This window comes from Oxyura jamaicensis, chromosome 1 (genome assembly GCF_011077185.1).
Source record: "Oxyura jamaicensis isolate SHBP4307 breed ruddy duck chromosome 1, BPBGC_Ojam_1.0, whole genome shotgun sequence".
Taxonomy (NCBI): domain Eukaryota; kingdom Metazoa; phylum Chordata; class Aves; order Anseriformes; family Anatidae; genus Oxyura; species Oxyura jamaicensis.
This window is the reverse complement of record NC_048893.1, coordinates 115,601,042-115,730,247: the sequence shown is the minus strand read 5'-3', so window position 1 is coordinate 115,730,247 and position 129,206 is coordinate 115,601,042. Positions and strand designations below refer to the sequence as shown.

Sequence of the window (129,206 nt, the reverse complement as noted above, 5' to 3'; positions counted from 1 at the left end):
TAAACCTTCCTTCCTTCCTTCCTTCCTTCCTTCCTTCCTTCCTTCCTTCCTTCCTTCCTTCCTTCCTTCCTTCCTTCCTTCCTTCCTTCCTTCCTTCCTTCCTTTCATTAAGGCTGAGAAACGGCATCATCATACACACAGTAGCCATTCTGGAGGCAATTAACAAATACAGGGTGTGATTTTCCTTATTTTAACTATTGCTTGATTTTGTTTTTCACAATCTGATCATCGTACATTCATTCTTTGAGGACCATTTAAATACTGTTTAAGCTGGAAGAAATTCCTGACGTGGCATAAAACATTAAACATGCTTGTATCTTCATTAGTACTATGAATCTCCTTTCTGAACCAGGCCCCATCTGGTAAGACAGCTCCTTAGATCTTTCTAACGCACATCCATTTCCCAGTCACGATCATGAGAGATTGCTCGTCCTACCCCAACACAGACAGGCAGTGAGCATTTGTCTCCGTGGTTTAGTGTGCAACTTCTACCACAGGCAGGGGAACTAATGCAGTTTGATTTCCTGTGGGTTTGCCCCCTTCGTCTTGAGCTCCTCACTCACTGAGATAACCTCAGCACGCGGCCCTCCAGGCTATATGCCCCGTCCTGCAGGCACCCCCCAGGGAGCGCCTGCTGGGCAGCAGGCCTGGTGCGGCCCTGTGCCCCCTGCCTGCCCTGAGGGAAGGCCTTCTCCAGCATGGCCACCTCCCTACCACATGGACATCAGCCCTTGTCTCCTCTCGGTTCCCCCTCCTGTGTGCCTGTGTGTTCGGTTCAAAATGCACAAAATCATAAGAGAGTTGTCTTGAAAGCCCATAGCAATGCTTTTGTAAAGCTACACCACCAGCACATGCTGGGTGAGGCCAGCTTGGATGGAGCTGGAGGGCTACGTAGGGCTCTGGAGACACAGGTGTAATGACCTGCTCCTGTAATGACCTGCTCCTGAAACAAGCTACCCCTGAGCCCCTGACACAGTTTGACTTGGAGGGAGCTCGTTGGTTCACTCCCAAAAAAGAGCTTCAGGGAGAAGTAATGTACTGACCCAACCACCAGCCATCACCCATGCCGAGTGTGACAACCTGATCCCCTCTCCCAGCCGGACCTTGAGCAGTGTCCCTCTCTTCTACCCAGCCACCAATCATTCCGGGTACCTGCAGGAACAAGAGATCTTCGTTACCTCTTTGGTCAAGAGTTTTTGGTGGGTTTCAAATATATCTTAGGGAGGCAGAGAACAGAGCAATTGCATATATCTAATGTCCTACACAAAACAAAACAAACAAACAAAAACAGAAGACCCTAACTATCTGGAAGTGTCCCATCTCACAAAATAAAACGATTATAATAACTCAGGATTTTCTTTCTTTTAGCTTTTCCTGTGTTAGTGAGAGTTGAGGAGATTTTAGAACAAATTACTCCTTTTTTGTGTGTGTTTGTTGTGTTTGTTGTTCAGTTCCTTCCTATTGCCCTACATTTTGAGCTTTTACTTTCTAAAACCTCAGGATGTAGTTTTGCCATCTGTAAGTTCATCACATTAGTGCTTCCATTAATAAAAAGGCAAAACCTGATGCATTTCCTTTTCTGGTTTTGGAGTGAATCCCCCAGGACAGAACACCCTCTTGCTGGTTGCATTAGCAATATCTACCCTTTGCATTTGTCATTTGTTGTAGCCTTTTCTCTTTCATTATCTCATTTCTTATTAGAAATGCATAATTTTTAAATGTTAGATACTGCTTCTATCATTGTGTGTTACCACTGGCAAAAAATACAGCAGAAGTGCAGCTGGTGGAATTCTGTTATCTTGGAGACACATTTAGAGTTTTTAAATCAAACCCTTTGTTTGTCTTTCATCCTTATGCAGAAATAGCTCCTTAATATAATAGCCATTATTTTGAAGAGACACTCAAGCACTATGTGAGGATTTCCCTTTTGTTACACTCCTGACTGTCACATACCATTTTGCCTTGGAATGTAGGGGAAAAAATAATAATTAAAAAAATTAATTAAGAACTTGTGAACTGTACAGGAGAAGATTTTACTCAGAAGGAAGTCTCCTCAGAGACGTCCATCGCAGTCTTCAAACCATTCTCCAGTCCCACCAAGCATGGAATCACAGTCCAGGACCTACCAATTAGATCTAGACTGCATCTAATCAGATAACATAAAACTCAGCAACTCTTGTCCATCACAACTGTAGAGGAAATACCATCTTCAGCAAAACCACTGGTGTCCCTGGATCCTGTCCCTGCATGTCCAGGAATGTAATATACTTCATCCAGTGCATGATAGCAAGCGAAGAAAATAAAACAACCCTTGGGTCTCAGAAAGAATTCATACAAAATACCTGCAGAGGGAGAAACACCTACATGCTGGTTGGTGAACATTTCTCACAAAATAGTCATTCCATCCTAATTCTTCCATCCTGATATTTGGGAGGAACCTCCTAAAGATGAGCCTGGGAACTATGGACTAACTTATAACTCTGCCCAATCCCAGAAATCAGAGACCTAACAGGAAGATATTTCTGACATTTTATAACCTCTCTTCCCCACAGTTAACCTCTCCATTTCCTACAGGGAGTAAAATATAAGTCTTTCTTCTTCCCCCAGGAGGTAGCAAACCTGAAATTTCTCTGTCTCATGTGTTTTCCTCTCTCCAGCAGTATGCCCCATACTTCCCAGGTACCGGTCACCTTTATTTTTAAGCAATGATGTAATTGGTACATAATCAGCTAAACTCTGAGCAATCATTCCCAGTTCATATTTATCTTTGACATTATTTGCTTTTATTTCAGGCCTGAAGAATGGCTTTGTATATCAAAGTTTGTCTAAATTTCTTAGCTATGACAGTTGGCATTAAAAAAAAAAAATCCTCTTCCTACAAGCCTCATAGCTGCAGCAAAATAGTCTATCATTTTTTTCTGATCTTTCTTAATTGATACATCAATGTGTTGTTAAGGTGCTAGAAAAGACACACTACACTTTATAATTATTTTTATTTTATAATTAAGCACGCACAGTATGTAATCACTTACCAATACACTACATACACATGTATGACAGGGAAGGACTTAGCCTGTGTCCTTTCACATTTTCTCATGTGTGAGCAGCTCTGTAGTTGTAACCCCACATAATGCAATTGAAAACATTTATCTTTAATACTCCTACTAAAATTGACACAACCCATATCTTGATTATGATAGAATAGATTTTTTAACTAAAATTTGCCTGTGTTAAACACATCGTCCATTTTTACTGTACAAAATAACAGAATTAACAGATTAGATAGTCATCTTACAGTGCTGGTGGTAGCTTTGAAGTCAAAGTTTTCTGTGTACACAGAAGAAATAGCAAGTCAAAGCTAATTTGTATGGTGAGAATACAGGAGAGAATTTTCTGATGGCAATAATTTTTTTCTGACAATCTGCAAGGGTGATTATACACTTTCATTTTGTATTTGTTTTAAATAATATTTCCATGTTTATATGCAGGAATTTCTTAAGTGAATGCTTACTTATATAAAAATTAATTTATTTTTTCCCCTGGCTTAAAAAACAGTTAGTTTATAAATTTTGTGTTCACAGAAGCCGAGTAACACACTGAATGATTCCTAATTTTTTGCCCCTTAACCCAACAGCAGATTTCAGTCGGAGAAACTTCCTTATGTGATATACACCTAAAGAGACAAAAATGTGCTGCTGCACTTCAGCTATGTGGGAAACAGTTAAATAGGTAATTGTAATGCTAAGATTAAGCTTTTATAACAGCTAAAACTTTTACTTTGTATTTTTCTTCAATAAGATAAAGAAATATGGGATTTAGAAAAAATAACAGGGTTTTCTAGCGTGTTCAAAATATAGCATGCTGTGCTCTACTGCATGAAATTGGAATGTAAGATGAGAGAATCCAAACAATATTCATTGAAAGTAGGCAACTTACACTTCCTTTATACTTTTTATCCAGTCAAAGTGAGAGTGAATATTGCCAATCAGAAATTTAGATGGTCTTTCATGAACTCTCAGAGAAAGACGAGAAAGGCAACAACACATTTTCTGTTTTCTGCTGCTGCTGTTTTCTCTGTATAATATGAAGACAATATGCAGTCTCTACAGGTGTTCCAAGATAATTTAAAGTGTAACAACAGTAATCCTCAATTTCTGAGGTACCAGTTTTTGTCATTAACTGGGAGATTATAGGGTTAGAAAACAATATTCTTTACAGAAAATTAAGAAATAAAGTTTAATATAACTTTTTATTTATTTATTTTCATTTTGCAATGATTTTGAATGAATTAGGTATTTCTCCCAGATAATAAGATGTGCTAATGTGACCTAAAATACTTGATACTGAATTTTGCCATTGAGGAAATGGCTTTCATAGATGACCTTTGACAACTATTAAAAGTAAGTGAACAAAAAAGCACCAGTCACACACAGGAAAAAAAAAAAAAAAAAAAAAAAAAAGTAAAATCTTGGTGATTTCTTCACATGTGTGAGACTGAGCTAGCGTGTTACATAGTAATTCATGTAAGCACTGTTGACATCTAAATTTAGCACCCTTAAGACAACTACAAGACGCTACATCTGAAAAATGTTTGCAATATGATGAGCCCCACATTCCCTAAGTCCAGTTTACATTTTTTTAAATTAATTTTAAAACAACTATTTAAAATATAGATACGTATATATGCAGTTTCCAAGAACAACTTGGACCCCAAACGTTCAAACTGCACATAAACAATGGTCATCTTGTAATTTCTACTGTCTGATACAATGAATTAAGCCTTTGAAGCAGTAAAACGAGGAATAATGCTTGACTGAAGTCAAACAGTGAGTATCTTCATGTGCAGGACAGATACTCACTGAGAAGATCAGCCATTTCCTGAACAGCTGACCAAGATTCGAGTCATATAAATGTCCATGAACGCTAAGTGAAGGGCATGTATCAAACAGCTGTTTGCTATTAGGATGAGTGTTCTCAAGTACTGTGTAGGTAATATTTGGACAGTGTGTCCCATTGTGTAGGATAAGCTAGAGAAACTGTTCTCTGGAAATAATTCTTTCTGCTCAGACTCCCAGTATCACTTCTATTTTCTCACCATATCTTTCTCCCCCATTAGCTGCGGTGGCACCTCGTCGGTGTCTGGTAGAACAGATAAGTGGTTGTCATCAACCCCACTACATGAATTACTCATTATATCTGCTCTCTGAATACTTCAGAAGCCCTGGACAGTACATTTCTCTTCCTCTGGACTGAGCTGCTTGTAATACACTTGCTGTCCAATTGCTGACTAAGGGAAAAGTGAATGCCAGGCTTCCTCCGGGCCCAACCACAGGCACTTGCTTGCTGGCGCGCTCCTTGGTGAGCCTGCTTACAGCTGCAAAACTCAGATCTGTCCGGCATCCGACTTTCTGAGAGCCCCAATTTCATAGCACCAAATGCTCGCAGACTGAAAGCTGTGGTTATGCTCTCCCTGCAGTCAGTGCAGGGCAACGGTGGAGTGGGGTGGCTGGTGCTGGGGGGATGTCCACCTTCCCCCATGGACTGCTGCGGGATGCCGGGCGGCACCAGGGGATGGGGCACCGGATTTGTATGTGGTTACAACTCGGTGAGATGTACTCGGCTGAAACGACTATTGTTCAACATGTTACGAGCCTAATTCTCCTTTGAAACATAGAGAGACTTACGATGGGTTTAGCCCACTATGTAGGGGTTAGATCTGTGCTAAACTGCAATCAGCTGCAGTCTTTCAGCCATATGTTTTTGATACTTCTAACATTCCTTGAAATAAGGTTCAAGGAAAACTTTGAAGTCTACTATTCCTCAGTGAAATAAATACTGCTAATGGCATTAACCCATGCACGTCAGTCAGACTCTCCACCTGAGAATGATAAGGAATTAGTCTGTCATAGTGATGTGTAGTCACAAATTAAAATCCCTAAGAACTGCTGGTACTTTATCATTCACCTACTGCAAATCATATTTAGAAGGAAGGAAAAAAAAAAAAAAAGAGCAACAACAACACAAAACATCGGTGATTTAAGACTTTTCTGTTATTTCAGAAAATAAAGAAGTAACTACTTTGTCTCCAGGAAGTTAAAAATACAGTTCTGGGGCTTGTTTTATTTTTATTTTTTTTTCTGTTAAGGATTTTTATGAAAACAAAATAGAACAACCAAACAACCAAACAAACAAAAACAGAAGTACAGAAGTACCCCTAAAGGTGTAATACTGCATGTGCATGTAAAAGTACAAACACACAAAAAGACAAACAAATAAAGATTATGATCTGAAATTTGACTCTCATTTTAACTTAGGAAAGAACCAGCAGTGAGTTTATAAGCAGAAGAAATGCAGAATTCCAGCAGTTAAGATTTCCAAAAGAAAATTAACTTGTTGGTATCAGATTTGTCCACTTGGTCTCAATTTGTAATTGCGAGCAGGGCAAAAGAGAGACGTAGTGACAAATCAGTTGGAATTTTAAAGTGTGTTAAACTTAATATTCAAAAAAGCAATCTGCAGAAATAAACTGTGCGTTACAACATAAACTTTGGCTTTTCACTTGAGGTCATTTCCATATATATAGATCCTGAATTATACATACCTTCCCAAAAGAGAATGTTAAAAAAAAAAAATAATGGAAAAGAATTAGTGCTCTGAGAAAAAACAGATTGCCCGTGGATGATAAAGGATCTACTTATGTTTTGTTTCAATAGGCCAACTGATACGTCTAGTAAAAACAGACAAGCTTTGATGCATACAAGGCTGTTTTCAGATCTAATAAAAGATACTACCTCTCCTCACAAGTTTTGGCTTGCTTATAGCCTTATACCATTTTGGCTAGAAGGACAGTGTTACTGCTCAAACACTATTGCTGCCACTAACCTCCCAGGTAAAACAACGCTACAGAAGTCTTAGTCAGAGCCTCTTCATATTTATCACACATTTTAAACGTATGTAATCTCTCTGAAATGCTATAGGGCTACGTGAAATACAATATGGCACAAAGTTAATCTGCATTGTGTTCTGAAACGACCTGTCACAGCGAGGTAACGGAATAGCACTACCGTTGCAGTCACCAAAACTCAGTCTTCACAAATCAGCAATGTAAATTGAAATTTCCTTACTATTATCGTTTCACGGAAAGACAAATAACGTTGTTTTAGAGAAGTTTTTGACAATGGGAATTATTTTTGTGGCTAACTGACAAAAAGATACGGATAGCTGAGAAAAAAACTCTGACAAAGAGAAGAGCGGAGGGACAAACACATTACTGAAGGTTCTAAAATCCTATCACTCTGCACGCTGAACTGTTAAATTCCTCTTTAGACCGAAATAACAACAACAACAACAACAAAACTTTAATTCCAGGAAAGGAAAAGAAAACGGATTTTACAAAATTACTAACTTCCTTAGCGTACATATTTTGGGGTTTAAACTTTTCTGACAAACTATTTCATAAAGCTTGGATAAAACTGTTGATAGAAGATGTGAGACAATGGGGCCGTGCTTTGATTTGAATAATGTTAGTGTGTTTGTTTCAAATTTTGTGGTTTACTCTTGAATAAGCTTTTTCTATTGTTTCTTTCTCGCTGATAAAGGTCACACCTCTGCCTTGTTTTTCCCTTCCAAAACTGCAGTAGCAAGCTTTGTCCTATCAGACTGGCCTGTTTTGAAACTTTCAATGGTTTCTTAATGACACTGGTTTCACATGATGCGGTTGTTTCTCTGTACCCCTGCCTATCAGTTCCCCTTGAACCTTTTGGCCAGTCCCAATAAACTCTGAACGAGGGACAAAGGCTTTCAAAGAGAAGTTAATTCCTACAGATTTTAGGAAGACGGTTAGCAGGGGGAGGGAGAAACACAAAAGAAGCCTGCACTGGTGGAAAGGCAAGTAGGATTTAGCTATTATACACCCTGCTTGCTATGATCCAATTAAGCTACCAACTAGTCCAGCATATTTAACATGAAGAAGACACTTTAGCATGGTAGGGATGTAATTCAAGGCTGGAAAGAGCTCAGGGCTGGAAGGGTGTAGGACGCTCTTTGCAGGAAAGCAAGCTTCCTTAGTTCTGCTGCTCACATGGCAACCCTTGTGTTTAGAAACCCTGTGTAAGAGAAAATGAGCGTGATGTGCAAGGGACGTCATTTTGTGGACAGCAGTCCCCCTCGAGTTCATGCTGGTGCAATGACAAACAGTGTGCAGAGACGCATTCCGAAAAAGTGAGGAAATTGCAGTAGTTCAGGAATCTCCGAAATTCCTAGTGGTTTGTTGACAGTGTTCTCATCTAGCAAACTTAGGAATAACATTGACAAGCTTTAAGAACGGTTCCCGTCTTCCCTCACTCTACTCATCAGGCTGGAAGGAAGTCAGACTTTGTTCAAGGTTCATGTGGATGAAGAGGACCATATGGCTGTCAAATCAATTTGCTGAACTCTGTCCAAATCCTATGAGACTGATACTTTTCACATGGACACCACATGGTTTATCCGAGGACAGTTCGGCTAGGAACTAGCTAGGCAGGAACTATCGAGTACACTGAATTGCTTCCTCTCCAAAAGACGGACAAGATGCAGTTTGGGGTCTGCAAATCAAAGTTTTCACAGCCAGCCTCTGTGATATCTTCTCAGAGTCTCTGTTTATGCCATTCATTTAACCCTTATTTGAACTACTAAACAATTAACAGAGAAATATCATGACATTTTTCTTATCATAAGAACGATTCATAATCAGGGACCATTCTTCCTTCAACTGAAGGGACCAAGGCTCCCTACGGAATCTTTTTCTTATCAAATTTCTATGATTTTTACCTAAGTGTGCAATCTTTTCTAACCACAAGTATGGAGCAGAAGCTGTATTTAACTGCTCCAGCAGTGACATTATGGGCTCCTGGCAACATGACTGTTAACAACTCGTGCAACCAGAGATCAAAAGCAGAAAGATGGAAAGTTACGAGTATGAAGAGAAGTCGTATATTGATGTGAGGAACAGCAGTTACAGCAGCCATCTCAGTAGAAACTGAAAGGAAATGACCATACTTGACCTTTATTTATAAAAGAGATAGAGCCTCACTTCAGAACAGCTTTACAACTTCTTGATATATCACTCCTATAGGATTTTTTTATATATATATAATTTTGAGTGTTAATTTGTATGTGCACCAAGTACTGTCTGATATGCCAGGGTGACTCCCAGACCCTGAGTTTATTAAACACAGGGCAGTATGGAGGGCACAAATTCCAGAGGAGGCCTGGAATATATAAACAATAGAGAAATTTCTAAATTTACTGCTTTTCGAGTCCAGCTTTGTTCCATACTGAAAAGCCTAAATATACAATGTCTAGATATGTTAATTATATGTTAAACACTTTAAACCATCTTAAATTTTATTATTAGGATAACTTGATTAGTTTTCGCTTGTCAACATGTTGGCTACAGAAGGCAAAGCTCTCGCTGAGCTGCATGGCATTTTCCTGTCCGATACACCGATCACCTCCTCCTGTTGGCTGGGAAATGCAAACGTGCCCAGCCCTGAGGGCATCACGGCCCCCTTGGCAGCCCCAGGGCCCTGCTTGCGACCCCATTTCATCCCAGCCTGGCCAAGCAGGCAGACACCTAGCACCTGGAGCCGCCCCCCGGTGCCCTGTCAGTGGTGCACAACACCGAGCACCTAGAGGGTGGGTGTGAAAACATCAAACACCGCCTGCCCTTACTGTGCTGCACGCGGGCTTCGCTGTTTTACCCAAGCTGAAAATATCCCTTCATCGTCTACGCAGTGTTCTCTTCCCTCTGTGATATGATAATGGTTTTACGTTGGAAATGGCACTTGTGAAAAATAGTGGTTCTTTTCTGAAAGGGGAGATATCCTACAATTCCCTGTCGTACCAAATGACAGACATCCACGCGTCATTAGTGCCAAAATACCATACAAAATATATGCTGCATAAACCAAAGACTTGGGCAAGCGCGAGCTATTATTTTCCTAACTGGCACTTCCATGCAGGCTTAAGTAAGTCAATGAAAAATTATGTAAACCAACAGCACTACTCATGTGCTTAAGTGATTTGTTGGATTGGGCCCAAAAATACCGAAAATGTTGCGAAGATTGATCCTTGATGCGATCCCTTAAAACAGATCTTAATGTCCAGGCAGTGACTGGTTTTCAAGCAGCATTTTATTTCCTTGCCTGCTGCACTGCCTATTTTGTTTTCTGAATGTCCGTAGATAACACATAGCGCAGTGCCTAGGGGGCTGAACCGGAAGAAAAAAAATGATCTTTTATTGGTCTGTGGTAAAAATCTGCTTTCTCTTGTAGGTTTTTATTATCTTATGCTCCTGGGTTGCAAAGCTCCGTAGCATTTCTCTGGGTGAGCAACTTTTTTTTTCCATATATTTAGATACTGATTTAGATACTGATTTTTTTTTTGGCGCAGTATTATCCAGAGTTTAAGAAATGGGGATAAATGCACCTATTAACAGAGACATTTTCTAAATTCGGACTCATTCCTTCTGTTTCCTTTTACATTTATTTTGGTTTAGTCAATGATGAAGACAATCAGCTTGCCTGCGACGAGTTTCACTTTTTATTTGATAAGGCTGACTGCAACGCCTGAGCTGGAAAGCCTGCAGGGAAATGCTTCAATTCCCCACGTTCACCCACTGAACTAAAAATGTTGCAAAAGCATTTCTAACCATACCAAAGGTTGTGTACACAGGGAAAGTAACCAGAGCGACCACTGAGGGATGCATTTTTCCGTCATAGTTCTCTGCGTGGACACCTCTTTGAGAACAATCAGTGAGTTTTGCACGTGCCTACTGACTTCTGCCTTCATACCATGGATTCTCTAATCAGCAATTTCCTCTAACGCGTATCTTTTTGTTTCCATAGCTGCTGCCGAGATAAAATTGTAATATGGATTTGCAGTTCCAGGAGGAAAAAAAAAAAAAGAGAGAGAGAGAGAGAGAGAGAGAGAAAGTGAGAATTTTTTCCAGAGGCCAAACAGTGTCATAAAAGCTGAGCCAAGACGATCCCCTGGGAGAGCCCCGGGAGCCAGCATGAGGAGGGACAGGCACAAATTTTGGTTCAGGAGAACGGAGAGGATTCCCCAGCCAGAGGTCTGGTGCACGCTTTGCTTGTTTAGCAACCACAAAGTGCCATCGCTGTCCCAATATCTTCTTTTATTTGGTGCCATAAATAGCTTCAGCCTATCGTGACCTTTGATTAGCACGGCTACAAGCAACTGCTGCTCTGTCAAAGCACTTTAGAATGAAAACAGGAAGGAGGACAAATATAAAAGTTAAGGGAATAAACATGGCATAATGCGTGTTTTATTTTTTCCCTGCACACAAATGCAACATTTCTCTTGTATCTCATTACAGGAGAGTAATGCTGTTCTGTAAACTGTACATTAAGTAGAATCTAAAATAAGAAAAATACCACCAAAGGTCCCAGAAAGCTGCAGAGGAATCAATTCTTAAGTTTGTTCCAGACCTAAGGTTTCAATTAAATTAAACAAAGCTTTACTCTTTCTCTTGGCTGAAAAAAAAAGACTTTCTTTACAAGAGGGAATACTTGCTACAAGTTGTACCAGTATTGTTTCTAGAAGCGTTGTTCATCTCCCTCTCCCTTTCTGTTGACTTTTATGTGAACCGACAGTCAATTTCTTGGTGGACAATTGCCCGCATTATAAAACTCCACTGATGTGTCACTGTTTGGCTCTGCCAAAAAAGCCATAATAGTGAGAAGGCACATAATATTTGGCATGCCGTTAAAAAATGGGGTCTAACTAACAATAAAAAGAAAGGAACATCAATAAACACAGCGGATTATTTTTTAAGGATTAAGAACCGTCAAACAATGTACAACTAAAGTTGTCTGAGGTGCACTCATGCCCCTGTAAGTCATCAGAGTCGAGAGCTCCAGGGAGAAAGTACTGAGACAGGCGAGAAAGTTATATGCGTTATGGCCGCAGTAACTTCAAACATTTCCCAGGAGGATAAACTGCATAAATTGGAAATAGGAGGGAAAGCCCAAAGTAACTGGAAAGGCACAAAAAAGGAGTGAGGAGGCCAGACTAATACGCTCATAGGCACGAAAATCAGTGAGATAAAAGGGCTGCTATTTCCCTGATTAAACGTATTTCTAAAATGAAGAGGCTTACACCGATTTTCACCGTGGTTATGGCTTGTTTTATTGTTGGTGAGGAAAACGCACAAAAAATATGTTCTTTCCGTCAGCAAACTGTTGCATTGGTACAGTGGCGAAGCAGCTGCACCCTTTGTTTTGTTTACTGAGCGGCTAATGCAAAGACCCACGTCAGGTTTCCTTCCCGAATAATCCCAGAGACCAGCAAAAAGCCTGCTAACTCTAACTTTGTTAGAAAAGGGAATAACAGGAGGCATCACCGCCTGGTTTTGAGTTATAATTTAAAAAAAAAAAAAAAAAAAAATGAAAATAGAGAAGGGCCACTTGCAGCTCCCGCCAGGAGCCACTGGCGTTTCAGCCTTTGTCACGGCGAGGTGCAGCAGATAAAAACACCTCGCGCAAGAGCTCGGGCAGCTCGCCCCGTGCCTCTCGAGCAGCTTCCAACCCGGGCGACCTAAATTCCTCCTGCGTGCTCAGCGTTCGTCCTTCGCTTCCTGCTCTGAAACGCCTGGGCGACGTCGTTAGGGCCAGACTTGGACCTGGGAACCGAGAAGAAATAAACACGTAAGACGTTAAGCGCCGTTCCGGGCGGCCTGACACCGACCGTCCCGCGCCTGCCCGGCGGCCATTTCCTCCCGCCCGTCAGCCCCCGGTGCCGGGGGGCGGGGCCCCGCCTCCCGCCCGCCTCCCCCGGGGCTCGGCGGAGCCCTGAGGAGAGGGAGGCGGAGGCCCGGCCGCGTGACGTCACTCCCCGGGCCCCGCGCGCGGCCCGCCCGGCGGGCCACAATGGAACCCGCCCGAGCCCAACCGGCGTGAAACGGCCGCGCGCGCGACACGCCCCACCCCACCCCCACTCCCGTTACACGCGTGTCTCTCCCGCGCGCGTGCGTGTGAGCGCGCGAGGGCCGCGAGCGGGCCGCGCCGCCGCCGCCGCCACCGAGGCCTCTCAGCGCGGCGGGGTTGGCGCCGGCGCCGCCATCTTGTCCAGGGCCCCGCGAGACTGAGGAGCCGCCGCCGCGTCTCGCCTCCTCCCTCCCTTCCCCCTCCGTCCCTCCCCATCTCCCTCCTCGCCGCCGCCGCCTTCCCCCACGCACGGAGCCGTCAGCGCCCAGCGCTCCCCGCCGCCCGGGCCGGCCCCTCCGCCGCCGCCGCCTTCCTTCCTGCCCGCCCCCGCCCAGCCGAGCCCCGGGCCCCCGAGGCGAGCGGCGCAGGGGTGCCGTGTGTGTGCGCCCCCCCCCCTCCTCCTCCTTCTCCTCCTCCGCCTTCCCCTCCGTCCCCCCCCACCCGCGGTGCCCGGACGGGGCGGAGCGGAGCGCGCAGGCCCCGGCCGAGCCCCGTCGGCAGCCGGAGCCCAGGGCCGCCGGGCAGGAGCTGGTGACGCAGGAAAAACGCCCCGGCCGAGCCGCCGGCGACGGGGACGGAGCGGAGCGGGGCAGCGCCGGGATCCCCAGCGAGAGCGGCGGCGGCGGCTTCGCCCTCCTTCCTCGCCCCCCTTCGTCGCCTTCCTTCCTCTCCTTCCCTCCCGTCGGCCGCCCGGCGAAGCGGAGCCGCCCCCCTCGTCGCCCAAGCCGGGAGCGCGGGGCCTGCCATGAGCCCCTGCCCCGCCGGCCGCCGGGGATGAGGCAGCCCCCGGCCGCGCTCCTCGGGCAGCACCCGGCAGGGCTCCGGGCCGTCGCAGCGGCAGCCGCGGGACAAGGGGACGCCGTGCGGGGGTGAGTGGCGGGGAGCCGGGGCCGGGCGGGGCCGGGAGACGAAGCGAAGGAGCCGAGAGGCTGCGTGGAGGCGGCCGGCGGTGCCGCAAGCCGGGGCCGAGGCTCTCCCCGGGGACGGGGTGCAGCGGGGAGGAAGAGGAGGAGGAGGAGGACGGGGGCAGCGGGCCGGGCGTTTGGGGTGGGGGGGCGATAACGGGCGGCAGCCCCCGGCGTGCGGCCCCGCACCGGCGGTGTTTTGGAGGGCAAGGGAAAATGGCTGACGGCTCCTCAGCCTCGGCCCGGCTGCCGGCGGGCGGCGGCGGCGCCCCCCGCTCCGCTCCCCCGCCCCGGGGGGCTCGGCCGGCCGGGCCGACACAGCCCCACCGCCGCCCCCTCGGCCGCTGGAGGGCCAGGGGCTGCCCGCAGCGCTGCGCCCCGCTTGGCAGCCCCCGGTTCTCGCTTCCCTCCGCACCGAACGCCATTACTGAGGTGGAGTGATTGGAGCCGCCTAGGCCCGGGCGACGCCTGGAAATCAGGCCCTGCCGAGGCGCTTTTGCTCCGGTCTCAATGAAAAGCACCACCACCAGCAGCAGCTCATTCACGCCCGCTGTAAACATTATTAACACGTAGGCCACTCCTCTAGCCTCGGCTTCCAGCTAGCCTATTTTGATGCACGAAGAAACCTTCGTGGCTTTCTTGCGTCGCCTCCCTCCAGTTCGCTCCGCTGCTTCTCCTCCGAGTTAGGGCTCGGCTGTCGCGATTTATTTTGGGGGACGCCATCCTCTCCCCCTGTCCGAGGTGTGAGGCAGGGGTGGCAGCGTGCAGGTTGGCCACGGCCGGTCGCTGTTATTGTCCTCGAGAAAAACGAGGATTTCGCCGGTAGGCTGGGTTGCCGGTTTTTGCGTGTGTCGGTAATCACCCCGTTAACGTGTGCCGACCCACTTCATGCACCATTGTTTGGATACCGAGAGAATAGTCTCGCAAAATTATTTGTTTCGATCTTAAGTGATTTTGTTTGTAGAAGAGTTGAGGTGGACTTTAAGATGCCATGTTTGATTTTCAGCTCACTCCTTTCAGAAGTTCAGTAGAGTGTTTTGAAGACGTACACCGATAGGCGACGTGCACAACTGTGCAGGGAAAATAAAATCTTTCAAAAAAGCTTTCAAAAAAGAATTCTTCTAATTAAATATGCAAGGGACTCCCAGGCTCAGCTGTCCTAATGTTGTCTGTACAACCTGATTTACATTCGCAGTTCTGCAGTTGTATTCGTATCGGACATTTGTATTGGCCCGAAGACCTCTCTGAAGTCACAGGATCAAAGCTAGCACAAGGCCCACTTTTGCTGACCTAGTTACAGAACTGGGGCCTGTTTTTTTTGAAAAGCTTTTGAATTTAGTTAAGATGGTTTCTTAAGTATACAAGTGGCAATACTTGTTATGACGGCTGGACCAGGTAATCTGCATTTTCCAGCAGGCTTTTCAAATGCCCAACAAATGGATGTTGAAGTTGTTATGTTTAGGAAGGGCCTAGTGATGGGTTTTTGGAGGCTTGACCTGTATCAGTTATGGAATTCAAGTGACAGTAAGGAATATTAGGGGTGACTGTAGGCAGCTAACACACTTATTTCAGCAAAATCTAAGTCATGTATGAGTGGGGTTTTGTTTGTTTGTTTTGTTGTTATGTTTTGAAAGTAACACTTTTGATTCTGAGTCAAAGTAACATTTTTTTTTCTGGAACCAACAGAGTACAATAGCTAATATCAAGAATTTTGGAGAAGCACGTCGAGTACATGCATTGATTGTTCTGTTGCAATACCCTGGACCACAGTGATGCCTAATGATAGATTTGAACAAAAACATAAACATAATCATAAAGCTGCAGTGGAAGAAACTCACAGATCAGCATGATTGTTTTGGAGGGGGGAAATATAGCTAAAAATAAACATGTAAGATAGTAACTTTCCTCTCTTCAATATCTTTGGTACTTTTCTTCTTGCCCTTCGTTTAGACTATCTTCGTGGTATTTCTTTTGGGTAGTCTCTGTTTTAATCTTTCCAGGCTGCTGTTTCATGTCTTGATGAATTTGCCCTTGTGGTGATACTTCTGCCCATTGAATTGACAGGAAGACTACATCTGGAGGTGGTAATCAATGAGGATAGCGGTACCAAAGCTGTTTACTGTTTCTATATCTGCAGAACACCATCACCCTTATGTAAACATTTTCTTTCCCACATTGTGGTGCATTTGTATTCAGAAGTAGGCCAGTGCAACTTGTCTCTGTTCAAATACACACTTTTAGGTTTATCTGTTTTATTTAACATGCTGGAATTCTTAAGAGAGAGACTCAGGATAAATGAAAATATTGGATTGGTATACAGATGTTTTAGAAAGTAAAGGTACCTTTCTTCCAAGACATCTTTACAGACACCTTTCAATTTAAAATTTAAATTAGTTTAGGACTTTGCAGTATTAATACAACTTTGAATAAAAACAAGGAGTTCAGTCACTTGTTAGTTGGAACAATTTATTTTTAAATGGCTATGAAGTTAAATTTCTGCCAGGCATGTATTGGTATTTTATTTTTTAAGTTGCTTGGGAAATATTTCTGTTCTTCCCTCTCCAGTTTAGAAGTAAGTTAAGAACTTATTTCAGGTATCTGAATAGTGAGTGCTATTGTGTTTGGCAGTACTTTGTGGGTTTGGTTTTGTTTCAGAGATGCTCTTTCATATATCCTAATAGATCTAGACTGCGGATATATTTTGAAAAATGTCCTGAGCAGGTTAGCCACATCTGTAAAGGAATTGAATCAAAGTTGTCCCTTACTGTTGTTCCCTTAAAGCATGGTTAAAACAGAACAGAAACCCAACCCCCCACCCCCCAGCACAAACTATTACATTTACCTTAATTCATTTCCTTGTCAGCACAAACATTGCTTAATCAAACCAGTAGTCTTGCTTACCCAGCACTTGCAGAGACCAGTGTTAGGTGGTCATCTGAAGGTACAAGAAACTTCACTGGGATTCTGATCACTTGGGAAGTTGCACATGTGAAGGCTTTTGTGTCCTTTAGAAACTTATTTCCTGGACATTAGCATTTGTATTAATTTGAACATAAGTGGACGTACTTTCTCTTGTTCAGGCATCCATGTTTTTCTTACGCCATGGATACATCTCTGCTTGAAGCTCTGTATAGGAGCATCCAGTTTTATTATCCACATTATCTTAAAGTGGAGTTCAGCGTTTTATTCAAAACACTTGAGGGTATGGTATAGGAACTAAACTTGATAGTGTCCCCTTTTTGCTGTAGTACCTTGCCTTTTACAAAACTAGCAGTGCTGTGTGCATTGCTGTGGACTTCCCTTATTTCATACATAACATTTGTGGTATATAAATACGCAACATCATCTTTTTTTTTTCTAACTAAACTTTGCTATGCGTGCTTTCGCCCTGACACAAACTAATGAGAAAAGAGATAAAAATTAAGCTACGGTATTGTACCTGCCCTGTCCCATCAGTGTAGAACATTGATCACAGTCTTTATTCTGTTCTGTTTTGAATGCTTAACAGGTTGTTTTTTTCCGCAATATCCAATAGCGGCAAATGTCTGTTGGTTAGTGGGCTGGCCGGGTAATTAGTTAGGTTTAGGAAGGAGGATTTGGTAAACCTTTGTGTTGCAGAATGGGAGCTGTAAGAAGTGATTTTTTTCATAGAGCAGCAAGGGTTGGAAAGAAGGTCTTTTCATAAACCTATGCTTGCATGTAACGAGACTGAAATTTTTGTACAAATGACCTGGAAAGTTTGAGCTGCTTTGAATTCACGAGTTACAAAAACGCAGTAACATCATCCATATATTAAGTCTAGTTTTTGTTCTCTTATTCCTGGAGGGCCATCTTAAAGTTCTTATGCTGTTAGAAGGAATTACAGTTTCATAATGAGTCGAGCTGTCATTTTAAAACTCTTCTTTTATATTGGCTGTCTCTTAAAGTTCTGCTATGTTCAAGGCTGTAGCTTGACTTGGGAATAGCATTAACAAAGATTCCCTCTGCACTTCCTGACAAGACTATGTTTTGACTTAGGTCCTCTTGTTTAGAGTTGTGAAGAGATAGTGGCAGAAAGCCGTTTTGTTGTGACTTTACTCCCGCAAAGTGTCAAATGTTGCATTTCCTATACATTCCAGTGTCCCTTGGGCCCCACTCTGCATGTTGAGCACTTTCTGTGTAGCAAATACGTTTTGGTAAAATTGTTAAAAATCTAAGTATTGGTGAGGTTACAGGAGAGCTGTTAGTAACTTTCCGCACAATAGAAGAGGGGAGGAAGGTAAGTAAGATCTTCAAGTAGACAGTTGTAACTTAGTGTAGTTTTTTTGAGAGAGAGAGCTTGACAGCACAGACAGTTCCTTTTGCATTTTCTGTTGTGAACTTTCTGGTATTTTCTCTTTATATGAGCCCATTAGTCTCGTTTTATTTGAGAGTTGAAGTCAGTCGGCTTGGTATCAAAGCTTTTTGGTTACCAGCTGTCGATGTGTTTTCAAATAAAAATGGGAATGCTGGGAATTAAATATACGTGTGTGTGTGTTTGTGTATTGCTTCTAAAGGAAACTTCACCACACTGTGGTTTTCTTCAAGGATAAGTTGTTATTAATTGTGAGACTGATTAATTGCTTTTGTTTTACTTCTTTGTTATTACAACTCTAAAAGGGATCTGTAAGATACCTTTTGTTTTAAAATCTAGTCATGTTTTCAATGCTAGTATTTTCAACTTCTTGTCATGAAGTTAAAATGTAAACTGCTTAACAGTAATGCATAGCTATCAGGGATGTTGGAGTGGAATACTTTTGTTTGTGGCATTCTTGGTCTGTTTACAAAACAATATGTAAGCCTATTTTGTGATTTCATTTTCCTAACACATGTAACTGCCAATAGAAAAATGTGGTTTTCTTGCATGTAAAAAAAAAAAAAAAAGTTAAGTTTAACCTTACTTGACATCTTAGTAAATAATATTGTCTGGTAGCCAGCATTTAGCCATGAATTTACTCATAGGAGGGGAATTCCACATTACATCATTTCTTAAAGATGTACATCTATGAATGGAGAGCTCTCAACTTTTTTTCTAAAAAAAATTTAAGCTGATACTCAAAAATATGTTGAAGGCAAGGCACAAACATATGACTCCTTAATATTTGCTCATGTGTTCTCTTTCTCTCTGTTATAACCTCTGAAATATTTCCTCGATACAAACTCTGCTATAAACTAAAGAGTTTTTGTTGTTTGTTTCGTTTGTTTGTTTTTAAAGATGAACACTTCAAGATAATGAAAAGTTCATGTAGACAATTTCACAGCAAACTTTTCTTTAGTCTCCCATTTAAATATCCCAAACTTAAACTAGTAGAAAATATTCCCTAGAAGAGGCTTTCTTTTACAGAAGTAACACTTTGTAACAGCTGAATGCCCCCATGAAAAGGCATGGAAATGTATGTTATTAATTCTGTAGGCCTCAATCCTTAAGACACTTAGATGCTACTCAACTTTTTGCCTAACCTCAATGGGACTAGAGGGGGGATGAGGTAAAGGTGTTATTTTGTGGTAGAGTGGTCTTAGCTATAACACTCTGAAATGACAAAGGAGTGTTAAGATGTGTTCCGTAAAGAGCGAAGTCGTGTTGTGTGCCAGGTAGGATCCCTCAGATTGGGAGTAGGATCCCTACCAGATGGGCTTCTTGATTGGAGGTGAGCACCTTTGCTAGCACCGTGGTGTAGGTCAGCGGTGACGGGTTTGTATTGGCTGTGGGTGGAAGTTCACTTTTTGCCTGCTTTTGTTAGAAATGAATGTTTACAGTGAAGGGAGAAAGTCTCATATTTTTCTAACATAGTATGAGAGTGAACACTGGTGTCAAAACATACTGACATCTCAGTAGATGAGCCTTTTATCTTTTGGTGTTTTAATTTTTCTGCTGTTGTAGCAATGAACTAATTCAATTTTTACTAAAGTTTAAACAGAAGAAGACCATGAATTTGAGTCTTAAATAAGGAGTGGGGATCTGCTTAGCTTAATATTTTAGGTGAATAAGGGGATGAGAGACCATAATTCCAATCAGCTAAAAAAGCTTAAACTGTAGTTTTGTTTGCTAGAAGACCTTGTCTATTTCTAATTTAGAAGTAGAATGTTAATTGGCTGGTGATTGCTGACTTTTCTGTTTTGTGCATGTTCCTGAATCCTTTAACTGTGACAATCTCCACAATATTTCTATTTATTTATTTTACAAATTATAACACAAACTCTCTGGAGCTTGAAGGTGGAAGCTCTGGTGATTTATTCTGTAGTTTCAGGCTCCACTTTTGCACAGCCCTGCATATGCCTGCACTCATCTTCCAGACAGTGCTTTATTAATCACAGTGGGACCTTAAAATCCCAGGTGTTCTTCCTTGCTGCATGTAGTTGTTTATACAGACGTACACACGTATACCATCAGATATTTTTAAGGTGATGCACAGACTTCTTTCTCTAGGTAGGGTGGTAGTGTCAGATTTCTTCAGTGCGTTAGAGCTCTCTTGCTCTCTTTGAGTTTCTTCGTGATAGTTCATGGAATTAAAGAGGGAGATAACCTCCAGATTGTCTGAAAACTCTTTCTGTTTTTATTCCTACTGCAGTTTAGCCAGATTGCTGTGGTTGACAGTTTGTAACGCGTCTAGTGAAGATGTAACTTGAAACATGGATTCCCCTTATGGCATTTGAGAAGCCGTTAATTCCTTTACCTCTCCTTGCTTGTCTTAGGATTGGGAAAACACCTATTTTTTTTTTTTTTTCATAAAATTTATAGGTCAGAAATAAAAATGAAAAGCTTTGTTTTCCTCAGTGGCAATGGATGCAGGAAAGCCAGGAAAGAGGGAAGGAGACCTTGTTGTGGTAAGCAAAGTTATTATGACTCGTGTTTTCAGCCATGGGGAAAAAATGTGCTCGGTATCAGCCCCTGCTTAGCAGGTATGCCACTGAAGTTTTTCACTTATCTGCCCATCCTAAGATTTTTGGCTGGATGAAGTAGATTTTGGTAATGCACCCTGTCATGATTTTTCCTTTTTCATCATATTTTCCTGATAGTGCAACAAGTATTTAGAGAACCAGTAGTAACTTCTGGATACAGAGCCTGGAGGCAGCTGAATAACAATAGCGGATGACCAACCTGTTAGTTTTGTTTTGTTGCTGGCAAGCAGTAGCCAAAATCAGTTTGATTTGCAGATTTGTTTGTACTTCTGAAAGTTGTCTTTGAAACTGCTACCATTGAAAATTCAGTGTAAATAAAGCCGATGTCTTCAGGTTTCTGAAGACTTTTTGGGCACAAATGAAGGAGAGATAGATGAGGTAAAACATTTATAAAATTGAAATTGTACTCAGTACCTGATGTGCTGTTTGCTTAAATGCTAGGTGTTTGCTTAGGTGTGTGTATCACCTGGGAAGACTGAGATGTTGTAGAAGTTATATGCATTATTGAGTCCAGTAGCACGTAACTTAACAGTTGGGAGCAGAGAAGCTAAGTCTGCTGTGAGAGTTGCTTCAAGCTGTGAAGTATGTTTTTACGTGGTCCTACATGTAAAACAGTCTGAGCGTTTTAAATTTGATGAGCCCATGTGGTTCCTCATGAGTCTGAAAATACGATACAAAGTAGTCATTCACACTTAAAATGAAAACTGTCTCTTTATTTGTATTTTCTGTTATTCTGAGTTCAAATTTTTGCTTTAAATATGACTACTGTGTATTATTTAACTTCTAAATGACAGTCGTACACTAGGATTCTTTATTGTTCCATACCTACTTAATCTTCTCTGGTGTATTTGACACACATGTAATTTCTCAGAACTTCTGCACCTGAAGTAGGAGAAAAAGCCTTAACAACCACGTTAAACAGTTCAGTTGCAAGTTTTTCCGTCTATTTGTAGGAATTATGAAGAAATTATTTTGGGGGTACGTTTCTGTAGACTGCTATATTAGATATAAAATTAATTCAGTGTTTCTTTCACAACCTCTGGGAATGTTTGTTTTCTATTAAGATATCTTATACATCATGAAAAAGTGTTTTAATAAATTAACTTTTGTTTGTTTGTTTAAAGTTCTGGAGTTTGATCTTATTTGCCTGCGTGGTCTAGTGTTACTTACCTGCTCCATGGTGAGATTTTATTTATCTCATAAAACTACTAATTATGCCTTTTCCTTTTCTTCTTTTCCTTCCTGAATATCTTCTGTTTAGCCCACTCTATGTTTCTCATGCCATTTTTTCCTTGGCAATGTTACATGTAAATTTGGATTGCCTAACTGTTTTAATGTCCATTTTCCTTTGGAGTTTTTTTATCTTTCTGTCATACCTGCATGCTGCCAGGTAGCTAATATTTTATTTTTCCAAAATCGATGGGGTTGGGCGCATGCTTTGGGGAAGACTTCCTTGCTTGGAAGTAAGTGTCTTATTTACAGACAACAACTTGTCACAGGTATGTATTGTTTGTGGCTGTTTTGTCATTGTTGAGCTTGTAAATATGAGGTACTGTATTTTTGGTCAGATACTTGATAAACGCAAGTGAAAAGTTTAATTTTCCCATTGCCTACTCCCAAGTTAAGAGTTAAATAGAAATCAGATAGGAGTATTACTTTTTTTCCACCCATCTATTGTGTATATTATTTCATCAGGGCTTGTGGTTTGTAGTACCTTGGTAAAACTCAAAGCTTGATTTTTAAAATGCTTCCATCATGCATTTTTCGGTTGAGTTATCAGGTGGCTCAGGGAAGTCTCTTGAAAATTGTGTGCAATGTAAAGCAAATGAAGCAGAGAGCCTTGCAAAAGTGCAAAGGTCATAAATGATGTAAGCATTTTATGATTTAAGGGTGAAATTTTCACTTAGCTACAGGTGAATTAAGAAGACTTCTCTAAGTGAAGGTGGAAAATTCAGCAGTCCAAGAACTACATTTGTCATTAGCCGCTGTTTCCCCTGGTTAATTATGAACTCTTCTTCCCATTGAATCCTTGACTCCATCAGTTTGGAAGATTGAGTGGGATTGTCATTCAGTATTGTCATTTATCTTTTGACTTAATTTTGCAAATGCATGTCTTACATTTGTCTAACTCCCATACTGATTAGATATATTAATCCATTAATAACCTATACAGGAGCTTTTCACTCTCAACCTTTAAATTTCCCAAACATAACTGTATTACTTCTCACTCACTCCGTAAATTAAAAGGCTTGTGTTGTCTTTTGTTTTATTGATGAGGAATTATGACACAGTGGCCATAAGCTTCAAAAGTGCCTCCTATTGTAATGTTTCTACAGATTTTTGTTAGATGTTCTGTTGTTACAGACACAGCTTGGCTTAAGTTGCTGTTCTGCTTCTTTGCTCTGCTTCAGTTTTGCCCACGTAGCTCAATACCTAGAAAAATGGGAAGAAGATGAAGAGATTAATCTGAAAAAAATAGTTCCTCCAGCAACGTGTATGAACAAGACACAGGCAGAATTCAGTTCTCAGGGGTTCCATATAGCTGCCTTAAAACCGTGAGGCTTCCCTTTGGCTCTGAAGTTCTGTTTATTTTCTTGTGAACACTGTTTCTGCAACAAATAAGGTATGGGCAATTGTTCTTCCTTGTCCCTCAGTTGATAACTGTCCGTGCAGGGGACTTAGTTTGATGGAAGCAAACTTTAGTTTGATGAAACTTAAATTAGTGGAAACTAGTTCACTCTGAAAATCGCAAATTGTGCAGGAGAAAAATGGCACATTGAGCCTTTGACCAGTTTAGAGAATGTTTGTCTGTTTGTCTGTATCTCACACACAGTGTTGTTATATGAAAATTCCTTTTGCTAAAAGGTGGTGAGACTTTGGCTGTCACGGTGGATACAGCTGTTGTAGTCAGTTACTCACACTCTCAACCCCCAATTCCTTTTTTTCTTTTTTTAATCTGTGTCTGCAGACAATAATTGGATTATGTAGTCTTGCTATGGGTTTGTAACTGGCCATTTTCTTTGTCAACAGAAGTAAAACTTCTGCCTGCTTCTGTGTGTTACATCTTGTACCTTACCTCCTGCTTTGTCACAGGTTTATGAGGTTGTGGTGAGGCTATTCAAAGTGTTGCTGCTAAATCAATTTTCCTGACTCGGTGGAGTCTGCGTGTCATTTTCTATTGTTCATTCCAGTGGTGTTACCATAATGTCCAGGGCAAAGAGGATTTTTTGCCTTTACCTTTGTAATCTTCTCACCCTTTGCCCTGTTTGCTCTGGCTAGTTAATGTGACTTTCATGACTGAACTTGTGCTATTTATGAATTGACATTCCTGGCATTTATTGTATACTAATCAGCTTTCTCTGTGTGCTTTTTCCTGTGTACTCATTATGCTTGAGAAGAGTATCGGTCCTCATGATGCTTCTGCATTGTCAAGACTCATCTCTGCTCTGGTGTATGTGAGCTTTGGTTGCTGTTGTCGCTAAATAATTATCCATGTAGTAGTGTGTCCTTTCTTTTCCTCCTCTCTCAGATGTATTTCATGATGGCTTTGCACCGATGCTAAAAGAGTCAGTTCTATCCATAGGGATATATATATATATATATATATATATATATATATATATATATATTCTGCCTGCTTCTTGTGCCATTGTTAGTGTTCACATGGCGTGTGATCCAGATGAAAACTAAAATAATTTTCATTCCTTTTCCCCAGTTACCTTTCAGTCAGAATGGTTTCTTGATGTGGCTGACTATGCGATGATGCAAGGGCTAATACTAGCAGTGAGGAGGTGGCTGGGATGAAAGCAAACAACATCACTCTCCTCCTCTTCTCCTGACAGTTGAGGCTTACCTGATTTCAAACAGACTGAGAAACTGTACCTTCAGCTAAGGCTTGTCCACGTGTAGAAATGCAGTAGAATTTCTTTAAAAACTGACCAGGGTATCATACTATTATTGGGGAACAAGGTTGCCTTTTCTCACTGAGAGTCCAACAATGCAAGCTGAGGAGTTTAATTTATGCACTGTGACGGTAAAGCTCTGTCACTGTTGCATTGTGCCACTGTAGGCACTGTGTGTTAAATGAACAGTTGGACGCTCTTGTTCTCTCCTGGCCTGTTCGTGGATTCAGCTGAAAACTGGGGTTTTTATTAGTCTGTTTTTTTTGTACTGAAGGGAGGTGCTGCTCATTAGCACGGGGGCTTATGTGATTTAGTGTTTAACCATTTTCTATGCAGGGAGAGGAGTAGTTGTGTGGCTTTGTTCTGGTTTTGTGTGTTTGGGAGGGGGGCTGTTTTGTGTTTTGTTAATAGAATACGTTTTTGGGTTTTAGTCATAACTGCAATGGAATTTTAAGAACCCCAGCTCAGTCCTTGGATATAGTAGTAGTAGTAGATGGTTATCTTCTGCATTTCCCAAAAAGGGAGGTTATGGCATGCTTTCTGATAGGTTTTACGGCTACAGGAATATTGAGTTTCTGGAACAGTGGAGCCACTGGGCTGTGGGTATGAAAATAACTCTCCTGTTTTCAGCCCTGCTTGGTTCTTTGTATGCATTCAGTGGGCTTCCTTACTTGTTTGTATCCAGCTTCCTCTGCCACTACCTTTTGGCATTTAAATCCAACAACCACCTTCGTTGTACTGGCAGAAGGAGCATGAAGACAAAACTGTTGCTCCTGCTGCCACTTCTTATTTCCCTTCAGAGAGGCCAGGATTTTAAAGGGGATTTGTTATACAAGTCCTCTGGAGCAGATAGATCATTTTCAGTGTTTCTTGGACCATTCAGCCTGCTTGGGCAGATGGCTTGTATGAGTTTAATTGGAATAGAGCATGTTTCAGGCAGACAGTCTTCAAAAAAAAATACTCTCTGCAAATTCTCCAGGCTGAGGTAGGCAGTTGGTACGTTGAAAACTAGTTGGAAGTTTGGCTAAGCTTGTTGAGCAATTATGAAGAAGCAGCATATAACCAAAAGATAAATTTTAATGCTGGTAACACTTTCACCTGTATTTGAGGTATTTTAATTTATTCTTGATGATGATGTCTGAGTGCCTGTGCTTAGTTTGTGCTTTCTAATTCAATATTACATGAAAAGCAAAGTGAGAATTTTCAGTGAAATGAAGACTGGTACAATACTGGGAGTATTTAAAGTATTTGAATATAGGGATTTTAAAATGTGTACATATTTCATAAAGTTAACTTTGTCATAATTCAAGAGTATAAAATGCTTCCAAATTAATATCTGGCTTAGATGCTTTAACTCTTTGCATTAAACCAAGCAGTAGGTTTTCTGAATTCTCTTGTTTAAGGGAGAACTTCTATAAGGTATTGATAATGTCACGGGACATTATGAATATAGACTTCGAATAATTCTCTTTAATGTTAAGTTTAAAGTAGCTTGGAGAAGCCCATGAGTTCTGCATAGAACATGAAAACACGAAGGGAGTCAGAAGGGTCTAGTCTGATTTGGCAGGCTAACTTCAAACCTCACTTTTCTAACAGAATTCTTACAGTATAATTTATACTGTTGAGTTGCTTGGAATCTTAAGTGTGCTATACTATAAATACTTTCATGTTCTAAAGCCATAGTTGAAATGAACTTGAAAGATGCCATTAAGCTTCCCTTCCACTACTTGAGAAAGAACGAAGGTAGGAGAGGCCATGCAGCATCTACACGTAGCCTGGTAGAACACACAAACCACAGCAGAAATATCAGCAGCCATTATGTATTTATGTCTTTCTGGCAGAAACCAAGCACAGGGACGGCACAGAGCATGAGGAATAGTAACGTGAACATTTGTACAGCTCTGCGTTGAGCGGGATCTCCCAGGGGTGGAATGCTGAAGTGCTACTACCTTTTTCATTCTATCCCCCCAGCAAGAAGTTGTGAAATGTATGAAACTGCTCTGGTATAGCAGATCAAAGGGAGTACTTTTGATTTAAACTTTTTTTTTTTTTTTTCCAACTTTTCTTCTGTTTTTGTCTGCAGTTGTAGATGTGTGAATTATCCCTAACTCTTCCCTTGGAGGAGGAGCTGTATGCTTCTTGGTTTCAGCTTCATGCTCTTTGCTTACAAAAGGTGCTAAAAACCCCTGAGATTTCTTTGTGAGCCCTGCAGCAAAGGAAGAACAGTTTTCAAGGAAGTTCTGAATGTCACTAGAGCTGGAGGATAAAGGGCCTTAACAGTCATTAAGGGCTTGAGCCCAGTTCCATAATAACAACTTTATATTATTTTGTGGACGCTTCTTGGAATTCACAAAACTTGTGCTGTTCTCTGGTGAACAGTAGGACCTGATTTAGAAGGAAACTATAGAACTTAATGCAACCTGAAATAACAAGAAAAGCTGCCTACGTAAGTTGTAGAACTAAAGTTATGGATAATGATACAACATTCAAACAAGATCAAGTTAGGCTTAAGCTACCGAAAAATGTAGTGATGACATTCATCTCTCAAAGGCAAAACAAAAGTGAGACTGGCAGTTCTTTTACAAACAGAACTTTTGGCCGCCTTTTTCTCGAGCACTTGCTTTAATGCTTTAAAAATGGAAATTCCTCAACACAGAAGAATGCAAAGGCAATAAACCATTTTCGTCTAGTTGAGTTGCTTAGGAGGTTACATGTTAACGAAAGCAGTTTTTGTTTGTTTTAACATTACCTTGTAGTTTCTTGCTGAGTACTGGCTTTAAAAAAAAAAACACCACCACCACCAATAAAACCAACCAGCCACCTAGATTTTTGTGGGTAAAAATTAAAAAATAAGTTTCTACTGCACCTTTTCTGGCATGATTTGACTCCTTTTAAGGGCTTTGTGATGAGGTGCTTTTTTTGGTTTTGTTTTTTAACAATAAAGGCTTACCAGTATTCTTTCCTGCTTATAGCTGGTAGTAATTTTTTTACACCCAGTTATTACTCATTTTGTTTCAAACATACTAAGCCTGGACATTCATCCCCATTTAACTTTGTATTTTGTCTGTATTTGCTGGCTGCTAAAATTTCCAATGCAAAACCACTACAGTGTCAGAGTACTTAGTTCCTCCTGTGTCAGAAGCTACAATTCCTAACCCCTTCCAGATTGTTATCCCTGGGAGAATGGCACTGGATGGAGTTACCCAGTGTTCTGTGCAGGCATTCAGTATCCTTTCTCACCTGGTATGAAGAATAGTGTTAGTGAATTTATCATTCTTCATTGTTTAGCTTCAGAGTTATGTTTAAAGGTGGTTTATGTGTCTGGGCATTAGTTTTTAATTGAAAATGTATCTTACAGTTGGGAGGGGGGTATCAGCTGGTCTTCTTAGCTTTGTGTACTTTTTCAAACATCCAAGAAATGTTTTTGTGCATAACTAGCCAAACTTCTGCAAAACGCACATTTCAGGTGTTGGTTCTGTTCTTGCAGTCTGCTGCTTTAAATCTCTTAGCATGAAATAATACCTTACTGTATTTATAACTTGGGGTTTCCGCACTGTAAAGGACATATGTTGTGTGGAAAACTACGCCTCTCCTCAAAAGTTGTAGGGTGACAGCAGGTCCTCTCTGTTCTTTATGACTTGGTTTACGTGCATAATCGGCAATGATTTTTTTTCTTTGAAAATAAAATGTTAGTTATAAACGCAGCTCATGTAGTACTCGCCTGTTGAATTCTCAGTTGTTTTTCTCCTTTGATAGGTTCAAAAGTTGAACAAGAGAGTAGAAATAAGTCTGAAAAGGACATCGTTATTCCCTCGCTGTAAGGGAGCGAGATAAACAGCCGTTCAAAACCCCAGAGCAACCAGGCTGTCTCAGAAGTGGATGCTGTGTCCTGTGGCCAGTCTTGTAATTGCTTCAGATACTTAATTCAGCATGTAACACTCTCTTCTCACCAGGCAACTAATTCATGTGGAGGGTGTCTTTGTTGCTCCTTGTTTTTTTTTGTTTGTTTGTTTGTTTTTCTAGATGTAAAAGGCTATAATTCACAAGTTTCTTACCAGTTCTGCAACCAAAATGATAACGCTTCTTTTAAAGAGATAACAATCCAGAGATTTATACTTGCTAAAAACATGCAATTGTGGTGTTCACATTTGGTTGCTTTTCTAGAATAAGTATTCTTCCAGTCATGTTTCCCAATATACACAAAAAAAAAAACTATACCTTAGGTTTTTTTCTAGTCAAATGACCAGACACTTAGCTATGTTAGTGCACATTTTATTGTGCCAGGCTTATCAGATGATAATGAGAACTCATCGTAGAGTAATCTGTGTTTATCGCCCCGTTAGTTTGTGTGCCACGTGTAGAATTTATGACAGATTTTATAGCTTTTTCTGAGTTATCAGTAATAATGAGTAATATGGGATTGAGAACTGATAACCTGTAGGGTTTGGCTAGGAGTGTTTGTCCCTGTTTGTTAAAACCCTGTTAGTAGCTTCAAATTTAATCACTGGATATATATTTTTCATTTTATTTGGAAAAACCTGTTTTGTTGTAAATGTAATCAAAAAAGCATGTAAAAATGCAGTATAAAAATTAAGGTAACTTGTAACACCTTTCACGTTCATGATAAAATATTAAATTGATCTTACTTACTGGACTGTAGGAAGTTGCGTTGATGGCAACTAACAGGTTTATGTCCAGAGATGGTGATTTGATTTCCTCTCTCTATTCCCCCGACTCTTCCGTTCTGTGCTATTTTGGACTATATCCTGTTTTCAAAGATCTAGTAGAAGTCACATCTATAGATTCCTTGTGGTTCTTGATTATCTCATACTAAATATTTTAGTATAAATACTAAATACTCAGATCAGCTTCACACAAGAGTTTTTGTAATTTGTCTTAATGTATTACAGGAAAAATACTGGAAACAGTTTTTTGTCTTGTGTTCAATATCATAACACAAAATGCATCAGATTCAGAGCAGAAATATTACTTAATATGGCAAAAAAGGTTGAATTGTTTAATGATTTCTATAATGATTGCTAGGACATTTTAAATATATTTCTTAATTATGTATGATGATAATATGCCTGTGCTGGGAAATACGTAAGTGTAGATAAGGATTAAAAATTAAAATAAATTTGTGGACTGTACATTAAATGAATTGGAGGGGAGTGATTTAGGAACACTTCATTCTGTTTTGTTAGTATTTTGTAATATGTTTACCTAAAAATTAATTGTATTTGGAAGTGCAGGAAAAATGAGCTGTTATTTACTACCTGCATTGGTATACAAAGCTTTGTATTCCAATGGAAGTCTTAAAGACTCAATGTGCCAAAAAATTACCTCTGTTACCATTCCTGTCCAGTTATTGTTTCCTGATCCACTGCTAGATGTCACAATGAAGAACAAGAACAAAACTTCCAATGCCATTACAGACTTACATAGTGTCTGTTCTTAAAAAGAGTATTAATTGGCAAGAATTGGAGGCTGTGTTGTGTGCATCCCCATGCAGAGAAGACACAAAGATGAGTGCTGCTGTGTAAACATAAGTGTCTGGTCTGCTGTCTGTTTCAGACTCTGTAATGCATCCAATTCTGCACATTCCCCAAACCTTTCATTCTCCTTTTGCTTGGGCAACTCATAGGAGGTCACTGATATCTCAGTGTTAGGAATTTTTTAAAATTTCCTCTGTTCCCTAGTGCTTTGCCGTAGGAATTCATGCCTTGCTGAGAAAAGCTTTCAATTTTAAGTGGAATTAAGGCTTTATTTTTTTCCACCCATAATAATGAGAATGTATTTTGATTTTTCCCATTGACTTTTGAGCATCCAATAATAATGCTCTTTGTAGCAAAAAGGCAGAGCAGTCAAGTAGAATGCGAAGTAACGTTAAAAGTTAATTATACCTTTTCAAAATCAAGCAAAACGAAATCTTTTCAAAAAGTCTAATAGCATAACATCTTGTAATTATTAAAATTTGGATTAATTTTTTAAGCAGCAAGCAGGGTTCTTAAGGTATTACGGACTATAAACTTTATAGCTTTGAGAGCTGTAACTACTACATCCATTTTAGAATTGGATAAACACTGTGAAGTACTTAATATGGCCATGACTGAGCAACAAATATAATAAGGAACTGAGAGCATTTTATCCATCCTTGTTGTAAACATTAGACATATTCTTTACTTTCTTGCTCTGGCAATAAGTAGACATAATAAAGTATCTCCATAGATGGTAGAGTATCAATTGCAAATGTGTATATTCCTTTTAATAAATCTAGAGCACTGTCTAAATATAAACATGAAACCAAGATTTGTCCTTGCTTATAGTGTTCCACTGCGGCCTGTAAAGGACTAAGATTGCAGTTGGACCCACGTTATCAACTCAATCCTAATTGGCTCTATTGCCAGGAATACATATTTGGAATGCAGAAGGGCAGCTTCCTAAGTAAATAAACTGTAGCATAATTGGAAAAAAAGTATAGCATTGTGTGGCTTAGCTGGGAAAGATTGAATATGGCTCTGAAGTAAATATACGTAACAGAATTCTTAGAACTGGTTTTTATTTATTTTTTTTAGTCTTGAGGTTGTTTCCTGTTGAAGCTTGTTCTTTTAATATAAGGTGGAAGGAAATCTTACCCACTTTTTTTGCATATTCACTGTGAATTCAAGGTCTGTATAGTAAATGGAAGTCATAGCTCAAAACATTTAAACAGTTTTTAAAACAGATGTTAGCATTTTCCAGATAGAAGTGACTGTGAGTTACTAAGTGTGGTATTCTTAGGCTATAGTGCATGCATTTACTGATGTTTTTCTTTATTTACTTGACTCCTTGATTTGCTTGCAAAGTCTGGTTTGTTTTACTACTGTGATCAAAATCATCCTCTCTCAGCATAAAACACACGTCATCTCGCTACTTACTGCTGGCTTGAATGTAGTTTCTTGATCACCTGGAAGTGTTTAAGTACTTAAGAAACAGAATTGCAGGGTCTATAAATTTTACATCCATCTTTCATCCGTCATTCAGCTGTATTAAGTGTCGCTGAGGACACACTTTGATACCAGTTGAGCCAGGGGCGCTCACATTGAGAGCTCCCATGAATGAAGGAACAGTCATGCTCAGTGAGAGGCCATCCACTCCAAGCTCTGTCTAGGGCAGAGTCCTGAACATGTACATGCAGAAGACCGTAGCAAGGCCACGGCCGAAGGGAGCCTGGTAATTGCCCTAATATTTGCTGGTTTTGTATGTACAGCATTGACTGTACTATTTCTTGGTGCTGTGTCTTTGGCATTCCATTTCATCTACCGTCACACGAGCAAAACACTTTTTCTTCTTCAGAATAGGAACGAAAATTGACTTTTCTGTTTGGTAGCCAGAGGAATGGTGTGTATGATCTGAACACTTGACCTCTCGGTGATATGCTCTCTGGGGAGAAAGCATCCTGTACCTTAAGTACCCACTGGTATGCTGGGACTGAACTTTATTGATTCTTGCCTTTAAGTAAGACAATCCTTCTTATGTTCTAAAGGATATCCTTGTTTGTGTTGTGTTTTTTCTGTTTTTTTTTTTTTTTTTTTTTTTACTGTCCTGATGTGCAGGGCCAAACTGAGTTCTCAGCCTTAACTTGAATACAGTTTGCTTTTATTAAAATTTCTTGGGCTTTTACCTTGGCATTTAAGATCAGGACTCATGGGGCAACTTCAGGCATGGAAATGTGAGAAGAGGCTTTATTTCTGATCATCTGATGAGCCTGTCCATGTGAACCATTACCTTAGGCTTACTATTACACCTGGAAGAGTTAAATGTAGCCAGATTCTGCTCTTCATCAGTATGTCTCATGTCTGTTTACATGGGAAACCCGTCCCACTTACTGTTCAGAAAACTTCTCAAAAGGTGAAATAATCCACATTGCTTTTGCAGTAACAAAGCTATCATAAAATTTTGTTCTTTACATCATCAATACTACTAGGCCTAATTGTGTTTTTTAAGTGACTGAAAAAAATGCTGATTTCTGTATCCCCGTTCTTGAACTACGCCACACATAATTATTATTATACTTCTTGTAACACATGAATTAGACGCTTTCATTTCTCTCACATTATTGAACTTTGTTTTTTCCAGATCTTGATTCACATTAAGGCTTCAATCTTTGAATGTCCCTAGAACTTTAAATTTTCCACGAGACTTCTGTATAAAGTCCAGAGTTACCTAAATACAGGTGGAAGACAGTAGGATCAGGCTGTCACATTTCTAAACGTGTAACGCAAATTGTATTTGTTGATCAAGCAGCATGACACATCATTGCTTAAAACTAGCGTTTTCTGAAGCATTCGTGTGCAGTCTCTTCAGCATAGAATGCTGCATAGCTGGTACTGGGCGATCTGAATGCATTTAGGCAACTCCTCCTTTGAGAATGCATTTAGGCAACTCCTTCTTTGAGACTGTACTTATGCAGCTGAGAGCTGCAGTCCCTTTGCTTTCCCCTTGACCTGGCAGCAGAAGGTGATGCTTTGTTACGGAAGCTCATTCTCTGTGCTTTTACAGTTCGCTCAATTCATGTGAGTGGTTGGTATAGGACCTGCTGATGAGTGAAGTTGCATGCCATTAAGTAGATGTAGGTTAGTCTCCACCTGTCTCAACGTTATTTTGAAATTAAGTATATATGTTTATTCTGAAGAAACTAAAGTGTGTTTGAGGATATCCATCTTTATTTTCTCATGTGATGTTGAAGACAAATAGAAGTGTACACTTCCACAGATGTTCCCAACATTCCAGAAACTTGTGCTGCTGACTATCTTAATTTGAGACACATGGCATGGAAAGATCAGTGGAAAAGGTTACTTGGCTAACCTGATTCTTAATAGGAGTAGTTTTAATTAATATTGGTTATAGTTGCTCAAAATCTTCCTGTCTTGAAATCTTACATGATAAGGCTTCAATTACTTAGAAATTTATTATATTGACATAATGTATTGGAACGTGATGCAGTTGCCCAAGTTCCAAATGCACTTCTTTACTGGGAGAATTAATGAATTGTCTTTGTAATATAAATTATTTAAACTAAATACCAGTTTCTCCGATTGCTGCTGATGGGGTATATTTTAAACACCATTGTATGTTAGGCACCTCTTGCTCTCCAGAATAGTAGCTTACTGATGAGAGATTATGAATCATGAATATGTTTCAATTTTAGTGCCTGTCAGTGTTAATGAGCAAGTTGCTGGGACCACCGGTTTTATTTTCTGATTGTATAAATCATTTCCTCCTTCCTGAAAGATACAAGGCACAGAGGAGGAGGATAATGATAAATCTGTGGGGGTGTGTATAGAATGTAACTGCTGAATTAGGTCAGTGTTACACTTTTGCGAACATGTTTCTAGATGAGAAGGTGTTCTGATTGAAACGAAGGAATAGGGCAGAAGGTCAGATTCCAAAGTCTAGAATTTTTGAACGAGAAGCACATCATGACCTGTGTGATGAGTCAGTATTTATTAGGACTTGAAGGCAGTTCCCAGAACCCTCTATGAAGCGAGGCTGTGATCCTTTCAGTCTGAAATTTGTACTGCCTCAGTTAGTTTTTGCACTTAAGATTAAAAAGCTCATCTTTTGTGAGATCCTGTTAAGATAGGAATGTATCTGCAAATGTTGGAAAAAAATTACTGTGTTCGTTGTAAGTTCTTAGCAAAATTGTATGGTTTTTAGAAACCTCTAGTCGTACCTGTTGGGTAGGTTAGTATCCTGGGGTACATTGTTACCACATATCCAGTGGGTTCAGTACTGGCACACGTATCCTTGCTCATATAGCTAATCAGATCAATTTAAATAAAAGCTAGAGCTTTGGTAACGCACATGAATGATGAACTGTATTTGAGGTCTGCCGCTGTCATCTGTCCCCTATGTACTTGCTTTTTTCTGGGATTTGAGAGTACATGTAGCTCACCTGGGCTGGATGTTTTGGGGTATTTTGGTGACATCTGAGGGAGTGAGCAGCTGAGGCATAGGTGTGCTGCTGCATTGAGCCGCTGCTCACACCTCAGCACAGAAGCCCCAGTGCAGGCAGAGCGGTGCCTGCGGTGGCCGCATGGGCAGCGTGTGGAGTCAAAGCTGCGGTCGTCTTTTCGCAGTGTGACTAACATGGCAGGGAGCCGGCAGAAGCAGAACTTTACCTGGAATTTAATGGCAGATCAGCATGATGTAAAGAAATGGGAAGAAGCACAGCAAATCAGGATTTGCTCAGCTGGCAATCAAAACCGAATGTCAACGGGATTTATTTGACTGAGTCTTCATAGCCTCATGCATTGCTTGATTAACAATGGACTCTTTAGTGTGGCAAGTAATAGCTGTTGGTCTCCATCCTGGCACTGTATCAAAACATCCATTCAAAGCCTTTGGATGAGGATGGTAATTTTTTTAAACTTCTGCTTAGGATGTTGAATCCTAGATCAAATATAGTAGAAATGAGACAAATTACTGCAAAGTCTCCACAGGATTCAGCTGAATACAGGCAGGTAGAATTGTTTCTGTTGGGCTACGTGTGTGCTCAAAATGGGATGCCAGTGCATCAGTTTACATGTGAATATGGACAGGTTAACTATAACTAGGTGTAAAGGTTAATCTCGAGCTGAGCCAAACTGTATGCCTTTAGTGAGTTTTAACTTTTAACATTTGAAATTGAATAATCTGAATTAAAGCAATGATTGGAATTCAGAATTTCATGGTTAATCGGTTCTATGGAATTATAATTAATAAAACATAACGCAAAGATTAAAGGAGTGCTGTGTTCTGTGAGGGTGTGCAGTTTGATGGTTTCTCTAAATCATAAATGGCTAAATTGGCTAAAAACAGGAGTGGTAAATGACTCCCTTCAACTACTGTGTAAAATACCTAAATTGATGTGCTTACAAAAACATGTTTTCTTTTGTAATTAGAAGGAAAATAACAAGGATACATTTAAAATTTAAAATACGTGGATACTGTAAGAAGCAATCAGACCGTTTATTGGTGGTGCAGTGGTTTTAGTTAGCTGCCGCAGTGCTTCAAGTTACTTATCTGTGAATACATCACAAAGATATTGGGGGGCAGAGGAGAGGGAAGTGAACAGCCCTCACAGTTGTCCTCGTCTTAAGTACTCTGACGTGGCCAAACCAGGTGAACTTCCCTGAGGGTCCCGAAATACACTTCTGTGAAGAATGGGAAGATAATATGGGAATATAATAGACTGTCATGATTAGTGTCTTAAGCAAAAAGTCACTAAATAGAAGGAAGAAGACACATCAGAAAGTCATTTTTGTAAATGTTCTGTATTTACTAGTGTCTACTGAATTCTGGGTATTTTTACTACACAGATCTTGTTTTAATCTGTGAATTTGCAAGATTGTGATAAGTTGGTCAGTGCAGTACTTGTTTTCTTCTGTCTCCTAGTTAAATTACATCACATGCCTTGGGCAGAAATTAATCTACAAGAATGCTTTGCCCAGACTTTTCAATGAAGCACAGAGGCAAAATCCGTGCTAGGTGTAAGGTCAGTGTAACGGGAGAGCTGCAGTTTTGTCCTGGCTTAGCACTAGGATGAGTATTCTGTGGTTTAGCAGTGTGCCAGTTCAGGTAATTACAGAAACTGAAAAATAACCAGGGTTTGTTTCTTCTCATACTCTGCAGTGGTTCAGTTGAGGATGAGTTGAGCAAAAGAATTAGAAACAGAAGGAGATGAGACGGAAGGAGGTTGCATGTCACGCCAGTTGCAGGGGAATCCCGGGTGTCAGAGGTCGCTTCCTTCTGCAGTGTAGGGGCAGCCTTGGCCAGGATTCCACCCTTTCCTCCTGGCCTCTTTGCTACCTCAGTCAGTGTGCCAGCACAAGTTTTTGTGTGGCCAAATTGCAGACCAGACCTGTTGAGGAAGGAGAGAGGTGTTTATTGTGGTCATAGAGTTGGCTTAGGGCTGTTGAAAAATACAGTGTAAGCTGGTAGAAGTTTGATTTCATTGGTTTATGCAGACACTTAGAAGCCCCAGTCAGGTAATGCAGAGGAACTGAGTGCATTGAAGTGTGGTACAGCGTGTATTCACATGGTCGGAAACTTAGTCATGCTGATATTTTCTACCTAGCAATCTTTCTAAACTTCAACGGAAGAAAAATACTCAGAGGAGGCCACTTAAAAAAAAAAAAAAAAAAAAAAAAAAAAAAAAAAAAAGGAACACCAATTAAAGCAAGTTAGTTTTTAAAGTTGCATTTTAAAAGTCAGTTTCATCCTGAAAAAAACTTGAGTTGGTGATGCCTTTTGCTCCAGATTTAGAAGGCTCAGTAAACTGTATGAATGTAAGTCCTGAAGGGTGGGGATGGATTACAACTGACTGTATTCCAAGAACACAGTTTTGTTCAGATGCAAGCATTATTTTAGTAGCAATACTAGAGTTCTCTAAATTTGTTGGTGATAATGAGATCAGAGGCTGGATAGAGGAGGAGGAGTATATTTGATCAAAATTTGCACTGTATTTGTAACCCTGCCTTGCAAATTTCCACAATTTAGGAAAGGATTTTAAAGGATCTTGGAAAAAGGCAGCAACAGCATTGAAAAGGAATTGGCATGAGATGTTGCAATAAAACAGTCATCAATATGCATAGTGTTACAGCAGAAACTTTAACTTGTTAACCTGTATAGAATAGAATAATTCAGTTGAAGCAGACCTACCAAGATCTTCTTGTCCAACTGGCTGACCACTTCAGGGCTGACCCAAAGTTAAAACTTACCATCAAGGGCCTTATCCAAATGCCTCAAGGGTGGACAGACATGGGGCATCAACCCACCTCACCAGGCAGCCTGTTGCAGTGTTTGACAACCCTCACGGTAAAGATACCTTTACTGATGTCCACTCTGAATGTCCCTGGTGCAGCTTTGTGCCATTCCTGCACATCCTCTTGTTGGTTACCAGTGAGAAGAGACCGGTGCCTCCCTCTTCACTTTCCCTCCTCAGGAGGTTGCAGAGAGCAATGAGGTCTCTCTTGGCCTCTTCTTCTCCAGACTGGACAGCCCAAGTGTTCTCAGCCTCTCCTCACAGGACATGCCTTCCAGCCTTTTAACAACTTTGTTGCCCTCCTTTGGATACTATCAAGAACCGTAACATATAACATTATTATAGTGGAGCCCAGAACTGCAAGTAATATTCAAAATGGGGCCACACCAACACTAGAGATGGAGAATCTCTATTCCTGGCCTCTTTTGACCAGCTGCCTGTGCTGTGTTTAGTGCACCCCAAAACTTGGTTTGCCCTCTTGACTTGCCAGGGCACACTGCTGATTCATGTTGAAGCTCTTTTCTGAATATCTGCAGCCAAGCTTCAATACCTGAAGGGAGGGTGCAAAGAAGATGGAGCCAGGCTCTTCTCAGTGGTGCCCTGTGTCAGGACAGGAGGCAGTGGGCACAAGCTGGAGCCCAGGAGGCTCCCTCTGTGCACCGGGCAGCACTTCTGTGCTGTGCGGGTGAGGAGCCCTGGCACAGGCTGCCCAAAGAGCTGTGGGGTCTCCTCCTTGGGGATCTCCAAAGCCGCCTGGGCCTGGCCCTGGGCACCCTGCTCTGGGTGGCCCATCCTGGGCAGGGTTTGGAGCAGGTGGCCTCCAGAGCTCCCTGCCAGCCTCAGCCATGCTGTGATCCTGTGAATCAGGAGCTTAGCAGCGCCAAATCACTGTTACTGAAAGCTTACAGAATTCTTTCTACCACCCTACTTTTTTTTTTTTCTTTTAAACTTTGAGTACTCTTGTTGGTTTATGTAGCATTTGGAAGTCTGAGTTGGTCTGGAAGATACCATGGTTATATAGTGCCTGTGATATAGTGTGTAATTGTTTGTGTAACTTAGTATTTTCATTTTTGTTAAATTACTATAGAGTAAAATAAATACTGAGCCTAACATAATAGGTATAAAATAAAACTTCTTTCCTTAAATGATAAATAATGAATTTTAAATGCGTAACAATTATTGAACTGTTGGTATATCATTATTATAACATCAGTAAGTAAATCTGATGTCCCTATTTTCATATAATCGCCTAAAATAGTTGGTGGGGGTGAGATGAGCTTTGTAGTGGGTTTGAAAAGTCAACAGATCCAGGTTTCCATAGGTGAGTGCTGGAACAAGGGAATACAGGTCAGACGTCTAGAATGAATACTGTGTGCTTACAGAAGTTTGGCTGCAGACTCTGTTAGTCTTAACTGAGGTAGAAACAATCTCCCTTAACTCCCCTCAGACATCTGCAGTTGGGCACTGTTAGGAAGAGAATGTCGGAAAAGATGACAAATGTGCTGGTTTATGTTCTTCATCAGGTCATGAGGTACACTTCTTTGTGGGCCTAGATCAGTGCCCTGAATCCAAATTGAGAATCTACTGTAGCAGTTTAAGCAGATTGTATCAGAGTAAACAGCTGCATGTGTTTGGATGTGTGTCAGTTTCACAGTGGTGTAACAGTAATTATCGGTATAATTTTTGCTTAGAGTGTTAAATCATGTTAAATATTTCAACTGTTACCTTCTGATGTCAGTTGTACTCAGTAAAAAGAAACACTAAGTCTAAAATAAAAGATCCTTTATAGCAGTATATTTTTTTTATGTGTGTGGCAATATAGCATATTGTCTTTTCTTTTTTTCAGGTTATGCAATGGTCTCTGCAAGATGGCATGTTCTTGAGTTGGAGCTTTTTAAGGCAAGCATATGCTGGTACTTCAACTTTACTAAGTGGACTATAATTTCTTCCCTCACAACAACTACTTAAGCAGACAAAATTGCAAAGATCTGCCCTGTGTCGAGTATGACAGCCACGACTCGTGGCTCTCCGGTAGGAGGCAATGATAGCCAGGGCCAGGCTCCTGATGGACAGTCCCAGCCTCCCCTTCAGCAGAATCAGGTACGATACTATCAAGTTATCTAACACTAAAGGAGCCATTTCTTTACAAATGCTGTTTATGACTTATTTGAACTGTTTGTATGGTTCTGGAGATGTCTAGTTAAGTTAGCTATTCTTTTATTCTTTCTCGAGGGTACAAAAGGAATTTCAGGGATGAAGGCGGTGCTATTGGCAAATTAGGTACTGTTAGGGAGCATGCAAAAAAGGCTCCCTTTTCAGGCAGGGGCATAGCTTTTCCAAGCATGCTTATTTTGAAAAATAATTGTTCTTGGAATTATATTGGAAAATTCCTCAGAACCGCATTGTTGTTGTGTCTACCACAGACTGGTAAAGCTACTCTGTGACTTCAGTTCTGCAAAAGCACTTTTTGGATAAAAGAGCTTATGGGCATAGGTATCTCTTTATTATCAGCATTATCTAAGTCCTTGTCCATTGTACTTGACTACCTGAACCCCATAGAGTATTGTGTTGTGTTTTTTTGTGTTTTTTTTTTTGAACATGGTATCCTGCTTTCAAAAGAAAATTAAAAACTTTCAGATACACTACATGATAATGTGATGATTCTTTTCTGTCAGGCAAAAAAGAAAAAGAAAAGATGCATTTAAACATTGTGACCAAACCTGGTTAAAAAAAGCCACACCTTTTCATTTAATGCAGTATGAGGGCGATGTTTGTTTAATATCATTCGATTTAATGTTTGTTACTTCTTGAGAATGAGTTGTTCCTTGGTACGTAAGTGGTGGGCTGACAGGTATGCTCCCACCCAGTTGCTTGCTCTCTCCATCCATGTGGAATGGGGAGAGGGAATTGGAAGGGGAAAGTGGTGAAAATTTGCAGGTTGTGATGAAGACAGTATTAATAAGAGAGGGGTGTGGAGGAGTAGGAAGTGATGCAAGAGCTGTCACACACCACCAGTCAACAGATGCCCAGCTAGTCCCCAGCCTGTTGCTCCCTTGGGAGAAAACTGCCCTCAGTCTTATTGCCAAACATAACACTATATTGTACAGAATATGTTTGGTCACTTCAGGTCAGCTGTCCCAGCTCTGTCCCCTCCCAGCCTCTTGTTCACCCATAAGCTACCCACTGTGGGGACAGTGAGAAGCGGAGGCGGCCTTGACACTATAAGCAGTGTTCAGCAATATCTAAAACTTTGGTGTGTTATCAATACTGTTGTGGTCACACATCCAAATCCCAGCACCATATGGTCTGCTGTGAAGAAAATTGACTCCATGCCAGCCAAATCCAGTATAATGCGTTTTCTTAAAAAAATCTTGAGGTTCTGGTCTTTTTGGTCCTCACTTGTCTTCTGATCTTGCTCTTCTGATCTGAACCGTTATTTTCAATTTGTTGTCAATCTATACTCTTTCTGTGCACAAATAAATGTGCATCTACAAAACACATTGTAGTAGTTTGCACAGCCCATCAAAATGGGCTTAACTAATTGTGTGCTTGGAGGTTGGTTAGTAGTCAGCTGCAGTGGTATTCATTTTAAATGTTTTCAGAAAATGTTTTCATGATCCTTCTGTGCTGTTGCTGAAGGTTTTCTACCTAAAATATTCATATTTTCTTCAGAAGATAACGTAAAAACAGAGCATCCATGTAGTCTCTTTTCATCTTCTAGATAGGCGAATGAAAGTAAGTCTCAAAAAAAAATTCCTCTCTGGGAACATACATAAATTCTTAAACCATTAAGATAAAACAATAAACTTGTTGCATGCTATTATTTTTTGTTCATAGATCTAAAATCAAATTATTACAATGTATGATAATAGGCATATATTTTAAGCAATTCTTTGAAACATAACATGAAGTAAAAAGGCAAAATAAGTGGCACAGAAGTACAGACGGTACTTAAAAAGTGTTTTCTACATCAATTTTAGACATCTTCACCTGATTCTTCCAATGAGAACTCCCCAGCTACCCCGCCTGATGAGCAGGGACAAGGAGATGCTCCACCCCAGCTTGAAGATGAGGAGCCTGCATTTCCACACACAGACCTGGCAAAGTTGGATGACATGATCAACAGGTACTTTCACACTCATTGTTTTTTTTTCCAGTGTGTGCAGATTACTTGTGCAACTATCTTGACAGCAGAAGTAGGATTTGTGCATTTTTGTTCCACTGGATTTCTTGAATTTCCTTATTGCATTGGATTACAGCTGTAAAGAGAGGCTCAAAGTAATATTTTTTGCAAAGTGGAGTCTTCATCAGGGCTTTTAAAAATGCTTATTTTTACTCCATATTACAAGCTTTACAAAGGATTGAGGATTCCCGATTTTTAAGAAGAACAGTTGATTTATGTGGGTTTGTTTTATTTTGCTTTTGAATGCAGGCCTCGATGGGTTGTTCCTGTATTGCCGAAAGGGGAATTAGAAGTTCTTCTAGAAGCTGCTATTGACCTGAGTAAAAAAGGTAAGCTGAACAAACAATGAATGATTATTGGACCACTCCAATCTCTGCTTGTGAGAGTTCTTTTGAGTTCCTGGTGGAGGCTTAAAAGTTCTTAATTATTACCATTACAGCCCTGGTGTGAGTGGCATGCAGAACCCTCATAAATCAGAAACTTTTAAAAAACAAAACAAAACCAAAAAAAAAAAATGTAGGTAGAAATTAGGTACTTTATGCAGGATGAGTAGCAAGGTTGAAGAAGCTCACAGCAATAAAAATCTTGTCATTCCTGTCCTACCTGTTTTCTGTATTCGGTTAGATATCAGAGCTACTGGGTTTGGTCTTCATAACAGATACTAAATCTCAAAGATTTTGTTTGTTTGTTTCTAGAACCAAGTTGCTTATCTAGTTTTCCAAATGTCTTGCCATGCATTTTTGTTCAACTTTGGCATATACACACTTTTGAGAATATTAGAGGAAGAGTTAGAATATTAAACAGCATGACTTAGCTACAGCAAGCAGTACGGTAGAACTACTACTAACTTACTGGGAACTAGGATGGTTCCCTGTCAGGATTGTATATATGTTTGCTAAATTGACAAATTTGACCCATGTTGTGGAAAGTTTTGTTTCTGGAAGGTGGTTTTGGACTCTTGTCCTGGACAATATTTGTAGCTCCAGTGTTTGTGTAATACCTCAAGTCAGATAAAAATACTTTTCTCGGGTATCTATACTTACCAGCCAGTCGTGTTTTAAATATAGTGACATACAAAGTGCCTGTTCCTTACTGTGACATAGCTAGACCAGGATGACTTCATTTCTATGATGATAAAGGTTATTCTTAGGCAGTTTCAAGAATAAGAAGCTGGCTGTGGTCATTAAATTCTTGGTTATATTGATTTGTTTTCTGTCTTTTTTTGCTTTGGAGCTCTCTCTAGAGAAACAAAAGATAGGCTGCACCCAGGTGATCCAAAATAGGTTAATTATACACTGTTGCTAGAACTGATTTATCAGCTGGAGTTGCATTTGGAATTGGCTTTCATTGCATGTAGTGAGATCTGGCAGGAATTTTAAGAAGAGCGTAGAATTTTTTAAGAGATCATGCCTGTTCAGGAACAAAAGAAATTGCAGCTTCCAGAAAGAAAATGCACCCTTTTCTAGTGCCATAAAAGAAAGTTCTGCTTGTGATTTATGAGAGAGGAGATGTATGTAGTGCCAGCTGTTAGGTCATTAAAATAAAACAACAACAACAAAACATAAAAACATGTCAGTGCAGTGCAGTGAAGTAATATGAGCAGAATGAGATTCTTGGCTACTCTTAACATTATTGTACTTCACAAAAGCATCATACATATCTGAAAGTTCCCAGTCATCTGTTTCTTTCCTCTTAAAGCTATGAAAAACAGTGGAAATCTAAGCATACACTTTCTGTGGTATGATTTTATTAAGTCAGTGTCCAATTTTGAAAAGTGCTTCTGCATTGCTATTTAACTGTTGTTCTTCTTGCCCTCTAAATTCCTTTGTGTGGTCATTCCAATGAAAGCTGTTAGGAATAGTTGCTCTTTAACTGTTATAGTGTTAGCTACATCATAGATGTTATTTTTCCCCTGATGCTTGAAGTTACACAGTGGCTAACATGGCACTTTTTTCTTTTTTAAACAAGTTTCAGTTCTCAAGGCATATGGTAGGTTGCTCACGTGCTGTAACAGACACTGCTTTTCTAATTCAGAACTTGGCTGACACTGTCTGTTTCAAGAAGTAATAAAAACGATTATTATGTAAATTTCTTAACTTGAAAATGTGTTCTGCTACCTCAGTAAGATCAGAAACTGGACATCTTGCTAACTATCTATAAACATTTTTTTTAACCTGAGGAGTTCTGTTTCAAAAGAGAAGAACTGAAAGCAGAAATTGAAAATTAACCAGCTGTTAAACTACGTACATTTTTATTGTGATCTGTAACTCATTAGAGCCCACTGATTTTATTTTTTTAATCAAGCACCTTCTTCTAGTGGTTAAGAGTTCTTAAGTAGCTTTTATTCCTGATGTTGCCAGTGGCCATTGGCATTGGCTTTCTGAAATGACTCTGGAGTAATTTCTTTCATTGTGACCCTGTTTTTTAGGGTGATGTTTGCATCGTCTTTAAATAGTTTCAGGAAATAAAATTGAAAGGAATTTATCAGAATTGAAAGTACTTATTAAGAATAAAATTTAATCATTATGTTCAAGTGCGAGGTGCAAATTTGACAGAGTAGTATGAATCCTGTCTAGACTGTGACTTGCATTATTCCTGGCAGATGTGTTTATTTATGGAAGATTATCTTTTTATGTGTAGACATCAATGGATTATTCTTCATTAAGCAAGCCATAAGACTATCAAGTGATAGTCTGGAGTTTCTATTTCAAAACCAGCACTGAACAGCAAGACTGTTTATTTTCCCATAATTCTGGAATACTTACAAAGTGTTTTGAATAATGGGCCATGCTCCGGAAATAAATGTCATAATGATTTGGATGCTATAAATTTATAAGGGAAAAAATGGTTCTTGTTGTTGTTGTTTTTTTTTAATAGTCTAGAATATTCTTCATTCTTTCTTTTAAAATCTCATCGACTCTCTACTGCTGTCTGTGTTGTGGATTTCGTTATTTGTAATGTTTACATTCGGTTTTTAACATGCTGCCAAAACTTCTCTGTACAACACACACAAGCAAGGTGCAATGCAACTTAACAATTTGTAGCTTATTGAAACCGAAAATGAGATTTCACCACATAACTTAAGCCATCAATTTTTATCCCAAATCTTTGGCTTTGATGAATTGCAAAGGTTTACAGAGAGTGAAAGAGTAGAGGGGCAGGCCCTAGAACCTAATAATGAAAAAAAAAAAAAGCTTTTTCTAAAGATGATCTCCTTCTGGATGTCCATTTACATTTCTGTGGGGCCATCCTTGAGTGAATTGCTGAAACTATTTTCTGCGTTTTCTTGAAATGTTTTTTCAGTGTTTGAAAAATGTTCTTGAAATGTTTTTTCAATGAAATTTTCAGCTATCTTTCTTAAACCAAAAACAGCAGATTTTTGTTGCTTCATGTTCAGAAATTTCTTAGCTAAGTTTGTCGGAATAGAACTAATTCAGTGAAATGAATTACAGCAAGGTCAATGTGGTATCTGAGTATAGAAGAACTTAAATACTTCTGATAATTAAGAGTTCTTGAAAGTGCCAGAACTCGAGTGCCATGTATAGCCACTGCATCCATGGGCAAGTGTGTGTTCCTCAGGGCTTATCAGGTCCAGGTCACCTTCTGTTCTGCAGGGTCTGAGCCAGCCCTTGCCAAGCCACTGAAGAACTTCTGTGCAGTACTGCCCGAGGCTTCAGTTTTTTGGTTTTTTTTTTGGGGGGGGGGGTGGCTTCACAGGCCTACTGCTGTAACAAGGCATGGAGCCAGCTCACGTTCTGGGGTTCCAGCTGCAAAGTTACGAAATCCAGAGTCCTAGAGAGGAGCTAGTTGATTCTGCTTGGGGCTTTGGTGCTCCACCTTTTCCATTTCCAATCCCCCTAATTGCAGCTCACATTTACTGTATGTTGCACATCACCTTTTAATTCCATGTTTACATTTTTTTTTTTCTCATTGCATAATCCATTTCCACAACCCTTCTCTGAATACGCAGCTCAGAGCTGCATGCATGCAATTCTGTCCTGTCATCCTCATCATTCTCTGCCCTCAGAATTTGGAAAATGAGCAAAAAAGGCTGCTTGTGGTCTTACCTAAAACTTACCGATACTGAATCTGATTGAAGCAGTAGATACCAGGTGACTAATATAACTGCTGCTTCTCTTCTCACTGCCTTTGGATTGCTGCTGCTTCCTCTCCCACCCTGCTGTCTTCCTGTACCCTGCTTTTGATGACTGTCCTGTCTTGGTAGATACCCAGCCTTGGCTCCTTCCATGAGTAGCATATGTAGTTTCAGAAATACAGAGCATTGTGGGAGAAGATAGAGGGTCATTATATATCTAGAAGTTAGTTATGTGGGTGCCTTTTAAGGTTCTCCATCTTTCCTTTCTTCCCAAGTTTAGTGAAACACAGAAAGGACAATGCATTTTGAAACAAAATCTGTTTTGGTGTTCCTAAACTTCGTTTGAAAAGTCTTGCTGACAGAAGCTGGCCCACCATTGTGGGAGGAAGCGGTGCCAGAAGTACTTGGAAGTTTTAGAGAGATTTTAGTGCAATATACTGTTACTCAGAGGAACTTTAAAATCACTTGAAGGGCGCACTTTAAATTTGTATTTGAGAATTAAATTCATTGTTAAATTTGAAAGGAGCATTTCCCCTAGGTCAAGTTGAGTGGGTTTGGATGCCTTCTCTTGTCCTCTTCTTTGTATATAGGCTGAAGCTGTCATCTTTACACTCTTGGGGAGTTAACTTAGAAGTCCTTTGTTTACTACCAATGCAGAAGCTTTAGGCAGTGTCTATCTCCCTTGCTCTCTTTTGTCATTTTGTTATAGTGCTTTGTAGCCTTTTTAATGTGCAGATGTCAGGCACCCAGACTGAGCTAGATGGGAAGCTAATGTGGAATTTTTGGTACTTGGCTACACAGGGTATATCATGTACCTCTGGTAGTGATAAAAGAGGGAACGCTGCTGTAGTTCTCAAGGTGTAACAGGGGCTTTCCAAAGATTCTTGCTTTACTGAAGCTGCTTGAGAGCTGCAACCACTGTAAACATACAGACTGCCAAGCCTTGTTAGGAGAGTTTGGAAAGTCTTTATGGCGTGTAATAATACTGTGGAGGACAGATGTTATGTGATCACTTTTGAAAGGAACCTCTATTGTACAGTTGTTTGTGACTATGAGGAACTTCAATTGGATAAACCAAATCAGTCCTTCCAAAGCCAGGGGACTGACTGTCAGGAGGTCTCATTAATTAATTTACAGAGGTGGGGGGGTGGGGGGCTAGACTGGTGACCTTCAGAGCTCCCTTCCCACCTCAACCATTTTGTGGTTTTATGAAATGCCGAGTATACTGGAAGAGTGAAAAATAAAGACTGTACTTATTTTTGCTACTGTACATTTAGTTTTACAAGCATGGCAAAAAAAAACCCTATGTTTTCAAAATAATTGAAAAATAAACTAGAGTGCAGTTGTTCAGGTGTCTTTACTAGAAATTAATCCCCCATTTATTTTGTCCATTCAGTCTTACATAAGTTTGGCTTTATACAAAGTATCTCTTTTAAAAATAACTCTGAAACTTTGAACACCAAACCTTTGATGTCTAAGCCAGTGCTTTCAGTATTTAAAAGTTTGTGTAACAACTAATGAAATTACATATGTAATAGTTGTGACTGTTTTTTTTTTTCTTTCTTTTAAAATAGGCCTTGATGTCAAAAGTGAAGCGTGCCAGCGATTTTTTCGAGATGGGTTAACAATATCTTTCACAAAAATCCTTACTGATGAGGCAGTGAGCGGCTGGAAGTTTGAAATCCATGTAAGTAGTTTTGTTTGTTTTAAGCTGTTTCTGAATAACATAGTAATTTAAATGAGAACGGAGACTGCATTTGTGACTGAGGAGACTTTAGAGACTGAATGTCAGAAATCATCACAACAGGAAAATAGAAACGTTCTCATATACGGGACTCTTAGGAGGAAAAATCACCCTTCTTTCATCATTATTTCATCTTAGTGCCTCTGGTGTTTTTGGAAGGAAATAAAACACGAGATGATATGGACAGGAACTGAACTTTGAATGTTCAGTAGGGCAGTTCTTGTTCACGAGATTGTCTTTGGTCAGATGTATAGAGAAGAGACCTGCTTATTTTTATGTGCGTGATATGAAAACTTCATTTTTTAGTAAAAGTTTTCATCAACCTTCTAAATTCTGAATGTTTGTAGCAGCTACTTGAATATTAAAAACTGCCTCTTGGACAGCTGGTCACGTGCCAAATGAGAAACTGTAGAGATCTTGATAAGCAAATTGAAATCTGTGAGAGAGATGGGTGAAAGAAGGAAAAGTCGATAGTTCAGTGTTGATTTGTGTTTCAAATAACCAAAAATATTTGTGTCTTTTTCCCAAATTATTTTTTTAGCTGAAAACAGATATAAGTTTGTTTAAACCCTTTATTGGAGGAAGTACAAAGTTGTAAGTACAGCGTTGTAAAACTCTTATGCAATTCTGCATAGTAGGTGCAAATGGTTCAGAGTTTATAGTTCGTATTGGAGTAGTCACCTGCCATATTGTTTGTTTTTTCTTAATAGAGATGTATTATTAACAACACTCATCGACTAGTTGAACTCTGTGTGGCCAAGCTGTCCCAGGATTGGTTTCCCCTTCTTGAACTTCTTGCCATGGCCTTAAATCCTCACTGCAAATTCCATCTATACAATGGTACACGTCCCTCTGAAACAGTTCCTGCAGGAGTACAGCTTGCTGAAGATGAACTTTATGCCCGTCCTCCTGACCCACGATCACCAAAGGTACCAGCTTTTTCCGACCTGAATATTGAAATGCTGATTTTATTAACTACTGTTACCTAGCTACCCAGTAGCCATAGAGAAGTGTTTCAGGGGGTGGTTGTACTTGATTTTGTTTATCAGTAAAATGTTTTGCTGCTTTTCACTCTTTGATCAATCATGATTTAATACATTCTTGCTCTTCTGACTCTTTCAGTCTTTGGTCCACAATGAAACTGAGTTGTGTTTCTGTGGTAATCTGGCACAACCTTATTGGAATGCTATTCCTACTGTGCTAATGTGCTTGCTTGTATTTGCCAGGTGATGGGTTTAACTCTTCATTCAATGAGATTTTGTTGGTGACACATTTTAAGGAGGGGATTATGTGATAACATAGGAATTTTCCCTCCCTTTTCTTACAGTTCCAGAAGATGGGAACTAGGGATTTTTTTTTTTCCAACTGGCAGTTCAGATCGGTAATTCGTTTCAGTTCTTGGGTCTGAATTTTTCAGCATTGGTTGCCCACTGGTATTGGTATAAACTCAGGAGATATATGAATTAAATTTTTGTTGCTTTTTTTTTTTTTTTTTTTTGTCTAGTAGAACTGGTAGCTATTGATATGTGAGAACAGAAGATAAAGAACTCTGTGTCCTTGGACTTCCTTGCATTGCTAGCCTTGTTTGTAAGAATGTTATTTTGCGTTCTTGCTGCATTTTTATGCAGCATTATCACATCCACGACCAGAAAAGAGTATCAGAATCATCCTGTTTTGTGTAGAAATTTAGCAGCCAAGCCTGAAGTACAGGCATTTAAATTCTTATATATTTGATTAATTTCCTTGAATATCTACTATACATTATCTGTTTTTTGCCATGATAATGGGAAAAATAGATTTGTCTATTTATAAGCATTTCCTTAACACTGAGTATCTAAACTACATAGGCTCATTCCCTGATAGTTGTTACCTTCTAACAATTTATTCTGTAAATAGTTCTTTTTAAGTCATTTTGTTACCGATAGGTACTTAAAAGTACTTCTGGATGGTTATTTGTAAAAGTCAGATAATAACTGATCATTTTATTTCAGGGTTGGCTAGTAGATCTTATCAACAAGTTTGGCACATTAAATGGATTTCAGATCTTGCATGATCGCTTCATGAGTGGATCAGCATTGAATGTTCAGATAATTGCAGCTCTCATTAAGTAAGTTTTTAAAGAATATTTTTCATAGTTCAAGTTTTCCAAATATGTTTAATAGAACATGGAGTTAGTACGAAACTTAGTCTTTTGTTGAAACACTCCCATTGCCACACCTCTTAATTAGTTGCCTTTAACTTTGATGTTTCGTGTGCTTGTAAAGAGACTAAAGTTTCTAGAATAAATTGTTCCTTACTGTCTTAATATTACACAACTGTTGATTATGGCACTTTGATCACTTTTTTCTTTGTTTTTAGGCCATTTGGACAATGTTATGAATTTCTAACATTACATACAGTGAAGAAATATTTCCTTCCAATTATAGAAATGGTTCCACAATTTTTAGAAAATTTAACAGACGATGAACTGAAAAAAGAAGCAAAGAATGAAGCCAAAAACGATGCTCTGTCAATGATAATCAAATCTCTAAAGAACTTAGCTTCAAGAGTTCCAGGACAAGAAGAAACTGTAAAAAACTTAGAAATATTTAGGTTAAAAATGATACTTAGGTAAGATGCTACTTCTGATATGGTAGGTTCCCATTAATATTTATTTCACACTTCTTACATTTAATTTCTCTTACAGGTTGTTACAAATTTCTTCTTTCAATGGTAAAATGAACGCACTAAATGAAGTTAACAAAGTAATAACCAGTGTGTCATATTATACCCATCGGCATGGTAATCCTGAAGAGGAAGAATGGCTCACAGCTGAAAGAATGGCAGTAAGTTCTCCTCTTCACCTTAATTCATTGAATAGGTTGTCTTCCTTCTTATCACTTATTGTAGAAGGAGCGATACACAATGGATCTTGTACAGTACTCGTTTTCATGTCATGTTGTAAACAGTAGGTATTACATCATAGTAATAAGTCCTTTTAATAGTCATCTTTCTGTGAAAAATTGCTGTATTTGTTTCAAAGCTTCTGTTAAGAAATACTTACAGTGCTGCTAAAAATGTGCTCTAAAAAGGGATCTTCGAATAGCATGTTTTTCATACAGGGTTTAAAAAGGAAAAAAACACAGGTGTTATTTATTTGAAACTTTAGTGACACTGTACCTAAAAATTGAATGTTCATTTAAATAAGGGTGTAGTCCACTTTTTATACTTCATATTATTTTCTTCTAATGAGAATTCCGAATGATTACACGGCTTTCCACCTTTCAGAAGCAGAAGTGTGTAGAAAAGTAAAATGTTCATCTGTATTCTTTGGTACAGAAAGTTCTAGACATCACATTTTGTGATTTTTATTTAACATTCACAAACTTTGAATACTGTTCTAAGCTTCAAAGCATATGTGGCTAACAAATAACATGAGCATGTATAAAGTTAAAGCAATTTTGCTCTTTTCTCTTGATCTTTGCAGAACTTAATTTTGTTATTTTTGCACTATTCTGCCTCAGCATTGTAACTACCTAATGGTTTATAATCTGCAGAAGGACTGCTGGCAAAATGGAATCATTGCTAAGTTTGACCTTTTCAAGCAATAGGGAGAAATAACTCTCCACACTATAGTTTGGCATCTCAGCCAAGATCTCTGTTTTTAAATGAAAATATCTAGGTTTATATATTTTGCAAGACTAGACTGAACATTTTTAAGTCTGTAATCAAGGTCACTGCATTGGACAGTTTGCTGTATGTTTTTCCTTTTTGATGCTCAAAGTGCACACTGCTTTCTTTCAGTTGGAACAAAAAAATAAGTGTATGAAGCTATTCTCAGTCAATGACACCACTGGAAAAAAAATGTATCTACTTACATACTGCTTGAATATTTGCCTCTAATTCAATTAGAAACATTTAAAAAATGCAAGTGGAAATACATAAATAAACTAACCTTTTTACATATCAGTCTTTGCTTATGCCCTTCTTGCGTGCTATACTATACGGCATACCAGTATAGCAGTAAGCTAGAAGTGTCTTAAAATGGTTTTGAAGTTTAATGATTTTGAATTGGAAAACTTTTGTTCCTTGAATAGACGACTTAACTCTTCTTCCCATTGGCTTTTTGTTTGAGTTTGTCTGAACTTTCTTTATGCTTAGAGTTCATGATTTTAATATGCCAGGAAAAAATATTTTCCTTAAGGTATCACAATGACTGGCACATTGGATTATTTAAAACACTGATGTTTTTAAAAGAGGAAATTAGAGATAAATACCTTCCTCTTGTTCTCAATCTTTCTAGCTTCTCCCAATTAGGATATTATATATAAAAACAATCCTTAACAGTCTGATTTTTTCTTTTTTATTTGCTTAAATATTATTGATAGCACTTCAGTAATTTGAGATGGCACTACTTTCTTTTTATATTCAGGAATGGATCCAGCAGAATAATATTTTATCAATTGTGTTGAGAGATAGTCTTCATCAACCTCAGTATGTAGAGAAGTTAGAGAAGATTCTTCGTTTTGTCATCAAAGAGAAAGCCCTCACTTTGCAGGATCTTGACAACATTTGGGCTGCACAGGTAAAGAATTAAGCTGCTAGTCTGCTCCTAAGCAGGAAGGAGCTTATTCTATGTCATGTACTGAGAAGAGGAACACTTGTGCTTCTTATGATTGGTATTAGACAAAGCTGAAGAAAAATCTGAAACCAAGTGGTGGTCTTTTTCAGGATTCTGTGTCTCAGAATTGTCTTCTCAAATGTGGTCAGTAAAGGAGGTCAAATACCTATGTATGCAAAGTCTTAAAGAACAGCATCCCCTGGGAATCTGCTTTTAAGGGCTTAAGGGTCCACAAGAGCTGGTTACTTCTCAAGAACCACCTAATAAAAGCACAGGAGCAAGCAATTCAGGTGATCATAAGTCAAGTAAGCCGGGTGGGAGGCCAGCTTGGCCCAACAGGGAACTCCTTTTGGAACTCAAGCAGTGAAAGAAAACGTATGGTCTCTGTAAGGTCACACGGGAGGATTACAGAGCTGCAGTTTGCGTTTACAGAAGAAAACACAAAGCCAAAGCTCAACTAGAGTTAAAGCTGTCCAGTGATCTTTCAGATAACAAGCAAAGCTGTACTCTGTGTAGGTGTAGCCCCACCTGGAGTGTTCTGTGTAGTTCTGGGTTCAATAACTTAAAAAAATTAAATGTTAAGATACTTGACTGTGTCCGGGGGGGGGGGGGGGGCAACAAAACTGGTAAAAGGGCTGGCTGGAAGGCATGTCCTATCAGGAGAGGCTGAGGACACTGGATTTGATAAGCTTGGAGAAAAGGAGGTCGTAAGGTAACCTCGTTGCTCTCTGCAACATCGTGATTAGAGGAAGTGGAAAGGGAGGTGCTCATCTTTTCTCCTTGGTATTTAAGTGACAGGTTGAATGGGAATGGGGCAAAGGTACATCGGGAGAGGTTCAGATTATACATTAGGAAAACCTTTCTTACTGTGTGAGTGGTCAAACAATGGAACCTGCTGCGTAGTGAGGTGGTTGATGCCCCATGCCTCTCTATGTTTGAGGCATTTGGATTAAGGACCTTAATGATATGTTTTAACTTTGGGTCAACCCTGAAATACTCTGACAGTTGGACTCGGTGTTTGTAGGTCTGCTTCAGCTAAAACTATTTTATTCTATGATTCAACTTTATTCTGTGATCCAACGTTATTGTTGATAAGTCTTCAGGAAACCTGAAAGTTGAGCAGTCTGAATTATGAAAAAGAAGATTGAGTTAATGTTTTAAAATACAGTAAAAATATATCGTTATTCTCTAAATTCACTACAGTTGTTTCTCATCACATTTTTTTTTAACTCACTACAATTTTTTTCCTGAGCAGGGAGCTATTAATGAGGCTTACAATAATGACTGTTCTGGAAATTGTTTAACAGCAAATGCTTTCATTTGTAGGTTTTTGAATATTCACGTGATTACTTAAATGATCAGTAAAACTGGGCTTCCTAGTTATGGGCTGCATGAGTTTAGATCCCATAAAGGACAGTTGAAGAGACATAATGATTATTAAATATTGAGTATACAGAAAATGAAGGGTAGTTTTAGGATAGAAATAAGCATGAGGACACACATCGTTGTTCATAAATAATTGGTAGTAAAGCTGTTAATGTAATTGTACAAGCCCTTAGGTCAGTTAAAGTGTGGGAAGGCTAAATCCTGTTTTCAAGACAGAGGGCTAATACAGCAATTGGGTGCTACTATACCCCTTGTTAACATGTTAATTTGCAATCTTCTGAACTGTAACAGTTTGACTTAAACAGATTTATATAGGTGTCCTTATTCAGGCACCCTGATTCAGGTTTGTTTAAAGCACTTGGGACTGCAGGCAGTGTAGTAGAGGCTTGACTTGAGATCTCTGATGTTTCAACATCATCATCTGTAGACTTCAGTGCCAGCATGAGAGTAACTACACAGGCTGAAACTCAAGACAGTTTTTTTCCTAGTTATCCTCAAATTCCATGTGGAAAACTACATCTTGTAACTTAAAGCCGTCACAGATCACTTGAATTAAGGTGATCATACTGTTTGTTTTCAACTTGTCTATAGAGCTTTCCAGACTGTCTTTGTAAGATATTGGGGGAGTGGGGAAAGGTTTAGAAAAGTAATAATACTACTTGTATGCTTGTGTTAGCTATATTAGAGCCTCACCTTCTATAGGAAAAAGTAACCAAAATTTGGGGGGCGGGGGGGTGTGGGGGGGGAAATCTTCCAGGCAGTTAAGTGTATTACTCAGATGCCCTGAAAACAGGGACTTGTGGGTAAGTTAGTTTAAGCCATACTTCTACTGTTCGAAAAATGTGTGAACAAGTTGTGCAACCCCTAAAAGTTAGGGATAGCCCACCGCAGCAGTTACAAAATAAGTTTAGGAATAAATCTTCCATGCTCTCAAATACCTGCTTTGCTCTGCTCAATTTTTTTTCTTGCTTTCAGTTAGATTGTTGCCTTGGTGCACTTGCAGGTTTGTTCTGTGTTTTTGTGTTTGTTTTTTTTTTCCATTGAATATTGGATTCAGTAGGTGTAGATGTTTTCACTGTGGCTTTGGCCATGAAATTAAAACAGACTTAAAAAAAAAAAGGGGGGGGGGGGTAAGAAAACCAAAGTCTGCTAATATAGAATATTTTTTTTCCATATTCACTGCTCCACATGTTTAGTAGTTTTTAGAAGTTCTTATTAAATGATTGCCTCTAAGAGCAGCTGGAGCATGAAATTCGGTAGCGGGAGTTGATTTACTGTGTAGCTTTATATAACAGGCAGGCTATTTTAGCTCTGACTCAGTGCACTACTGATGTGGTTTTGCTTTCAGACTGGAGACATTATGTTTTTGCCTGGGTTTAGAGGGTGAGCATGCACAAGTTTACAGTTAACGATACAGTAGTGCCCTGAGAATCTCAATGTACAAATAGAATAAAAATAAGTAGTCCATGAGAAGTAATAAAAATATGCTACTTTTGACTTTAGAAGGCAACGTAAGCTTTAAGTTCTGATCTTACAAAGACAACATTTACTAAATAGAGGTATGTTTGATTCAAGGAATAATGCTGAAGTCTCCAACGGCAAGAATTAAGTTGCAACCTGTTGAGTTACAGGAATTCATCCAGATGGACAAGAAGTAAAATTGCAGAAATTCATGTTGGGATTTTATTACTTACATTCTAGAGCATTTAACTAGAACTCTAAATGGATTTCCCTGTTTCCATGCAGTAAGCTCACAGTTCACACACTAGGCTTTGTATCTCCTCCTGCTGTGTTGTACAGCTCAGTACATGCTTCTCCTTTCATATGTTACAGATGTTCTTTCTGTCCTGTATGCTCTCAGTTTTTCTTTCTATCCAGAAAACGGACTGCTAAGAGAATAAAAGGAGGAGATATTTTGCAAAATTGAGTGGTATAAATGGTTTAGTAATTCCTTCTCTCATAATCTGACTGATAATATGAATATGAATGTTGCTACTTGTTCTTTTGTGGTTTTTTTTTTGTAAGTAAATTTAGGGCACACAATTTAGAATTCTACAGCACAGCATATTAGGGGCTGTTTTTTTTTTTGTTTTTTTTTTTTAAAGTGAATACTAATGCAAGCTTTTAGAAGGAAACTATTTCCAAAACTGCTCAAGCATGTATCTTTAATACTGTAAAAGATTAATTACATCAGAGATTTTTTTTTCTGTCTTGCATATTTTATTCTACACTTGGAGAAAATTTTTCTATAGTAGAGGAGCTACTGATACGTATAGTCCAAAACTGCTGTTTTTCATGAGTGTAGATTTAAAGTATGGGATGTGCTATCCTGCTGGGAATTGTAGGAAGGAAATGTTCTTCTCAACCAGAGTCAAAATTCAGTTAGCTCTTTTTTCTGTATTGTCTTGCTCCTTAAATGTCAAAATTATGATATATGCCAAACTCTAATTTAAAATATTATCTAGTCTATAACTCAAGACTTTGCCATTAGTTGTTTGGTTGATAGATTTTATAAGGTTATAAGCTTCTGTTGGCTAACAAGTCATTCATGAATGTGCTAGCACAAAACAAATTTTTCAGCCTAAGAAACTATGTGGAAATACTAGAATTTGTCTTGCAGCTTGAATGAAATTCAGTGAAATTCATTGAAGAACTGGATTTTGAGTCCTTTCCTTTTTTTAAAAAAAAAAAAAAAAAAAGAGAAAATACTGATTTAAATGCTAAATTTAAATGCTAGTGTAGACTTCATTTTACCATCCCCGTATGATTTAAAAAATAAATAGTGACTGCAGTAGTTATAATTCTAAATAAATACTTGTGTACATGCACAATGAACACACGTTTTGAATAGTTACACGTACAAGGCAAACAGATCCTAAATAATATGATTTCCCAGTGAAACAGATACCAGTTTGATGCTTCTCCCACAACATCAGCTATTCTTGCTGAGCACTTCAGACAGCCTTCTTGTAAAACCGATAGAGGATGTCTTACTACTTGAGTTAATATTGATTGTTGCAAACATTGGTCAATTTTCTTTGTCATCTTGACAGGCAGGAAAACATGAAGCCATTGTAAAGAATGTACATGACCTCCTTGCAAAATTAGCTTGGGATTTCTCTCCTGAACAGCTTGATCATCTGTTCGATTGTTTTAAGGTAATTATGCATGTTTTGACCGTACTTAGGAAACGGATTGTGAAGTTGGCTACAGATTTGTGACTCTTTCAACATGTACTTTATGTGGGTAATTATCTTGTGTTATAAGACTTTTCTGTATATAGCAACAATTTGTAATGTCTACTATTAAAACTGCTAGATTGTGTTATACTTTATTGAGCATCACTGAGATTTTGTTTACTTCCTGTCTAAAGCAAAGGCTCATTATGCTAGTTTAATTGATGACCACTTCTGGGGAATGCACATATGTTGAGGACTGTAGAATTGCTAAATGTCACTTCAATACTATGCATATTGACCTTTTCAAATAAATTACTTACCATTAATACCTTATTGTGTTCATTCTAAATTATTGAGTGTTGGTGGTTTGATAAAGAATGTTTTTCTCTTAGTGTTAGAGTACCTTTCATGAAATTTACCAGTTATTGCTACTTACCATCCTCAAGTAGAGGAGGAGATGAGGGACTCATTTCCCCACTTCATCTTTACCATGTAATAATTTTGCCCTGGTTAACATACGCATAGGAAGAAACAGTCTCAGGAAGATAAAGGAAAATGTTTATAAACATACAATGATTTGATTGTAGCCATTACACAAAACTTGTTTCTGAAAGATTGTGTTATTCACTGGCTTTTTATGTATGCTAACATTTACATTTTTAGCTTCTAGTAGTAGTCATATGGACTGTTCTCCTGTTGCACTTTCAGGAGGTGAGAAAATGCAGGCGAGCTTTGTAGACTCAGTTTTCTGTTTTTAGATAAATGCCTGACAGTAACGTTTTGGCTTGCATGCAATTTGTGCTCCAATTAATGGGTGACTTCTGATTTGGTAAATATGGGCTGAATGCTCCGTAATCTAGATACTGACATAAATGCTCAGAAGTTCTATGGGTAAGCCATCATGTCTGATTCTGAGAGATGGATATGAAGCAATGTTATATAGATAACTAACTCAGAAAAAAGGTTAACTTGATAGAGAGAACATTTGTTTGTCAGATTCCGAGGCACCAGTAAAACTGAATTTTTACTCATTTAGCGGTTATAAGTTAATTAGGAGTCTTTTAAGTATAAGCACAGGAGATTTGAGAAAGCATTTGTAAGAAACAGCCGAGTCCAGTCTGTTTTGACTACTCATGAAGTGGTCGGGGTTGTTACTAACTTTTGTAAGCATATCTGTGGTGTTTATTTAAAGAATCTTAATTTTTAAGTCTCAAAGTTAAATACATTTTAACTGTAAGCGCTAGAACTGTTCAGTTTTGACTTAGGTATTGCTATAACATGGTATTTTTAATGAAAAATGTGAATACTATTTATATTTTTGCATCATTTATAATGGTTTATGTTATAGTATGTGAGATTAGAAAAGCTTAACTTTCATATTGAATAAAATCTTTCTTTAGGCAAGTTGGACAAATGCAAGCAAGAAACAACGTGAGAAGCTACTTGAGTTAATCCGTCGTCTTGCAGAGGATGACAAGGATGGTGTGATGGCACACAAAGTGCTGAACCTTTTATGGAATTTGGCTCATAGTGACGATGTACCAGTTGATATCATGGACCAGGCTCTTAGTGCCCATATTAAAATCTTAGATTACAGCTGTTCACAGGTGTGTAATCTGGTATGATTCTGTTGTGAAATCAGTCACTAAAAGTCCACCCCCCCACCCCCCAAAAAAAAATAAATAAAATAAAATAAAGGGTGTTTGTAATATAGCAAAAGTCAACCAGAATATTTAATTCATCATGATTCAAAATGAATCTATTATCCACCTTTACAGCCATTGGCAGGTGTTATTTCGTAGCTGAGAAACTGCTCCTCATGGTTTCTTGATGTTCTATAGCAGTTTAGTCTGACCGATGGGTAGAAATAATTGAAAGGAGAAAAAGCAAATTAAGACTGATGATCCTATCTAGCTGTATTTTTTAAATATGTACTGAATTCTTCAGTGATTGTTGCAGGCAGAGTTTGTATCACACTGATACTGGGATGCAGTTCAGATCATCTTAAGAATGTATGCTTCAGAACTAAGTTGGTCTAATAGTTGTGTGGCTTTGTATGTTCTGTTCTGTTGTGGAAGCAAAGTAGGGGAATGATAATTGTTTCTGAAATATACTTGATTGTAAATACTTGTTCTTTAAGGATCGAGATACACAAAAGATCCAGTGGATAGATCGTTTTATAGAAGAGCTTCGCACAAATGACAAATGGGTCATTCCTGCACTGAAACAAATTAGAGAAATTTGCAGTTTGTTTGGTGAAGCACCACAGAATATGAGGTAAGAATGGAATGCAAGTATGGTGTTGTCTCTTATAAGTTGAGAGGGTTGGAATAAAGCAATTTTTTGCCTTTTTTTTTTTTTATTATTATTTTAAATGAGAGGCAGGGAGACCTTAGTTAAATCATGACCTGTGTTTGAAGATGCTCTTTTGCATTTTAATGTGTATAGACAGCATATAAAAATTAAAACACGTAGTGTTTTGTAAGAGAGCATTAACATGAACTCTTTTTGTGAAACATGCTTTTACTCATTTTTAGAAGAATAGTAGTCTGATTTGCAGAGAATCTGGGTTTGTTTTCTGTTATCTATGTTATCTTCATCACTGTTATCACTGTTATCTTCAGTGCTTAACAGTGAAATTAGCTTACAAAGTATAAATAAAATACATTATCTTGTGTGTAATTAAAAAATATATATATGAAAAGCCAAAAGGGACTGGTTAAAATCTAGAACTTGGTTTCATTAAAGTATTTTCTCGCTACATAAATTGTTCACCAAAAAAATTTTGTATCCATATGAGAAATTTTCCAAACTTCAGGAAAACGTTGTTTATTTATCAGTACTATATAATTTCTTTGTTTTCATTCTTGTAAGCAGGTAAACTATTCAAATCAATATTACTGTTAAAGTCTGCTTACAAGATTAAGGCAGGGAAAGTTGAAAACAAGCCTTCAGTTTACCCAACACTACCTTCTTACTGCTACTGCTTTAAGGAGCTGTGATATTGCATTCCTGGTTCTTGGAGACTTCTTTATTAATTTAGTTTGCAACATATTTCTCAGTTTTCATGACACTTTAATCTGTTAGAATTTTTCATTAATGATCGTTTGAGTTTTTTTGCAGCGAGGTCACAAAGATATTAACTTATTAGCACATGTGCCTGTTTTCTGTGTCTTAGTTCTTAACCTTTTACAGGCTCTGAGATCTAGAGGAATGTAGCCACCTGGTTACTTGTGGTACTTGAAGTAGGACACTTCTTAGCATAGTACCTGAACAAAAAAGCTTTGCTTTCAGTTCTTGAAGCTCATTCAAGGCACTGATTGGGTTTCTGCTCTGAACTAATCTTGGAAGGAACCTAACTTTTCTTTTGAGTATAGAAATTTAGTTTCCCTGTAAGGCAAGTGTATGTACAGTTGGATGGCTTGAATCTCCCTATTTTTGGTCAGATCGTCTCTTCCATTTGTCAAACTTCAGTGAAGTCTGCATTGCAGTATGTGGTAATACCACAGTTTATGCAGAATATGAAAACACGTAAAGTAGGAAAGAAAACTTTGGATTAAAGGATTTGCTCAGGGGACTCTCATGTGAAGAAGCCTTTATTAGGAAGATGTATTTGAGGGAATTCTTTAATCAGAAATTATTGCACAGGTGACTGGGACACCATAGTGAGTTAAAACATGATTTTAAAGTAATTAGTGACTTTCCAGTCCTCCGAGCTTCCAGATAATTTGTAATATTGATACAGTCAGGAAACTAATGCGTGCATCTAACACATATCAACTTAAAACTTTAATGTCCTTCTAGAATTGGGTTGAAAATAGATTGAAACAGTTGGTCATTGTGACAGTTGTCTTAAAATTTCTCCCAGAGTTTTGTATGTGTGACATTAGTTCCATAATCCATATACTACTTCTTTGGGTGTTTAAATTCATTTGCAATTAAATGTTTAGTCCAGAACAAGTAAGGCTGTTGATGGTTGGCAAACTGAAGTATAAATTACCTTATGTCATTGGCACTGTAGAGATTCTTTTGGGGAGGAGGATCTAATTGTTGACAGTTAATTCTGAAGTTGAGCAAAGTGACAGGTTATATAGTTGCTTTGGCAACACTTAACTTCCTGACCACCTCTAAACACTGTATGTTTTGGGAGTTTAGCTTAATTAGAATTGCAATAGCATTAAAAATTAATTCTTGATTGGTGCAAGGATACCACTTTTTGGTTAAGAAATACTCAACTTTGTTACTCAACAATTCTCAAGGTACAGAAAATTACTCATTTTTCTGTAATGAAATGGAGAATGTCTCCTGTAGACCACTCTCAAGTGCTTAGGCTTAACCTGTGTCTACCCTAGCAGTACAAGGTTGGTCTACAAAATTACTTCCCTAGAAGAATTAAGTGAACATTGATAGGATCTTTTGTAAGAGTTTGAATTTTGTAACTCCTTTAAGACAACAATGAACTTAGTCTCAAGTCACTTCTTTTTTTTTTTAACCTAAGAGAAGAATTTGCTGGTTTATGTCTCTGTTTGGATCTTTAATGTCTGCTTTTAATGGTAGGATAGCATTTACTGCCTTCATAGAAGATCTCTTGACTTTGAAAGCTGAGTCATATGCAGTATTATGTGAGGCAAGTTATATGTGCAGATAAATAATCTTACTGTTTTTAAAAAAAAAAAAATCCATTTAAATTAAGTTGGTTGGGACTTTGGCTTTGTCACTGCAAATATTTTTTGTAGAGTATAAGTAGTCTAATTGCTATATGTTCTTCTTAGCGTTTCTAAAGTGCTTTGGCATTCATTTCAAAATGATACCTTTTCTTCCTGTACATTGGCTTTTGATATCCATTTAGCAGAAGGGTAATGGAAAGATAAGTTTTGCTCCTAACATCCATTTTTCATGTTTCTTAGTTTATTAGTAAAGCAGTATATTATAATGGAAACATCACCAATTAGCCCAATCTTAGAGGCTTCTGGAATCATTTTGTAGTTTTATGTGGAGTTTGCTTTAACTGTAGGAAACAAATTTGAAAAGTCTTGTCAAATTAGCTTTTTTTCTGTGCATACGTACAATCATCTTGCCTTTGACTCCATCCTAGCTGACGATTAACAGTTTACATGTTGCTCACAAATACTATGCAACAACTCCTAGCTCATAACTCCAGTTCTTACAATTATCAGCTTTTTGGACTGGTTGCTAACCCAGGTGAATTAATGTGTCCAAATTATCTATCTGTTTGTGCCTGTGATTGAGGGGTGTGAGGGTTGAATTGTAAAGTGTATCTTGGAAGATCTACTTAGTCTTCTGCAGATAAAGCTTCCTCTTTGCTGTATTTGGTGAGATTGATAGAAATGCCTAATATTAAGAGTGTATGAACCAAGCTATTGGCATCTAAATTCAACAAAATGCACCTCCTTGCTTATGCTCGTTCCCTTAAGTGTTTCACCATCTGTATTTCCTAAATTATCAACATTCTTATTTAATGTTACCTTTTGTCAATACATCCTTCTATCTAGAGCTAGTGTCTCAGGTAGCCACTAAAACAGACACAATCTTTTGCTGGTTTTACTGCTAGTTTATGCTGAGACAGGGGGTTGACAGAGTTGGAATGAAGTGTACTTGGAAAGTTTCTTATGGTGAAAACAAAGGATATTCTTTCTGTATATATAAAGTCCTGTATGTTTTCTGCCTTGATGCTTCTATGTATTTTGTTTTCTGTACTGCAGGCTTCTGCTTTTTTTTTTTTAACAGAATTTGTGCTTTAAATGCCTCTTCCAAATTGTTCTAGAAAACTGCATATTATGAAACAATCTTTTGAAAATGTCTCTGCTTAGCAGACCATATTCTGTTGGTAACAGATAACAAAATTACTGGATATCTGGGAAGAAAGTTGATGGCTTCTGTCTTTTAAACCCAAATTGACAGTGACCTGATGAATCAGTTGAGCTGCTGTCATTACATCTACAGTGCAGTGTGGTTATCAGCTGCAAGATCATTAGCAGCTGATTATGAAACTAGGATTTCTTGTCTCCCCTACTGTTCTCACAAGGTGTGGTGATACTGTTGAGTGTTGTAGCTCATGTGGTACCGAGACCAGGAAGGATGAGAGTTCCTACCAGCAATCTAGTTAGCTAGTTCTGGAGTGTACTCTGAGAGTTGGAAGAAAGAACAGTTCGGAAATCTCATTTGTATTTCTTCTGGGCAGGCTATTGGGAACAGCAGAGAGGCAGTACAACAAATAGCTCATTTTTCCCCCTCTTTCTCTTAGAAGAGCGATGCAAGTTTGCATTGGTTATGCAGCCAAGACGTGAGTGCCGTGATATAGAGGAGTTGAAGCATTTTAAGGTTATTCTGCAGGGGCGATTAGTAGTCCCACGTCCTAGAATTTGATAGTGCTCATGGCATGTGGGTGTTGTACTCAAGCTACATATTTGCTCTTGCAATTTACTTTTGCAAACTAAATATGACTAATATCCTTTAAGAGTAGCATTTTGTTCAGATTTTTTATAGTAGACTTAAATTATAACTTATTTATTTGTGGTGTTTCTACTTTTGAGCTCTCATTCTGTTTTTTCTTACACTGTATGTTGCATGTAACTGCTTTTTTGTCTGTACCAACTTTTTTTTGGATATTGTTAGGGAAGGAAAAAGACAATGTACAGTTGTACAGTTTTTTGAAGTATTGAAAAAATATAAGACTATGAGCTTTCATTCTGAAAGCTGGTAGTTTTGCTTTGTTTTAATATTAAGTTAAGAAAATAATATCGGATGCAGAGGAAACTGTGGTTACGCATATCGTAGCTATACTACAGCTGAGAGTCTCCATCTTTACTGTGCGGTTTGCAGGCAGGTATTTCTATTCCTGACTTGCTGCAGTTATTCTGCCTCCAGCATATTTAACTGCTCAGATTGCTTTGATACTTTTAATATGTACTACAACTGTATAATCCTCATTATGTAAATGATTTTAATAACTGGTAAAAACTATTGATGCATCAGAAGAAAAAATAAATGCATTGTCAGAGACCTAGTATGCTTTTTATTTTAAATCTTGTAGCAAAGTGTAGAACTTGCATTGAAGACCTTAGTTTCTTAAATTGGTTTGTGGACTGTTAGATGCAAGACTTCTCTGCTTTTCTTACAACGCTTATATTTTAATTTCAGTCAAACTCAACGAAGTCCCCATGTGTTTTACCGACATGACTTAATCAATCAACTTCAGCACAATCATGCCCTAGTTACATTGGTTGCAGAAAATCTCTCTGCCTATATGGAAAGCATGAGGCAGTATGCTAAAGGTAAGTTATTAAATAAAAATTGGCCTCATAAGTAGTGTGTAAAAACTCCAGTTGAAAATGGAGTTGAAAGCCAGTTCTCATAATGAAATAACTATTATTGTTTGTTCACTTAATTTTAGAGCATTTGTGGGTTTGATAGCCTTTGTGGTGTCAGACTGGGCAAGAAAAGCTTAAAATGCAAATGGTTTGTTGGTTCATGATTGAAAACGTGGTCTAGAGCATGATATGGGGAAGTGACTGTACTTGTTTATCTGTGGATTGATAAGCATCATCTTGCCCTACTTAGATTAGGGTGGTGGTTTTTGTGGAAAGTCCTAATAATAATCTTGGATGTTGTCCCACTCCTAGTTTTGAATTTTTGTAGGGTCCTTTGAGACGTTTTTAAATCAATTCTGTTTGAAGCCATTGTTTGGAAATTGTCAGGGAGAAGGACTTAAGACCACAGTGGTACCATTTTATTTTATTTTTACCATGCAGTTCTGTTTCTGTTTAGCTGCTTTCTCACTGTGCTTGTTACCAGCAACACTTTGACAGCATATTGTGTTAGTATTTATAAATTTCAGTTTAAACTCAGCCCTGCACTGATGAGTTTACATTCTTATCCTTGAAGGAAGCTAGCTTTCTAGCTACTGAAGTAGGAGTAGGGAAATGAAGGAGAATGTTGGACAATGGCTATCCCTGTAACACTGGACCAACAGTACTTTATGTACTTAACTAAGCCCGCAAAACTGAGAGGAGGAAATTTACCCCCACACGTGTATTTTATTGACTGCAACCAGGGACCATTCTACCCTATGCATACATATGCATACCTTACATTGCATCCTACCAACCTGTTAGTTACATCTCAAAAATGGCACTATAATATATAGGAATTCAATTCTGACTGTTTGGAGAGAACAGGATATGTTCATTTTGTAAAGTCTGTCTGTGTGGGGTTGTGTCTTCCTATGCTTAGGTAAGTAGGTAAGTTGCCTACAAACCTTTAATTCTGTAATTCTTTTAATTTTGGAGTACTTGATACAGATACCTAAAATGTTCTTTGAAATCTTGTTTTACTAGTGGTGCAATGTGAAAATGATAGTTTCATCCTGGTGTAGGTTAATGAGTACTACATTTAAGCTAAATCTGTGTACCATGGCTATATTTTTTTATTCAGAGGTACATGGGAGGGTTTACCCTAAGTGTTTTCATTAATGATAACGTGCTAATTAATATTCAAACGTTTTATTGTGTTCTCAAGCAATAGTGTCTTAAGTTTAATCTTGTCTGGGAAGGTAGAATAGTGTGTCTCTCGCTTGATGTAACTTCTACAGTCTATTGGAGTGCTGTTTAACTTTGCAAAAGTGATGCAAAAACACAATTCCATTTATAGTGAACGTTTGCATCTTAACTCTATGGATAGCTCTCTTTTTCTTGGACTTTGGCCAGTGATGAAAATCTGGGGTTTGGCCTCAGGGTTTTGAAGGAAACATAATCAGCAACTATATTCTAATGCATTTGTGTTTGTGCAAAAATAACCTACACATGCTGTTCATATATGAACTGTTATTCATTAATTTCAATTAATTTTTAACTCAGAAGCCAGAAAGTCATTTTTGACTATATTTACTTATCAAATTGTCAATTACTTTAGCACAAATGTTAGGCTAATGTCTTGCATGGTTTTTTTCTTAAGCCAAAAACTGCAACCCATTCCCCTATTCCTCCCAGCTCCCCACACACACAGATGCACAATGACTCAATAAAGCAGTAATACAAATGGTTTTGGCACCATAGAAATTAAAAATTTGCAAAGAGGATAACTTTAATCTACTCAGAAAGCAATTAAGTTGTTCTTTCTTTAAATGAAGCTACTGCAAAATTTCTTCCCCTTTGTATCAGAGTGCAAAAACAGAGGAATACTACTGCAGCTTTTTTTTTTCTTCCTGGATACTTTGTCTGCCCTTAATTATGTATTACACCATCTACTAATCTTCTAGTTACTACACTAAGACAGTAGTACACAATTCCTCCCTATACAACTTAGTTCAGGTTTTGTAGAGCAAGTAGAGCAAAATAGAGAGAAAACAGCATCAAATTTGCACTCATCCCAATATTCCCACGGCTTCCTGGAGGAGGAGAGAAGATAACGGGGGAGGGATGGGAATGAATGAAAGGAGAAGGAAGTTTATCGTGATTGTATGGACAGAATATAAGAACCGGACAGCTATAAAATCAAACTGAATTGGTGAAAGTGAACAGGACAGAGGGAGAAGATTAAAGCCAAAAACCCAAACAGCCCAGGACAGAGAAGTGCCATAGGAAAAAAAAAAAGTCCCATAGCCCACAGATCTTTTTGATTAACTCCAAAATCACTATGTATTTTGTGAATTTTTTGTATTCATTTTGAACTTGCAATATTTTTATTTTCTGAAGGAAAAGGCTCCTATACCTGTTTTCTGTGAAGAAGAGAACAGACATCTCTATTCTGTTACTTATCACTATGTCATGGGATAGTAGAATTGAGTACACCCTCAATAAGTTCATGGATAACACCAAGCTGAGTGGTGCAGTTGATGAAACAGAAGTAAGGGATGCCATCCAGAGGGACCTGGAGGCTTTAGAAGTGGGCCCATGTGAACCTCATCAGGTTCAACAAGGCCAAGTGCAAGGACCTGCACCTTGGTCAGGGCAAACTCTGCTCTCCATACAGACTGGGGGATGAATGGTTTGAGAGCAGCCCTGCAGAGAAGGACCTGGGGATACTCACAGATGAAAAATAGGACGTGAGCCAGCAGTGCCCGCTTGCAGCCCAGAAAGCCAAGCGTATCCTGGGTCTCCTTAAAAATAAGTGTGGCCAGCAGGCTGAGGGAGGTGATTCTTCGATTGAGGGAGGAATGTAGGTAGCAATATGACAAGGGGTAGTGGTTTTAAACTGAAAGAGGGTAGGTTTAGATTAGATGTTAGGAAGAAATTCTTCACTGTGAAGGTGGTGAGGTACTGGAACAGGTTGTTCAGAGAAGCTGTGGATGCCCCATTCCTGGAAGTGTTCGAGGCCAGGTTGGATGGGGCTTTGGTGGGGCTTTTGGTAAGAGGTGTCTTTGCCTGTGGCAGGGGGTTGGACTAGGTCATCTTTAAAGGTCCCTTTAAACCCAAAACCATTCTGTGTTTCTGCGATTCTGTGGTTTTCTATCATATCCCCTTTTATATTTTTGCCTTTTTAAGGTTAAAGAAGAACCAAATCCATGTATCAGAATTATCCTGATCATTGACACTCTCTTTATTTTCTATTGAACTCACTTCCACCCTATTCTTCATAGCCCTCTGTGAGATGAGGTGACTGGTATTGCATCGTAATCTTGAAAGAGGGTGGTTTTTTTAAAGAAACTATATACTATATTACTTTTTGTCTGTCCTTACTCCGTCTCCTTTTATTGTAGATATTTTCAGTTCTTCCTTTGCACTGGTTAATAATGTCTTTGTGTGTATTTTAACAATACTGTTCAGATTTTGAGTTGATATAAATGGTAGAGTATCCTTAATTCTAAGTACTTGAAATTTTTGTCCTTAACTTTGCAAACACCAGACTTGACATAGTGTAATTTATTGACTACGGTAGGGTTAGATTTTCTTAATTTACAGTTCTCCTAGATTTCTTGATTGTTCTTCTATCGCTGTTAAGCTCTCACCATCTTTGCAGATCATGTTTCAGTCCGTTAAGTTCTAGACATAGCGTAGAAGCCTAAGGTGTAAAGCTTGCCACCTGTATTTTTTTCTCCTTACTGCTGCTTTTTTGTTCAGTGATAAGTTACGTCTTAGCTCATAGTTCCATCTTTTCAAGTCTCGAGTGGATTGATAGCCAATTCTCCTTCATCTTCTGTTTTCTAATGAAATTAAAAAACAATCCAAATCTATTAATGTGATTTAGAGAAATTTTGCCTTTATAGGAGATTATAATCTCCTATATGTGTTTATCGCTAATTATACATAAACTTTCAACCATTTTTTGATCTGTAGTTTTTCTGGTCATTCCTTTATTCTTCTGCGTAGAAAAAAAAAATTGAAGATCATGGTTGGGCTTGCTGTGAGGTGCACAGTGTAGAAAGTGAGAGATATAGAAAGAATCTGAGATGGAGAATAGACTGAATTTTTGTAGTTCAGCATTTTTCAGAATTCTTAAATACTCTCACATTGGCTTTGGACAACTGACTGATCTTTAATACTTGAATTCTTCTATCACCGCCATTCTTGGTACTTGTGTCTGTGAATTAATCTAAATTCTCTCACAGACAAAAAAAAATCCCAGACAGTTGACCTCCACCCCCAAATAAAAATAAAATAACCACCAAAAAACTACCCGACATTTGAAGGTGATTAGTTATATTTTCTCTGCAATTTACTTATCTGCCTTCATTGTTTCCTCTGCTTGTCCCACAGCATATTCTTTAAGTTTCCTACATCTAATACTTAAGTATTTTTTTGTTTGCTAGTTTTCTATACTTTCTTTAGGAATCTCTTCGTAATTGCCCGTTTATGCTCACTTCATTAGGATTAAGATTTAAATTTCTGAAGGATTTCTGGTGGCTATGTCTTCACTTTTCTATACATTATCAATTAACCACTAGCCTTCTGATTTGCCTTTTATAAAAAAATTTAAACTAATGTACTTTTAGCCTATTGTATGTAAAGTGCAGTATTTATGACAATTATTTTCCCTTAATTTTGAAACGCTGTTGGTACGCTTCAGTTGATAGACTTTTATCAAGAAAGGAAATAAATACAATAGGAAATACTGATATATTTTTCAGTTCTGAAGATCACTTTTATCATGAGTGGATGCTATCGTGATATAGTCTTCCACAGCTAGGTCTTAGCTGAACGTAATCTATATAACTCTTGCAAATAAGTAATGCAGTAATAATTAGTTTGTAATGGAGCTGTAATGCAACACGTCATGATGAAGTATTTCCTACTAGTACATGTCAAGTACCAGAGCCCTGCTTATAATAGAAATACATAACAAAGAAGTCTTTCCTGTTGTGAAGAATTCCAAAATGCACAAAGGTCCAATGATGCCTATTTTATTGCTAGCAATTGTTACCTTAATTGCTGAACAAAATGAATGTTTTTCTGAATTCGAATTGATTTAATGGTTTTGAAAATTCTTCCTCTGAAGGAGGTTACTTTTGTATACAGTAGTGTTTCAACAATAAATCCAGATGAGGATGCTCAAGCTCTGGAAATAAAACTAGTTCTTGATGTAGCTGTTCTCTTCTGTTTTCACAAGGAATTAAAGAAGATCATTAAATTATTTGAGAAACACCTAGATTGTATCTCTTGGGGGGGGAGGGGTTAGAAACCAAAATGTGTTTGTGTGAAGCAAACAACTGCTTGCTAAACAGTATTATGCACAGATTTGGCAAATTGTAGATAAATGTTTATTGTCTTATTTTCATATTGCACAACATTTGCTGTTTCAAGCTTGTCAGTATTACAGGAATTTGTTTTTGTACTTGCAAGCTTGCAGTAAGTAAGCTTGTCATATACTTTATTCCTCTGTGCTATAATGTATATAGCTACTTAGAAAGGTGTTAAAAGCCTGGAGTTGTGGGTTCCTCTGGGGAGAAAAACCCTAAAAATTTAAAAAGTTATGGAGATGCTCTGTAATAAAATTAGAGCATCCTTAAGAAAAAACACCGTATAATCTGAATGATATGCTTGATATGCTTTTATTTTAACTGACTTACTTCCCAATGAAAATGTATTTACTGAGGAAGAATTAATTTGAATAAGTAGAATGAAGTTTCTTGATTATTCAGTAATAGTTTCATTATACTGAATGGTGAGCACATATATCTGTATGTAAGTGTTCGTTGATGTGATAAGAGCCCTCAGAAATCTTTGCCTATACCCATTTTAATTTAGAATGTAGTATTAACTGTTAGGCTGCTGAAAATGATTTTTGTAATCCTTCCTGAAAATTCATTGTCCCTTAGTATTAATTATGTTTTGGCTATCAAGTTTTCAAATACATCCTGTCCTTTAGAGTCAGCATGTCTTCTCAGCATGTATTGTCTAATAAAACTTTTTATATTTGCAGAGCATGGTGAATATGATCCACAAACTGTAAGACCAGGAAGCAGATACAGTCATGTGCAAGAAGTACAAGAGCGACTTAATTTTTTACGGTTAGTTTTAACTTAACCTTTTTTTTGTTTTGTTTTGTTTTTTACTTTGGTAGGATTATCTTGAATACTTGAAAGAAAAAAAGTCATGCTAGCTGTTTTTCTTAACTTTAAGCTGTTATATTAACTTCTTTCAAAACTCAGGTGCAAAAATGGGCCAAGTGGGTGGGTTTTGTTTGTTTTCTTTTGTTTTTTTTTCAGAAAGTTTCTATGCTAGTATAGGAATAACCAGTTGAAGTTCATTAGCATCTTTGTAATCCATAGCTCTGATTTTGCCCTAAGATATCTATGGGCTTTTTCTGTCTGTGTGCAGAACCCTACTGACATGAATACAATATGCATGAGGATACAGCTACACGCATATTAGGATAACATAGCTGAAACTTTGAAATACTCCAAGTAAATTTATGCCCACATGTCCTTACTGTAGTACCACGCCAAATCTAAGTCCATGTTCATAAATTGATATGTACTGGTGTCATACACTGATACTAGGTAGTCAGCCTTAGGAGGTTGGAAAAGATACACATATTCAAAAAAAAAAAAAAGACTTTTTAATACTAGCTGTTTGAATAAAATAAAAAAATCAAAGGATCTCTGCTCAAGAAAGAGCTGCAGTATGTTGATGCTATTCAGGTGCATACTCACAGCTTTTTCTTGCTTGGTTTTGACTTTTTTTTTAGACTGGTAAAAATATTTTTAAGAACTTTCATTATCCCTTGTTTTTCATGAAGCGTTCTTAGTGTTAACCTTCATAATCGAAGTTTTTAATAGTTCTTTAATAATAATTTACCACAGATCAAAAACTTACAACTAGATTTTTTTTTTACTTCTGCTTCTAGTTCTATTCTAGAAAATCAATCCCTTATTTTGTGGTTTTGCTAAAGCAAGAGCTAAAACGTAATTGTGAATGACTGCAGAAGTGATTTAATCTCTTGTGCTGTGACCTGACTTCAAAATGAATTGTTTACCTTAGGAGATGTGCATGTATATATATTATGTATACAGTGCTTGGTATTTTAGTGTAAAACATTTTTTGCCTAATTTTATTCCTTTCTTGTTTGAAATACGATGTTGTGACGGCTGCAAACTTTTACCAGGAAATCATGGGGCTAACTATGAGAGGACTGATGATGTAAATATAGTTTTCAGAACTGTACTTACATGCTTGTGTGTGTTTGTGGGTGTGTGTATATATATACATGTCTAAAATGCATATTCAAATTGTTGCTTGTATTTCTTGCTGAATTGTAACTGTAGATGTCAACTAGACAGTGCTGTTAATTGTCTCTTTGTTTTGCTCAAGATTTTTATTGAAGGATGGTCAGCTGTGGCTCTGTGCCCCTCAGGCGAAGCAAATATGGAAGTGTTTAGCTGAAAATGCGGTTTATCTTTGTGATCGCGAAGCCTGTTTTAAATGGTATTCCAAACTAATGGGGGATGAACCAGACTTAGACCCTGACATTAATAAGGACTTCTTTGAAAATAATGTGCTTCAGCTGGATCCTTCCCTATTAACAGAAAATGGAATGAAATGTTTTGAACGTTTCTTCAAAGCTGTGAACTGTCGAGAAGGGAAACTAGTAGCAAAAAGACGAGCCTATATGATGGATGATCTGGAATTAATAGGATTAGACTACCTTTGGAGGGTAAGTTAATGGGAGGAAATAGCTGAAAGGTTAACTATTAAGTCCTTCTTAATCTTTTTCTTTAAATATTTTAAGAATGTGTAATTTATTACTTACAGACTAGAATTACAAAAAGCTTCCTTTTCTATTTAAGTACATAGGCATTGACTCTGCTGTCTTTCCAGCAGGTAAGTTGGTAGCATTGCAGACTGGTCTGTGGACTTGAGAATTTAATGGGAATTTATTTGAAACATCAAGTATATTTATGTGTGCATATGAGATTAAAAACTTGTCTGTATTGAAAACTTGTCTGTATTGTTTAGGAAGAATCATTCATGGTGTATCGTCTGTAGGTCTTCTCTCTCTCCCTGTGTACACATACAATTCATTTTATCGACTTGATAAGCTTACTCATGTTATTCCTTCCAGTGTGGTAAACTGGAGTGATTCCAGATTAGACCAAGTGATGACTGGTTTGATTCCTCTTGTATCCACAGCCTTTTGCCTAAACATGGTTATAGCTTTTCAATGAAAGCATTATAGCTTCTTTGTAAAAGTGTTCTGAAGCTGGCCAAATCCAGTAGTGAAAAACATCAGTATCCAATTTAATGCTTATTTTTTCAGTCTTTCTAGTTCTGAAGAGCTGTGTAGAACCCACAGTAGCACGCTGTGGTGTGGTTGTTGTGACTGTTTTGGATACCACACTGTGTGTAAGGCAGGAGTCTTCAGGAGTTTTGTTTGTGGCTTGTTGAAGGGTTAGGTGTTTTAATCATCACGGTAACAGTTAAAACCAGAGTAGATTGGGATTTTTATACAAGTAAGTTCTGACGCAGTGGTTGAGTACAAAGTGCCCAAGTAATGCTAGACACAATGCTAGCATATGTTAGTTGTGGGAATCAACTTAATTGGATCTGCCCTGCCGTTTGGCAGCATGACAACTCATGACACATCAGCCCAGTATCCTGCAGAGGTTGCCTGTAGGGGCTGCTTTCAGTGTCCATGAAGATGTGGTAGATGTTAATGGAAATCTAGATTATCAGAAAAATAACTCATTCCCTTATACCTCTCCCACCCAACCCTGGTCATTTAAAATACTTGAAAATTCTGGTTTTAGATCTTTAATATGGATTGTTTAAGCATCTCAGAGGTATAAGTTTTATAATGCTGTTCTTAATAACATAGTTCAAATGCCCAGATTCCCTAAAGGAATACTAACACAGAGTTTGCAAGTTTGGTATGTCTAGCTCATTCAAGAATAGAGGTCAAGAGTACAGTCAAGAATGCAGTCAAGAATACAGTCAAATATATGTAACTTGAAGACAGACTTGAATGCTAATATTTTAACAAGTTGTCTTATTTTCTTACATAAAAATGGAAATGTAATGTGAAGGTGAAACAGTACTTTCATTCTGTTTATAAAACATCACCTTTTTTTTCTAGCTCTAAACTCCCTTTAAATACTTGGTTTTTAATTTTGACTCTTACACGGTTAACTAGTATAATTTGTATTGGTTGTATGCAACTAAGCATTTTTGCTACTTCCACCTTATAAATTAGACTTACTGTGCCATGATATTTGTATGTAGTTGTTTTTAAATTTTATACCATAAAGTTGTAACTTGTTCTAATATACTTTTTTGTTTGTTTTTTAATTACACAAGGTTGTGATTCAGGGAAATGATGACATCGCAAACAGAGCAATAGATCTTCTTAAAGAGATCTATACTAATCTTGGCCCAAGGTTACAAGTTAATCAGGTAAAAATAACAAATTATAATGTGATAGAAAAACAGTAGTAAAATTTAGTTCAGTGTTATTTTTATGCTTGAAAGCCTTGAAATAGGGGGTGGTTTCCTTGTTTTAAAGAGTATACTTCTGAGTCCAGCAGTCAGACATGGAATTAAGAGTATTTTCTGATATGTATGGACTGAGCTCTGATAAATCTTTCGCATTAAATTTATCTGTTGTATTTGCTCTTTCTACTCACAAAACAGCCCATATCATATACTTAAGAAAACTGTCTGAGCTTCCAGTTGTGGTACTTGCACAAGTATGGCTGGATCTGATGAGTGTTGTCACAAGCTAATGTAATATTTTTCCTCTTGTCCCTTATAGAGGATCACAATGTTCCGTATAATTGTCAGGCTGAACTCTAGCAAATCAGATATTTTCTCCCTCCATTAATTTTTGCAGGGAGATGCATTTCAGTGAACAGAGAGAGAAGATAATAACTTTCTGAAAGGTCAGGGGAAGTAAACCATTGGGATTTCTCAAATTTGGGGGCAGAATATTGTCCTCCAGACAATCTCCAATTGATATCTTGCCAGTTTTATTTCTTAACTCTCATTTTCTTAGTTTTTGTCAAAAAAAAAAAAAGTTTTTACAGACTTCCAAACTGCCAGTTTAGTAGCTAGTAAATTGGGTTTCTTGACATAGCATCATAGAACAGCTCAGGTTGGAAGGAACCTTAAAGACCACCTGGTTCCAACCCCAACTATGGGCAGGGACACCTCCCCCCAGACCAGGCTGCCCAAAGCCCCATCCAGCCTGGCCTTGAACACCTCCAGGCATGGGGCATTCACAGCTTCTCTGGGCAACCTGTGCCACTGCCTCACCACCCTCACTGTGAACATTTTTTTCCCACTACCTAATCTAAATCTACTCTCTTTCACTTTAAAGCCATTACCCCTTGTCCTGTCACTACACTCCCTAACAGAGTCCCTCCACAGCTTTCCTATAGGCCCCCCTTAGGTACTGGAAGGATACTATAAGTCTCTCCAGAGCCTTCTCTTCTCTGGACTGAACAACCTCAGCTCCCTCAGCCTTTCTTCGTAGGAAAGGTGCTCCAGACCTTTGATCATCCTCATGGTCCTCCTGTAGCTATCAGTACTTATTATGTACTGATAGTACATATAGTACATAGTACTTACTATGCAGACTTAATACAGTCTGCAGTGGAAGCATTTTCTTATACCTGGAGACTTCAGACCTTTTACGATGATACTATAGGTTGTATGTCCGTCTAGGTCAGGCACAGGGTGGTGCTAGGAATCAGGCAGAAGGAAGAGATGTGCTGCAGTTGCCACTATACTTACTGTAGCTTTAAAGTCTGTTTATGCAGAAAAATAGGCTATTTGGAACTAGGTTGTTAGACTTAAAAAATAAAAAACTGGTTTTCTCTAGCTTTATGTTCACTCTTAGTGTAAAGAAAGTTAACCTATCCTAGATTGTCAGCTCAGGATTCTTTAATGAAGTCTGAGTTACTGAATAAGAAGTCCAATTTAGTATTCTCTGTGCAAACTTCCACTTTTCTATTGAAGTGCGGGTTTATGCTCGACAGTTACAACTACTGATAACCTGTGCAAGGCTTTTGACGTGTGTGCTAAATTAGAGCTCATTTGCTATGCGAGCTTATTCTAACACGGAATAAAACTGCTTTATGGAGCAACTTACCTGTTTTTTATTTCTACCATTTGATCATCTAGCTGAATGATATTATATAGCATTTGTTGTAAATACGCCAATTTTTAAATGTAAATAGGTAGTGATTCATGAAGACTTCATTCAGTCCTGTTTCGATCGTCTCAAAGCCTCCTATGATACATTATGTGTGTTGGATGGAGATAAAGACAGTATTAATTGTGCAAGACAGGAAGCAATACGAATGGTCAGAGTGTTGACTGTTTTAAGAGAGTATATAAATGAATGTGACAGTGATTACCATGAAGAGAGAACTATCCTACCTATGTCAAGGTATGTGTGAAAATGCACTACTATTATTTTGATTTCTGTTAACTAAAGTATTATTAACGTCTTTGATTTTATATTGTGAAGTGTTTCTGTTCATAGGTTGTATTTATGGATTTTAAAAATTCTGTTTTCCCTATATCTCTCTTATCCATGTATTCTCTATCTGTAGTGATTTGTGTTTTTTTGAAGGAACAGGCATTCTGCTTTACATGAGAGGGACAAGAGACCTGAGAATAACCTTGATTCTGGTCTTTTGCTTTAGAACTGGCACAGTGTACCTTGTGGCTAGGTTGTTTTGGATGTATTTCCTTTTTGCAAATACGTACTTAAAAGTAATACTATTCTTTACATTAGCATGGGCAAACCCTCTTTTTTTTTCATAGTCCTGTCATACGAAAAACATGTTGCCAATGTGTGTCTTATTCCTCAGGAGTTGTTTGGAGATGTTGATCTTACTTGGCAGGCTTAAATTTAGTGCTACCTCTAAATGAAATATTCTTTATGTTCCCCATAAAAAGAGGAAGAGGAGAAATGACACTTGAAAGTGCATTTATTTTGTATACCTTCACTCTTCTGTTTGGAAAGTTAAGCCTTGGGTAAAAACTTCAATCCTAGCTGTTCCTTCTTTAACTCTGTCTTCAGTACAAAGAAGAGGGAAGCGCTTAAATCCAGTGTTGTGTAGATTTTTCATAAAGAAAATAATTTATTTCATCAGAGAGGAAAGCAGAAGAGAAGAAAACTAACTGTTGCAGTGTTAGTAGCTGCTGCATGTGGGAAGAAATTCTCAAAAAGAAATAAGGGATATACTGAGCATGGATTTATGATAGCATATCATAATATATAAATAAGGAATATACTGAGTATATGGATCTATGATGCAGTTAATGTGTATTTTTAATAATGATTGGGGGTTGCTGCCCCCCTTCTATTAAATGACTTATTTGTCAAGAAAACTGAAGAGATTCTGCTTCTTCGTGATGTGGCAGTAGTGCTCCTACAGCATTTTATTGTATATATTGATTGCAAGTGCATCTTGTTTATATGGGCATTTAGTTGTTCAGACTTTTTCACAGGTTTTGTTAGCAAGAAGCTCTTATGAGGAATTTTTGCCTTCTTTTGTTGTATGGGATTAGTTTGCTGGGGTTATCTAGACACATCTTTCCTAGTAGATGCCCTGCCAATGTGCAAAGTGTAGTCACTGCTCATGTGAAAATGTTTCTTCCTTTTTTTTTTTTAACTTCTGTTTTAATTTTCAAGAGCATTGGGATTTTAAAAGTGCAATTCTAATATAAAACTTTTAACAGCTTTTGACAGAAGGCATTGGTGACCTGATGGCTTTTTCTCATCATGCTATATTTGAAAACTGTGTTATGTTACTAAAAGAGCAAAACATAGTTGCCAGTTTGATAGAGCTTTATTTCCTTTTGATCAGAAAATTACAAGCAAGAGAAATGATCTAAAACTTTTTTTAAAAAAAAAAAAAAAGAGCTTTTTTTTACAGTTCTGTTAGTGTTTATAACCTGACTGTAAAGTTGACTGTTTTAATGCAGTTGTGCAGCTCTTGAAAGTTACTCTGTGTGTTAAGTTTGCACGATTGCTGGTTCCTTCACAAAATAATCTTATGCTGGAGTATCCCACCATATGTAAAGATTTGATGAAATACAAAGTAAGAGCAGGAAAAATTAACATATTTCATGAGGGCAAAAGAAACTTTATCTGGTTTGTTTATTTTCAGAGCTTTCCGTGGTAAACATATCACGCTGGTAGTTCGTTTCCCAAATCAAGGCCGACAGGTGGAAGATCTGGATATTTGGTCTCACACAAATGACACAATTGGCCAAGTACGACGTTGTATTCTCAATCGTATTAAAGCCAACAGTGCACACACAAAAGTAGAACTGTTCATTGGTGGTGAGCTGGTGGATCCTGCAGATGATAGAAAATTAATTGGCCAATTGAATCTCAAAGATAAAACGGTAAGTGTTGCAAGTTGATGATTTATTTTGCTTGTCTTTTGTAAATGCTTAAAAATACCATCACTTACTCTGAAGCAGTTCCATTCCTCCTTGTAATGTGCCACTAACATTCTATCAGATTTTTATTTAGTAAAGAATCTTCATTTATGTGTAATCTTAATAAAACTGTGATTGTGTTTTGCAGCTAATTACAGCTAAGCTCACACAGATAAATTCTAATATGCCTTCGAGTCCTGATAGTTCTTCTGACTCTTCAACTGGTTCTCCGGGCAACCATGGTAATCACTACAGTGATGGTCCAAACCCGGAAGTTGAAAGCTGTTTGCCTGGAGTGGTAAGCATGTACTGAAATGATAGTTTAAAAACATTTCTTCCCCTATACTTTGTCTTTAATTATTTTTGTGTTTTTCTGTTTGTTTGTTTTTAACTTGCTTGTTTCAAGATCATGTCACTGCATCCTCGATACATTTCTTTCCTTTGGCAAGTCGCAGACTTGGGCAGTAGCCTAAATATGCCACCTCTTAGAGATGGAGCACGTGTTCTTATGAAGCTCATGCCACCAGGTAAAACTTAATTTCATCCCGTTTTGTCTTGGTGACTATATTTGTAATTTGTTACATAAAAATGTAATCAGGGAAATGTTTTCTGCTTCCTTCTGATTTATTGGTATTGTAATTCATGACTGTTACTAATTAGGGTTGTAAGTGTACTTGCCAAATCGGTTATTTCTTGCCGGTCATGTAAATGTACATAGTTTGTAATTGATGCTGGGATTCAGTCCCACAGTGCTGTGAAAATAAAGAGAAGCATTGTATTTTGAAATGATTTTGTGGCAGTGCTTTAGCAGGATCGCATTTGTACTGACGGAAATAAACAATGCACAACACTTAGTCTGATGTCTGTCAGTCACATTGGCAATTGTGAATGGTATTGAATTGTTCTGAAGTATCTGTATTGCAAAATGTTTATAAATTGTGTTTTTATCGCAGATAACACTACGGTTGAGAAACTAAGAGCTATTTGTTTAGATCATGCAAAACTTGGGGAAAGCAGCCTTAGTCCATCCCTTGACTCTCTATTCTTTGGTCCTTCTGCCTCACAAGTGCTATATCTAACAGAGGTTTGTGATGCTTTGCCTTTCCTTTGAAAAATAAAAATCTTCAACTTTTTTTTTTGACAATCTTTTCTGTAACACTATGGAAACCTAAGATCATACACTGTTCAGTAATGAACGATACCTAATAGTTTACTGGAGTAAACTGGTGCATGGCCAGTACTGTCAAAGCATTGCTTAAGAAGTATATCAGCATAGTCTCATGTTTAATCATCCATATTTGAGCTAGTGCACCTCTGTTAACTCTTTGTGTTTGGTTCTACAGGTAGTTTATGCCTTGTTAATGCCTGCCAGTGCACCTCTGGGAGAAGATGCTAGTGACTTCCAATACAACTTCTTAAAAAGTGGTGGTTTGCCTCTTGTATTGAGCATGCTGACTAGAAATAACTTCCTGCCAAATGCAGATATGGAAACTCGGAGGGGTGCTTATCTTAATGCTCTAAAAATAGCCAAGTTACTGCTAACAGCAATTGGATATGGCCATGTTCGAGCAGTGGCAGAAGCTTGTCAGCCAGTTGTGGAAGGCACAAGTACAATTTCACCGGTAATATAAATCTTTCTTGATGAAAATAGCAACGTATTGTGAATTTATATTGTCTGACGTGACATCTGTCTATACTCTTAGTTGACAATCTCTTAAAGCAAGTTGCATGTCAAGAACTCACAGTACTTTCAGGTAATGTTGTGTGAGAAATCTAAAAAATAGAGAACAAATCCTGTTTCTTTCTGACTGTAGAAAGTCAGGTGTGAGTTCTACCTGGCTTTATACATGCTTTTCGACAGTTCGCATGGTTGTCAGTACAGGTAACTTCCAGTTTTGAGGTACATCTATACCATAGACGTGAGCTCAGATTCTTTTGGTCTGCTGAGTCTTTTGAAGGGCTTGTGGCTTCCTTTTCAGATCACTTCCATTACATGTCTAAAGTAATAGATTTTGTGCTTGTTCAACATGTTAGTTTTTCTACATCCAAACAAATATGGTGTAAGTCAATATTTTATTTCTGTCCTCTAATAGTAGGCCTCTGGCATAGAGCCCAAAGTTTAAAATTTGCTGCCGTCTTTCTTGGACAGTTGTTTTCATGCATTCCACCTTTCTTTTTTTCTTTGAAGTTCTTTCCCAAGTAATTGCTTCAAAGCAACTTTTCCTTCCAAGATCTTACGTACTATTACCAAAGCCTTCCAAGTAAATGTATATTGTCATATCTTCTTTTTTTTCCCTTGTAAAATAAAATACTTTCTTACAGGTAAACCAGGCGACACATGACCAGGCAGTGGTGCTACAAAATGCCCTACAAAACATTCCTAACCCAACTTCAGAATGCATGCTAAGAAATGTAGCAATACGTCTTGCACAGCAAATATCTGATGAGGTTTGTAAATTCCTTTGTGTATCTTTTTTTTCCAGGAGTATCATTTTTTTTATTATTGCTATTAAATTTATAACTTTGTAATAAATAGAATTTCCTCCTTCAATGTCATGAAATGTTTTTGGTAATGTTTGTATATGGTTAATAAGCTGTTAACTAATTGAAAATATTTCATGAATTGTTTCCATATTGAATTATGAAATTCCAAGTCTAATAGCATGAAGAGACTTAAGTGAGCTAGGTTTCACACAAGCTCTTTAATGGGTTGTGAATAATTATTGAACTTATATCAGAATTTAGGAAACTCAATGTAATATATTTAAAGAAGTTAGTGGCATTGAGGTTTGTTTTCAAAAAATATTTTAGTGATAATTTCTTATTTTCTTGGTTTTCTTTTATGTTTTGGGTTCTAAGTAATATTCTCTTGAAAAGAAACATCGAAAATGGGAGGAAATTTTAAATATTGAGCATGATTTTAAATAGTAGAAGATAAGTCTAAAATACTTACCAGTATATCTTTATATATTGAAACCACTTAAATAATGGAAGTGGAAAAATGAATTGTGGAGATGGGTAAGGTTAAACAGTGTGCTTTGCAAATATAGTACTCCATTTGTATGGTACTATATGGTATGACCAACCACATTTGGATTTGGTATTGAGTCATATTAGTGAAAACATTAGTTAATTCTGCTGAATTCTGAAGGTGAAGCTAAAATCGGATTTTCTGCAGCTTATTCTGTCAACTTGAATTGAGATTTCTGTTTCCAATGTGGAAGCAGTGAATGTTATTGTTCGATACTGTACAGAATCTTTGCAAAGCTATCTCCAGAACATTTCTGAGATACCTAAATACAAGCAGTTTTATATGATCATCTTAATGCTGAAAAGTAGAAAATAACTCTTTTATGAACAAAGAGAATTGTCCGAAGAAAGCACATTGTACTAGACTGAACTATCTGTCTTCCATTAGTGGTGGTATTGCATATATAGGTGATTTTATATGTAAAATCAGCCAGTTAAACTATATGTTAAATCAGCCAGTTAAAATCAGCCAGTTAAACCAGTTAAAATCAGCCAGTTAAACTAAATTTAATTAACTTTCTTCCACAGAAGAAGATTCTTCTGATATTAGGTATGAATAAGGGCCTTGTAAACGGTCCTCCATTTAAAATGGTTCATTTTGGAGGACTTCTAATAAATACATAATTACATTTTTTTTCTTTCAACAGGCACATCAAAGCAACAAAATCTGAATATCTTTTACAAATGGTTAATCAGTGTTGCTGTTTTTGTCTCTCTTTTGCTTTTCTGATGGTCAAAGACTTCCCTCCTGACCTCACAATTAAAAAAAGAGAAATGTAAAAAATAAAAAATAAAAAATGCCATGGTTTCTGTAGGCCAGGCAGAGGACTACAGCAGAGGGAGAAATCTCACCTTTTTAAAAAGGGTTTTGGTGGTTCATGATTTTAAAACTGTGATGATATTAAATTTGAAAATGTTCTTTCTTTTGACAAATTTTCCTTGTATGCTGCTACTGTAAGATTTCTTTTGTTTGTGACAAATGTAAAATACCTATTTTCTTCTAGCTACTGTTAATGTTTAAAAGCAAGAATGTGCACTGTTCAGGTCTTCTGGTGAGGGTGGATTATTTGTTAAGCTTTTAGAGTCTCATATTAAATGTGGCCACTAGAAAAATTAAATTTGAAATTTTTGAGAACTGCCTACCATTGTTTTTTAAAGATTGCCCAATCTTTTGACAGTTTTACTTTCAATATGGACTTGAGTCGATGCAAACTATAAATGATGGCAGTAGTGTTTTGGCATTAATTTTGGTGTTGAAATGTGCTGTGACTTAAGTACATCAGTAGAAACTACTGGATGTTAACTCAGACCACATCTAAAATATTTGAGTAATTTTACATTCATAACTTGTGTGATCTGTGTTCTTACTCATTTTAAACCCTGTATAATTTGAATTCAGAAGAATCGCTTTATATATTAATGAGGTACTTGGTAGGCTTTAGTTTGTCTACTTGTCAACTAGCATGGTAATTCCGGGGCCGAATCCTAAAATAACTTAAACTTGTTACATTACTTCACAGGCCTTCCAGATGCATGCTTGTTTTTTGTTTTCAACTCAAGGAATTTTTAGCACTGAAGGAAAAAAATCAAATAATGAAATGTGTTCCAGTCATCGCTGAAGTAGCCAATAGCCTGTTCTCAAAACCTAGACTTAAATTGGTAGCTTCTGCTAGTTAGTTATTTATCAAAAATATTCATTTGTAGCATTATGATTTAAGATTGTGATACATCTGAAATACGTGCTACTTTATACCAACAATAAAATATTAACTAAGTGAAGTACAAATGCTTTTCTAGGTACAAAATCTTTTTTTCATATTTAAGGAAAAAATCAGAAAGTTATAATTTTTTTAATTTTAAACTTTCTATAAAGTTCATTATTTAGAGAAAATAGAATCCATGGCATCATTTTCTGCAACTGCTTTTTTATGTTACTTATGTTTTTGTTTACTTTGGCTTATTTCTGTTTTTGTGTGTGTGTGGTTTTTTCCAGGCTTCAAAATATATACCTGATATCTGTGTTATTAGAGCCGTACAAAAAATTGTCTGGGCATCAGGATGTGGGTCAGTTCAGCTTGTGTTCAGCTCTAATGAAGAAATCAGTAAAATTTACGAAAAGGTATGAAACTCTGTTCATTGTGGCTTGATTCTAGTGACAGCTCAAGAATACATCTGTTCTGTAAATTGCTGTGATATGTTTCCAGTACACTTATGTTCCATACCTAAATAAGCAACACTCATTTTTCTAGTGTTCAAATGCAAAAGGTCTGTTGTACGAAAGTTGATTTAAGGCATATATGCAGTCTGTAACATGAAACAAGAACTAATTCATCTGAAATTGACACTGAAGCACTGGTAAAACTCTCTAAATGCTAATTACATATTGTTTTCATTTCATTATGTAGATAGGTAAACCATGGTTTTACACATGGTTTACATGAATAGTTTGGAGTTGGGATATTTCATAACATTATCACATGTTGTGTTTAACCGGTGTTGCTTATAGTTATGAGAAATAGTAAACTATTTTGAGAGTAATTTTTTGTTGCTGTTCTCTGAACGTCTTGTTTGACTTAAAGAATCAAATTTACTACTCATTAATACTTCCGTGAGAGTAAAAGGGAAAGGAATGTATAGGGGGATCTAATTTTTGGTAGTACTAGTGGTTGTGTTTAGATGATCTGTTAGAGTACTTGAGCAAAATGCAACACCTTTCAATTTAGCTTATGTAGTGGTATCATAGCATCTGCTTCTGTTGTTACTAGAATGACCATGAAACAAGTTGCCCTTCACAGGCACTTTTTATTTTGAGGTGATAACTTGCATTTAAAATGTGGTTTGATTAATATGACAGTCCAGATGTTCTCTTACATCTGTACATTTGATGTGTATATTAAGAGCAGTGGAGTAGCAGAGAAAATATACCTGACCAAAAGTAAATAAAATCACATACAGACTTCTTATCCTCCCAACATGCTGACTTGTATTACAACTCTTGGTACAGCTGAGAGTATACCTTATGTTGTAGATTTAAATATGGTAAAGTTTATTTCCTACTTGGGTCAGTGATCAAATTGCTCAAGGATAATGCAGAAGGATATTGTCTTATTAAGGCTTAATAATACTCTGGTAAGCCATGAGTGCTCCTCCTTCACTGACTTAACACTATGTTGTAGCAGTTGCTTCTGTTGTTAACGACATTTTGGACATTCTTCTGTCAGATGTGTCTTATTTACTGTGTGATCTTAGAATCAGGTGATGAGGCGTTAGAGAAACAGATTAGGTTTCCCTTGATTTCAGTATCTTGCTTCTTTTTTCCTTGACATTTTTTTTGTGTGAAAAAATTTGCAGTTAAATTTTGTAAAAATATTTTCCAGCAATTGAGGTCTTAAATGAAATTTAACTCTGCATAGGTCTCAGGAAAGGCTTTTCAGAGTTTCATAATACCATTTTTATTGCTCATACTTCAAAGGTGTGGGTTTTTTTTGTTATTGTTTTGAGTTTTTTTTTTTCCAATTCTTGCAGCTTATATGGACATTTGTAATAAAAGGCAGGTGCATTTGGTTTATGCTAAGCAAAGCAGAAATAAAAATTGAAGGGGAAAATTGGAAAAAAATGCAGAAGTAATAAGTAATAAGGGGGAATAGAGTACATTTAGTTAACTTTTTCTCTCAATGTTATTTTATCACAGAAATAGATGAATATGATGCAAGAAAAGACATTAGTCTAGGATGTTGCATTTGCTTACAGAGCAGGAAAAATAACTGCTATAGGAGTTTTATAAAGATTGAATATATAAGTGACTGATGGACACTGGCTTATACTGAGAGCAAGCGATTTAAGAAAAATGCTTTATGTTTCTTCTTCTGTCAACCACTAAACTAGATTTTTTAATTAATTTATTTTTTTAACCCTTAAATTGTAAGAGCACTTTAAGTCTGTGGGGGAGAGATTTATCATTAAATGCTAGTCCAAGAAAAGGTGGGCTGAACTTGTTGGAATCGTAAATAAGTAGCACTTCAGACTGGTTTTAACTTCTGAAGAATGTTCTTGAGCAATTTAAGAGTATTCTGAACTTCACTCGTGAATTCAATTCAACTTTAAAGTCAAGATAAATTATTTTGAGAGCATAGATTTTACAGAATTTCTTCTGAGTACTGCCTAAGAAAATAGGGAATGGCAGTCCTCTTATTAGTGGATTGAGAAGACTGCATGCAACTTTCTGTCTGTCAGACTGCCGTTTCATTATTAGCTTAGAGAAGGCCCATAACTTTCTGAAGGACTACTCCAAGTATGCTGTTTATACAGACCAGTCAGCTCCTGTTGTCAGAATACAGAGAAGTACTTTGAGTACAAAATTCACTTTACCTTGCTACTAGATCCCTGCACCCATGCAGAAATAATTCTTTTTCTAAACAAGGCATCGGTGCTAAGCAGGCACAGTTCTGAACTTGTTGAAGCATTCTGCTTTTACCTTTGTGTCTTGAGACATCTCTGAATTGCTACATCCTCCCACTGTAGTGGTAGGGACCTTACTGATGTTTTAATCGCACAACTAAAACCAGTGTTTCTTGCTGGTCTGAGATATACTTGCCTTCTGCTGCTACTGTTTATGTTTACTCCTGTCTTTTGTATTGTTATCCTTTCTTTCTTCCTACTTAATCCTTCAGCGTATAAAACATAGTTACTTTGTTCTTCTGGTTAATGTCGCTAACCTGTAGCCACGATTACCGATGAATTAAGATGGAAACATACTCAGGTTTATTTTCTTCAGAACTTCTTCAAGCTAATTAATTTTGACTTAGTTGGAGAAGGGGGCTTGCTTCTATTCGTAAAGCAGTTACTTTGTTTAGTAGCCCCCAGATCAACTCATTTAAGTGTTTAATTGAAAGATTAAACTATGCACAGAAGCTATGTTACGAAACAGCTGAACCAAGTTTCAGTTTCTTCAAAATAGTGCTGAATTAATTCTAGCAGTGCTAAGAAGCTGTTGGTCAAGGTAATTGTGAGATTCAGAGTTTTGTAAAACTGAACTTCTTGATGCCTTATGCAGCACTATAGCTTTTCTCTGTTTTAATAATAACTGTTTTCAAACCTTCAAACTCGAGATTCTAAGTAGTACAGAAAAACATCTTATTGAAATTAAATAAACAACTAATTGCTGCAACTTCTGCCTACAAACTTCCTATTTAACTTCTGACTTAAGTTCATGCTTTGAATCCTCCTTTGAGAATCTCAGTACTGGAAGTTAAGACATCCTGAATAGTGCTTTGAATCACATCTGAGTAAAGTGCATAAAATATATAGCATTAATAATCCCTTAGTAAACAAGTTCATGGTTTGGGTTTGTATTTAGTATTTACACTGGAAGCTGGTTGGATTTCTCCAGATTTTTTTCCATCCTACGTTGTGCTCTCTTGTTTATCTTTACAGACAAATGCAGGAAACGAACCAGACATGGAAGATGAACAAGTTTGCTGTGAAGCATTGGAGGTGATGACCCTGTGTTTTGCTTTGATTCCAACAGCACTGGATGCACTCAGTAAAGAAAAGGCATGGCAGACATTTATCATTGATTTGCTATTGCACTGTCACAGCAAGTAAGTTTTATTGGTCTTTTTTGATCACAAGTATCATTTTCCAATCGAAAATGCATAGGTAGCCGATTGGTAGCCGATGACAGGATGCTCAGGAATGGCACACCGCTGCATCAAGGGAGGTTCAAAGTGGATATTGGGATAAAATTCTTTACTGCGAGGGTGGTCAAACACTGAAACAGGCTTCCTAGAGAGGTGGTTGATGCCCCAAACCTGTCGGTGTTCAAGAGACATTTAGCTAAGACCCTCAATGATAAGTTTTAACTTTGGGTTAGCCCTGAAGTGGTTAGGCAGTTGGACTCCATGGTCTTTGTAGGTCCCTTCAAACTGAACTGTTCTTTTATCAGCCCTATCTTCCATGTACTCTTAAGGAGAATATTGCCAAGCCTGACAATGTTCTGCTGGTAGCTTTTGAATAATTAATTTTATGTTGAATAAAATATTAGGTGCTTCACAGTTTTTCAGAAATTGTGAACACTCACTACATCAGAACACAGAAGTGACTTAGATGCAGTAGAACTTGTCAATAATTACTTTATTTCCATTATGTACAGACGAGATACAGTCCTGGCAGTTTGAGGAGGTGGAGGAAGTTTAAATTTAATCCCTTGGTTTTCTTGCATCAGAGTGGTAACACTTGTGACTCATCACATGACTTGCAAACATTTATGTAAAGCTGTCACATTGGAGCTGTCATGTAGCACAGTGACAGCATCTTTGTGGAACTAGTCAAGTTGTAGCTCTCTAAGCCTCTCGATACACTTTACATGGGGTCAGATTGTGGTACTCTTAGGTGACCGGCGTCAGAATTTCAGTACATGTAGGTGAAACTGTGGAGTTTAAATCCCACAAGCTTTATTAGCATATTTTATTACAACCTGGGATGCAGGATGTTGCATTTTTGTCTGTGAGAAGTTTTACGAAAACATCAGCTCAGCAATCAGATCCCATAAAGAGTTACCAATCATTAAGAACGAAACCAACCCCCACCATCCCATGGTCCTTCTTCAACTCAAAGCAATGCAGTAGAACTTGCAAAGATCAGAGAATGGTAACAAGGAAGATCAAAGCTCTGAAATAACTTCCATCTGAGGAACAGCTGAATAGCTTGGGGCACTTAGTATCGGAGAAAAGATAAATGGTGGGAGAACACCGCAGAGACCTTTAAAATCAGAAGTAGCAAAGCGAATAAATAGGAATAAATAGGGAACAGTGTTTCTTTCCCTTTCATAGTTGTAAAAACTTCTTGAGCATAACATTTAAGCAGTGTAAACCTTCAAAAATGGTTTGAGGGGTTCTTTCATGAATTTGTCCAGTGGGGGCCATAAAATACTACTTTTGGTATTCTTGCTGAACCACAAGCTGCTAGAAGTTGAGAGAACATTCTGGGGAAGTATTACTGCTTGCTTTCCTGAGTGTATAAGAGAGACAGTGTCCTAGCCTACGTGCTTCTTTGCTCTGAACTCATGGTCATTCTTGCATGTCTTTGAAGCACAATTAACCATACATAGAAGAGCTCTGGAGGAAATGGAATTCTTATATGTGCTTTCCACAGTGACCCCAAGGGCAGAAAACAATGGTAGCCACACCAAAAAGACACTAAAATTTTGTCTCTTACATGTTGAGACACTCATAGAGAATAATACTGATTTTTTTTTCTCTTCCCACACAAGCAGTTATGTTTCTAGGTTTTACAAGACATGATACTAAGGCAATCTTAAAATTTTGAATTCTTAAAACTTATAGTAGGTTTTATCTTTTTTTTTCTTTAAGTTTATCCCTTCCCCACTGCAATATAACTGGTTAGATTAAGTTCTTAGAAGGCAAGTTTATTTTAATGCCAGCCATTTGAATTTTCAGGGGTCCTCTTTTCTTTAATCTTCTGATGAGAAATTTTGATCTCATTATAGATGCTTAGCAAACTACTGTAGTAAAAGGTAAAAGTGTTTTTACGAGGATTTTGTTTGTTTGTTTTTTAGGCACATCTTATGCTTGATTAGAAAAAAAAAATAAGGCAACATTTATTTAGGGTTGCAAACTGCTTGTTGAGCTATCCAATATTTGCTGGTAGATGCGCAGGTTTAGTGGTTAGTTGGTGATAGTTTCTTTTACTTTGAAATATTTGATTTGTGGAACAGATTTTGTAATAGTAACTCATGTCTAAAATATTACTTGGAGAAACAAAGGGAACAGCTGATGAATAATTGAAGTTTTTTTTTCTTTTCTAACATGCAGTTTTAGGAAAATGGCATTAAGCAGTGCAACAGATAAGCACACTTTTTTTTTTTTACTGTTATTTTTAGATAGAGATTGTATTCAATGCTTTTTATTAAATGATTTTCAGAACTGTTCGTCAGATGGCACAGGAGCAATTCTTTTTAATGGCTACCAGGTGTTGCATGGGGCAGAGACCTCTCCTTTTCTTCATTACCCTGCTGTTTACTGTTCTAGGGGTAAGTTGCCAGAGGTAAAGGCTTAAGTACAATGTGATTCTCTGTAGAAGTAGTAAGACAAAATATGTGCAAAAGAATGTAAATTACTATTAACAAGTCATTAAAATATAAATTCCTTTTGACCTGTAGATAAGCAGCAAAATCAGTTTCAGTTTGATGGAGGGGTGGGAGGTGTTCATTTTCTGATAAGAGTTTTAACAATAAACCTTTTATATAAATATATGTATTCAGTCTTCAGTGAATGTTAACCTTCAAGTAAAAATCATTAGCAGGTTAGATCAGATACTGCCTTATTTTACTGGCTCTGCTAGGGCTTTTAAATTATGCATGCTTGTGGCACTCCTCAACATTTGATTATTTCCCTGTTTCTTTCCCAGTGAAGTATAGAAGGTGGTGCTAAATGTTCCAGAAACAAATTATTAGCAGCTAAACACAATTGTAAACTCCTAAAAGGTTAAAAATTCTCTTGTTTTTCTTTCATATTTACTTGCCAGTTTTACAGAAAATGTTAGTGTTGCACTATAAACAGAAGCATGTATGAATTACGAATCATTCATTTTTGGTTTACGTAGAGTACTGCAAGAGAAAGAGCTAAGCATTCTGGAGACTACTTCACTCTCTTAAGACATCTTCTGAACTATGCTTACAACAGTAATATTAATGTACCTAATGCTGAAGTTCTTCTTAATAATGAAATTGACTGGCTGAAAAGGATTAGGGTAAGTTTTAGGAGCAATTTATTTTTAATAATCAGCTTTTTTATGCTTTGCTGTGAAGTACAGTTTTAAGCTTTGCTTAAATGTATGCTATTTTACAGTATCCTAACTTTCTCTTAAATGGCAGGATGAAGTAAAAAGAACAGGGGAAACAGGTGTCGAAGAAACTATCTTAGAGGGTCACCTTGGAGTAACAAAAGAGTTGCTAGCATTCCAGACACCTGAGAAGAAATACCATATTGGTTGTGAAAAAGGAGGTGCTAATCTCATTAAAGTAAGCTTTTTGGCCTGTGTAGTTTCTCGATTGTTACTTCTGAATCAATAAGAGAAGCTTTGTTTTCTGTGGTCTATAAACACAAAAGGTCCCAATGTAACTGTTTGATGAGGGCTTCTTATTGGAGTTCAGTGTTTTATTTAAAATATATAGATACATTTATATTTCATTCATAAGAGTACTTGAGATTCTCATTCTTCAGAATCACTGTGTGAGACACTGTATACTTCTTCCAAGACTCAGCAAACATCACACAAGGATAGTGAGCTGGATACAGGATAGACCTGTATAGGACTACTCTCTTTCATTACCTCTCTATTTTCTTTTTCCACATGTTCTTAACTAGTGCTGCTAATGTTTTTGGCAGGTTTGAACAAATGCACATCTGGCCATCTCTTTAATCAGATGTTTTATATATCTCACATAATACAGCAGCAATGGTTTTTCAGCAGTAATGGATAAAGAGCTTTATATAATACTGATTTGGGGAAAAAAAAAATTACCAATCAAGAATAATATAGGTTTATTTTTAACTTGGGGAAGGAGATTCCGCTGAACCACTTCAAAGTAGAATTATTCTGTTCTATATGTAAAGGCTCACTAGGTTATCAGTCTCAATTTTAACTCTTATTTTTAAGTACTGCAATTCTCAGTCATTTATGAAATGACTTCTGATCTGTTACAAAGTAGTGTGTATTTTTATGTTAATAAGTGGTTTATTTTCTTCTGTCTTTTTCAGGAGTTGATTGATGATTTCATCTTTCCAGCATCCAATGTTTATTTACAATACATGAGAAATGGAGAATTGCCTGCTGAGCAGGCCATACCAGTCTGTAGTTCACCAGCTACTATTAATGCTGGCTTTGAGCTACTAGTTGCACTAGCAGTTGGATGTGTCCGAAATCTCAAACAGATAGTAGACACCTTGACTGAAATGTATTACATAGGTACAGCAATCACTAGTATGTAATATTTTTAACTATTTTCTATTTTTATATATATAATGTATAAGTTTTGTTTGTATTATCAACTGAACTAGCTTTTTTATGTTGTGGTTTGTAGCTGCTTTTAATGTTGCAAAATCAGGCCATCAAAAGTTAGAAAAGGTTGTTAGTGTAACCTATATTTACTCTTCTTTATTCATTAACGTGCTGACTGCATTACATGGTTGCATATCCATTACAGTCCCTGTCTCTTAGGAAGAGACTCTTCCTACTCTGATCTCTGCCTATCCCCCTTTGTTCCTACCAGTTCCCGAGAACCTCATTCTGTCCATCTTCTACATTTGTCTAATTGTTTAAGGCTCTGCCTAACCAACCCCAGCACCTCATCAAATACTTTCTGCCTAGTTTTAATGCCAGTGTCTTGGTTGCTCACCTAATTTGTCATCTTTGTCTATAAACAGACACAGCTCCACTGTTCTGTTCTACTTCTTAGCACCACACTAATTCTCTGCTTGTCACAGTCCTTTCTCCAAACTTTTAGTCTCATTTTTGGCTTTGCCTCAACACAGCTCTGCACTTAAAGAACTTTTTCCTCCTTAGCGGAGAAAGATAATAGAAAATGTAGTATGTACAAAAATATAGGCAAGTTAGTGTTTTAAAAGCTTACAGTCATGAAACGTGGGCGAATTTTCACAGGGATGGCAAAAAGTTTGTGGTTAACACACCATTTTTTAATCAGTAAAAAACATATGAAAGATTTTCTTAAAAATGAACAAAAAAGGCAATATTTTGTGCAACCCTGTATAGGACAGCTAAACTATTTTGGCTGTAATAGTAACTGGGGAAAAACAGGCTGATATTTCACAGAATTTTAAAACTTGCAGAGTTTAGCAAAGCTATAAGCAACTAGAAATAGTATCCCATAGTGGGAATTGTCTGCTGCCTCTCTCAGTAGCAGTGCTTCTTGCCAAGTTGGTGGTACCAGTGAGTCTCTTGAGTAGTTAGTTGCCTCTAGGTTTTTCAGTCTCTTGCTGTTTGGTTCCATCTCAAATGAACAAATGAAAAGGGCAGCTTTATGGTTTTTCCCCTTGCCCCATCCATTCTCCTTCACTTTTTTCTGTTGTATTCCTTATCATGGGACAAGTGAAGGATTTTATGGCGTTTCCTTCTATTTGAATATACAATAAGCATGCTACAAGGCATGCTCCATGGTACATCAGACAGAAGACAGTGCATGTGTATGAATTGTGCATGCTATATGTTTCATACAGCAAGTAAAGCTTGCTTGTAAAGGCATGCATGCTTGCATACTTGTCCATATCAGAGTTGTTTGTGTTTAAAAAACACAGGACAGCAGGTTAGTGTAGGAAACTTGTGATTGTAAATGTATTCTGAAGAGATGTCAAAGGTCTGAAGGAGAAGACTTGGGGAAAAAGAAACCTATTACAAGTCATTATTTAAAACTGTTTTCCATCCAAAAGCAAGGCTTAAGTGAAGTATTGTAACATTAAGAATATTATAGATACATGAAAGACTTGTAAGTTGGTTATGTGTTCTAGTTTAATTTCTTTCTTCTAACAAATCTTTAATGCTTCAACTAAGCCATTTGCTAGTATAAATGGGAAGACTTATGTTTGTTATGTAGACTGATTTTTTTGTCTAGCAACTGTTTTAGTTGCAGAGCAGAAGAAAGTGGTGTAACCTTAAGATTTAAAGAGTTCTATGTTTTATAAAAAGTGTGTTAATTTTAGCAATTAATGTTCTGGTGAAATATTTGTTCTGTTAAATGGCAGCATGATGCAGACTAATACTAATTTTATACAACTGCCCTCTGTATTGCAACTGACAGTCTAATACTTCTGTAACAAAGTAATTTTTCTAATCACGTTTTGCTTTTTTTCTTAGCTTGTGAAGCGCTTACGGAATGGGAATATCTACCACCTGTAGGGCCTCGACCACCAAAGGGATTTGTAGGATTAAAAAACGCTGGTGCCACTTGTTACATGAATTCTGTCATTCAGCAGCTGTACATGATTCCAGCCATCAGAAATGGGATTCTTGCAATTGAGGGCACGGGCAGTGATGTAGACGATGATATGTCTGGGGATGAAAAGCAGGACAATGAGGTAAACTTAATTATATACAACTTGCTAACATCTTTAAAATAAAAAAATATTTTTGATGAAAAACTTGTAATAAATCTAAGTGACTAATCACTTTGCTTTCCATTGCTAGCAGTGGGGACAGTAGCATGATATTTCTTACGTGAGGAGGCTTGCTCTCAGAGAGACGGTTGAACAGATCCAAGTAGCAGCGTTTGCAGAATTCCTTCTCAGAGATTAGTACTTAAAAGCACCATACACTGCTTCTGTCACCAGAGCTCCACTAATGCATACAAACACATTGTTTACTTCTTCGTATGGGTATATGAAACACCTTAGATTGTTAAAAATAAAAAAGGGATATAACCAGCTATGAAATAGCTACATATCAAATCACAGATTTTTTTTCTGCTTTTCAGAGCAATGTTGACCCACGAGATGATGTGTTTGGCTATCCACATCAGTATGAAGACAAACCAGCACTGAGTAAAACAGAAGATAGAAAAGAGTATAATATTGGAGTTCTGAGGCATCTCCAAGTAATTTTTGGTCACTTAGCAGCTTCTAGGCTACAATACTATGTACCAAGAGGGTTTTGGAAACAATTTAGGTAAATAGAAAATTTATTATCAATGTCTGTTTGCTGAAATAACACAAATTGTAGTAGAAGAAATGTTAAAAACTGTAAATTAGTAGAATTTCTGCAATTTTGTATGTTACCCTACCTTTTCACTATTCTGTAGAAGTCTGTTAATAAGCCAAAATTTACAGAAAGATAATTTTAATTCTGTCAGTTCTTGAGCTTGATATTTAATCTTCAAATTGAGTATTGAAGTTTGTACACAAAAGCTGTTTTCTGCTTATCAGTGAATGAGTGTCAGGAACAGAGTGGCAGTTGATATACTACCTCACAAACCAGTAGTTTTACTCAGTGAGGAGGAAGGATTAGTATTATACGTAATTCTTTGTAAATAAATTGTTGAGGAACAGAATAAAAAGTGTTTGACAAGAATATGCTTTTGCTTTCAGACTTTGGGGTGAACCTGTAAATCTGCGTGAACAACATGATGCTTTAGAATTTTTTAATTCCTTGGTGGACAGTTTAGATGAAGCTTTAAAAGCTCTGGGCCATCCAGCAATGTTAAGTAAAGTTTTAGGAGGGTCCTTCGCAGATCAGAAGATTTGTCAAGGATGCCCACATCGGTAAGTGTTTTCAGATTTTTTCTTATAGAAAAATAACCTCTGTTTTTATATGAAAGCTATAATGAAGTTGCAGTAAAGCAGACAACCTTACAAAAGAGAGTGGAGAATCAAGATTGGTTTGTTGGTTTCAGTTCATTGAAATTGCTATCTTGTTTTTCCACAGCCTTAAAATTAATTTGTCTTGAAATGATCTGAAATGATTATTATTGCTTCTACTTAACTAGTTTGTATGTGAAGCATTGTGTATTGATTAGGGGAGGAAAAGATGCAGCTTTTTCACGTTGAAAGTGAAAACACCTCAGGGACCAAATGCAATGCATAAAATTCTGTCACATGGCCAGCAGCTGTTGCTCTTTTCTATAGTGCGCAGATAGAGCTGACCCAAGTATGAACTTTTTTTTCCAATGAGTAAAACTCCATTTGTACTCAGTGTGTAAGCTGTAGTTAAGCAGAGCGATGTAGAAAGTTTCCCTTCTGATTTCTGTTGTATTTTTTTTAATAAAATTTGAATATGGAATACTGGAAGTTCAGTTTCATGTAAATTATGTATTAAAAACACAGAGCAGACTAAATATCTCTAGCCTGCTATCTTGTTGATGATGGTGATCAATGACAAATGATCAGGCGTTGTAGGCATTGTCGTGTTTTACTCTAGATGTTTTCTTCTGTATCCTCCAGAGATAGATGATCAGAATCATATGCAAAATTCAAGACAGTCTGATGGATTTGTTCTTTCAACAGTTGGCTTCTTTATTATTGAGTTATATTTGGCATTGCTAACAGTTGGCCTTGTTTCTGTTCACTACCTCTTTCAGATCATTTGTGACTTTTATACAAGATAAATCTCTCTCTCTCTCTCTCTTCTTTGTGAAAATTGACCATTTAGCCTTGTCCTTCAATTAGCAAATAAAAAACAGGGAAGAACACTGATACAAACTGATTCTGTTGTGATAATCTTTGAACTTTGGTTGAGCTTGTATGTGAATTAAAAGAACTTGGAATCTGTTTAAGTTTCATGGTTTAAAATATTAGAAATAAGTTGAATACTGTGAGATAAAAATGAAAATGTGGATTTCATTTTGTATGTAATGACTAATAAATAGAAGATAAAGATGCGAAGCATCCTGAGTTACCAGTCGTTCCTGATGTTATGTACTATCTCTGTTATGTACTACTTTTCTTTTTGGAACTCTACTGAATTTGCATAACTGTACTTCTTAATAAAAATGTAGCCTGATTGTAGTTTTGGAAGGAGAAAACTGATGATTCATTTAACTAGTGGAGTATGGCAGATTAACAGCTTCTCTTTTTTTTTTTTTGAGTTACTTAACAGTGAATAATACTGTTTTGTTTGGACAAAGTGTTTCTAAGTATTAATTTGTTCACTGTTAAAAAACCCTTTGTATGCTTGTTTGTTTGTCAAAGAAACAGGCCTTGTAGAGTTATGTTTGAATAGACATGACCTTTTTAATTTTTCGTTGCTTGTTTCTCTGTTTAAAAAACACATCCATTTGTGTCCAAGATGCATTAACTGGCTGTTTCTCAGGCGTTTCTGGTTCATTGTTTTGAGTTTGTTGAAAGGTTGTATTAGAACACAGTAAAAAGTTAGACATAAGTATTCGAAGTGGTGTTTATGAAGACAGCTATTAAGTTTTGTTCAGTTGGAAAAATTAAAAGGCATTTTTAAAATCTGTTTCAAACTGTTGTGTTTAGGTATGATAATTTGTGCTTATTAGTCTAATTCCTGACAGCAAAGTTCAGCAGTTGAAACCAGTATTGCTAGATTTTTATTTACTCTACTTTGCTCTCTGTACTTCTCTACTGGCTCAAGGATGCTGAGAGTGAGTCATGATACTGTAGATGCTTTAAAAACAAGATGTGCTAAAAGATGCAACTTCCACAATCTTTTCATCAGACTTAGGAGACAAGCAAGCAATTGCAGTCTTCATATAGTAGCTACAGTTAGTGCAGATTGAAAAATACAATGTGCAGATACAATAATGTAATTGTAGGAAGACCGCAATTAGAAAGAGTTCAGGCCTTTTTTACTGTTTAACTCCTTTTGCCAGAGGTTGACATCAAGTGCTGAATAACCAACCCTTTTGCAGTAGGGTACTGCAAACATCAACATAACCTTAATATATTTTACTGAGCACATGCCTTATTAATAAGTTGAATATGGATATGACTGTGAATAAGAGTAGGTTGAATATGCCTTTCTCTTATATCTGCCTATTCATTGGTAGGTATGAATGTGAGGAATCCTTCACAACTCTGAATGTAGATATAAGAAATCACCAAAACCTTCTTGATTCTTTGGAACAATATGTCAAAGGAGATCTATTGGAAGGTGCAAATGCATATCATTGTGAAAAATGCAACAAAAAGGTAATGATTCTTTATTATATTCTGTATTATATATTAAACTTCTGTACAACTGTATGGCTACAGCTGTACTGGGTTCATTCGTGGTTTGTGTTCAGAAAAAAGTTATCCTTTAATTTACCAAATTTAGTTGTTGATAAAAGAGTATGAATGGGAACTAAAGAGCTGATAACTGCCAATGTTTGTGTTTTTTTTAGGTTGATACAGTGAAACGCTTGTTGATTAAGAAGTTGCCTCCTGTTCTTGCGATCCAGTTGAAACGATTTGATTATGACTGGGAAAGGGAATGTGCAATCAAGTTCAATGACTATTTTGAATTTCCAAGAGAGCTGGACATGGAGCCTTACACAGTGGCAGGTGTAGCTAAATTGGAAGGGGATGATGTAAATCCTGAAAATCAAATAATACAAAATGAACAGTCAGAAAATGAACACTCTGGGAGCACAAAATACAGGCTTGTTGGTGTACTTGTACACAGTGGCCAGGCCAGTGGTGGACATTATTACTCTTACATTATCCAGAGGAATGGTGGAGATGGTGAGAAAAATCGGTGGTACAAATTTGATGATGGAGATGTGACAGAGTGTAAAATGGATGATGATGAAGAAATGAAAAATCAGTGTTTTGGTGGAGAATACATGGGGGAAGTATTTGATCACATGATGAAGCGGATGTCCTACCGACGCCAGAAGAGGTGGTGGAATGCTTATATCCTTTTTTATGAACGTATGGACACGATAGACAAAGACAATGAACTAATAAAATACATTTCGGAACTTGCAATCACCACTAAACCCCATCAGATTAAAATGCCATCAGCCATTGAACGAAGTGTCCGGAAGCAGAACGTGCAGTTCATGCATAATCGTATGCAGTACAGCCTAGAATATTTCCAGTTCATAAAGAAGTTGCTCACTTGTAATAGTGTCTACTTAAATCCTCCTCCAGGTTAGTATGTGAGTGCCATAATTACGGATTAACTTCTTGCAAGGAGAGTTTTGATTACGTTGTCAAGAGTTTGTCTAGCCAATGAAAATTTTACACATTCTGCTTTAAATACCTTCTGGATTTCTGCAGTTAGACATCTGTTGCCGAGTTGGTCATCAGTGATAACATGTATGAATATTGAGCAAAAATACTTTGATAAACTGGCAGCCGTTGGTCAGTTTATGTACGAAGTTACATTAAAATACTTAAGTTTATGAGGGGTTCTGCTGAAGACAGTTCTCACAGGTGAGATGCTGAATGATTTCTAAACATCAATAGCATGTAACAGAAGGTTTACGTATGCCTGTCTTAAAGCTTACATTTTCAAATGATGCATTATAGAAGCTAAGGCAGTTTTGATGTTTCCTATTAAAATTTGAAAGCCATTCCTTAATCTGGAATCTGTTGAATAATTAAAACTAAATCACTTTTACTTTGTCTACATGTGAGCATTTTGTTTTTTTTTCTTTAGGACAAGATCATCTGTTGCCTGAAGCAGAAGAAATAACTATGATTAGTATTCAGCTTGCTGCTAGATTTCTCTTCACCACAGGATTTCATACAAAGAAAATAGTCCGTGGCCCTGCTAGTGATTGGTATCTTATTTTTTTTTAACAACAATTACAGTTTTGGAAGTTCAGTTAAAAGATCCTAGTTGTATACATATGACAATAAAAGGTGTTAGTGGTCCGTCCCATCTTCCACCCCTCTCCAAAATAAGTGGCCAAGCTGCACATGAAAAATGAGGAAAATACTGGGAAGAAAATGAGCCCTAAAACAAGCTGATGAGCTGAGCAGCTTTGAAATTTATTTTGGTTTTATTTCTTAATAGAACTTAAATCTGCTTTTTCATCTGTGACAATAGCCTACATTTTTAGAACAAAATAATAGGTTGCGTATTTTGACTTCAATTCAGAATGGTTTGTTCGTAGTTCAGTTAGTTTTAAACAAAGCTCTTTTCAACCCTGTTATGCAGCTTATATTTGAGTTCTGTTTCTAAAGTTTTAGAGTGCTTTCAGAGTTGCTAAGGGGCCTGTGATTCAAATCTGTGTGGGGTATAACAAACTACAGTAGTCTTTCAGCACCACAGCATTTTCACCACAGTAATTCGTTAAACTGTTACTCGGTTCAGGGGAGAGGAGAGCGGGTTACTACTGGCAGAAAATCTAGGGAGAAAATCTAGTATTCATGATCAGTAGTTTACCAGAAGCTAGTAAGTAGTTCTGTAATACATGGCAAACGTACCGTGTGCCTCACTTTCTTCTCCAACAGCGACTTTCAGAGCAGCTGTTACCCCTGTTATTTTAAGAGATCAAGAGGTGTTCATATATTTCTGCAGAGGCGACAGAAGTCACACAAGACCTCTCCAAGACAGATATTTTACTCTTCTTTTTTTTAAGGATCAGTAAATGAGAATATAAATTCCTGATAGGAATAACATGCTTGGTTACGAGTCTTATAAACAGCCTGTGAAGTCCACCTCAAACATTCTCTGCCATTCACTCTCCCCCATTTCCAACACAGAGGGAATGAGGGCTGCCTGTTTAGGATTGTGTTGAGTAGTAGTTTGGAGGTTAGGGAACGTAATCCTTTCTTCATTCTTATGGATGGTAGAAGTGAAATGCTACAGTTCAATACCCTTCTTATTGATTTTTTGTGTGTGACTGTAAAAAAAGTATTACTATAAGAACTACGGTTTATCTGATTGTAAACATTCTGTGAGCAAAAATGTTTGGAGGTCACCTTGAATGTGTATTTTCAAATTCTGCAAAAAGAATACATCTTCCAGTTTATTAGTGTCATGATCTCTAAGTTGTATCATTTATTTTCAGGTATGATGCATTATGCATCCTTCTTCGTCACAGCAAGAATGTACGCTTTTGGTTTGCACACAATGTCCTTTTTAATGTTTCAAACCGCTTCTCTGAGTATCTTTTGGAATGCCCTAGTGCTGAAGTTAGGGGTGCATTTGCAAAACTTATAGTATTTATTGCACATTTTTCGTTGCAAGATGGACCATGTCCTTCACCTTTTGCCTCTCCTGGACCTTCCAGTCAGGTATTTAATTTTCTAATGAAAAGCTTTTGAAACTTTTTCTTATTTCTGCATTGTAAGTATTTAATATAAGCTAATTCTGGAATAGATGCGTTAGTGTTTACGGGAAAACTGTTCTACATACCATTATGCAACTTGGCCAGTTTATGTGAGAGGTGCTGTTAGAGGGGTTCAGTTTCACCTTGTTTGTAAATCTCAAGACTAAGTAGTGAGAACTTTGAGTTTAGTTGGAAGTTTGAAACTACAAAATAAAAGGAGTGGCTTATAATTAGGTAATGAAAAGGAAAGTGAACCCTTCTTTTCCATTTAGAATTTTAAAAAGTAGGAGTTACCTAGAGTACTTTCCCTCTATTCTGCCCTACAAAAAAGCCAAAATCTTAACGTTGTAGGTGGCATAACAATGTTTTTGTTTGTACTATATTAAAATCTAGGGGAAAAAATAAACTTTTATGAGCCTTTGCTCATAAAATTCATACTACTTATGGTCATACCTTTAAGGTTTTTAATGTCTACAGTAAGGCATTTATTTCATTTGTATTGTTCCATTTTTTTTCAGAGTATTTTCACTACTGTATCCAGCAAAATAATTAGATTTATGTATTTATGTTAAGGTTATATATTATTTATGTTAAGGTTATATATATTTGGATAGTGGGTGCTTGGGGTTTTTTGTTTTGGTTTGGAGGAGGCATTTGAGATAAACCTGTAGATATGATTTGGTTGTTTATTTTATTCTGTGAAGTTCGCAGTGGAACTACATGAGCTTTTTCATTTAAAAACTTCTATACATGCATAATTTCTCAGTCTTGTATGATATTTAGTGATGCAGGTCTTATTCCTTGTATATCTGTCCTACTAGTATATTAGTATATTGCTGTGCTCAGGACTTTTTCTGTGAGGTACAGAAGACGAGCTGCTTGTATTTTAAGTCCCTTCTGTTTGGCAGCAGCCCATGCCTTTTAACTCTCGCTTTCTGCCATATTAGAAAGTATAAACTAAATAAAGATTTTACAGGTTCAGCTGCTAATAATAAAACTTTTTTTACAGGCTTATGATAACTTAAGTTTAAGTGATCACTTACTGAGAGCGGTACTAAATCTTCTTAGAAGGGAAGTATCTGAACATGGACGCCATTTGCAGCAGTATTTCAATCTGTTTGTGATGTATGCCAATCTAGGTAAGCAAATCACACACTTTTTCTAATGTACTGTAATAAACTCGTTTTTATTAATTTCTCAGTTTCCCAGGTAATTGCATGAGAATCCAGTTTCTCAGCTTCGGGTAGATTGTTATCATGAGGTGTCTCATAAATTCTCTCTAGAGAATCCGCTCTTCCGGTTTAGGATTTGGAGCTTTTGTCTTCCTGCCAACTTTGGAAGACTACCACAAGAAGCTTGGAGCTATGTGAGTGTGTCCTTCTGAGAGATGGTGGGGGTGAAAATACATGGCAAGAGAGATTATGCTGCATTCAGGTTTCTTTGCAGGGAGGTCATGAGATCCAAGAAGCATGTGGGACTGTCTTAATTGTTTTGAAACTGAAGAAGTTAAGAGAGGTGAAAGTTCAGAAAAGAGAGGGATGATTTTTCCATAAAGAAAATGGGGTAGTGCAGCTGGTCATGCTTTATCTATGTGCTCCAGTTGTGCCCCTTTGATACTGATGTCTTTTTAGTTAACCAAGGAACTTCACAGCTACAAATGCAGAACTCTAGCTCTGCAACTATCTTCCCTTTAAAACCTCTTTGTGAGACTGAGGAAATAGCTTAATCTGTGCTTGTTCTCAGACATCATTGCTTGCCAGAATGCTTTCAACATAGACATCATATGAGGTAAAAGAATGCAAAAATCAGGAAATTCCACTCTAAGTTTATCAAGTATTGCAGTTCATCCAGAATAAACACAGGCAAGAGAAGCCAGTGTTTTTGCAACATAGGAAGGCTTAAGTAAAGTTCTCACAGGCTTGGGAAAGTGTTTCTTTTCTTAAATGCTAGTATCCTACATTTTCTGATGAAAGATTAAATTAGAAATTGAGTATGATTGCATATTAACATATGTTTGATTAGCATCTTTGAATGCAAAGCTACTAGGACAGCCTGCATTTGCAGATGCCATCTTTAAGACCCATTACACACAAGCTGAAATATAACTGATATGAGATGATTATCAGTTTTGTAGTGATTAATGTAAAATACTGGCTGTGACCCTTACAGCATTGATCATTTCTGCTATGGGTCTTAATTATATCCAGCACTGCAGAAATAGTAACAGGTATGGATTTAGAAGTATAAAAAACTTGTAACAAATTCTGGATTATGTAGGTTCTTTGCGTAGAAAGTCACTAGCCCATATGCTAAGAATAGGATAAAATGATATCCAAAGTAATTATTTAAAACAAAGATAATTTTTGCTTTTAAACTGAGATCAGTGTTATTCACATTCAAATGAACAGCTGTATCACGTTTTCTTATAGCATTACCAGCACACTGAAAAATAATGCTAAGCTGTTTCTCAGGCAGGTTAAAACATTGCTGCTTTATATATTTGCTCTCAAGAAGAGCAATTAAGAGGATTAAAATGTTAGTCAAATGAATAAAGGATTGTTTCTGCACTCCAAGATGGATGAGGGTAGCCACAGGTTCAGGCCTAGTGAATTGTCACCAACCTCTACATTTTACTCTTCCCAGTTACGAGGGTCTCCTATCAGGGGTTGTTTTTCTTTCTCGTGATAGCATAAGTGACAAAGCCTCTTTCTCTACAGCAAGTTCTACACAAGATATGGTATTATTTATAGTGATAGTCTGTTAGACCCTCTCTCTTATTCTGATACAAGATATTCTCATCCATTTGTGTCAAGTAGCATGAAGTGAGAAAATCTGTTCCGCTGGAAAGTCTACAAAATTTTGTAATATGTATTGAACAGCTTAGCCTGCATGAGGTGATAACCAGCAACGGATATAAATCTGAGGTTTTGTTGGATTCCTTTGTAGCTCAAGTGTTAAGTAAGTGTATCAATCCAAACAGTTATTTCAGTACTCCCACATAGGATTGCCACAAACATACACAAAGAGTTTTGGAAGCTCTTTAAAATTGCCTACCCCACAAAAGGAACTTAATATTTTAAGATAACCCTAAGTAATCATGTTAATTTAATTTCATCTATAATGTACAATATTTTGGTATAGTTTGTCAAAACATTCTCTGTCAGGCAGCGTTCCATCATGACCCCCAGAATAGACTTAATGTCACTATAGAAAAGAGATGGAATTCTTCTGCTGTAACTTATTTTTCAAAGTTTTCCATGTCATTCAGTGCAATTTTTTTTTTTTTTTTTTGGTGCATTTGAAGGCTCTGACTAGGAAAGCACTCAGAATCCAGATGGGAAAGCATAACCTAATTTTATTTCTGTGGCTGATTGTTATCCCAATCTACTCTGCAAAGACAAACACAGAAATACTAAGCAGTTTAAGGCAGCCAGTTGTGCTTGTCTTACTACCGTTAAGTGAAAAGCATCTGTATGGATGTGGAGTGCTCATTCAGCAAAACCTACAATACATTCTTCCTGCGACACCCCAAGTTGTGTGAATGAGTAAATTGTCTGATGTTTTGAGAAATCAAGTAATTTGTGGCAATGTGAGAGAGAGGTCAGTTCTATGGAGAATGTGACTACAAAACTAACGTAACCAAAAAATACTGTAAAACAGCTTTAGTGTGCTATCTGGATTCCTTCCTCTTATTAGAAAGATGGTATGTAAGGCTCAGTTGTATTTCAGATTAAGAAAAAGCTTTGCAAATGTATGAGAAAGCATCACTTTTTAACCAAACTGAGAAACAGAATATAAGATCAGAAGGGACATATCTGGTTTAATGGTAAGTATGTGCAAGATACTTTTGCAGTGAAACCAACTGATTGTTTGAATTAATTGGGTTTGTGATTGGCTTTGCAGGGTTTTTCATTTTGTTTTTTCTCTCCTTTACCTGATTTTTGTCACTCTTATTTACACTGACTGCACAGTATGCCACGGTTGGAAGTGTCTTAAATTTGTAACTGATGTATGTAGGTTATGACAGACAAATCATGAAATATACAGTGGAGGGTGTTCATCCTCTACTGGGTCTCACTATAAACACTTATTTTTAAAAAAGATTAATTTTTGTCCCAAAAGACTTCTCTGAAACTTTGCTATTAACACAAATGCTAATTACTTAAGTGCTGATGAGCGCTATTAAGAAATTGTAGTCATTTACTGCTCTTCTTCATAGTGATTTTTCATCTGAACATAATTTCCTTGTGCATCTTACAGATTTTCTTTTTTTCAGAAAGCATAAAGATAATAAACAGCAACTGAGAAGTTATCAGTTGTGTAGTTATTTTTCTGAAAAAATGTATTGTCAGTGCTAAAGATAGGTTTTTTCCTTAATTATTTTTTCCCCCTGTAAAGGTGTAGCAGAGAAGACACAACTTCTGAAACTAAATGTTCCTGCAACCTTCATGCTTGTGGCTCTGGATGAAGGTCCAGGCCCTCCAATTAAATACCAGTATGCTGAACTGGGGAAGCTATACACTGTTGTGTCACAGCTGATCCGTTGTTGCAATGTGTCATCGCGGATGCAGTCTTCTATCAATGGTACAGTAAATTTTACGTTTTCCTTAAGTTAATTGAGTATATCAATAAATGTCTTTTGTGCATATTTTGTTAACTGTGTATGAAAAGGATAAGCTGGAAAAACGTTTGACTTTTATGTGTAGCAAAACCTTGTTTAAAGGCAAAGGTTTGTTTTAGATAATACTGATTTTATATACTGACAAACTGAAAAAGCAGATGAGACAAACGTTGGCTTACTACTTTAAGATATGGGAAAACATCTAAACAGTGAAGTATTTTTTTGCTGATGCAAAATATTAATGATTTAGTTTAATAGTTTAAACTCATTGCAAAGACTTGCATAAAGGTATTCCCATTCTGAGTAGAAAATAATAACTGACTTTCATGTTACCAGGACAAAGTAATCTGGACAGGAAAAAATACACCAAGTTCTGAAGTACCTAATAGCAGTTATTGGTAAAGAGATATTGCTTTGGGTAGCTCTTGAAAATATCCACTTGGTGCTCATTTGCAGTCAGAAAGACAAACAGAAGCCACCACTTTCATTTATAAAAGATTAAGAATCAGCTAGAAATTAGTCTACTGCAATATAAATCATTAATATCCCCACTAGTTGAAGAGAATGCAGTTACTTTTGACAAATAGTGACAGAATGCTCGGCTATGTGAATTTTATAGCCTGTGTATGTACGTGTTCTATATTAAGCATAGTTTAGAAAACCTAATTAGGAGTCCGTAGAGAAGCTATTTAACAGTAAAGTCATTACAGCTCAATGTGTCAGGCTGTAAAGTCAATAGGCGAGAATGTGCTATAGTAAGATTAATGAACTGAAAAATTTACTGTGCTATAATAAGCTGCAGAATCATTTGGTGACTTTGATTTGGTTTTGTTTCCAGTGTATTATTTGAGGATGAGACGAAAAGATGCTCTGCCTATGAAAACGAGTCATATATTCACTGTGTTCTTAATGTTGCACTTAAAAAAAGTTTTGTATGACCATCACTATGTTTATTAGTTATCATTACTGTTTTCAGAGTAAATTTATTTTATGCCTTAGCATTGTGAACTGGGAAAGTTCTCCCTTGGACTTCTAAGAATCCTCCTATAATAACTGAAAATGCAACACTATTAAATCAAGAAACATTAGGAGCAAATCAACAGTCTCTCTACACAAAATGAAGCTTACTAAACAAGCTACGTTAGTTTTGATTCTTTCATTAGTACTTTTTTTAATCTATGCTTTAGAGATTCAAACTGGAGTGTTTTATTATAGATATTCCCATTGCCTAGTGAAGTAAATAGACTTAATGTGTCTTAAAATTTTATAGGCTTGGGCTGTGTTACACAAGGTTTGAAGCAGATTCTGGAGATAAGAGAATTCCACCAAGGAAACTCCCAATAATTCCTCCTCTTGCATATGAATGTGTTGCCAGCTGTTCTGCACTGATTGTCACTGCATACTCTTTTCTGAGAGAAGTAGTAGTTCTCTTGAGCAGCAAGAGTTGAGTTTCACAATCAGAAAATTGAGTTATTTCATACCATACTATTTTTCAAAGCAAACTTACTGCTAAATGTAGTCTTCCTGTTTATTATTATTATTATTAATTAGTTACAGCAACTTATATTTTGTTGTCTCTACACATCAAAAGTGTTTTGGTACCTTTTCATCTGGAATAACTGCTTGTTCCAGGTAATCCTCCGCTTGCCAACCCTTATGGTGATCCTAATTTATCTCAACCTATAATGGCACTTCAGCAGAACGTAGCAGACATTTTGTTTGTGAGAACCAGTTATGTGAAGAAAATTATTGAAGATTGCAGCAATTCTGAAGAGACCATCAAGTTGCTTCGTTTCTGCTGTTGGGAGAATCCTCAGTTCTCTTCCACTGTCCTCAGTGAACTTCTCTGGCAGGTAAAAATAAGTGTTAGGAGGCAGATGGGCATATGAATGTGTATGATGCAAGATCTATATATATAGGAATGTAATATTATTAAATACTGAGTTCCATAGGGTAGTATCTTCTGTCACTATTTTTTACTCTTGGCTATACATCATAGTGGAATGTTAATGTTCCTTTTATAAATTTAGGAATGTAATCAACCATTTTTGAATTAGGAACACAGTGTTAAGTCCTTCAGGGCTCCATATTTGTTCCTCAGGGATCTGCATTATGGCTGGTAATGTTTAATATTTTGGTACTGTTTAGTGTTTTCATTTATGACATGGACAGTGAGATTGAGTGCACCCCCAGCAAGTTTGTGGATGGCACCAGGCTGAGTGGTGCAGTTGACACTTCAGAGGGGAAAGGATGTCAGACGGACCTGGACAGGCTTGAGAGGTGGGCCTATGCAAACCTAATGAAGTTCAGCAAAGCCAAATTCAAGGTCCTTGGTCAGGACAATCCTAAACATCAGTACAGGCTGGGTGAAGAATGGATTGAGAGCAGCTCTGTGGAGAAGCACTTGCAAGTGCTGGTGGATAAAAAGCTCAACAGAAGCCACCTGTGCAAGCCTGCAGTCCAGAAGACCAGCTGTGTCCTGGGCTGCATCAAAAAAAAACATGGCCAGCAGGTCAAGGGAGGTGATGCTCCTCCTCTCCTCCACTTGTGAAACCCCTCCTGGAGTGCTGAATCTGGGTCTGAGGCTTCCAGTATAGGAGGGAAACATGGACCTGTTTGAAGCAGGTCAAGAGGAGGACCACAGAAATGGTCAGAGGACTGGAGCACCTTTCTGTGAAGAGAGGCTGAGAGAGTTGGGGTTTTTTCGGCTTAAGGAGAAGGCTTTGGGGGAAGACCTTATAGCAGACTTCCAGTACTTAAAGGGTATCTACAAGAATGATGAGGGTGGGACTTACTGTCAGGGCCTGTAGTGATAGGACAAGGTGTAATGATTTTAAACTAGAAGAGGGGAGATTTGTATTAGATACTAGAAGAAATTATTCACGGTAAGGATGGTGAGGCTCTGGAACAGGTCACCCAGAGAAATTGTGGATGCCCTATCCCTGGGAGCGTTAAAGGCCAGGTTGGATGGGGTTTTGGGCAGCCTGGTCCGATGGGAGGTGTCCCTGCCCATGGCAGGGGGGTTAGAACTAGATCATCTTTAAAGACCCTTTCCAAATCAAACCATTCTGTGATTGTAAATAAGTAGGCTGGGGTGGTCTCTGTGTAATATAATTGCATTTCATTTAGCTTTTCTCTCATTATCGATAAAACGTCTTTCAGTAGAATCAAAATTTAACATTATTTCTTAAGATCTTCCTTGTATTTATTTTGAGTATGTATGTAAGGTGGTGGTTTTTTTTTGTTTGTTTGTTTGTTTTTACAAGTTGCAAAACATACTTGACTTCAGGCTCAGGAAAGAATCATTATTTGGGGCTATTTCATTTTTTCTTTGTAATCTCAGTAGGGTTAATCACACGCGTCCACTCCAAATAAGGTTTGTTTTTAACTTTCATTAGCTAGACTTAAATTAGTGCATTTTTTTTCTATGTAAACATAAAGTTTTCTGTGACCTTCCATTTGGCACTTGAAAAAATTGTAATAAAATCACTTTACTAATATTTTACTTAGCCATATATTTTGTGTTTTAGTATGGACTTGAACATACCATCTAAAAGTAGCAATATTAGTGGAAAATACTGTTTCGTAATGTTGTGTTTCTAAAAGTATTTTTCAAGGTAGCATCTCTGGCATCATGATTGGTCCAGATGCTTCAGATCAATTCTGTTAGAAACTCACGATAAAACACTTGTTCTTTACAAAATCTGCTATGGATTAAAGAAAAAAACACCTACCAGCATTTAAACTAATAATAAAGTATGCATTGTATCTTGAAATATTCCTTAAGTAACAGTAAACTTCACATAAATTGTGTTCTTATATTGCACCATGTAATCTACACGCTTCAAAGAATGCTTTCTTGTGTTCTCTGCATTTTTACTCTTTAAGGTTGCATATTCATACACATATGAGCTTCGACCTTACTTGGATCTGCTTCTGCAAATCCTATTAATTGAGGATTCTTGGCAAACTCACAGGTTTGTAGTTACCTGTCTTTTTATAATTCGTTATTATGTTTGATACAGACTGTTTTCCCAGTGTTTCTGTTCTTAATCCTTTTAAGAGGTTTGTTTTAAATATATATAAACCAAAATACAGGGATAAAGCATTTTTTTTTTCATTTTATCTCAAATGTTGAGACAACTTGAGTCTAGATTTTAACCTGTATCTTTCTTACTATTGAGAAATTTACTACTCAATCCTATAAATGCAAGGTTGTTCACATTCAGGATATGCTTACTAATGTGCCAGCTAAGCAAAACAGACAGTTATTTACTGTGAGTTGTTTAGATTGATTCTTGGAAACCTGTGATCTAAGAAGTTCAGTGATGTTCTGGTCTTACTACTAAGAAGCACAACAATCACAGAAGTGATACTGAGACATGGATGAAGTGCAAACCTGGGAGAAAAGCAGAAAGACAAAAATATTTTCTATGGTCATATTTCAATAGACTTTTAACTAAAATACTAAATATTCACCCAGTTTCAAACCTAGTTTTTGTATGTCTAGAGAATAAAGTTTTTGAAAGCTGAGATTAGAAAAGTGTGATTGCTACAAATAATGACTATCCAAGAGAATGCATCTACGTCACTTACTTAGAAGTTATATACAGTAGCAGGAGTAGGTGAGGTAACACAAAGTAAATGCTACTTGTCAATATTTTGAAATATCTCTGTCATAATTAGTGAATTTAGATAATACTGGATTTACTAAATCATTTGCAACCATGTCCTATATGGCATTTAAAATATTTTAAGTAAGAGCACGCTTTAAAAACTGACAGTAACAACAAGAGTATTGGAGTGAACTCATATATACTTGTAGAAGTAGGCTACCCTCTTAGGACTATACTCAATTCATTAGTTGCCTAGCCTTACTTCAGAAGATATTCAGAAGGAAGATGGTGATCTGGCTTAGCACACTCCAAAACCTAAAGACTAGGCTGGAGAGATTTCTTTGTTTTCTTTGTAGGAATTACTGCTTAGGTAAGGGATGAGAATACCTTTTATAAGGGGACTTTACACACTTGGGTATATATGTATAAGTAATGCATATATAGTATAGTTTGTTTATATTTCTTCCTGCTAAGCAAATACTTCCATAAGAAGTCCCCAAGAAACAGGAGGATGAGCATATTTTAAGAGGTGTGAAGTAAAAAAATACATATATATTTTATGGTGGAAATATAGGTGAGAAGTATTTGTTTAGGAGAGTGCTATGTTAGAAACAGTGGAGTATGCAGGAGGTTGAATGTTGCAGTGTGACTCACTATACTTGAAGATAGACATCACTTTGTTATTCTTGAGACTGCAATTTTAAATACAGTGTTCATCGAAATTGTGCTAGGCCTCAGCAGAGGAGTATAAAGTGGCCAACTGCAGTCACCCTCTGATTTTTTGCTGCCACTTCTGGCAGTAGCTTGGAGCACTGATCTCTGTCCTGTTTGTAGTTTTGCTCTGATAATCGTACTTTAATAAACAGTGTAACTACTACATAGTTAAATAGCGTGACTGTCCATAGTAAATAGTAATCTCTTCCAACTTACAGAAAATAAGAATTACCTGGTCTTTAACAGTGCTCATCCTTTAGTGCTCCTTGTATTCTCTTACTGAGATGTCTGCTGCTGTTCTTTGGTATCAGACCCTCTCATAGATTTCTCTTGATTTAAGAAGTTAATGTTACAGGACACTCTCCTTGTTGCAACCTCTTCACAGGTAGTTGAAGAGAGCAATGAGGTCTCCCCTCAGTCTCTGTCAGACTAAACAACCCCAGTTTTCTCAGCAGCTCCTCATGACTCTTGTTTTCTAGTCCCACCACCAGCTTTGTTGCTCTTCTCTGCACACACTCAAGCAACTCAGTATCTTTCTCGTAGTGAGGCCTAGGATGTCTGCTGCCTGGGGATTATTTGCTGATTATTGACAAATATGAAACAAAAAGAGGTCTACTACTTTTCCTGCAATGAATGTAGCTCTTAGAGATATTGACAGTGTAGGTGCTGTGTCTCCCTCCAATGGTTTTTCAAAGCCAAAAGTGTGTGAATTTGGAAACCCTGCAAGAAGTGAGGATGGTAATTAATTCCTCTACCTGTTGTTCAAGAGCAGAAGGCACTTTTACCAAAGTCAGAATATTTAGAATGAGTTATCCCGTTTATAATTGCACTGTAAATGAAGCCTGAATTCTAACCCTTGATTTTTGTGTTTTGGTGGTTGTTGTTTTTTTTGTAGGATTCACAATGCACTTAAGGGTATCCCAGATGATAGGGATGGACTATTTGACACCATTCAGCGCTCTAAGAACCATTATCAGAAAAGAGCTTACCAGTGTATAAAGTGCATGGTAGCCCTCTTCAGCAACTGTCCTGTAGCCTACCAGATTCTTCAGGTAATAACTTGTTCTGTCTCTTGCTGCTTTTTCTTCAGTTCTGTGTAAAAATGAAATAAATTCAATTTTCATTGATTTGATGAAATTTTGACTTTCAAGTGAAACTCGTGCAGACTTTCTAATATCATAAGGTCAGTATTTTGAATTGAGAGCAGTTTGATTAAACTTGCATTCATGTGATGCAGCTGCAAACTGCTCAGACTTCATTTCAAATTTGAAGTTTCTTTGTGCAAAAAAGACCATGTGAGGGAGTCTTATAAGCAGCAGGTTGGTGGCCTGGTGATGTCGGTGGTCTGTTCTCTTGAGCTGATACATAGGAAGAGAAATATATTTTTCTTTTGAAATAAAATAATTCTGAAGTGTTAACTTTTCATCTGCAGAGCAATGGAGATTTGAAGAGGAAGTGGACCTGGGCAGTAGAATGGCTTGGAGATGAGCTTGAGCGTAGACCATACACTGGCAATCCCCAATACACCTATAATAATTGGTCTCCACCAATACAAAGCAATGAAACATCGAACGGCTACTTCCTAGAGAGATCACACAGTGCTAGAATGACTCTTGCAAAAGCTTGTGAACTCTGCCCAGAGGAGGTAAACAACTAATTTGACATCTACTAAAAACTTTGAGTAAAATATTTCTGTAAATAAGAGATCAATAAGAAGTTACATTTTTGTTGGCTTTAGTTACATACTCCTGTGTTTTTTTCACTTCTTGTACTGTTTTTATGCGCATCTGTTAAGTAAGGAATTAGCAATCTAGAATTTAAATTGACCATTTAAAGTAAATTATGAATGATTAAAAAAATCTATTTTTTCCCAATAATATGTTAATAGTGGGAATTTTTATACAACTAAGCATTATATGTAATACGGTTTTCATACAACAGGACTTGATGCTCTTACAGGTCTTTTTTAACCTAAATGATTCCGTGATTCTATAAGTTACAGGTGATACTGGGGACAGGGGGCATGTCTTTTCTTTGAGTATGCCTGAAATGATCAATTGCACATTGGATTGGTTCTGGATAGAATAATCATAGTATGTTTTACCTAACCAGATGAAATGTTTTTGAAACTTTAGGAACCAGATGATCCTGATGCCCCAGATGAACATGAGTCTTCTCCACCTGAAGATGCCCCATTGTATCCCCATTCACCTGGTTCCCAGTATCAACAGGTAAAAGCTAGAGAGTTTGATCCTTTATTTAGAGTCCCAGGATAGCTTTTTTAGTTAGCATTCATGATAACTCAAATTACAGGCATTTAGCCAGAAGCATGTTACTATGAAATATCGCCCTTGGAGAAATAAAGATTCAGCTCAGTTTTTGCCAGGAATGGTTTCGTCATCAGTTTCATGTGAGAATTTTTGTGTTACCAGATCAGAGATTAATCATCCAGAGAAACAGCAGGGGGACAGACATCATCCCAGGCTCATGAATACTAAATCTGATTCTGTCTTATTTGTTCATGTTGATATTTTATGAGTTGTTTTCTTGTGTTTTTGTTTTTGTTTTTTAATTTAAAATCAGGTCCCAACACCTAATTTTCAGTTTGAGTAATTGGAAGGCTTTCATAAAAAAAATGGATGTCTTTGTGATGTGTAACTAGTTATGAACATGATCTCCAAATCTTAAGTACATACAAAATCTAAATCTCATTTAGGCTAAATGGCTGCTTTGTTAATCTACCAGTGGAAAGCCAGATCTGAAAGAAATCATAACAAGGTTTTGTAATTGAATTGACTAAATTAGTAGATCCCCTCCTCAGTTGCCATTTTTACTTTGTTCCAATTAATTTTATATATTCTGAATCTGCTAATTTAATTTCCTCTCCTGCCCAAACCTATTTTCCCTCCATCTTGCTTTCCTTACTTGGTGTTCTCAGCAGAGCAGTTGGTAAGTCATGCAGATTTTCCCACTCTTTTCTGAGCTCCTGAGTTCAGACACATACTGTAACCTCACCATTATCTGTGTGATGTGTTCACTTTCTTGCAACAGACAGCATTTCTCACTAACACGCACAATCCTCATGTTCCTAATTTCTCCACAGTTGTTTAAACTCTGCAAAACAATAGGTAGATAAGATATTTTCATTTGCCAGATGTATGATTTTTTAAATTGGGACAGCATCCGGAGAAAACAGCCGGTCTAGATTTCATTCAGTTCTGTAACATTAAAGTTTGCCCTCTTAAAGATCAAAGTATGCTACACAGATACAGTTTTTTCTGTTGTCTTAGGAAAAACATTCACGCTAGTTGAATGTGTCAGTACGATGTGCCCAGGTTAATGCCCAGACCACATAAGCAGCAGCTTCTTCTACTCTCCTTTTTTTCTGCTTTTGCTTTGCATGTAAATGTTTTTTACTCAAAGGCTGAAATTACTATTTAATTAATCCTGGCATCTTTACGAGTTGAAAGTCTGTTTACGTTGTCTAAGTTAAAGGTAAGTGAAGGGTGCGATTCAGAGGAATGAAGAAACTGATGTGTGTCCATACAGATACTACTACGGAAGTTCAGTGTGCTTGGTGGTACTTTTCAGTTTTTGAAAGTAGAGGCAAAAACCAAGTAACTGATTAGGAAACAAGCCACAGGTTTAATGTCTTTTTAAAATGTTTATGCTTTATTACAGAATAACCATGTGCATGGACAGCCATATACAGGCCCGGCAGCACATCATATGAACAACCCTCAGCGAACTGGCCAACGAGCACAAGAAAATTTTGAAGGCAGTGAAGAAGTTTCCCCGCCTCAGACAAAAGATTAGTGAAATGCACATAATCAATTAACTTGCTCCATCAAGACTGTGCACCCAGGCCTTACAGTCCAACCTTTCTCTGTGTCTGGCTAATATTTAAAACTAGAAAAACTATTCCTAATCAACATGGAGTGGAGAGTCTATTCACTGTCTTATCTGCAGAAAATTGCTGTCAATATATAACCCGCCTGCAGTGGAAAGTGTATAGTGTTTTGTAATAAATGGCCTGATGCTAATGTGTAAATGGCAAAGGTGTATATAGTATATTAATGTTTGACTGTTAATTCTTAAGCAAGAAACATTTTTTTTGTCTTGATGAGACTCACAGATCTACAAAAAAAAATTCTTGATATATCTGCTGCGCTCTGCAACCAGTGTTGCCTGCCTCATGGCAGTTGGATCAACTCCTTTACGAAAAAGCCTATCCATGTCAACCACAAAAATAGTTTCATGTTAATTCTTTGCCACTGGAGTCGATTTTACTATGAGCAACGTAATGGCTGGTAACCTTTTAATTATTTGGTTGATGTGGAAAATTGGTGATGTAACATTGTTTCTAGATCTTTTTTCATTGCCTTTTTCATTCTGGTATTAGGTTAATCACTTTGAAGCTATAGTTATGCTGTAACATTTAGCATGGCTTCACACCAAGTTAGTGTAGCCAACGAGGGGGAAAAAAGTGACAGCAGTTGTCCCAATGTGACAACTGTATCGCTCAGAACTTTTTCTTCTTACACCTAGACTATAAAATGGGGAGGGAAAACGTGACAAACAAGTGGTTTTCAGTTTCACATGTGTTCCTCACATCTGATGTTTGACAGTTCTGTCTCTGGGTGGGATAAAGAACACTTAGTTTTCAGTAATAGGAATTTAAAAGATTTAAAACAAATATGCAAAAATTTGCTATGCCAGGATGCCTGGAGCATAATAGACTGTATTTGGTGTGCTTGTTTTGTTTCTTTGGTAGAGCTTATTAGATAAACTTCTAACACTTTCCTTCTACTGCATCCCAGTGAAGTGGAAGTCAACAAAATCACACAGTACTTGTGAGTGCCACTGCACCAAGTTAACTTGCTGGTTTTCTGCTCGTTCACAGTTCTACTTGAAAGCAAGAATTGTCTTAGCTCTTTATCCATATACAGGAAATCTTAACATTAGAAGCAGGGTTTAATTATAAAAGAAACTACTGGTTAGTCAACTGCAATTCTGAGGTATCTATTCCAGAATAAACATTTGTTTAAAGACTTCAAGAAACGCATCAGTAAATACTGTATTTAAATGAAAATTGGTAACTTGAATGTGTGTAATTTTTTTGGAACCTGTCTAAAAACCAAATACCCCTGCAAAACAGATACAGCCCACCCTATACTATTTAAATATTTTGCTGTTTTATTTTATAGAAATTATTTTGCTGAATTCACAAATAGAATTTGATTTAAGAAGAATGTTTTGTCCTGTGGTGTGTGTGTTTTTTGTTTTTCTTTTTTGGTTGGTTCTTTTTTTTTTTTTTTTGGTCGTTTTTGTTTTTTAATGGACTGCACAGAAAGATGAATTCTGTGCAGTGGCACTATGCTGAAGTCTGGAACAACAGTCACATTGAGATTTCTGTGCACGCAAAAAAAGAAATTGGCCCTTAAGAATAAAAATAATCAGGACAATTACACTGTAAAAGTTTCTTAATGTGATTTATCTTGTACTTTTTGTATGTTTTTATATATACATATATATATTTAATGAGCACAAGCTTGATGGTGTTTTTTACAAATGAGTTGATAGAAACAAAGCTGCTTATCAAATTAAAGATCTGTAGTTTTGAAACGAACAAAGGAAAATTCAGTCGCAAGTGCATTCTTATGCATTTAGTGTATGGAAGGGACACAGGTTTTAGAACATGCTATGTAGCGATGATCACTTTTATGCTTCCATGTTTTCTCTAGTGCTCGAGTTAATTCAGATTTTTTCATAGTTTTTTAGTAATACCATTTTACCTGGACTCAGTGAATCTGGGTAAAGTTTTCCCATTTCTGTTTGGGAATGCTTGTTGAAGGTTTTAACTCAAACAATTGCTAGCCTGAGTACACGAGTTGGAATAGTTCATATTTATTTGGACCAGTAATTGTTGAACAAGCTATCTCAGAGGTGATTATTATGTATTTTTTACTCTAGGTAAAATATATAATGTGCTAGTTCAGCCTTGCCAAATGGGTTCACTTTTAATAGTGCAATGATTGTAGAGACATGTGAAAACCTGTGACATTTTAAGGCTGTGATTTTTTCAGTCATACACACCCCTGCCCCTGAATTGAGGGTGACTGCAGTGGCAATTATTTTTCAGTTGGAAAGTTGAGAATATTGTGCGTTTTTGTGACTTTGAAGGAGGAGAGTCTATGTTGTTTGTTGCAGCTGCTACTTCTAAACAACTACAGTTAAAGGTGCAATGTTTCTTTCACTCTGCGCAGAATTTTGAATTGTATTTAACAAATACTGTACAAACAAAAAGTGTCATGTACATGTTAAACTGTCGCAGCATTTTGGCAGTGGTCATTTTCAGGCGATACACAGTACCTCGTTGTTGATGGCACACTCTAAAACAGTAGTCCTTAAAGTGCCTACGGATTGAATTCCCCCGTCGCTAATTTCAGTCCTGTTTTCTGTTTAGAACAATGATTAGGGAATCTTCGGTCTTCCATAAAAAAAAAAAAGCCAATAAACGGTAGAGCAATTACTCATGTTCCTGACAATGTAAAATGCATAGAAACTGAACATTCATAGGTGGTTTTATATGGGGGTTAATGTGTAGTTTGACCTAGGGGGGCATCTGTAATCTTACCAGACAGAATTTCTCCCTCTGTACGTTTTGGATCGTGGTTGTGTAGTGATGAGGTTTTAACACTTCCTACTTCTAGTGTTTAAACAGAAACAGTACAGCCGTATGCAAAAGGAACTTGGTTACTGCTTGCGTATCAGTAAAGGTACTAATCTTCAGTCACAGAATGGGTTGCCCACAACTCTGTTACCCCATTGACAAAAATGATATTGCCCAGGGTTCAGTGAAAGTTTGACACACACAACTTCACTTGGTGGTGCAAGCAGGAAAAGGTGCAGCTGGACTTGGAATTTTTTAGATTATTTTCCCTGCTAACTACCAGCTCTGAGAATTCAAGTCATCTCTTTTTAAAACCAATATATCTTGCTGAAATTGGGCCAGAAAGAAATGAATTTCCACAAAGCCATTTCATATCAATTTTCAGAGTAGAACTTTGAGACACGAGAAAATTGCATTGAGGTAATTGTTATTACTATGCCTTTTCAGCCGTTTCGTTGTGCCTGGCTTGTGTGTTTTAGCATGTATCTCATGAAAAAGCATTCAAGGTTCCAAAACTTTCTATATATTTCTTAAATTTTCCAGGAGAGAGTAAGAAGAGCCATTCTGCCAAAACTAAATGGGCAAAAATTGGCTGCTGTAGCAATTCACTTCATTCTTGGTTTCAATAAATTTTAGTCTACCTCCCGAGTCTTTTGCCGGAAATGAACAGATAACAGATAACAATGAAGCGTAGGTGATAAACTGTGTCAAGGCAAAATGGCTCATTGTGTTCGCTGCCATGTATTTCAGTTAATCTCCATTGCAGTGGGGCTCTCAGTGGTGGTTTATGTTGAAACAAGTGAAAGTTAGAGATGAGCTACACAAATTACAGAAAGAAGTGACGTCAGGAAATCGGCGGAGTAAACAATTAAGCGTTTAGATGTATTTAGTTAAGCTTTTAGTCCACACTTGCAAATCCACAGTGAAAGCAATGTCACTCCTGTGCTGAAAGACGCGTACCTCATTTTTTGGGAGGCTGAGACCCTGGTACTGACCTCGCTTTTCTTCAGACGGTGTGGGAGTCTCCTGTCACTCGAGGTCCTGCTCCAGCACGGTGTAATGCCTTGAGTCAGGACAGCAGTAATTTTGGCTCCCTGTCTCCTCACCTTCTGGGCTCTGCATCACGTTCATGCCATCGCTTTTCTCACAGCAGTGAGGTCTTGGGAATAAAGTTTAAACCTGAGTGAAACGAAACAGGCTTTCTGGGGGACAAGTAGTAAATATTTGGTAAATACCGCATGCTGCCAAATGGTACTGTGATAAACAAAGTAAGGTGAAAGAAATCCAGCTCTATCTTCCTGCATGATGGCTGTTCCTCTTGCAAGTAATCCCTCAAGCAAGATGACAGCGAGCAGAGCTCTTGAAAGCTCAGTGCGTTTTCCTTGACATGCTGGAACCGGGACGCTATTGCAGTGAAGATCACTGCAGCAGCAGCGCAAACAACCCGCCCTATCTATGCCCTCGATGCTGTTTGAGGGTGTTCATTACGCCCTCCTTACCTTGTTCTTTGGGGATCGTCATGCTAATGCGTTAATTTACACTGAGAGCGGCCCTCTGTTGCAGACTAAAAGGCCCTGCTGTACTAGAAGGGCTTTGACGCAGTCTGAGCACTGTCACTTTTTACACTATGTATCTTCTTAAGGTTCATACTATAAATGTCCTTTTATTTCTAAGGTAAAAAGTGTTGTGGACTTACCATTTTAAAATGTCAAATCGCCTTTTTTTATCCCTTTTCTTAAAAAAAAACAATAGGAAGTGTTCGGTCCTGCCCTCGTCGCATCTGTTGCAGCCGGCTGTTCAGAGGGTGCTGGCATCGATTCCAGCACTTAAATTCAGACAGCCCTGTCCTGTAATCAGATTTTCCAGTGCAAGTTGGGGTGACTTTTGGATCTAAGGATTTCAGTGGGATTTGTATGAGTCCCTTTGATTTTGGCACCGTAGAGTTGATGTGCTGCAGGGATCAACCCACTTTACGTTGGTATGGGACAAAATCTTGCTCCCTTTATTTATATTTACTTGCAGACAGGCACAGGAGAACCTGTTGCTGGAGGAGAATAACACTCCCCTCAGTAAGGGCTAACTTCTTGTTAGATTTTAGATACCCAAGTCTGTATTTTTTAGCCTTAGAATTCCTTAAAAGAGCTTTTTGAGAATAAAACTGACCTACAGGCTGTTTCCTTTCATTAATTTGATATAGCCTTAATTGCATCAGCACAATTCTAAAATGACAAGCGTCATTCTGAAACGGTTGAAATAATGTGCAAATGTCTTCTACTAACGAGGTAGCCATGAATAACAAAAACAAGATTTAAAAATAGATTTTATGACTTCATCCAAAATCTAACCACGGATAAAGATTCCGTGCAGGAAGATAAGGTTGTTCACTCCTTAACCTGTATCCGATTTGTGATGTCTGATGATGTTGTTTTTTATTAACTTACCACTTGCTATTCCAATAACTTCGTTTATGTAGCCCCCGGCTGTCACGTGCAGAGCTTGCAGCTTCCTGATGCGTGTGCGGTTACAGCCCTTCAGTCCTCACCAGAGCAAAATCTTCTAATGTCTGGTCCCCCCCAGCCCCATATAACCCAGTTCTCTAAGCCCCATTTCTGTTCTCTTTGTTAGGATGTGCTGTTTGGTTTTTATAAAAAAATCACCGAGCCTGAATGAGTGCTTTACAAGTGTGGTTTCACCTGAGCCATTACGAGCAGTTAGGGTCCTCTTCTGTAACGATGCCTCTGTGGAGGCAGCTTCTAAAGGTGTTGGCCTTTTTTGTAGCTTTATTCATTAAAGTGCCGCTCACTTCTCGTCCATCGCTTCCAAATTCCTGTCCATCATTTCTTACAGCTCTTTCTTACCAACTTGCCTGTCCTGGGTTTCCAGGATCACCTTCCAGTTACTATTTTTCCCATTTTCTTAGCAGCGAATCCCCTTCCTCACCGTGATGTTTTTCACTTCTATTTCTACCTCCATCTGCTGTTAGTCGCTACAGAAGAGCAGCGTTCACCCGGCTGCCTGGCTCCCCGAACCAGAGCCTCTCGCAGGGCAGTAGCAGCAGCCACAGTCAGAGAGCCAGGTGGGCTTTGTCATCTCTTAAATCTCTTCTAAACGTATCTGGGACATAAGAGTTTCATGCTACCGATGGGCACCTTGAATTCAAACAGCTCTTGGCTCACTGTGGTTGGGGGGTTTTGTTCTGCTTCGTTTTGTTCTGCTTCGTTTTCTGTCTTGAACAGTTGGCTTCTACAGGTGGGTGGAAACGTTAGGTAGGTCTAGCTAGAGTCTGTAAAAAGAAGGCTGATCGAAAACTTGGATGCTTCTTAGTATGCTTGACTGTAATTAAATATCTGGTAAGTGCTTTAGAGTCCTCCGAGTCTTCTGGAAGTGAATTCAAAAGCTGAGAAACATCAGGACCAAGTCTTCAAAACGAGACAGAGCTTATGGCTATCACATTGCATCTACCCTTCCTGCCAAGTGACTGGGAACAGGTGGAAGAGCAGAAGCCCAATCTTTTCACGGGAGGGAGGGCGGTCATGCCATTTCGAATCCCCCGGGAACTGGGAGTGCTGGGAGTGCTTTGCCTGGTCTCGCTGGAAGCAGCAGGGGCCGAGCCCTCCCGGTGCGAGCTCCTGTGAGCCACGGGGTTCACCAGGCTGTAAAATCAGTTCCTAGGTCCTGTACCCCCAGGAAGACGGTAGGTAGCACATAAGGCTTTTCCTATCGCTTTTCTCCTCTGAGAGCCGATGACTTGAATCCTTTGCGCACGTAAAGCCCAGCAGTAGTGGACTGAGCGAGAGTCCCCACGAGCTTTTTCTGTTGATACTTTCTACCTCTTGTCACGTACCGCAGAGCCGCTGCAGGCTGGTAACGCTGCTGTGGGGGGACAGCACGGCAGCAGGTCCTTCAGCGCCAGGCCGGGCGCAGAAATGCCTGCTCAGGCGGGGGCAGCACCTGCCTCCTGCTAGCGAGGACGGCTGAAACCATTAGAAGCGGGGTTCCAGGAGCAGGTAGGAGGTAGGTTCGCGTCAAAGTGAAGGAACTCGCATCTTCCCAGTGGCGCCACGGGGACCCATGTACGCTTCCACCCAGTCTCGTGCCACCTCCCTACCCACCTGAAGTAGCGTAAGGACCTTGGCACGTGATGTTTAAACAGTGCGATTGCGGGGAGGCGTACCAGTTTCCAGCTATTTTGGTGTGTTGAGTGGCTAGAAAGGGAGGCTGTTCCTAAGGCAAGCAGCCGCTGTTCCATGCGTTGACCTGCGTGCTCGTTTAGACCTGTTGCTAACTGCTACCTTGGTTGTGTGCGAGTCTGAAATGCTGAAAGAGAACCGTGTAACCCTTCCGCTTCCAGCCTGAGGAGCCTGGCACCGGCTTTCCGAACACTTCTGCAACCTGAACCAAAAAACTGCTATGGGAATGTAGACTTACTGTAGAGCTGTGGAAGAAAACTTCAATCGTGTCTCTTCTCTCGGTCTTCAGAGCAGTCAAAATTATTTTAATGTAGGTTTTAGATTATGTATATAAATCTGATTGAAGTACCAACAGCAAAGCGCAAATAAAATGTGGACTTACGAACGGGCTAGATGAGAAGTTTTGTGTCGAATTTATTTGAAATACAGTATGATGAAGTTGGTGATGGAGAGACTCGCTGCGGTGAAGACAGGGAAATAAAGCTTGGCTCTCCTCAACTCAGAAAAGGAGCCAGGTTCTCTGTTGCCTTTAAGTCTACTGTGGCATGAAAAGGCTGACGTGGTCGCTGTAGTCACCGGAGGATTTTGCTGCATGGATGTGTTGGGTGTTACCAGGTCTTCACAGCTGCTGAGGAGCTGAGGTAGGCTGCTGAGGAGCTGGCGCGGTCGGTGTGCTGTCGGTGTGCCCCCTGACGCGCCGCAGGGGCTATCGCGAAACATGAGCTTGCAGTGGGTGTAATGGAGAGCTGATGGAAACCTCCGCTCTGCTACTCCCTTTGAAGGTGCATGAACAAAAATGGCCAATGGCTGAGAATTTGTAGTACTAATATTAAAATAATAATAATAAAAAAACTACATCAGTGGAAGCAGGTAAACCACCCAAGTTCATCACAGCTCTCCGTTCCTTCGATGCGCCCCACTGCAGTGCACGTGCATGTGAATTCCCTGCGCGTTGGCATGGCAGTAGGAAGAAGGATTCGAGAGTTTTGGCGTGGGTCCCAACAGATCGTTACCACCGGGGGGTTTGTTCCCAACTTGGAACAGAAAGCTTTTGATGCAGACAGCACAAAAAATGGTGACTCCCATAAATGTTTTCTGTTCTGATATTTCTCTGAGAATTCATTAACGCCACAGGAAAAAGAAAGCCATTTTTTAATTTGACCTATATAGAAACTGTAAAATATATAATGGTTTATTGATCACCTAGCTCCCTGAAACCTTCCAGAATTTGGGCTCCTGTGGTTTTTACATTAGCTGAAAATACAGCCCAAAGCATTTCTCTTGTTTCTGATACTCTTACCTAGTAATTTTAACACCACAAATCAGCGTTATACTTTCTGTTGCTGACGTTTGTTTCCCTCTGTTCTTTTCCCGAAACTCTCTGAACTGAGTTTTTCTGACCTTTTTCTACCTTGCGCAGTTTTCTCACGTCCCCTTGGTATTCCCTCCTTCCCCAGCACCGGTGTGCTGTGGCCCCTCCAGACACACACCGACCCTGGTGGTTTATCCAAGGCAGGTGGTTAACTCGCAGGCATCCTGGTGGCACGGGGAGGTGGTGGCGTAGAAAGCCCTGGAGGGTCGAGCCTGCTGCGTGTCTCAGCGCAATTTGGAGCTGTGTGCTGTCTGCCGGTGCTTCGAGAGGGGCCGTAACGTTAACAGGGTGGTGTGTCAGGTGGTATCACTGTGAAAGAGTCTGTGGTACCTGTTGATGCTTAGGGCTTAGTGTTTCACCGTGTAGCCTGAGAAAAATACAGAAACAAGGCTCTTTGGTCTTCCAGGAGGTGGGAATGAGAAGCATCTCTAAATAAAGACTATCAGTGCTTCCCTGCTGTGTTTTTATGTTTGGTTTGGTTGTTTTGCAAAGCCATATACTGGAAATAACCACTGAAAATCTTGCAAGAACGCTTAAAATCTTTTAACAGCGTTTGCTTCGTTTCAAGACTTCTTCTGAAATAAGATGTCTTTGTAGCCCTACTGATCATTACTGGAGGCTACCTCCCTTCCTCCCTCCCCTTTATTTATTTTTTTTCATTTTAATAATCAGGGCTGTAGTTTTTGATGTTTGACTGTATATATAGTAGTTCATGTCCACTGTGACATGTTAGGGCTGGGAATTGAGACATTCATCCACAAAGGATCCTGGATACAAGCAAAATGAGCTGACCAGATGTGTGATCCGTCATGCTGATAGTAACGGCTGGTTTGAGCAAGAGGCTGCTGAATATAATGGACATTTAAAATACAATTACTAGGTGTGAATAGAAAAGCACGTGGTGAGTTATGGGGACTGGAGAAGCACAAGAAAATGCAAGGACACTGTGTGTTTTCTATTGAACAAGGTTCGCGTTTATTTTGCTAATTTACATTCCAAAGCGTTTTTGTATTAAAGCTTCTTCAATAAAGCCAGGAGCAAAGACGTCGTCCCTTTCGCCAGCAGGCTGCGCTTCTCTCTCCTACTGCCCGTGGCCAGGAACTTCTCAGCGCAGAGGGGCTTTGGAGCTGGGGTGGAGGGACCAGCCTGCTGGCTGCTGCTGGCCAGCCAGCACACGGAGAGGAAGGAGGGTAGGTGGGGATGCGTGAGGCTTCACTGTGTCCCTGCCCGTGGCAGGGGCTTGGAACTGGATGATCTTTAAGGTCCCTTCCAACCCAAACCATTCTCTGATTCATTTCTTCTATTAGCACCTTCAGCTTTGGCAGCACTGGATCTGGGCGACACCTCTGTGCCATGCATGATGGAGCCAATACCGAACGAGGCTGGAAATTGGGGTCAGAGTCCCACTCAATGCTTCTGTGTTCACGCTTCTTTGTTGTTGTCTGAAAGCAATGAGCCTACGCTGAGGATCTTTCCAGCCACGGAGGTTGAACAGAGGAGTCCTGCTTCCCTGCAGTGTCCCTGCCTTAACTGCAGGCTTCTGCAGCATAAATCCAGGAGGAGGCACTGCCCTGCTCAGCTGCACCTCCTGCCTGCCACAAGTTCCCCCTCTGCTCTGCCCTTGTGAGGCCCCACCTGGAGTGCTGCATCCAGCTCTGGGGACCCCAGCACCAGAAGGATGTGGGGCTGTTAGAGTGGATTCAGAGGAAGGCTACAGAGGTGATCAGAGGGCTGGAGCACCTCTCCTTTGACAAAAGGCTGAGAGAGCTGGGGTTGTTCAGCCTGGAGAAGAGAAGGCTGTGGCCTTACAGCAGCCTTCGGGTACCTAAAGGGGGCTTATAAACAAGATGGAGAGCAACTTTTGGCTCAGGCAGATAATGATAGGACAAGGTGGTGGGGTGGCTTTAAACTAAAGGAGGGGAGATTTTAGAGAGACATTAGGAGGAAATTCTTCACTGTAAGGATGGTGAGGCCCTGGCACAGGCTGCCCAGAGAAGCTGTGGATGCCCCGTCCCTGGAGGTGTTCAAGGCCAGGCTGGATGGTGCCCTGGGCAACCTGGTCTGGTGGGTTGTAAATCACGTTACTGGACCTGAACTCTCTGGAGTGATTTCCCCTCTAAAAGAATTAAGTTCTGAGATTGTGCTTTCATGTTTTGTCCTGGCAGATCTCTGACAGCCTGGGTAGTAGGTCCCTACTGCTTCCCTAAAAAGCCGCTCTGGCTGTGCCTCTCCACACAGTGCCACGGGGCTTGGCTCAGAGCCCTTGGGGCTGAGGGTTCCCATTGATTCTGTGACCTCTGTGCTATCTTCAGCATCCCTGTGGCACCATCCTGCTGATGTGGGGGCTTCCCGCAGTCTGGCGCCTGTGACTGTGATAAACTCTGTGTGCATGTGCACGTGGGCTTCCTGCAGCTTTTTACAAGCACGTTTTCACATAAAATTCCACCTCTGATTTTACCTGTTCTAGTTCAGTTTGAGGATTCCTGTCCTACATTTATGAAACGTGTGTTGCCCCAAGAACCTCTTTATTACTTAACGTGCATACTCTCCCTGTTTAGCACAATTATGGAGTAAGTTTTGAAACAGCTTCCTGAGGACTTTTCACAACCCCAGCTTTTGTTTCCAGGCGTCTCGCCAAAGCAGTTGAACTGCAAAGCAGCCTGTGCATACTCAGGCCCGTAAGATGCAAACATTAAAGAAGTTTGCTGTATGTTGGAGGCTTATAAATATTATTAAAGTCCATTTTTGTTATGTGCAGACAGAGTAATTGTTCTGTTTGGAGAGAGATTGGCCTCAATCCAAGGGTGTAGGTGGAAGCCGTGGCTTCTGAGGGTCCTTCAGGTGCACGTAACGCAGTTGGTGCTGGCAGTTCTTTGCACCTTAACTGCTCTCTCACAAGCAAACTCCTGATGCATTTGAAGCACCGTGAAACCTCAGCTTGGCTCCTGCCAAGTTAAGTCATTTGACCGCTGAATACTCTAACTGCTTTTCTTCTTGTGATTTTGTTTGGGCGATTGCCTGTTGAATTTAGCTCCCTGTCAGAACACAGACAGAAGCAAGGGCCTCATGGCACAAATATGAAGCAATCAGCTTTCACAAACCGTGACGTTAGTTGGATTATAAAAAATAAGCAATTATCGATCTGCTTTCTCCATTTTCCCAGATGTGCTCTTAGTGTCATTCTTCAAGGTATGAGGTTCTGCTTTTTTTTTTTTTAACTCACCTTATACTCTCAAGTCATGTGGCCAGGCGCTGGTGGATATAGGAAATACATCATCTTGCCTCCTGTTGGATTTGTCAAGATACAGGAGTCTGGCTCTGGTATTTCAGGATCACTGGAATTAGAGGTCAAGTGCCCTGAACCTCTGGGGGAAAGAACCTTTTGCTCTGAGGAACAAATGTTTGGATTCCCTCTATCGTGGGTCTTTCAAAGGATCACCACCTCGTTTTGGGAACATCTAGCCCTCAGAGGAATCCCTGTCTGTTCTGGTAGCACCTCCAGCTACCCAGGAGCTCATACAGCACAGGGAAAGATGTGACTAGAGGAAGCCTGCAAGTGAGTCAGTGCCCGGTAACCTGGACGTGATGCCAAGGTGGCAGGCAGGCAGGGAACACACACATCCCTGAACACTGCTTTCCTGTGCTGCAGTAGGGTTGTACGGATTTCTTAAGGAGTCTGTAATGTTTTCTCAGCCATAAGCAACCAGGACAACAAGGGCAGCATTAATACTGCAATCTTCACAGCCATCCAGGCACCAGAACAACTACACAAAGCGCTCTTCCAGCCTGCAGTACCAGCTGACAGACTGGAAGCACTGGCTCAAATACCTGGCCTGCTTTTTGTGTGTGCATGTCAGTGTGCATGGAGGTGGTAGCATACAGAAAGCTACCTCATCCCCGCTCATCCCTCGCCCTGTTGAATCTTATCCCTATTTTAGCAGCACTTTAACAACAGATAACTTGGATTTCACACAAGCTGTGTTTTAAAAATTTATTCTTTGAACCCCACGCTGGGTCTTTAGTTCTCCTTTTCCTGCACAGTCTTTGTTCCACGCAGCCTACCCGTACGGCGGGCAGCAATGAGACCAACTTTGCGCCCAGCAGGAGCATCTCTCCTGATGGTTGAAGGCTTGCCAATGTGCTGATGGTTACCACCACCGAAGGGATGTTCTACAGGCTGTGGAAAAGGAAACCCAGTCATTAATACAACGAACAACCTAAGTGACATTCAGCAGCAATAAACTGATGAGGTGAACAAGAAATTTAACTGCTTCAGTTTTGATATAATGCAGAAGCTATCGAGTGCTGATAACTATCTTAATTACAAGTGCAATCACACGGTGGGCAACGAGGCTTGCTTTCTAGATGTATGCCCAACTCCTCCCCATGCAAAACAAATCCTTCCTAAGCAACAAGGAGGTGAAGTGAAAACTGAGTGGAAGTCGACTTACGTTCATGGCCACACCACGGACACGCGGCCAGCAGTTCCTCTTTGCCTTGTATTTATGGTAGGCACGGCCAGCCTTCAGGATAGGCTTGTCAATGCGACCTCCACCAGCCACGATTCCTGAAATAATCACAGAAATGGTAACATGCAAACACAACAAGCAGCATGTGGAAGAAAATGCTGAAGAACAACTCTAAATTCAGTTAATAATAGTCAGTTCTAAGAATAAGCTTCTGAAGACCAGCCTCAAATAATCCCAACCGTATTTTCAATTGAATGTTTTCCAGCCAACCCAGACAAAATCAATATATAACAGCAGCTGCACGTTAAGTGGTCTCCAATCTTTAATTACCATGTTTCAATCCATACACGCAGCACTGAGTTAAACAGTTTTTTCTGAAGCATTTCCAGTTTTATTGCTCCAATTTCTTGGCTAACACTAACCACAGCTTTTCAACTAAAGAAAAGCGTGAACTGAAAGAGCTCAGGGGGCTTGCAAGTTCTTTGAGGTTTAACCTCCCGTTATTTCATCATTTATTTAGTCGATTTTACTGGAGTAACAGACCACAGATGATGCATTTTGATGTCTTCTATGCGGAGGCAGGGACGCTGCTGGCTTCTGTCTCACCAGTACAGCTACTCGAGTTGTTTCCTCACCTTGCCATCTGCCCAGGACTACATCAAACGTCATCTGCTGATCAAGGTCAGCAGCCATCTCTCAGCTGCCAGTCAAGTGCAGAACAACCCCCTTACAACCTCTGCTTCCTAACAGCGGTATTTCTATTCACTGTCAGCCTTTGCAGAATGTTTCACCAGACCGATGGCACCTACAGCGGCTGCAGCACACTCAGCACTACCCCTGCAGGCTGTCAGGGCATCAACAGTACCACAGCTGTTGTGAACGTGGCCCTGTCTGACAGCTCAGGGAAAGACAAGCTCCTAGCTGTCACTGCTTACCAACCACGGCTCTGTTTGCAGAAGAAATCACTTTCTTGGAGCCGGAGGGCAGCTTCACCCTGGTTTTCTTCGTTTCGGGGTTGTGAGAGATAACAGTAGCGTAGTTGCCGGAAGCGCGGGCCAGCTTTCCACGGTCACCAGGCTTCTCCTCGAGGCAGCAGACGATGGTGCCCTCCGGCATGGTGCCGACGGGCAGAACATTGCCGATGTTCAGCTGAGCTGCAAGGAGCAAACACAGAGCACCAACAGCTTCACTCAGGCTCCCAGGCAGCACTCAGACTACAGCTCTGTTTAACGTGGGGCCCTGTGCCAAAAACACTTCCACAGCAACGGGCAGTGGCACATCCCATTACTTAAGTTAAAACCCACGTTTCAACATTCAGCATAAAAAAAAAGAAAAGCTATACAAGGAGACTTCAATCTCCACAGGAAATCTGTTTGGTTAAAGCAACTGGAAACTATTGCTTTGAAAAGGCTCACAACTGCACTTCAGCATCCTGAATTTTCTGTATTCAATTGACAGCTGCTTTGTGGTTCTTCAGACCTCTCATGCAATGCAATTTCAGCCTTAACTCACCCTTCTTGCCGCAGTAAACGAACTGCCCGGTATGAATCCCCTCGGCAGCAATGAACAGCTCGGTTCTTTTCTTAAACCTGTACGGGTCACGGAATACAATCTTGGCAAGGGGAGCGCCTCGGCCAGGATCATGAATGATGTCCTGTTGGAACAGAGACGTACTTCAGGGCATTCCGTCACAGGTTTTGCAGAATACAAGACGTTACAAAAGCTGATGATTATTACGGTAATTCTCACTCCCTTTCCCAGAAGAGTCTTGATTTCTCCTGGGGCAAGTATGTCGAAAGGAAATTCACATTTGTAAGAACGCCACCTCAAGTATCCCTACCACAGGATAACGGCTCTGGCCAGGCGTGCTGCTTCAAAGTGACCCGACCCAAACTGGTTTGTTCCTGCCATTCTGCAGCTATCAGCCCCATCCACAAGATGATACCTACCTGCCCAACATCACCATGAGTTGCCCAAACGCTAACATTTGTCAGTGGAGACAAAGCTGGATAAAAGCAGTGGTTTCTTTAAGTCTTTTCTTAGCACAGAAGCGTTTCTACACTACTAGCTGATACTAAGTATACTGAACTATCTAAGCCCCCAAATGAGGAAGCAGAGATTCATTGTTTCTTCTTCACTCATAAAAATGTCAGATCTGTCCACCAAGAACAGAACTTTGTACATTCAGATTCCACCACACAACCATGTGCAGACTGCAGCGAAGTGATGAAACCCCTCAGATGCGCAGAGTATCTGGGAAAGCCGCAGTTTCCATCAGTGTCAATTATTACTGTGTTTTCTGCTCTTTTCGATCCTGCTGGGCAAAAACCTCTTGTATTTATGTTTAAATCAAAGCTACCTACCTACTTCTTTCACCAAACTCTATTATTTTAAGTGTAAAATCCACTCTTCCTGCACTCTGAAGATGACCGTGCTCTGGAAGAATGAAGAAATGGCGAGGTTTTGGGGCATGTAGCTAGGTACCCAGTGCCACTGCTGGGGGTCTCAGTCACTGACAACCAAAAAACACCTACAGCACACTGCCCGAAACACCGGGTCACTGCCCACAGGGAAGTACTGCCTTGCTTCAATTGGCTGTGCTTATAATTACCTTTTTTTAAGATGCAAGCTACTCTCAGGGCAACTCCCTTCTCTCTCATGGTTTGTGCATTACAGAGAAGTCTTTGGGTGACACAGAAGCATGCTTACATTCCTACTTTACCAAAGCTCTAACAGAAAACCGTGGGGCTGCCTACAAGCTACCCACTTTCCTACTGATACTCAGCCATACATTTATTGTTTAATGTTTCAAGGAACAGATTTAACGTAACATCAGAAGACTATATAACAAGGAACCAGCCTTAAAGACAACCTACAAGGCCGCAGATCCCTTATACAAGCGAGGTTGGAGGGGGAGGAGCGCAGGCCACCCAACGCCGCTGCCCGCAGACCCCTTTAGCTGCGCACCGCCTCCCTGCGGGCAGCCCCCGGCCGTACCTTGACGATGCCCTTGATGTAGCCGTGCCTCTCGGCGAAGTCGACGGCGCGGAGCTTGGCCGGGCCCTTCCTGTGCTTGACGTGGGCGCGGAACACGGACCCGGCACCCTTCCTCTGGCCTCGGATGACGCGGCCCATGGCGCCCTGCGGGCAGAGGCGGCGGGCCGGGGCCGGCCGTTAGCGCCTGACAGGACAGGACAGCACCCCTCCCCCACACATCCCCCCTCAGCCC

At 38.5% G+C, this 129,206-nt stretch overlaps 2 protein-coding genes across 3 annotated transcripts in view; one reads left to right on the top strand and one right to left on the bottom strand.

Annotated features, from left to right (window-relative positions):
* Nucleotides 1-13,664: 13,664 nt before the first annotated feature.
* On the top strand, nt 13,665-114,818 carry USP9X (ubiquitin specific peptidase 9 X-linked). Of its 2 annotated transcripts, none has more exons than XM_035315988.1 (45): nt 13,665-13,855; nt 39,345-39,598; nt 41,479-41,624; nt 41,931-42,010; nt 47,352-47,464; nt 48,232-48,450; nt 49,513-49,628; nt 49,880-50,131; nt 50,208-50,346; nt 51,933-52,085; nt 56,561-56,665; nt 58,087-58,293; nt 58,827-58,963; nt 63,848-63,981; nt 70,064-70,151; nt 71,455-71,797; nt 73,438-73,533; nt 75,318-75,529; nt 77,262-77,502; nt 77,687-77,836; nt 77,945-78,065; nt 78,492-78,622; nt 78,882-79,160; nt 79,861-79,986; nt 82,562-82,687; nt 86,002-86,168; nt 88,510-88,618; nt 89,191-89,337; nt 89,462-89,608; nt 90,348-90,555; nt 92,458-92,678; nt 93,074-93,264; nt 93,684-93,857; nt 96,104-96,245; nt 96,440-97,190; nt 97,702-97,825; nt 99,062-99,287; nt 100,332-100,461; nt 103,721-103,906; nt 105,576-105,796; nt 107,832-107,920; nt 110,169-110,325; nt 110,706-110,918; nt 111,409-111,504; nt 112,955-114,818. In XM_035315988.1, the coding sequence occupies exons 2-45, from the start codon at nt 39,503-39,505 to the stop codon at nt 113,087-113,089; spliced, it is 7,644 nt and encodes a 2,547-aa protein (XP_035171879.1). In that variant the 5' UTR covers nt 13,665-13,855; nt 39,345-39,502; the 3' UTR covers nt 113,090-114,818. The 2 variants fall into 2 exon arrangements, with proteins under 2 accessions (XP_035171879.1, XP_035171878.1); XM_035315987.1 differs by having other exon boundaries at nt 90,348-90,570.
* A 10,667-nt stretch (nt 114,819-125,485) lies between these two features.
* Nucleotides 125,486-129,206, bottom strand: part of RPL8 (ribosomal protein L8) — a 4,041-nt gene continuing 320 nt past the window's right edge. The window contains exons 2-6 of the mRNA XM_035316014.1: nt 128,975-129,118; nt 127,490-127,631; nt 126,913-127,131; nt 125,960-126,075; nt 125,486-125,685 (exon numbers count right to left, since the gene is read on the bottom strand). Of these exons, the coding sequence (XP_035171905.1) occupies nt 125,527-125,685; nt 125,960-126,075; nt 126,913-127,131; nt 127,490-127,631; nt 128,975-129,112 (774 nt within the window). The 5' untranslated portion in view covers nt 129,113-129,118 and the 3' untranslated portion in view covers nt 125,486-125,526. The remainder of the gene's footprint in view (nt 125,686-125,959; nt 126,076-126,912; nt 127,132-127,489; nt 127,632-128,974; nt 129,119-129,206) is intronic.

Coding starts and splice junctions, on each gene's coding strand:
- USP9X (XM_035315987.1), top strand. CDS start 39,503: ATGACAGCCACGACTCGTGGCTCTCCGGTAGGAGGCAATGATAGCCAG. Junction 39,599..41,478: donor CTCCCCTTCAGCAGAATCAG/GTACGATACTAT, acceptor CATCAATTTTAG/ACATCTTCACCTGATTCTTC. Junction 100,462..103,720: donor TGTGATGTATGCCAATCTAG/GTAAGCAAATCA, acceptor CCCCCTGTAAAG/GTGTAGCAGAGAAGACACAA.